Source organism: Vipera ursinii (assembly GCF_947247035.1).
Source record: "Vipera ursinii genome assembly, chromosome: 5".
Classification (NCBI taxonomy): domain Eukaryota; kingdom Metazoa; phylum Chordata; class Lepidosauria; order Squamata; family Viperidae; genus Vipera; species Vipera ursinii.
In genome coordinates, this window is record NC_139518.1 from 51,278,246 (window position 1) to 51,413,558 (window position 135,313).

General features: G+C 39.0%; 2 protein-coding genes across 8 annotated transcripts; one reads left to right on the plus strand and one right to left on the minus strand.

The window, feature by feature from the left end:
* Positions 1–22,585: 22,585 nt before the first annotated feature.
* On the plus strand, positions 22,586–96,772 carry MXI1 (MAX interactor 1, dimerization protein). Of its 3 annotated transcripts, none has more exons than XM_083363822.1 (6): positions 22,586–22,905; positions 33,901–34,033; positions 48,619–48,648; positions 84,405–84,519; positions 86,851–87,022; positions 89,296–96,772. In XM_083363822.1, the coding sequence occupies exons 1-6, from the start codon at positions 22,671–22,673 to the stop codon at positions 89,454–89,456; spliced, it is 846 nt and encodes a 281-aa protein (XP_083219948.1). In that variant the 5' UTR covers positions 22,586–22,670; the 3' UTR covers positions 89,457–96,772. The 3 variants fall into 3 exon arrangements, with proteins under 3 accessions (XP_083219948.1, XP_083219947.1, XP_083219949.1); XM_083363821.1 differs by having other exon boundaries at positions 22,590–22,905; positions 89,293–96,772; XM_083363823.1 differs by lacking the exon at positions 22,586–22,905 and adding an exon at positions 32,685–33,290 and having other exon boundaries at positions 89,293–96,772.
* SMNDC1 (survival motor neuron domain containing 1) lies at positions 58,244–113,343 on the minus strand. Of its 5 annotated transcripts, XR_014492670.1 has the most exons (9): positions 113,103–113,343; positions 109,081–109,200; positions 106,577–106,719; positions 103,861–104,022; positions 101,749–101,902; positions 66,097–66,240; positions 65,536–65,659; positions 64,215–64,375; positions 58,244–58,460 (listed from the first exon to the last, which is right to left on the minus strand). XR_014492670.1 is itself a non-coding variant. In XM_083363826.1 (6 exons), exons 2-6 carry the CDS (start codon positions 109,198–109,200, stop codon positions 66,202–66,204), a joined length of 618 nt encoding a protein of 205 aa, XP_083219952.1. In that variant the 5' UTR covers positions 113,103–113,343; the 3' UTR covers positions 65,851–66,201. The 5 variants fall into 5 exon arrangements, 3 of the variants coding, with proteins under 3 accessions (XP_083219952.1, XP_083219950.1, XP_083219951.1); XR_014492671.1 differs by lacking the exons at positions 64,215–64,375; positions 65,536–65,659 and having other exon boundaries at positions 58,252–58,460; XM_083363826.1 differs by lacking the exons at positions 58,244–58,460; positions 64,215–64,375; positions 65,536–65,659 and having other exon boundaries at positions 65,851–66,240.
* Positions 113,344–135,313: the final 21,970 nt, after the last annotated feature.

Below are 135,313 nucleotides of genomic sequence, written 5' to 3' on the forward strand. Positions count from 1 at the left end.
TCCCGGTACTCCCATGTTACACCTTTGCTCCGCGAGCTGCATTGGTTACCAGTTGTCTTCCGGGTGAGGTTCAAGGTCTTAGTTATGATCTTTAAGTCCCTACATGGCATGGGTCTGGGGTACCTCAGGGACCACCTGCTGCCGGCTTCAACTCCCCTCCGCCCTGTGCGTTCCCACAGAGAGGGCCTCCTCAGGGTGCCTCCGGTCAGGGAATGCCGACTGGCGGCCCCCAGGGGGAGAGCCTTCTCTGTGGGTGCCCCGGCTTTGTGGAACCAACTGCCGGTGGAGCTCCGGACGGCATCGGACCTCCGAACTTTCCGTCGTGGTCTGAAGACCCATTTGTTTGAATTGGCCGGTCTGGCCTGATGGGGGAGTTGGGTTTTAAATTGTCATTTTAGATTGTATTATTGTTTTTTAATTGGGCACTGATTTAATCTTTGTTTTAACTTTTGTATAGTATTGTATTTTTATTTATATGCCCTGTGAACCGCCCTGAGTCCCCAGGGAGAAGGGCGGTATATAAATTAAATAAAACATAAAACATAAACATAAACATAAATATTCTATTTTTATAAATATTCTCTGGTAAGCAAGCGGTGGAGAAAACTGTTATCAAGCAATCTCTATGCTTTAAAAGATAGTCTTCTGAATCTCTCTAAGCTGATTTTTTTTTATAAACTAGCACAACGTAGACAAGGTAGATCCCAATATGACTTCTGTTGTGTACTGGGTTCTTTTCTTGAAGGAAGAGATGCGGCGAGTGAGTTCAGGCAGGAACATGCTTTATTGAAGATCAGGAACTGAACTGGGAAAACAGGGCTGCAATGCAGCTATTTATACACTGGCCTCTAGGTGGCAGCCAATAGGTTTAAAGCAACCTATTGCTGCCCTAGAGGCAGCCAATGGCAGCTCCGGAGATGGGTTGTTGGGAGCTGGGAGCCGTTAGCCAGTTACTTGCTTAAGCAACCTTCCAGCATTCAAAACCTAAGTGGTACACTCAGTAAAACAAGGCCCAATACATTACAACTTCTATCTTATTCCTTGTTGCATACTGTTCTTTGTACCATATCTGCCTTTTTAAGAACCTTTTTCTAATACTTGTAACTAAAAAATAGGAAAATCCCATGCAACAAAGCAAAGTACTAGCCTATATTATCATGGTTATTTTCAGTATTGCCTTTTAGTCCCTTGAAAAACCCTGAGGAATCAATTTGTTTTCCCATAAATCAATATTTTGAGTCATGCCCATCATGGCAGCTACTTCACTGACTCCACTGAAGCCAACATGGGAATATATCTTCCATAGACCACAAATTCCAAAAATGGTCCCAAGCCAAAAAAAAATTGCCTATCTGAGTTAGGCAAAAAATAAATTTGCTCTATCACACACTAACAAATACAGCATTCCACTTACAGAGTGATCACTAAATCTCTAGCAAAGCACTTCCTGGTCCCCCACAATACACTCTTGCATGTCTGCCCCCCCCCCAGTGGCTCCAATGGCTGCTATTCCCACCACCACTCCCCCTCTCTCTGGTCCTGGTGACAGATCTGCAAGGCCCCAAAATTTGCAGAGCAGCCACAGTACTCTTTTAAAAAAAATCTTGCCTCCCCACAGCCCCAGCGATCACCCATCACCAATCGCATGCTGCCCCCACAGCATCTTTGCTTCTGCCTGGCACTTGATTCACTGGGGGCTATTTGTCCCATGCAGCCAAAGCCCAGGTCAAACGGTATCTGGGAAAATGGGCAAGGATGAAGGGTGAGGGACAGAAGCCAGGGGCCCATTGGCCATGGAGAATGGCTGGGGGAGGGCTGTAAAAAAGCTGAGGTGGGTGGCAGGGGGTGAAGGAGGCACGGCCAAGGGTCCATGCCTAAATGCCCCATTCTACCTGGTGGCTGTGTCAATACCCCCAACCCTATTGACCTTCCAGAAATCTCTTAAAATATATATTTTTTCCCAGCAGGCCTGAGAACTCTTGGTAACAAAAAGCCCATGGGTTAGTTGTACTATGTGTGAGACTGTGACACATTTCCCCACAGTCTTGTTTATATTTTGATGTTTAATTTCTTTTAATAGTTTTTTAAGACTGTTTTGTTTGTTTTATTGAATGCACTCCAAGTCACAAGGATATCTATATAAATTTGTTAAATAAAATTAAATAAACCAGTCCAGTGTGGTTCAGCTAGCATTCTGTCATGTGACTCCATGATTTACTTCAATTATTTGAGGTATGGAGTATGTGTCATGCTCCATGGAGTATGTGTCATACAAAGCAATAGAGGGTATCTAGAATAGGGTTGTTTCAGGTGATTTTCTCTCTCTCTTTAAAAACAAAATCGCCCACTGAAAATAACAAAGCACATTAGCAAGTCCCAATGTTTATGCTCTCTTCTTTTTGTTGAGCGGGCATGGAGGGCATGGAGGTGTTCCAAAAATGGATATATTAAGCCTATCAGTGAAAAAAAGTGTCTGTTAAGCAAAACAGTATATAGCAGGGATGTCAAACTCATTGAGGGCCACATCAGCATTGCAGTTGCCCTCAGGGGGCCGGGTGGATATGACCAGGGTGGGTGTGGCCTACTGGGTGGGCATGGCTAGAGTGCGTATGGCCTACTGGGTGGGCATGGCCAGCTCTACATCGTTCGCATCAAGGGTGCCTATGGGGGCCTGGGCAGGAGTGGGACAGATCTGTGGGTCTCTGGCAGAAGGAGGGTCTCTGGGCCAGGGCCAAGGCAGTGGGGGCCGTTCCCTCACTGTTTCCAGGATGGCTTCGCGGGCCACATGAAACCACTTCGTGGGCCGGATCCGGCCCCCGGGCCTTGTGTTTGACACGTCTGGTATATAGCAATCAAATGCTCTCATAGGTTGCCCATTCCTTCAACAATATATCCCACCATCCTCTTTATCCCTCTTGAATTTTGTTTGTACAAAGGAACTGTCCTTTATGTAAGCTTCTGAGAGACATCTGGCTTGCTTAGATCAGAAAAAGAAGCTGTTTAGGATTTGTAATTTCTGTGTCATCTCTGGGTTATTTTTTTTCCCAAACACAAATACAGTTTGTAGCTCTTGATAGTGAATGTTGCACTTTTTCCATCATGTTTAAAACTTCATGTATGCCACCAAACAGAGGTGATGCAAGTAAAATCTGAGTACTTCGGCATATTTTATCACTTTTGTTTATAGGGTAAGGTCACTGTGCCACAAACCATAGTTTAACAACTGCAGGAACAGTTGCAATTGTGGGCAGAGTGGAAAGTCATATTGCTATTTCAAATGCAAGACAAATCATTTTTTCTGTCTAACTAGTCATGGACCACTTTTACTGGAGGTAATCTTTTAGTCACCAGGGAGGAATTGTTTCTATTTTACCCTTATGCGCAAGCATTTTCTATTATTTAATTAGACACAAAGGCAAGAATCATATGCATGTAATACTGGCACTCTGATTCCAAGAGTCCTGTCTCTATTCCCAAATTATCAAACTGAAAGAATTCAGTTTTTCCAGCAAATGATGGAAAAGATCCTGAGGTTTTCTGCAGGCTTTCTGTGCCATCCCCTCCTCCCTTCCCAATGCTGATTCCTGGATACATTTGGATCTTTATCTTTATTCTGAGTAAACCCTCTCTCCTGAATACAACACACTCTCTGACAGACACACTCTGTAAAGGCATGTTTGCTTCTGAAAAGCAAGGGACAAGGATAAGAAGCAGGTTACCAATATAAGACCAAAGGTCTCTCAGTCAATCCCATTTAGAAACTGGAGGCCAATTTCACCAATTCCTTCCGTGGGACTGAAATTCTGTGAATTCCAGATGCCTTTGTGAGAGATAAGTTAAGAACCAGCAATTCTTTGGGCAGTAATATTAGCTGAACCCAGGGCTTTTTTTGTCATAGAACGCCCAGAATGGAGTTCTGGCACCTTTTTTGGATGGAACCTTCTAGGGTAGGCAAGGTGGGTTGTATGACATGTGTGAGTTCTGGTACCTTTTTTTTCTTCAAAAAAAGCAGTGGCTGTACCCAATAACCACTTAGTTTCAAGACAGATCAAAAACTCTGCTGAAGCATTGGAAAGACAAGCAGCAGCAGCAATGGGATTCACTTCCCATGGATAAGAGATGAATTACACCCGCATGCTAACAGAGGGCAATCAATTGTTCAATGCAGTGTCTTTCTAGTCACAATATTCTTATGCAGCCATATCATGACATGCATTAAGCCTAACAATTGAGTTAACCTGTGTGAAATTGGAAGACTGAGATTTATTATTGAGTCCTAATTTGGGGAGTCTAACAATCCTTGGAGCCAGGAGGAAATCAACCCAAAACCTAAGGTAAATTGGATTATAGCGAATGTTTCATTCAACTCAATATTTTCATCTTTCTAGATTATACATGTCAAACTCGCGATGTCACATGATGTCGCGTGACGTATTGGAGATTTTTCCCCATTGCCGGCAATGGGGTGGGCGTGGTTTCCTCGTGACATATCCGACCCACAGTGTTCTGTTCCAGCCTACGACCGGCCCTGTTTGAATGTCAGGGACAACCCCTTTTTATAGTCTACAGGCTGGAAAAACCCAACCAAATTTATTTACAAAGAAATCAAAAGTTCAAACAAGAGTTAAACAGGAATAACAGACCAGGACTCTAGCAGAAGATCTTCAAACGGTTGCCTTCAGCAACCAGCACCTCCCACACCTTCCCCTTTTATCAGCAGTCCCAAGGCATGGCTTCTCTTCCTCTCACCGAGTTGCCTCATTGCCTTTCTCTGTTCTACTCTGCTGGATTGCCTCCTGCTCCTAGCATCCCTGAATAGATCCAGCTGTGAATCATCTACGTCCAATACTTCGTGCTCACACGGCTGAGTCTGATGAGGAACATGGCGGGAGGAGCCAGGCTGAGAGTCCTGCAGTGCATCAGAGCCTCCCTCTGACACCAAAGGCTCTCCAAACCCCTCCTCCTCCTCCTCTTCAGAATCATCAGACTCAGCTGCCGGTATCACAGGCTGACGCTGAATCACAACACACGGGCTGGCAGTTTGACACCCACTCTAGATAATTGCTTCTGTGCCAATGTACAGGAAGTCCTCAACTTCTGACCACAATTGAGACCAAAATTTCTGTTGCTAAGTGTGACATTGGTTAAGTGAGTTTTGCCCCATGTTATGACCTTTCTTGCCACAGTTGTTAAGTTAGTGATAACGTTTGTTAAATGAATCTTGCTTTCCCATTGACTTTGCTTGTCACAAAGGCAAAAGACTGGTGAACACTGTAACCGTCATAAATATGAGTCAGTTGCCAAGTGTTTGAATTTTGATCACATGACCATTGGGATGCTGCAACAGCGTGAAAATGGTCATAAGTCACTTTTCGGTGCCATTGTAACTCTGAACAGTCACTAAATGAAATTTAAGTCAAGAGCTATCTGTACATTTTGACTTAACAACAGGAAAAGTAGGATCTCAAAGCTAATAAGGATCTAGAAGTTAATTGGAGGAAATTGCCCACAGGAATAGAAGAAGTAAAGAGCGCTATAAAGATTTTACAGTTTTTAATGTATCCAAAGAACAATTCAAATATCTAATGCCTTATTCCAAAATGTGTTTTTACATCTCATATTTCCAAGGCACATTGGACCCATGAAACCTATATTTCTAACTGACATGATTACATCCATATTTTCTTTCTATGCAGATAAAGTATTTCAGAAATAATATATGTCTTTGCTGAGCCATTCAATGACCATTCCAGTGCAAAAATATCTCATAGCAAGTCACAATGTATTTAAAAGTCATAATCTACCATCTTCCCAAACTTAAAACTGCCATTTATATTAACCTCACACTGAATGGAATGAATGCAAAATTTTTAATGTGAACTAAATACTGTATTAATATGACAGGGCAAATGAGCCAAAAAAGTATTGCATAGATGGTTAACAGCTATGGCACTATATTAAACAAGTGGCACAATCATGTAAATATCTACATTGGCAGAATTACTAAATTCAAGGCAAAGAATAGTTGTGTATTTTATGGAATACAAAATATTGCAAAACTGCATTTGTCCAGGTAATCCAATATAACACAACAAGTAATAAGAAATTAAGAAAAATGGAATAAGTTTCCTTGGTTTCTAATTTCCAAACCTAGAAACCAATATCTGAAATTTGGGGTTGGGTTTTTCTTCAAATATGCTGGTGACATATCTTTTGGGATAAATATCTGTATGAGCTTTTCATGAAGATTTTAAAAAGAAGAAATCATATCCTCTCCATGCATTGAGTGATGTTAAATGACCTTCTTTCTATCCTTGACAATAAGCATTTTTTATCAAAGAGCAGATCAATCTTTGTATTCCTAAGAGGGGTATACAATTCACCTTTTAGCACATAGATTGAGGCTGGTTTCATTCACTAGGGAACCACGTCATGGACATTCAAAACACCATTACATCAGTCTAAAAGGAGGAGCTGATACCATCCACACCATGAAAGAGTACCCAACAAGTTACTTCTCTTTTATCTTTTAAAAAAATTGTAACTCATGAGATGGCCTTCCAAATCTATAAAAAAATATAGATTCATCTCATTTGATAATTGTCCCATCATACACATTTTATTTGTCATTCAATTACATTCTCAAGCCCTAAAGAGGCATAACAATAGAGAAGAATGCCTGTAGATATGGTTGTCATGCTAAACTATAATGTACTGTATATAGGTTACCATAACATGTGAAAATAGCTGTGTGGTTTGTAAACCATGTGTTTATGATTTGATGCAATATAGGAATCCAACTAATTGTCTTATTCAGTAAATGCTTAGGCAAGTTCATACTGCATTATTTCCATTCTCAAATTCCTCACAAGTCTGAAGTAGTCGTAGTTGACCTTATATATGCAGACCTCAAAACACAGAAACAGGGAATATCATTAGTCAATCAGTGCAAATTTTCAGGTGACCATAGGAGAACACAAATAATATCAAAGTAGTTTCTTAGCCCCCAAACTATCACACAACCTGGAAATGTTCAAGTCCTCTCAACTATCAGGTGCAAGAAACCAGGAACAGTTCAAAGCACTAAAAAATTATTTCATGCTACCTATACATAGGAATTTCATCTACTAAGGGTCAAGCCAAATTGGCACTTGATAAGGATCGACAGAATTCATGGGAGGCTGGACTTTGGTCTTTGTGGGAATATAACAACTCTAAGCTGATGACACATTTGACCCCACCATTGGGCTCAGCTTAGTCATTAACTCCCAGGCCAATTTTAAAAGGAAAACAAATACATTGCTAAAAGCCTACATCCTTTTCAATATATTTGTTTGCCACAAAGAACAGAAAACAACATCTGCAATGAATATAAATTTTCCTGGTTGCAAAGACCCCATTCTTCGGATGTATATATTGCATAACTATTTTGCATAACTATAGCTGCATGTTTCAACAGTAGTTGGAGATCAGGATGGTGAGAAGATATATTTTGAACCATCTCTGAAGACTGGCAGAGGAAGCACGATACCGAAGCTCTGCTGAAGATTGAAATAGCTTATTTGAGGCTAGGAGGCTAGAGGATATATGAAGCCAAACTTCCCACCTTGGAAAAATACCCTCCCCCAAGTACTTAGGTCTGCACTGTTGCAAAGTGAAAGTCCATTTTAAGTAAACCAGTTCAGAGCCAAAAAGTTGACTCAGATCCTCAAACCAACCAACATCCTGAGATTAGACCAGTTTACAGTTGTTCCTGAACAGCTGCAAAAACCTTGTGTTAATGTGTCTTCAGTTAAAATCACCATACATAAAAGCATGAACCCAATGTGTATCTCTGCTCTGCATTCTAATTATCTAGTTGACTCCCAACCCAAAAGTGTTAATGACACTACTCAATTATTTCCCAGCTTAATATTGTTGCTGAAAGGCTGCCTCAATCTTACATCCTTCAGTTTTCAGTAGATGTAATAAAGATGTTCATTTCAGAATATAAGATAGAAATCTCTTGCCCACTCTCCTTAATATCTTTCCTGTCCCAAACAAACATCAGTGCTCTTCAGCTGCAATCTGTAAACCATTCATTAAGCAGAAAGCTCATATTGAGTTCAATAGGAATTTCAAAATGAACACCCAATAAATTATGTGCTCAATTGGATTTGAATGTTATTATCATTTGTAGTGGCTATTTTTCTGCACTTGTGCTGTTTTTGATTTCAGTATTGTTAAATTCGGTGCTTCGTTGATATTATTATCAACTTACTGGTACTTTTTTATGTGTTAGAAATGATTGACTCCTGTGGTAACACCAATCTAGCAGCAAAGGTATGGTATATAAGTCACAGTTATAAACATAATAAAGGGTGCCATAACAGTAAAATCCCCATGTGGACTGCTGCCCCCACCTATTATTGCAAGATTGGGTCACCCAGAAAATTGCTACAGCTCTGTTGCAATAAATAAGCAGGTCTTAATGTCAGTATTTGCTCAAACAAAATAATAAACTACCACTGTTAAATAGAAAATTGTTTCTATACAATTTTCTAACGCATATACCCACATCTCCTGAAATGTCAGTTTCCAGTTTCCAAATCATATTAATATTACTTATGTTAATATTTCTATTTATTTTTGGTACATATGACTGCATTATTACAAAGGTAAGACTTGTTTCACACAGTACATAATTAAACCATGAAATTCATTTTCATAACGTAGGGTGACAGTCACCAGTTTAAAAGCCATAAAAAAGGACTAGGCAAATTTATGAAAGGAAAAGTTTCCATTGAGAATATGCTATTCATAGATTACCTTCACAAGCCTAGTCACCAGACAACGACAGCAGGAGACAAGGGCTTCTTGTCCTGTGGTAGGCTTTCCAAAGGTAATTGGTTGAACACTGTGGAAATTGGAATGGTGGATTAGATACAACTTTGGACTGAGACAACAGGATACTTGTGTGATTTTAGACATATCCTCTTGTGTACAGCACAGAGCATAATGACTGCTCCCCCTGTGCACTAGATTATATGAAACCAGTACAAATTTGCCCTCCGGGTGAGATTCAAGGTGCTGGTGATGACCTATAAAGCCCTAAATGGCTTGGGTCTGGGATATCTGATGGATCACCTGCTGCCGGCATCAAGCTCCCTTCGTCCTGTGCGCTCCCACAGGGAGGGTCTTCTCAGGGTACCGCCGGTAAAAGATTGCCGGCGGACAATACCCAGGGGGAGGGCCTTCTCTGTGGGTGCGCCTGCCCTTTGGAACCAGCTGCCTGTAGAGCTTAGGACTGCCCCTGACCTTTGCTCATTCCGCCGGGACCTGAAGACCTGGCTCTTTGAGCTTTCTGGCCTGGACTGAGAGTATTAATTGGGGTTTTAATTGGATTCTAATTGGGATTTTTATTTATTCAAGGTTAATGTAAGCATTTTAATTGTTTTTAATTTTTGTAATTGTTGTAGTTTTTTTAAAAAAAATCTTGTGAACTGCCCTGAGTCCTACGGGAGAAGGGCGGTATATAAGTTTAATAAATAATAATAAATAATAATAATAATATTTAATTTCAACCAAGAGGAATTTAAATCCAAGCTCACTGATCAAAGAACATTGCCCTAATTAAGAGGGTTGGGCAGACTTTGAAATTAATGTAAAAAAAGGTTCTCTGAACCTTGTTCTCCTATCCCTTAGAGTAGGCTCATTTTTTTAGCCTACCCTTTTTTGCAGAAATTTCAGAAAAGGTGGCACTACTTTAAAAACTGCAAAAATGAAGGAGCATATTCCTTCAACTAGAAGCATTTTTTTCAGATTCTGTAGAACCTTTCTTGTTTAAAATATAAACGTAGGTTTACATTGGCTATTTCTGTGATGTTGTCTTGCCTTTCCATTGTAATCTGGTCCCTCCATCTAAGTTCTGTTTGGGACCGTTCCTGCTTAGCTACTGACTCCAGCAAGATTGCCAAGTGCCTCTACCTGCTAATGTTGTGTAAATAAATATATTCTACAGACTGGTAAAAAAAAAAGATAGAGGGAACAAAACATTTCAAATATGTAGTATTTTGGAATTCCAATGTAAAAATAAGATTTTAAAACTGAGTATTGTATATTGTATATGTATAACTTTGTTCTAGTTACTCCCATGACTCCAAGAGTATTACATAACCATGATTTCTTAAGTATCCATGGTGGGAAAGCATATGTTTATAAGAAATTGTTCATTATCCTTTTGGGCAGCAATTGACTTCCTTTAGAAGAAGGCAAAGACAAACCACTCTCATATTGTGGTCATGAAGTTTATGTGGACATATCCAGGTAGTCACCAGAGCTGATCGTATCTAGAGGGTGTCTATCTTGCCCACACACAGTGGAGAGTTACCATGGTGGCATATACAGTACACTTCTTCATGGTGTTTGAGAACATATATCACTGCAGGGCATGACCTTTCCAAACTATCCATCAGTCTCTGAAAAACACTTTCTTCCCACAAAGGATTCAGTTCAGCCTTTGGTGAAAGGAGAAGCCAATAGATCGTAGATGGGCCAAAAAGTAAACTTTGGTTTCCACAGCTGCCTTCTGACAGCCTGGTTCAGTAAAGGCACTTTAGGGAGCAAACAGTAACTGACAACTAAGGCAATCTCCTTTGCTAAGCAAGGAGAGAAAGACCCTTGCAAATTGCCTGGAAAAAAAGAGAAATCCACAAAGAAACTACAGTGAAAAAACAGAAGCAATTACATAGCCGATCATAGCTTTCTGAATTACATATTTTGGTTGTTAGGTGATGTCATATAACAGGCCATTCAGTAAAATAAAATGAAATAACGAGAATGGCTCACCCAGGACCAAATGACTCCATTCTAATGTGAGAAAATGCCCTTCTGCGAAGAAGGCAAAAGATAGAAATGACATAAACTAAGGTTAGAAAAAGAAAAAAAAATAGGAAAAATAAGAAATAGGAAAAAACGATAACCACCAGCAAAATTCTTTTTTGGGCAAAATCCCCATGACTCTTTAGTGACCTGTCATTTATTTTTTGTTTATAATTGTACTTTTCCTTAAAGTTTTGTAGCTCTTTGAAGTAGTGCACAGCCCATCATCACCCCTAGATGAAAGAAGGTTGTTTTATGAGATACCAATAGGCACTGTGAACCAACATCATTTTCTAGATCCTAGGACTATGAGATTCAGGTGTCTTCTAACTATGAGTTGGCCAGCAATATAAATTGAAAGAATGATTGACTTTGCAACAAATAAATTTCCAAATACTTTGCAGACTACATCTTCCGCTTATAAATGGGCTACTTTGCAACTCTTCTCCATGTCCCTCTATCATATTCAGACTTGACAGTTACCTTTGCTTTAAAGGAAGTCATTATTGTAATGTATTGGGCTTTGTCTTACTAAAGAGTATGAAGTGGGGTTAATTGCTGGAAGGTTGTTTAAGTAGGGAAGCTGGCTAACGGCTCCCAACTCCTCAGACAATCCGTCTCCAGCACCACCCTTGGTTGCTTCTAGGGCAGCAGTAGGTTGTTTTAAACCTATTGGCCGCCACCTAGAGGCCAGGGTATAAATAGCTGCGCTCGCAGCCCTTTTTCTCAGCTCAGTTCCTGTAAGCAAATAAAGAATGATTCTTGCTGAACTCACTCGCCTCGTCTCTTCAATCAAGCACAAAACCCAGTATATAACAATTATATTCCTTAATATTTTGCCAGAACTGTGCAGTATAGATTGCAAACCTCTGGACAGGATTCTGAAATCCACAGTGTCATGCCTATTGAGAGCCCTCCAAGTACAAAGAGCAGAAGCAACCTGAAGGGCTTGTTTCCAAAACAGTGTCAACAATTAAATAGCATAGATTTATAACCATATAAACCAAAAACTACACAGCATGTCTAACTTATAAAGAAAAATGGGAAAGCCAGTTGGTATAGTGGTTAAAGCATCAGGTTAAAAACTGGGAGATTATGAGTTCTAATTCCACTTTAGACACAGAGCTAACAGGGTAACCTTGGACAAGTCACTCTTTTTCAGGCCTAGGAAGAGGACAATAGCAAGCCACTTTGGAGAGCTTGCCAAGAAAATTACAGGGACTTGCTAGGTAACCACCAGGAGTCAATATTGACATGCAGGTAAACAAAAAGACAGGCAGAGACAAACAGAGAGGCAAAGACAGAAAGACAGAAAGATGCACACTACTGCAAAGCAAATAGTGCCACCATTTTAGTTTCTCTATGATGCCAAGAATTAAGAGGATGTCTTTCACAAAACAGTTTGGAGTAGGCAAAATGATCTGAGACAGATCAAATCTGTGAGGCAGTTTTTGAAAAAAGATAAACATCAAAAGAAAAAAAAAGTGTTGTTTAGTAGGTCATTTTTGTTTTAACAATAATCTTGGAAATATTTTTTTATTTCACTTGTGCCCTTCATACAGTGATTTGACAAAACTAAACCTTTGTTTTTGTAGAGGTTAGGCTCAAATATAGAACTGTTAAATTTTGGTCCTTTTAGACTTTTTATTTTGCTATTGTTGCTTCTAGTATGCACATTGCTTTGTCAGTGTTATTTGCTTTGTAAATACTTTGTGTTTCATTTATTTTTATGGAGGGTTGGATGTTTTATTATACAGGCACATTTGAATTCCCCTGGAGAAACAAACATAGGTTTCACACATTCATTTTTAATACCAGTCAGAGCATTTTAATTGGGGATATTAGGATGGCTGAACAAATTTGGAGGTGTACCTATCTGAACCTTAACTTATTATTTAAAATAATTAGACAGTTCAATATTTTTCATTTAAAGCAGAAAAATTAAAATAGAACTGCAAGAACTATTTCTGGATCCCTGCATACTTCCAGTTAATGGACTTTTGTCTTCAGTGGATTAACACAAGAAAAAATATTCTGCTATGGTACACAGGAGGTGTTTAAAGTAATATTTTGTCCCTTGGGCCTCTTACGGTATTAAAAAGGCTTATATCTTGTGACTGTTCCAAGTTTCTAAACAGTAACAGATTTTATATCTTAGGTGTAATTTTTCCTCATTGTTCATCTGTATGGATCTACACACAGACACTTACAATTTGCTGTTATAACTGAGGGAAACAATAAAAACACATGGCAATATTTGAAAGTGTGAATTTCCCAATATTTACTACTTTCTGTTTTCCAGAACATATTGTTCTGTACAATGAATTCATCAAGATTATCTAAATTTAGAATAAAGGTAATTTTATTTAATAAAGTATTTCTGTAGAAATACATCTCTGATGAGAGTCATGTCTTATTTACAAGTCATGATAAATATCTAGTTGAGCAAAAATTAGATCCAAATAGATATTTACACAGGCAAGATAGTACTTAAATTTGTTCAATTTTAACTTTACTTTATATCTATCTCTGCATTTTGTCAGTGGATATATGCTAGCTGATGGGATGTAGACAAATGATGGCTGCAAGGTAATCCTTAAATTAAGAGATCCTAGCTTATCTTAGTCTAAACCTGGGTTTTATTGTAGTCATAGCACACTGGCCAAAACATACCAAAACTGACTGTTAACATCCTTCCCATTAGCAGGGAATTCTGCATCTGGCATGGATATGACTGAGGTTGGTGACTTTGTGTAATGTGAAAGACTGGATTACTACCTATTATGAGTGGATTAGTATATATGGACGCTTCCAGTTTGCTTTATGGAAGATTATGGAATGTAGAAGCAGTAAAAACTAAGGACTATGAATTGGCAAACAAAGCAAAGCAAAAAATGTTTATGAAACATTCTAAACACTTTAAGAGAAAGAAGAATGATGTAATAAATTGGACTGAATGTCAGCTGAGCTTGTGAAATGGAATTGGTGAATATGTGTAAGGAAGTACAGATATAGATTAATTATCAATTAAACTATTAAGATATATTTCATAACGTATGACTTGGTGTCAGTTATATTGTTATGGGTGCATACGAAAATTAAGAATCCATAGATCAGTGATAATTATGTGTTATGCTCTAGTGCAGGGGTGTCAAACTCAATTTCATTGAGGGCCGCATCAGCATTGTGGTTGCCCTCAGGGGGCCGGGTGGGTATGGCCAGGGTGGGCGTGCCCTACTGGGTGGGCGTGGCTAGAGTGCGTATGGCCTACTGGGTGGGCGTGGCCAGCTCTTCATCGTTTGCATCAAGGGTGCCTATGGGGGCCTGGGCAGGAGTGGGACAGATCTGAGGGTCTCTGGCAGAAGGAGGGTCTCTGGGCCAGGGCCAAGGCAGTGGGGGCCGTTCCCTCACTGCTTCCAGGATCGCTTCGCGGGCCACATGAAACTACTTTGCGGGCCGGATCCGGCCCCCGGGCCTTGTGTTTGACATGTCTGCTCTAGTGAATGGTGAACAGTTTAGAGGAAAATTGTGCAACATTTTGAAAGAATGAGATCTGAGCGAAATTACTCTCTAGGTGACAATTGTGAATGGTGGGAATGAAAGAGAAGACAGAAGAAATGATTGGCCCCATGAAGAGGTCCAAGAATGAATAACTGTGGTGACTGCTATGTAGCCATTTAGAAAAAAGTTCTGTTTGTTTTGAATCTATGATTTAATCATAAATCTATTCATCCATACAAATGGTGAAAGAATTAATATACATTGAAACACATAACTGATTTGATTGTTTAGAATCATATGCAGACAAAATTAGTGAAGTATGCAAAAGCTAAATAGCGGCTCTACTGTATGCACAAAAATGGAAGGACATTTCAATTCCCACTATGGATGAATGGCTACAGAAGCTGATGGATTTGGCAGAGATGGCAAAATTGACTGCTTTGATTAAAGATAAGAGTACAAGTACCTTCGTTTCTACATGGAGACTGCTTCTGGACTTTGTGCTTGAGGTAGAAAAGAATGAAACTTTGATATTGGGTTTCACTGATTAGATTGATTTGTTGTTAAAGAAATGGCTAGTTTTTACTATTGTGAAAAAGTAAAAAATCAAGGTTTGACGTTAATGCTTTATTCTACTGCAATTGGGGAAGTCGGAAGTCAATCTCTTTTTTTCCTTTTTCCTCCCTTTTCCTCCCTTTCTTCTCCTTTTTTCCACCTCATTGTGTCCTACTATTTGCTTTGTATTTTGTATTTTACATCTTAATAAAATGTTAATTAAAAAAAACTAAACAGGGGCTCAATGGCTTCCCCATTGATTTTGCTTGTCAGAAGGTCACACAAGTTGATCATATGACCCTGGGACACTACAACCATCCTAAATATGAGCCAGTTACTTGCCAAGCAACCAAATTTTGATCGCTTGACAATGGGGATGCTGCAAAGGTTATAAGTGGGAAAAACAGTCATAAATCACTTTTTTCAGTGCTGCTGTAACTTTGAACTGTCACTAAACAAATGGTTGTAAGTCAAGGAATGTACCAATAATTTAATTTTAAGACTCTAAGCGCACCCATTAATAAAATAGTTGAAAACTCCTGAGAAAACTATTTCAAAATTTTGGGAAAATAATAAATTTCTTTAGGACTGAAAATGATATCACAGATACATAAATGGAAACAGTCCATATCTAACCTGATGCTAATTTTATTATAGATTTTGCTATGTTTGAGGTGATGACAGCACATCATAAACTGGTTAAAACTCTCTGACTACAGAAGACAGTGGAAAACACAGAAGGAGAATATGTACCCTAAAAAATTATACCTATAATATGTGAAGTGTGTCCTTACTTATGTAACTTTAATATGTCTTTCTTGTTCATTCTTCAGTAGAAGGGGGACTGAAGTATCATTCTCTATGTTTATCTTTATTGTGCAGAAGTAGCATTTCCTCAGAAATCAAATAAAAACCTTCTTATATAGTAGTTTAAAAGTGTGATATTTGGACATACATACTCTACCGTTAGTACGATACTATTCTATGTTGTGATATGAATGCCCAGAGTAATTGCTTAGGTATTGCTAGAAACATTATCAAAATAGTCTGCCCTCCTAGGTCTATGTCATATTTGCTTGGTTGTTTAAAGCATTTATATTTAATTTTTGCTTTTTGGTATCTGATAGCATGAGTGCCAGTTTGATACAGTGGTTAGGCTAAGACCAGGAGACTGTATGTCTTAGGCATAGAACCAGCTGGATGACCTTGGGCCAGTCATATTCTCTCAGCACTAGGAAGGAGGCAATGGCAAACCACTTCTGAAAAAAACTTACCAAGAAAGCTGCAGGAACTTATCCAGGTAATTTCTGAGAATTGTACGTGATTGAATAAAAGGAAAAAAAATCTGTCACTGAAAGTTCTGTGATCCACGTCATCAGACATATTCATGAACTGAATATACTATACTCACAACCAGATCTCTGCAGCGCTAATCTTTTTAGATGCTGAAAAGGCCTTTGATCAATTGAATTGGCAATTTTTGTTGAAAGTTTTAGAGAAAATGGATTTTGGGGAAAAATTTTTACAACCGATTAGGGCATTATATCAAAAACAAACTGCCCGAATCATAGTTAACAATAGCCTGACAGCAGCATGTAATATTGAGAAGGGCACAAGGCAAGGGTGTCCGTTATCGCCCTTGTTATTTGTGTTAACATTAGAGATACTATTGGTTAAGATTCGGAACTCGGAAAAAATTAAGGGGATACAAGTTGGAGATCAGGACTATAGATTGAGAGCATTTGCAGATGATCTGGTTGTTACAGTGACCCAGCCAGAGAACTCTGTTGTGGACCTGATGGAGATAATAACACAATATGGGAAGGTTTCTGGATTTAAAGTAAATACACAGAAAACTAAAATTTTGGCTAGAAATATGACAGTTTCACAGAAGGCTCTCTTAGAAGGATTAACTGGATTTGAGATTGTTAAAAGGGTTAAATATCTGGGGGTGATTTTGTCACCCTCTAATACAAAGCTATATAAAAATAATTATGAAAAACTATGGGGGAAAATTCAAAAAGAATTGGAGAGTTGGCAAAAATTGCAATTGTCTTTGCTGGGACGGATTGCAGCAGTGAAAATGAATGTCCTGCCCAAATTTTTATTTTTATTTCAAATGATACCGATTCTTAAGAAAGATTCTAACTTGGAGGAATGGCAGCGTGGTATCAATAAATTTGTGTGGGCAGGGAAAAAGCCACGAGTTAAACTTAAGATTATGCAGGATACTCGTGAGAGAGGTGGCCTTAAATTGCCTAATTTTAAATTATATTATGAAGCTGCTGCATTAGTAGGAATAAGCGATTGGATTAATTTGACGCAACTGAGGTTATTAAATCTTGAGGGCCATGATTTGTTGTTTGGCTGGCATGCATATTTGTTGTATGATAAGAAGGTAGATACTGTGTTTAGGATGCATATTTTAAGACAGGCATTGCTGAGAGTTTGGAAGAAGTATAGACATAAGTTAAGCAGCAAGATACCATTGTGGGCAATTCCAAAACACGCAATAGAAAATATACATGCTGGTTTCAAACATGATGTGACTACGTACAAGGAAATTTTAAGCCTGGAAAGGAATGTTTGGTGTTTGAAATCATATAGCCTCTTGCGAGAAGAGAAGGTTGTTCAAACTTGGTTTCAATATATTCAATTACGGGCCAGGTGGAAAGAAGACCAGAAAAATGGATTTACAATGACTGATGAAAATTTGATAAAGCAGATTAGAAATCAGGGACCAGCACATATTAAACGGATATATCTTGCATTGATAGAGATTGACTCAGAAACAGAGCTTGTTAAGGATTGTATGATAAAATGGGCCCAAAACATCCAGGAAGTTATTACAATGGACACGTGGGAAAAGATTTGGGTGAGGAACGTAAAATTTACTCAAGCTCAAAATCTAAGAGAGAACTTTTACAAAATGTTTTATAGATGGCATTTAGATCCTAAAAAGCTTGCAAGTATGTATCCGAATTACCAGCCTAAATGTTGGAGGTGTGGTGATGAAGATGCAACATATTTTCACATATGGTGGACATGTAAGAAGGTTAAGGCTTTTTGGATAAAAGTCTGGTGGAATATGCAGAAGATTTTTAAACAGAGGATAAAGTTTTGTCCGCAACTTTTTTTTTTGGGAATAATTGCAGACGCTACAGTTGTGGACACCAAGCTGATGTTGAACTTAATTACGGCGGCAAGACTTTTGATAGGTCAATATTGGAAGAAAGAGGAACTGCCGACCATAGAAGAGTGGACTTAAAAGGTTTCCGACCTGGCAGAGATGGCGAAGATTTCGGCCTATTTGAAAGATCATTCGCAAGAACGTTATATTATGGAATGGAGAAAATGGATTGAGTTTATCCAGAACAAGTATAGGGTTAAGAAGTTTTATGTAGCATTCGAATAAGTCTTCTTTCGTTTTTTTTTCTTTTTCTATTCTAGTTTTTTATATATATTTAATATTGCTAAGGTGTGTTTTATCCTATATAAGCTAGAGAGTGATGGATTTTAGAATTTATAGTTGTTAGTATATGGTTGTTTATGATTGCCTTTTTATATATATATACCTTGTATTTAGCTCTGGGAAGTCGGGGGGGGGGGGAGGGGGGGGTGGAGGGAGGGGGGGAGGGGGGGAGGTTGGGGGGAGGTAGGGGGGGAGCAGGGAGGGGGAAGGGGGGGTTTAAAGGAAAACTGTATTTTAAAACTTTTCAATAAAAAAAATATATATACTATACTCACAAGCACTCCTCTAGTTATGACCACTCATTCACCGACCATTTGAAGCTACAATGCTGCTGATGAATGGTACTTAGGATGAGTCCTTAAAGTTCTGGTTGTCTCGGCACCCCAAGCCATGTGATTACAATTTAGGAATTTGGCAACTGACTTGCACTTATAATGATTGTTTGCAGCAACTCATGGTCATGTGATTGCCATTTGAAAACTTCCCTGCCAGCTTCCAACAAACAAAGACAATAGGGAAGCCATCAGGGAAGGTCACAAGTTGCACCTGTAAATCATTCCCAGTTTCCTGCACATCCTCCTGCATTCCAGAGCACTTACCAGCGCTCAGCTCCTCACACAAGGGTGTGGTAGCAAGCCTCCCTCCCTCCAGAACACCTACCCGATACCTGGATGCAGCAATCATTTACTTACCTGTCAGTCTGTTTGAGATCCACCTGGGACATGGGACTTCTTCCTGTCTTCCCCATTGACTTTGCTTGTGAGAAGCTGGCATTATTAAATGATGTAATCACATGTTGCAGACACATTACTTAGTGATGGAAAATCTGGTTCCAACCACCATTAAGTGAGGACAAGTTGTATTTGAAACCAAAATAATTCAAGTGTTTTTATGTTGCAGCAGCCTGGAGGATGTGAGCAGTTTTTCTCCTGTTTAGAAGAATCCCTGCTTCTTCTTAAGCAAGTATTATAAGAGGAAAGGGCCTTAGACAATTTTTTTATCTCCCACATAGGCACACCTGGGATGTTTTGGTATATTGTCAAATACACACTGTGTGAAATGAAGACATAGACTGGGGTATGTGCAAAAGATATATATTTTTTTCTTTAGTATAAATTGGGGCAGGACAAGGGCAATGATTTTTACTTTTTGAGTTTCAAGAGAAGTGTGAATCTTCTTCAAACGACATTTGAAGCATTGGGAAGTGGAAGAAGCAGTAGTATGGAAATGCCGTTATTTTCTTGGTGGTATTAAAGCAGAAGCATTTTAGTAGTCTTCTAACGTTGGCAACAGGCATCCCAGCCTTTTTGGAAAATTGTATAAATCTGATATGAGAGGGAAAGGGGGAGGTTGTGAGTACTGAAAATGATTGCCAAAGAGATCTTGTCCATTCACAAAATATCAAAAATGTCTTCCATAATAGATGTACTAACTTTTAATGTAACCAAACTTTGGCTGCGCTCAGGTGAACCATCAATGGCATAATACATACAGAACATTTCCATCCAGTGGTTGTACAGATTTTTGCAGGCCTGATTCAGTTACCCTAGGACAGGGGTGTCAAACTCAATTTCATTGAGGGCTGCATTAGCATTGTGGTTGCCCTCAAGGGGCCGGGTGGGTATGGCCAGGGTGGGCGTGGCCTATTGGGTAGGCGTGGCTAGAGTGCATATGGCCTACTGGGTGGCTGTGGCCAGCTCTACATCGTTCACATCAAGGGTGCCTATGGGGGCCTGGGCAGGAGTGGGACAGATCTGAGGGTCTCTGGCAGAAGGAGGGTCTCTGGGCCAGGGCCAAGGCAGTGGGGGCTGTTCCCTCACTGTTTCCAGGATGGCTTTGCGGGCCACATGAAACCACTTCACGGGCCGGATCCGGCCCCCAGGCCTTGTGTTTGACATGTCTGCCCTAGGATGTGTCCACTTAAAATCACAAAATTAAAAGAAATATAATTGATGTTGCTCTTCTCTAGTACTTCAAAAATGGTCCATATTAAAGCAACATCTTCATTCTTTTTTTTCTGGACAGATGGACACATTTACAGAATAAAGCCCCCAAATTAGCATGCTTATTGTCTTTGAAAATATGCCAGCCTATATGGAATCCAAAGCATTCTTGGAAAATAAAGTAACTGCCAAACACAGTGATATTTTCTTTTTCGTCCTATTTGGCTGATTTTCTATCCCTCATCAGATTCTTTGCAACTATAGGTAGCTCTCAACATGACTATTCATTTAAAAATGATTCAAAGGTACAATAAGAAAAAAAGATTTATGACCTATCCTTGCACTTACAAACAACACATCACCCTCATGATCACATGATCGCAATTTCGGACCTTGGCAACCAGCTCACCTTTATGAGCTGTTACAGTGTCCACAGTCAAACGATTGCCATCTGGGATCTGCCCAGCCAGTTCCAGCAAAAAAAAAAGTTAATTGGGACGGCTGGATTCACTTAATGACCATGTGATTTGCTGTATGACCACCCTAAAAATGGTAGGGAAATCTGATCCATTCACATGATGATTTGACATATGACCACACTGACTTACAACAGATAATTCTGATCCTAATTGTGGTTATAGGTTGAGTACATTTCTGGATTAGGTTTTATCACGTTAACAAACAATAACATAACACCAATTGTATTCATATGACTGTTATGTTGTATTTATCACAGGCCTTTTTTCTTTTTGTGCCCATAAGCGAATGGTCTCTAAGGAAGTTCATGTCTGTCAGATACAAATCTCTCTTTCCCCAGGCTTAAATTTTTAGTGACAGATTTTCTTTTCTTCTCTGGCCTAATAAGGAAATATGGGGGAGGAAGCCAATCTTTTATTCACAAAATCAAATCTGGAATAGTAGGCAACTAAAATGTTTCATTTCCTTCCACCTGAATATTAAAACAGAGATGGGAACTCAGAGATTCTGTCAAAAAAAAAACCACTGTTAGCAATCCAGCCATCAGGACCAACTAAAAGAAAGGTTGGGAGTGCTATCAACTTTGGGTGTTCCTAAGGTGCTTCAATTTATAAGCCTAGTATTCACAGTGTCGTGTCATATATTTAAAGGTAGTCTAGATTCACATTTTGCACAAAATCATGTTTTTCTTTTTAGCTGTATTTGTAATCTAAGATACCGTAGTTTAGTATTTAGTTCATTGTATGACACCAGACTTAAGGCCTTATTTCTACAGAAAAAGCTATTTTCTGAAACAATATTTGTTTTTCCCTGAGTTTTCCAGTATTTTGGAGATTTCCAACCAATCAGTAGCTGTGACCAGGGCTGTTCCTGTCCCCCAGCCGCTTCCTTTTTCCATCTCCAGCAGAGAGGGGTAGAGGAGTATGCCTCTGCATAGTATGTGATCCTAAACCAGGTGTAGGCAACCTTGGCTCTTTTATGACTCGTGGACTTCAACTCCTAGAATTCCTGAGCCAGTAGCTGGCTCAGGAATTCTGGGAGTTGAAGTCCACGAGTCATAAAAGAGCCAAGGTTGCCTACACCTGTAAACCATGCTTCATTCAAGGAGCTGTCCATTCTGTTTGTCAGAAAAGACTTTTCTTCTCATGAGGATGGGAGTTTATTGTCCAGCATGAGGTGCTGGCAGGCAGGTGACATTCACAACAATAATCATAACATCTAAGCCAGATAGAAGTAGGATTTTAAATATTATGTTTTTCTTTTATAAACAAATGCACATGCAGCTTGAGTGATTACTAAAAAAATGTGCAGAATTATTTTTAAGGTAATCTAATTTGTTCATTTTTCAGCTTTTTCTTTTCCCATGGGCTTTCTCAATTGTCAGCAAGATATATGGGCACTTACAATATTTTCTTCTTACCCATCATTCCTTTTTCTGTTTACCCCATTGACTGATTTTGAAGCAAACCGCAACCTCTTTGCGTAGGGAGCCATTTGGCTTTTTTTCAAATGATTCTATATTTCTGAGGTAGTGTGTAATGATCAACTGTAATTTTATGGTTTCAACCAAATTGGGCTTGCTTCCGCTTCCCTTGTTTCTTATGGTTTTGAAAGTCACGTACAGCGTACTCTATCCTCACTATTGTACTGTAGGTAAACCAGACTCTTCCATTGCCACTTTAAAAAAAATGTATACAGAAGAATGCTAGCATTAGGACCTGCGCGGAGTCTTTGAATCAAGAGGTCTCTTGATTCATTCAATCTCCCTTAGACATTCACACACATACACACAAACTGCAACAAGAGGAGGGAAGTCGGCCAAAAGGGCTTTAAACATTTCAAAGTTTCCATTTGCAGAAGCAATGGGGAAACGTGGCAGGCCAAGGAAAGAACTCAAATGTGAAGGTGATGCTGGGGAAGCTGTTCTAGGGCAGCAGCAACTGCCAGTGATAGATAATATGTCCAGGTGCCCATTCAGTGACATTTTCAACACCAGCAGTGAGGACTCCATGGAGAAGATCAACACTTTCCTACAGAATGTGCAGATTTTGCTGGAAGCAGCCAGCTACCTGGAGCAAATCGAGAAAGAAAACAAAAGTAAGTGGAGTTTTAATTTTCATTGGCTCCTTCTGCTGCTTCTTTACACGCAAACATATATTAAGACTAGGCATGTACAACAACAGAAAATAAAGAAAATGTTTATGAAAATGCAACAAGACAGACAGAGCTGAACCTGCCAGATGAGACTGTTTCAATCTTTTAACCCTGTCCTAAGTCCAGTGGAATTTATGTGCGTCCCAAGGGATTTCATTAGAAAATATCCTTAGTTGTTTTTGTTCGGTTTTCTTAGAAACGAAACAAAAACATAACCACCACACATTAGTTATGAAGTGATCCAGAACAATGCTGTCATGTTATATTTTGATTTATGGGTATGTGTGTTTGTGAAGTGTCATGTCCCCATAAAAGGCTCTTAATGTGTCAAAAGCAGGGGTGGGGGGGCATCGAAAACTGACCAAACTAGGAGATGGGGGAGGGGAGACCATGCAAAACAAACTTTATGATCCTCTCGGTAGACTAACAGAAAACACTTTCAGGTTTTTAGAAGGAATGAGAGGGAAAAAAAACCTTGTTTATCATTTTCAACTCTCGCTTCCTTCTCCTCCCCCCCTCCCTGCAAACCCAAGAGATTGTGATTCTCTTCTTAAAGAAAACCTCGCCGAGTATTCTGTGACAAGAACAAAAGGGGAAATAAAAATAAACACACACACACACACACATTCCCCCCCTTCTGGAAAAGGATTTCCCCAACACCCCTCCCCCTCCTTGCTAATGTTGCCGTCAGCAAAAAAAAAAAAAGAATAATCCGTACAGAAACGCTCGTTTGCAGCGTCTTTTGAGCAGCCTCCCGGGTAGAACAATAACAAGCTAGGAACAATTTTAACCAGCAGGGCTGGCGTTTCATCTAGTTTAACAACAGCGAAGGTCAAGAGGAAGAAAAAGAAAGAAAGCGTTGCATCGCGTCAATCCCTGCAGTGGGGGGGGGAGAAAGAGGAGCGAATTTAACTCTCCTTTGGCTTTTGAGTATATTATTTGTATGTGTCAACCTCTTTCTCCCCCCCCCACCCGCACGCGATGCTTTGCCTTACAAATCGGCCGAACAAATATGGGTGCCCCCCCCGCTGTCCCCCCCCCTCTCCGGAGTGTAAATTTCCACTGCAGTTCAACTAGCTTAAGCCTTTGTTGACCGCCCTATCTTTCTCCCCTTGCTCTTCCCCATCTTTTTCATGAATAAGTGGATATATGGGCATTGTTTCCGGGAGGACGGGGTAACGCGAAGACTTCACAAAGCCTTCCCCCCCCCACCTCCTCCTCCTCCTCCTGCCACTTTTGCAATGGCTAACACGCTCGCTGACATCAATGGGGTGTATTTTTAACCAGCGCCTTTGGCTTTCTGGTCAATCCGGTTCTTTCCGCGGCACCCTGACTTTTAGGATTGAGGTGCAGGGCCTTGGCTTCCGCGCAAGGCGATCGCTCAAGGAAGACGGGCTGCCAAGTTAATGGAGGTATCCGTCCGTCCGCCCACCCTCCCCTCCTTTGGGAAGTCACGTAGGCAAAGAGCAAACTCGCCAGGTAGCCAAGCCAAGGGGGCGGAGAGGTGGCGTCCAGGAGTCCTCTAGCAACTCGGCCAAAGTGGGACTAATCAGTTTATACCGGCCATCTCATTTCATTAGCACTGGAGACGGTGCGGGTAGAACTAGGTCAGCTTTGCCTCCGTTGTTTTCTCCGCTCCTCCAAGCCAGTCGTGCACAAAAGCATCCCTCTCCCCACCAGGAGAGCCGAGTTGGGGTTTTTAGGCGTTTTCCCTTTTTTTTTTTCTGACTTCGCCAAACTGCCCCGTTTTGCTGCTGCGGAAAACAAAGAGAGACAGAAAAACAAACGTGCGCGCGACGTTCGCTTCAAGCCAAGCCACAAAACTACTGCACAGCTCCTTACCTACTTTCGGTAGGAAACTCAGCCTCTTAAATTATTTTAACACAGGTTGCGGGGCTGGTGATGGGTGAGAGAACTCAGTAGTAACTGTGTTTCCAAGAACGTGTGTTTCGTGACTTCAGGTGTTAAATGTTTAAAAATCGGAATATTCAAGAAAGACACGGGTCTCCTCCGTAGCCAACTAATTTATCTGAATTCACTGTGTCCCCTACATATAAATATTTCGACCCTATAGAAATCTATATCCTGATGAACGCCAATGTCATTTAGGATCTGTAATTTTGGGATGCTCTCCAAGTCATTCGAATAAAATGGGAGCGAGGATGTGCCGTCTTTGGGTTTCAGCAATAACATCTCGACGGAAAACGCAACTCCGTTGGGCTGCCAACATGTGTCCTTTCAATGTTCGTGACTCCCCTCCCCCTCGAGGAGCAAGACTCGCGGATTTTGCACGTTTTGCAAACGATTAGGCCGATATTGCTCCACACATTCGTGCATTTCAGCGTGGCAGTGACTTAGGCGGAGGGCAACCCACGCGTTTGAATTTTCCTTAAAACTTTTTTTTTTTCCCGTGGGAGCGGCCAGTGCAAGTCTTTTTGAAAACGTAAACAAGGCGTGCACATTTAACAGCCTCTCGAAATCCCAACCCCCCACATCCTTCTTAAAGTTTCACCGAAGCAAAAACAAAACGACGCTGCCTCGGCTGCACTCTGATCCGCCTGGCTAGCTTACAGTATAATCAGTCTCGGCTCCTCCTCCTTTTGAGAACCACATGGTTTCCACATGGAGACAAACTCCTCTCTTTCTATTGGCCCTACTCTAACTCGGGGGGCGTGGTTATCTCAAGCCATTCCGCCAATGGGGCGCTCTTTTATCCCTATGATGTCACGCGTTGCTGAGCCTGAAGATCAACGGGAGGAGTCTGGAACGGAGCGGAGTGTCCTTGTTGGGAGTTGTGGTCAGATGATGTCATAGTTTCAGGCTTAAAGCGACAATGTTCTGTTTTGCGCTCGTAGCTTTTCCAAGTTGGAGATGCACAATAACAATAAGGGCCTGAAGAGGTTCCACGAATTCCGATCCTTTCTTGCATGGGCATAACGATGTGGGCAGGGGCCGATTTGTACGAGATTGCAAAAGGAGGGATTAAGCGTCTTTCACTTGCCTGTATCGGCGAAGTTGTTCCTAAAATGTTTGCCCGATACGTGTTTATGCATATATAGGGAGAGACATTTTGTGCTTTGTCAGGAAATATTAAGTTATTTATGTTTGAAAGGTGTGGAGTTTTGTGGTTTTTCCTTCTGTATTTACTTTTCCTGAAGCAGGATTTATATCCTTCAAGTTATATTATCAGAAGCGAATATGGCTCTCTAAAAGTTTCCAGGATGTTTGCAGTCTTACAGCACGCTTTTCTTTTAATTTAGTGCAATGTCAAAGGTTTATGAGTTCAGGCCATTATTGTAACTGCTAGTATGGAAAAGACAGGCTAACTTGCAGTCGTCTCTTGTTTACCAGTTGCACGTTTAGTATCGTTTTTTCCTATATCGAATGAAAACAGGGTTGACCTGGAGTTTTAAGGGAAAACTGCCACTCTTTTTATGTTGCTTATTGTTTGCTTTAGTGTAAATTGGATTACCCGGCATGCAACTGTTTGTTGGGTATTACATCATTGTACTAGAAAGTTGAGCAAAATTCTGTGCAAAAAGGCAAGTGGGAAAAATAGCAATATCAGTAACTATTATTCTGCTACTTGCTTTCAAGCACCTAAGCTTATAAACCCCAAGTGTAACAATTACAGGCATACTCACAGCTTCATAAATCCATTTGACGATCAGTTTAATATTAAACATTTGTGCTGATTGAAATTGTATTTCAAGTTGTAGGTCATCACTTTTTTCTTGTGTGTGTTTAAATAAAGCAGTTTTATTTGCAACATAGTTCTGCTTAGTATAACTTTAATTTTTGTAAGAGCTTCTGTGTTTGTATAACCAATGGGACAGGTGAAAGAGATTTCTATATTCAGCAAAGAAAAAAGCTGTATCTGCTACAGTAAAAATCAGGAAAAATGTCTCTGGATTCATTAAGGAAAAATAATATTTTTACTCGTGCAAAAATGTTTTGTTACATAGGATCTATGTAAGAATAATTATTTTCTCCAGACATCACTAATCAGTATGCCCAAAGCTATCTATAGAAGCTTTTAGTTGCTCATTTGGGAGGTTATAAAGAGAATCATAGCATGATTTTAACAATGATTTCTAAATATGTGACACAGGCTACTGCAACTGTGTACGTGATGCACCACAACTACACTTCAAATTTTGGGACATCCATGGTTGATTAAGAGAGGTGAATTTTAGGAGTTGAATTTCCATTTGTTCTGGGGTGGGTGGGTAGCAGATTGGAAAGACTGAAAATAATGCAGCAAATGACTTCATGAACCTTATGATACTACAGCCCTAAAATTGCCTAATTTATCAACATTAATGTAATTGGCTTTCCATATCATCGGCAATATTGCATTTTTTCTGATGTATACTGATAAACATTAATAAGGTATTTTATATATTAAAGTGTACACATGTGTAACGAAACAACATAATGCACTACTGTTAAATTTTGTGCTCCACTCCTGCAATTACAGTGAGTTGTAAAGTATCAAACATTTAAAACATGTGGTTTTATAAGTGATACTTGGCTCTTCTATTAAAATATATAAATGAAAAGTTTTTGAGTTCTTAAATAGTGATTTTGCAAACTGGCATAATACAAGTTTTGTAATAAATGTTAAACTCTTGTTAATTTTTTTAGATCATTGTCAAAATCTCACTTTGTAGCTTGAGGCATCTGTAGTTATAACATCGAATGACTTTTTTTTTAAGTTGCTCTTTTTGAAGTCTGAAGAAAAAGACAGAAGAATGAGGAAAAAAACACAGGGTAACAATAATTAGGTGGCACTGGCAAATGAATGCCCCACAAAGATGGCAGGAATGAAACAGAAAACCCACATTAAATTTCTACTATGGAAATGCTCCAAATGAACAAAACCCAAAACAATTTGAAATTAATCATCCCTTTAACAAATGCTTAAAAATGAGAAAAACTACTATATATAAAAACTTTGTTATCAATATGGTTGTGCAATGTTTTTGAATTTAAGATAGTGTGTTCAGAATATGGGTAGGTATGCACAAAGCAATCTGTCTTCAATTCTTTCAAATCCTTCCCCAGGATTATGCTGCAGCTGCCTGACTGAAGCTGCAGTGGTAGTCTCAACATCCTGTGGAAAAACACTGCTTTTTCGGTGGGATTTTGTGTGAGAATTCCTGCATGCTGTGAAACTTTTTTTTATCTTAGAACATGAAATGTTGCATAGCCATATTCACTTCATGTAGAAATCTGCTACATGAATATAAAGTTCTAGCATCCTTCTCTTTGAAAGCGTGACAGGTGAAATGGCCCTGAGGAAAAAACTGCAAAGGATTGTTTCTGAAGAGTGCTCAGCTACTGGCAGGGATGTCCACAAGAGTCAACATGGAGGCCATGACCAAATGATCCACGTCCCATCCCTTTTTTACATGTATCCAGTGGATACATGAAAGAGATGATTCAGTTGTTCAGTCCAGACCGCCACCATTTTGATGCTGTTTACTTTCCCTCCTGATTTCTTGGTAATTCACATAAAAACTATTATAAACTTCACAACTCTTTTATTTTTATAAAAATGCATTGTGTGGATTCAAATTTTTGCAGAAATCAGGAATGTTTTAATATTACTCAGTTTGCAGCCATCAAATTCTTTCTGGGCCACTAGCAATTTTTATACAGCTTAGAGTTTGTACAAAGAATGGCATTGTTTATCTTCAAGCAGAAACATTTTACTAATAAAGAGATTGTCCAGAAGGGATAACAAAATGATTTGTGGCTTCGATTACAGTGCTAGCCATGAAGGGTAACCTTACTTGCTTTTTTCATATGCCATTGTTATATAGAGAACTTATTATTTACAAGACAATAATAACAGTTTATTTGGAATAAAAGAGATGCTCTTGCTTGTAAACCTTTGAATTTTAGCACCTGGATAACTAGGAAGGAAACTTGCTATTATCCCCAATGCATCAGGAAAAGAATTAACATTTAGTTAATGTACTTTATTCCTTATATATGCTTTGATATTGTTGAATTAAAATAGAAGTTTGTAGCTTAAATTCTTCTTTTCTTAATTCATAAGCTAAAATCTTCTAGTTTTTGTTGAAGATGATTGTAGTGTAGCCTAAAAGCAAAGAAACTGGGTGGTAATAGTAATTATTTGTTTATTTACTTATTTGTTTATTTAGGAGGCAGAGCTAGCAGGAGCAAAATTATTAAATTAATGGAAATTGTATGCCATTCTGGAATTGCATCTGGTATGGAATAAACGTGATGCTTGCAAGGGTGTGATGCATTCTTTGAACTATTTTGAAGAACAAAATAGTATTCTGTAGGGAATGAAAATACTTGATTAGATCATATCTGTGGTAATCATTGGCAGCAAGTCCATTGTAATGTTTTTCAAATTATGCTTTATATTTTATGTTTCATTTTCTTCCTCTATAATCCCAATAGCCTGCCAAGTAATGTTGTTGGATATTGCTGAGGAACAAAAATGTGGATGGAATATTCAAAGGGAAAAGTAGTTAAAATGATATTTGATCAGTAATTATTGCTAAATTTGGAAGTGAAATATTGTTTACTTATGCTAACCTATTTCAGTAGAGTTAATGCTCTTTGTGCTGCCACTAACAGTACCGTTGGAAGATCCCTCAAAGAACTTTCTAGGCTTTTGATCTGCTCTCTCTGAGAAGCTATGGAACATCACAAGCTACAGTTGTATAAACAAAGAAATTAATATAGGCTAACCAGTGGATTGTGAAGTAGCAAGTTTGCACAACACTAGATGACAGTAAACAAGTTTTATGTACCTCTTTGCTGCTGTCTAGGAGTTGTCTGGCTGTTTGCAGTCCAGATTTGATACTGCCAGTAATCTCACTCAGTTAGCTTTACTATTAAATTGACATCGATAGGATTTCAATATAAATAAACCTATTGGCTTACTACCATATATTATTGTTACATTAGTTTGAGTATAACCACTGAATAGTTTCTCAGAATTGTTGGAACTGAGGTGAGGTTTTTGGGGTTGGGTGTTGGATTGTCAGTGCTAATCATGAGCTCTAATCAAGTGATATTTCCTGTAGAATGACCTTCCCCGGGTCAATAGCCTTCTAGCTCTATTGCACTGCAATTCTTATTCTCACCAACCAACATCTATCATATGCTGTCTATCAGGTTAGATCCAAGTAATTTGAACCCATATCTTTTGGATGAAACTCCTATGGGAATATTTATTATTATAAAGTGAGATACTGAAGTGCAGGCAGGCAAAAAAAAATCTTAAGACTTCTGTGACTACACTAAATAAGAATTATTCAGAAAATTAATTAAGAGTGATATCATGTGGTCTGAACAGTTTTGGAAATATAATAATAAACCGCAATAAGAACTTATTTTAAAGGGTAATGTCATTCTCCTTCACAAACCTTTTATTATTTATAGAGAAAATCCTATGAAATCCTAGAACAAAATGACCTACCATATCATGATGAAACTTGCCTATGCAAAAATCTTTAAACCACTAAGTAATATGACTTAATTTGGCTTCCATTGACTTTATGCATAAGGTGCTTCCAGGCTGAATGATTATGTAAAAGTTCCATCTAGATCAGGGGTGTTAAACTGCTGGCCCACGGGCCGGTTTCATCATACCAAAGCCACGCCCACTCCATTGCTGGCAATGCAGAGTCGCAATACATCACATGACGTGGCAAGTTTGACACCTGTGATCTAGAACAAGCATTATTGAACCTCATAAAAATAATGTTCAAATTTACCAAGATTGTGTAAAAATAATCACATTTTGTTTACTTCGGATTCTGTCTTGACAATAATTGTGGAAATAGATCTGAATGTACCTTTGAGTAGTCTTCACTTCTGGTGACTTACAAGTGCCTGCTACATTTTTGGAAGTGGATACCATTGCCTTTTTCCAAGGGCTGAGACAGAGTGACTTCACCAAGTTATTCAGCTGGCTTCATGCCTAATGCAGGACTGGAAATCATGACTTTGTGGTTTCTACCCCAGTACTTTCACTACTTACCCTCTTACTTATGACCCTGTAATCCCTTAATTTGGGATAGAGTTGGGGTGACTGGTTGGAGCTGAGCATTTGCTGGCTAGAAGGGCATATAAACTTTGAAAATTATTAGCAAGAAATGCTTTGGATCTCAAGCAAATGCTACATATTACCTCTCTGTTATTCATTTAAACTGCTCCAGGTTTTTTTTTAGTTTTGAGACAAACCTGAAAAACCACTGTTTTAAGGATTATATTAATTTTAATGAATGGATAGTTTTAATCAGCACTTTTTAAAAGGCTCCTATGGAAATCTGAAAAAAGTCAGACTGCTCTAATAGGAAGGAGCTGCTATGTTGTACATCTACAAGTCTGAAGCACTTCTGAGTTATTTTCATAGTGCTTAATATGGAGGTGTGTTTACTTATTTATTTCAGGAATAAAAATTATGTTTTACAATGATTCTTGCTGAAACAATATAACACTGTTTTCTTGCTAAGGAAAAAACTGAACATAGGAGGCTCTGTTTGGTATCTGCAAAATATTTTCTGTATTCAATTATAAAATATTACAAACTACTCAATTCGGCTTTTCATTCTGACTAGTTTGCACATCATCTTCTTCCAACTTTTCGTATTTGTCTGTGTTTCAATTTAAGTTCAGTTTGCCTAGCAGTTTCAGTTTCATTTTCCCTATACATGGGGATACATTTATTTTTTTGTAAATTCTATTTTTTCTATTTAAAATATGATTCTATTAATGCTTTAAAGGACATTCATATATTATTTGTTTTTAAGACCAAAAATAATCACATCACAGGACCTGTTCATTCCAGTAGTTACTCAAGAATTTTTATTTTTATTTTTTTGAGAAAAGGGAATATTTTAGACATAGGCTTCATTCCATAGGATGTATCCCATAAGACTCTAAAACAGAATTAATTATGCTATAATAAAGATTTGATTTGAAGTAACCATTATTTCACATTAAAACTCTTATCCAATATGTAATTTTAATTAAATTTGATGGAATTTAAGTTTCAAGCAAACATGTTTTCAGCGGCAGACTTACTTTAATTTTTATAAGATGATTTGATTTTAAATTGTATTTTAAGTTTCTTGAAATAATTGCAGAGGTAAAACAAAACAGGCTTGTAGAACATGTTATTTGATGGATTTATTATGGCAAATTATAATAATTAAAATGCACTTGACAACTTAAAACCGTGCAAATGGAGCAACAAATTGTTTTCAGTGAACTTCTTTCCGAGCAGTTTATGCAATTAACGGTTTGAGGCTTAACAAATCCCAAAACTGATTATTTTGAGGGGAAGGCGCAAGACAAGGTGTCCATTTATCTTGGAATTCTGTTTATTATTAGATCAACCTTCATGGGTTATTTTATGTAAACAAGGAAAGGATTTCCCCATCTCATATCCGTTCTCATAGCCATAACGAGGGGAGGGCTGCGTAAGCTTTCTTCGGTCCGAGCAACATGTGTAACGTGGAAAAACGAAGCTTCCCACAATGCAAACGTGCACACGCGCCGTACTTGCAGAGAGAGGAAGCCGAGAACTACATTTCCCAAATGGCATTGGGGCTGAAAGTCTCATGTGCGTCCCCTCCCCCTCCATGATTTCTAAGCGGAGGTAAACAAACTGTGAAAGAGGCAGGGACGTACAGTATCTGCTGCAGAAGGCGGAGAAAGCGATAGATCTTTGGGGGAGAGGGCTTGCACGATGGATGCAGGGGCAGCATCGAGATAGAGGAGGCGAAAAGTGTGGGTCCACGGAGGAAAGGGGCAATAGGGGGCAGAATGCAGGACTAGATTAAGAAGAGGACAGAATAAATGTTTGGGGCACTGAGAAAAGGGTATGAAGATGGGTCGGGCGCAGTGCTAGAGATTTAAAGGAGAAAAAGACGAATAGCCAAAGGGGATACAATCGGGACTAGGAGTTGTGGGAAGGGTCTCTGTTAGTGCCTAGAGGTAAAGAAAAGAGATCTTCTTGAAGTAGGATGTGGCCATGAGTCAGGGTAACTGCTGCAGTAGTTGTTCAATTCTTTACGCCTCACTGATTAACTTCGTAGAAGCAGGACGAGAGGCACCCTTCCTCCAAGTTACTCGTATCCTACCTTATTCTTTTTCTCTATTGGAAAAATCAGAGAACTAAGGTCTATTTCACCCATAGTGCCAGGGCAAGGCAGCCTTCACAATTGTTCGGGGAAAGGTCTCATCCATCCCAAGGGCTATGGAGCGTGTAGAAATGATCAACATCCAGCGCCTTTTGGAGGCAGCCGAATACCTGGATCGCAGAGACCAAGGTAACACCTTTTGAGGAAGGGGCCACTTTCCTGGAAATAGGTGAAATTTAACTTGTTTTGAAAGAAGCAGTTGCTTGGGGAGAGGGGAAAAATAGGGCCAAAGAGATTCACATGTAATAGATGGAGAAATGTGAGCAGAGTGGCAGAATTTCTTTGAATGTGCTCTGGATTTGATCAAGAAGTTTTGATACATTAAAGTTGTCTTGGAAATACATTGGAGAACCAATTTGGGGTAGTGCTTAATGTAACTAGTATACAAACTGGGAGACTAACTTCTAGTGCTGCCTTAGGTATGAACTCAGTTTGCTGACTTTGGGCCATTCACTCTTTCTCAGCCTTAGGAAGAAGGCAATGGGAAACCACTTCTGAAAAAGAGAGACAACTGCATGCAGTCACCAGGACTGACTGAAAGGGATTTGGACTCTAAGCTAATCAGCCTTATATGAACAGGTGCATTGCCTGTGGTTTTTATATCTGAGTGTTCTCAAGTTTGTTTAAAGCTGAGAGTGCTCCCTGAGAAGTTATTCAGAGATCTGCTGGTGTTGTCTTTGGAAAATACTGTTTCTTACTCACTGTTCCTTCTGTTTCCATTTGATCATAATTTATGCAGAGTGTGAACATGGGTATGCCTCAGCCTTCCCTTCCATGACAAGTCTTGGACTGCAAGACCCAAAGCCACTGCAGAGACTGAGCCGGTCACGAAAGCATAGCAGCGGAGGCAACAGCACAGGCACCACAAACAGGTAACATTCTGAAAGTCACTTGAAAAGGGGAGATTGTTAGAATATATAGGCACAAATATTTCATGCATCCATCAGAGAGAATAGGTTATATTTTATTTGTCACTTTTGCTGGAGTTCCCCTTTCTTCATTATCTTGCTTCCCCAGCCCTTGATGATCTGCAAGTTTGTGGCTTTTAATAGAAGAATTGACCAATGTGGTATTGTGTTAGCTGCCTCTTTAAATCTTGCAGAACCAGCTTGTTAGCTGAGTACGTAATGCCTTGTTCCTGCAGGTTCCCCACGCTCATTTTATGTAACTTGCATCATCATTGAAAGCTTTCCCAAGTAGCTGATTTTACTCTAGAAGGACTAATATTAATCTAGGGGAAAATCCTTTGCATTTTTATTTTGAAATGTATCCCACTGTATTCAGTGGAGGTATGGGGATTCCCCACCCCTTTGCTCAGGTATGTTTGTTAAGTCTGTAGTTTAAATATTTTCACTTAGCAAAAAGAGACTTGGAGTTTTAGATCAAATCATATTTGCTTGAACACCATTTGAAGATATTGTTTTACAATGTATTTTTGTGCAGACTTTTTCATTTTTGGCATAATTTATAATCTGATGGATTATGAAACATCACATTAAATAGTGTATTAGTCTGATAATAGAATCTGCTTTTCTGTCCCTCATGTGGCATGTTCTATGTATGTAATAATATCAGGTTAACAAATCAACTGATGGAAAGTGTGAGCAAAATAATTGCAATATAATAGAGTTCTGTTCCAGCAGATAAATATATTTTGTAGATTTGCCAAAAGCTCACCTACTTGATTACAGCAACAATATTTGCCAAAGATATAATCTTTCTGGTGCTCTCTGTTGGTGGTATATGAGCCATTTTAATCAAATATGTCTCCAACTTCTGAACAAAAGGCTCTTGTTTACTTATTTAAATATAATTTAGAGAATTTACTAAAAATCATTGTTGCAGAAACACAATAACATTAAAACTAATTGATACCTTCAAAATTAGTCATCTCTAATACTGCAGTGCCATATTCGTAATATTTGTAGTGATGACATTTCAATTGCATGCCATGTCAAATGAAACAAAATAAAAAGTCACACAGCTTCATTACTTCCACAGATAGGGTTTTACTCTTTTTTTTGAGCATGTCTTACAGTGACTGTTTTAATGTAAATGTTATTGTAACAATAAACAAGTATTGTAAATAAACAAATGTGGATAGAAGAAGCAACATTTGAAGTTTCATCTATAAAGCCAATTAATTTTTATTTATTTATTAAAACATTTTTATACTGGCTATATCACCAGGCTCAGGGTAGTGTGCAAAAGCAAAATATCATTAAAACATATATCATAGAGCAGTGATGGTGAACCTTGTAGAGACCGGGTGCCCAAAAACTGCCACCGCCCTGCCCCCACTCTGCCCCCTGCCTGCCCCGCCCACCCGCAGGGCCACCCACTGTGTCTACGGCCCACCGCAGATTGCCCAGGCAGCCCAGCAGCACCATGGCGGCCACGCCCTCCGCCTGCGCCCTACAGTATCGTGCATGCAACAGGGCACGAGTGCAGAGTCTTGTCCCCACTGCCCGGCTGCCATGTCCTTGGCTGCGCTGCTCCAGGTGGGCCACGCCTGGGGGGCAACTCTCCTCTGGGGGGAGATGAGGAGGAGGCCGTGGGGGGAGGGGGAGGGCAACGGCACACATGCCCACAGAGAAGGCTCTGAGTGCTGCCTCTAGCAGGCGTGCCATAGGTTCACCATCACTGTCATAGAGCCTGACACAATATAATGTGATATCCCCCCCAAAGAACATATAGAAATGTGTAAAAGCATGTAACAATAACAATGGCAGCCAAGTCACCACTCATCAAAGTTTTTCCTGCCTTATGAGATGTAGAGAAGGAGATGAGGCCTCTTTAGCCCTGGAGCTATAATGTTTTAAAATCATTAGGGCTGATATAGAGAAAGCCATCTTTCTGTTCCACAATCTTTGTACCTCCCTTGCAGGGAGGCAAGAGTTTAAGGAGGCCCTGGCATAATAGGCTGAATTATTTGGAAAAAGATGGACCCTGATATAGTTCAGAGCCATTCTGTAAAAGGTCTTACAGGTAAAAAGTAGCATTTGGACATCTATTGGTAACCAGTGGTATTATGTTGTAGTAGTAAGTCTCATTTGCCACTAGCTTGTTTGCTGCATTCTGCACTACTGGTAATTTCTGAGTTGTCTTCAAAAACCACCCCATCTAGAGCATACTGCATTGTCATGCCATGTGGTCATGCTGGCATGGGTTACTTCTATCAGAACTTCCTGGTCTCTTTTACAACCAGAGTTACAACTAGTGCAGACATGTCAAACACAAGGCCCGGGGGCCGGATCCGGCCCGTGAAGTGGTTTCATGTGGCCCGCGAAGCCATCCTGGAAACAGTGAGGGAACGGCCCCCTCTGCCTTGGCCCTGGCCCAGAGATCCTCCTTCTGCCAGAGACCCTCAGATCTGTCCCACTCCTGCCCAGGCCTGCACAGGCACCCTTCATGCGAATGATGTAGAGCTGGTCACGCCCACCCAGTAGGCCATATGCACTCTAACCACGCCCAACCAGTAGGCCACACCCACCCTGGCCATACCCACCCGGCCCCTTGAGGGCAACCGCAATGCTGATGCGGCCCTCAATGAAATTGAGTTTGACACCCCTGAACTAGTGGATCAGTTTAGGCTGAGTGAAGCTTTAAATAAATGCTCCTATTAATAGGATAGTATAACTGCTACATTATTTATTTTGTGTAAATGTATATAAATAGTATTCATTCTTTAGCCAAAAAGTCTCACATGGGAGTTTATGAGGATCGGTATTACATATGTAACAGTTCTGATATTTAAGTGTTTTAAAAGCAAGACACAAAGAAGCATATATAGGGCAAACGAAAGAAAAACTGGGACTCTGTTCTCAAAAATGCTTATAACAATCACCCAAGAGAAATATTTCAGGCAACTTGGTAGAATTGCTATCCTTGGCAAACTTTGGTTTGTACCTTAGCAGGAAATAAAATTTTACAGAGTCCATTTATAATAGGATGTTTGTTCCTGCCATTCATGAAGACACATGGAAGTCTTCTTTCAGTATATTTTTCCACTGTCTGGTCTGCTGGTGCTAGGTTTATTGGTGAGACAATACGTGGTCTGTACATTTTGGTTGCAAAATATATGCTTCAAAGAATTTAATATACAATTGTGTTAATTTTGACCAAGTTTAGAATAAAAGTAACAGAACCCAGTGGCAACAGCTGAATTCTGGGACTAGAGGCACTAACCCATATTTATTTTTTATTGTACTTTAAAAAATTATCCCTCAATAGCAGCAGCTTTTATTATATGTAATAATACACTATTACAGTAAATAGAAGCAAACAATAAAACAATTAAAATAATCAACAACTAAACCAGTGGTGATAAACTTGTTGAAGTATCACAAAACAGAACCAAGGAAAATTCAGAACTTCATAAAGTCATTTAGATATGACAAGAATATATTTTATCCTTTCTGTTAAATCTTGCTTTTTTGACAGGGAAGACAACAACAAATGGTGAAATAATAATTTGCAGTTCTGGAATTAACAGCTATAGTTGTCTTATTTGCTCTTTTCCTGTTTGGCTTGCTTACTATGACTACATGGGAAGGGAGAATTTTTTTCAGAAATTCTTTTGTCTTTCTATCATAAAGAGGGCAGTTGAAATTTACTATTCTTATTTTAATTTTTTATCCTAAATCACTTCAAATAGTTTTCCACTAGCTAGTCTCTGATACTAAAACTAAATACAGTATAGATAGGAGCCAGTTTTTGAAGTGATGTAAAATAGGCAGGGGGCATACAAGTAAAGCACCATAATCTCCTTTTCTTGCTCAATTTTTAATTGCTTCAATTTGATTTATATGGGAGTAAAGGCTGGTAGATTACAGTCTCAGTAGCTCTTCCATAGCCAAAGAATTGTTGCATCGCAGGAAATGTATGCAAACCGATGCTTTTCCAATGTATAATCAGGGTTAATGAAATTTAAATGGGCTGTTGTGTAATCCAACAATTTAACTGGGTTCAGAAAAGGACACAACAAATTGAGGATAAGAACACTGACAGCTATTAGTAGAAATGGGAGGTACAACCTCATACCCAGATATATGCAAAAAATGGAAGCATGCAACTCAGAGTGAATTGCTTTTGGAAAATCTGGGATAGTTGTAAAGTTCCTTCAAAACATTGCAATAATGAAGTGCTAAATCAATGTAGCATAACAATATTTGAGGTAATAATTTTGACTAATCATGTTCTAAATGTATTTTGTTTTATTTTTTCTAATAATTTATAGTAGTTGAGTCCATAGATGTTTTTCACGAATGGCAAAAAAAAAGACTGGATAAAGAATTGAAGGGTTTTTTGTGTGGTGGGTACAGTATACGCATGTGTGTATGTCTTAATTCTTAATGTTACTGTTTCTAATATTCAAAGCACCTTGAAGTTTTTGTTTTAGGTTTTTTATTTATGCATTTTTATTTGCCTTTCAAAATCATAGTCTTAAAGCAAACTACAATATAAAATTGTAACATTTAGAAATTATAACTATACCTTAAAATGTATATTTAACAATAAATAAAAAATAAGACCACAGAATCTATTCAATTAAAAACCAAAAACAATAAATAAGCGTATATAAAAATAAGTCCACTTTTAACTAACAACATTTCCTTTGAATTTAAGTTTAGTGATAATTTCAAACACGGTTCCCTCTTTAATTGGTGGACCAATAAGTAGATCCTTTAGTTGATCTGGGAGAGGTAGTTGGTCTGTGGAAGAGGAAATGGAAGCAGAAAAGGAAGAGCTGCTAGTGATTTAGGAGAAGTTAGAAACAAAGAAGGCAAAGAGCCATTAATAACAAAAAAAAAGCTTTTCTACCTCTTAGCAGAGGGAGAGAAAGGCAAATTCTTTCGTTACTCCTTTCCTCCCAGCCAAAGGGGTCAAAATTGCTCTAATGGCACCAAAAATTGTAGTGATTTTCTCTTCTTTGTGGTGGTGAGGATGCATGCTTATGGCTTTCTTTTCTGCCTGAAAAAAAGGGTCAAAACTATTTGGTTGCCATTAGTGAAAATAGAGCAGTTTTGAGTATGAGGGAGGTATTTGTACATGGGGTGCATGAGATAGGGATATATCTATATATCTATTGAAATCAGTAAAATAATAATTATAAGTAGGCGTATATGTTAGAATGTTAGAAATGATGTCCTTTGCAAAAATAAATACAATATATTACATGTATATCCAATTTTACTATAACATACAACATATTAAGAGGGACATTAAGACAGTAAATGGCTCTGCTATAGAAAGCAGACTCAGAATATGACTACACCCAAGATTATAGCTGATATATTACTGTATATACATATCAGAATATGGAAAGATAGTATGAATATGTATGACAAAGCTTGCCAAGGAATAAGTGTGGCTGCATGATTTCAAAGACAAGTTCTATCAACATGGAGGAGGAACATTATTACACTGACAAATATAATCTGCCTCTGAGGCTTTTCTACTTTCCCAAATCATATCCCCAAATTGGTGTATTAGACATTTGGCTGTTGTTGCTCATAGTGAAGATTTCTATGTCTGGTATTTGTAAATTCCATTTGTTTCCAGGCATATAAAATGGGTACTTGACAAACTGTTGCCAAGCTTAATAAGTAGCACTAGGCCAAAATGTCATGAAATGTACTTGCCTTTAGACAACGTCTTGATGTTTCTTATGAGCAAGGTATGGATTTTTTCATTAAACAGTAAATATTGATGTAAAAGAAGATGTTTATCTTTATTGCAAGCCCCCCCCCCCAAACAAATTAATGCTTCTTGCTCCAGTTAATCTGCCGTAATAGTAATCAATGGCTGAAAAGTAGGCATGGAACAGTGGTAAGTAGAACCTACTCAAATACATTTACTTGCATATCTGAAATAGAACTTAATGGAAATTTTGGTGGCACAGTAGTTTCAAAAGTTCTATTTCCTTTTGTTGGAAAGAGGCTGGAGACACCTGGCATATAAATTTAATATATTATTATGGTTTGTTGCAGTCAGCCAGAAGTTTAGACTGGAATTGGCATTTTTATCCACCTACTGAGTCCTTCCCAAGAACCTGGGCTATGCAGATATTGTTAAGTATTGTCATAGGATGTACGCTTTCCAAATTAAACTACCTTTTGCAATTGACAGTGATTTTGTCAAGTGTTGGTCCAGATGTTGTTGTTAATAATCATGAAATGATTAAAAATCCAGACCAAATCAGAAATACTCTTGTGGTGATGAGTCTTTCTTAATCTTTGTTCTGTGGAATGAGGTGTTCCATGAAGGTTAATAGTGTTCTATGAATTGGTCCAAGAGAAGTTTTGCTCTGGGGCTTAGATCCATTTAATGGGCCAAGAAATATCCTATCCATGAAAGAAGAAGAGGTGTTATTTTTAATTCAACATATCTTAGCTTTGGCATTCACAATGATTTTCTTCAATAAATCTCATTCTGGATATTGATGAAATGTGCCATTGAATTCAAATTCATTCATCTAAGTTGTATAATCAGTGTCTTGTATCTAAGAGAAAATAAATACCATTATTGATACATATATTTTGTTTCAATAATTATTTTGTTACTTTTTCTTCATAAAAGAAAAGCATAACTGTTTTTTCAAACATCTTTAAAGATTTTAAAGATGTTTAAAGTTTTAGCACTTAATTTTTGGTAACACGTTGATTTCATCAAGTTCTTGAAACATTTTGAGAACTCTTTTCTTAGTCTGGTGTTAGTGAAAAAAACCCCGAAAGTCTAGAATTTAAATAAATAGCTGTCTGACTTAATTTCCCTGCAATAAATAGACAATATGTCCTTTCTTCTTACCACTTCTAGGTATAAATCAGAGAACCCTTTTTAGCAGTTGATGACATTGCAAATATATTTTGCATTTTTTTGAACATAGGTAATTTGTACATCTAAAAAGCAAAATATGGATGACTACATGGATATACATCTGGACATCTTTGCAGTTATGCTTAACATTTGATGCAGTCCTTTTTCACGTTGTTCATTACAAGTGGATTGTTCTATATCATACCACAAAGATAGTTATTGGTTTTAAGTTGTAAACAGCCTTCTGATGTTAGGTGTAGTGTACAAGAGCCTTGGTGGAGCAGTGGGCTAATGCCTCCTTAAGTAACACCAGCTGCCTGCAATTAGTGCAGGTTCGCATCCCACCAGGCTCAAGGTTGACTCAGCCTTCCATCCTTCCGAGGTAGGTAAAATGGGGACCCAGATTGTTGGGGGCAATAAGCTGACTTTGTAATAATGCCGCTTGGGGCCCCCCCGAAAGCCCTAATAAGCAGGCATATACATAGAATGAAGGCTATTGCTAAGCACATTGATTTGTGCTTAGATTGTAAGCCGCCCTGAGTCTTCGGAGAAAGGCAGGATATAAATGGGATTTTTTTTAAAAAAAGTTACAGATAGTTCTGCTCAGGATTGTTCCTGAATATAAAAATGTCCACTGACCCTTACTGTTTCTGCTGGTTTAGACATGCTAAATTAAGGGAGGTATCAGCTTCTTAAGGACGCAGTGGCTCAGTGGGTTAGGACACTGAGCTTGTCGATCAGAAGGTCGGCAGTTTGGCAAGTCGAATCCCGAGTGCCACGTAACAGAGTGAGCGCCTGTTACTCGTCCCAGCTTCTGCCCACCTAGCAGTTTGAAAGCAGTAGAAAAATAGGGACCACTACAGTGGGAAGGTAACAGCGTTCCGTGCGCCTTTGGCGTCTAGTCCTGCCTCCCACATGACCATGGAGACGTCCTCAGACAAGCGCTGGCTCTTCGGCTTTGAAACGGAAATGAGCACCGGCCCCTAGAGTCGGAAACGACTAGCACGCATATGCAGGGGAATCGACCTTTACCTTTACTTACAGCTTCTTAAATCTTTACACTTACACAGTTTGCAACCCACAAACTATATGGATAATGTGTGGAGTATACAAATATTCAGGGAGTTCGGTTCTGAGCCCTAAATGTGCCAAATTAAAGCTACCTTTTTCTATTTCATATTTTTATTCAAGATATCTGTGACAAAGAGAAACATTTAAATGGTCAATATTTTTCATAGAACTAGACTGCTTGAGCTACTAACATCTGTATGTATATTTTTCTTTCCGTTGGCCAAAAAATAGGAATGATATATATTTTAGAGATATATTTTGGCTCCTTTTGCTTGTTTTCTAATCCGAGTGAAAACCAGCTTTAAGTGCTCAACTTTTGGTTGTTGTCTTACCAAACAGAATGAATATTTTGGTTGGGCAGCAAAAATTACTTGACCTTCCTGTTATTCCAATGCTGTGAGTTTAGTGACTGCTTTTAATCCAGGGAGCCTTGGAAAACAGTTCAGTGTTGCTAACTTGCAGAAGATAATTTGATGTATAATCCACCCTTGGGGGTGGGTAGAACAGATGCAGTTGGGTGGTATAGAAAATAAGGAACCCATCAAACATCATCTTCCTGCTTACCCAAAAATTAGGTGACTAGTTTTCAGTCTCAACAATCTCACAGTTCTGTTGGGACGGTAGAAAATTGAAGAAGGAATACCTTGTTTAAATAAGTGCCAGGTTAAGCAAGAATGGCAGGTTATAATGCAGTCTGTTGTAATAACCTCCATTGGAGGTTGGATAATTGCAGACAGCATAGCTTTTTTGAACATCTGTGGACGACCTGATAATTCCTATCAGGGTACTCATACGAAACCAACTGCAGTAACCACCCTTTATTATCACAAATAGACTGCTTCTGATTCTTAGAATGTGAATGCTGCTATTGCTAGCTTTCAAGACAGAAGTAATAAGGTGGCTGGGTTGACATTTTCTGTCTTATTTTTTCCATGGGAACTATCTATAATTGCTAAAATATTAATGTGTCTCCTTGTCTAATGGGGATATAGCCACGTACTATATCCTTTCCTATATAGAAAGTATACTATACTAGAGCATATACTGTAGAAGGTATACTATACCAGATTATTAAAGCTGAAAAACCTAATTTGTAATGAAATAGGGAACCTTGTTATGCTGAAGGAAAATCCAGAAATAAGGCTTTTATATAAACCTCAGCTGGTGATGTACAAAGCAATGTACTGAATTCTCAATTTGTTGCTGCTATCCCTCATATTCAGCCCTTTCCATTTGATACATATAGCCCACATAGTACTGTATATGTCAAGGCCTAAGTATGTTTACATATGTCTTAGACGTTCAATCCCTGATTCACATGATATTTTTCAGTGAGTTTTGCTCAGAGCTTTAAAAATGTGTATCTGTTAATATTATTTTAATATCCTCATATTCAGAGCTATAACTGTCTATATCAATAATGAAAATGAAATACAATACACAAGCTCAAAAGTTTGCTTTCAAGCACTAGATCGGATGTGTTACATATCTGCTATCTTTACTTAATGCCGAGATACTTGAATTCTTTGCCCTTTTTTTAGGACTGTCTTATAAATAATATCTTAGCTTGGGTTTGCCTTCCATTTCCTGAGAAGAAGATCTCAGAAAGAGCATTTTATGTCCTGTAAGCTATTGTGCTATAGAGATAAACTAGAAACTATTGGAAGTGGATTTGAATATAAATATGTCCCGGGCATATGAGTAGAAGGATTTTTAACCGCTAAAGATGAGGAATTTATAGAATTCTTATTCTACCCAAAGCTTTCCCCTGTAGGTTCTTTCTCCTCCAATGTTTAGCTTAATTTCAGTTTTCCAGATTATCTGGAGGAGATGAGTGAATTTCAGGATAATTAAGAAGATTCCCTATTACTTACAACCACTTGCCAGAATTGTTTACTTATTCACCAAGCATTACTTTCAGAGCTTCTGTAGAAGTTAACTTTGATATTCATGAACCTGTGTCTCTAAAGGTCATTTTTCCATCCCTAGAAACAAACATATTTTACTTAATAAGAAACTGGGTTAAATATATGTATTTTATATGTATGTAAACAATATGTATTGTTTACATTATCTTGCTTATGCTGAAAATCACAATGTTTCAATCATGTGTTGTTAACAGAAATATAAGTTGATACAACTGTTCAAGAACTCCTAATAGATTTAAGGTGCTGGTACTTACCTTTAAAGCCCTACATGGCTTAGGCCCGGGATACTTGCAGGACCATCTGCTATCGGGAACGAATTCCCATTGCCCAGTACGCTCACACAGAGAAGGCCTCCTCAGGGTACCGTCGGCTAGACAATGTCGGCTGGCGAACCCCAGGGGAAGGGCCTTCTCTGTGGAAGCGCCAGTCCTATGGAATCAGCTCCCCCCTGAGCTTCGGATGGCCCAAGATCTCCAGTCCTTTCGCCGCGGCCTCAAAACACTCCTTTTCCACCTGGCTGACCTGGACTGACAGGCATTTTAATTATGTTTACAATTTTTAATTTATTTTTAATTTTCAATTTTAATTTATTGCACAGATAACTTTAATTTTAATTTTATCTTAATTTCTGTACTTATTATATGTTATTGTTGTTAGCCGCCCTGAGTCCTTCGGGAGATAGGGCGGAATATAAGTCCCATTAATAAATAAATAAATAAATAAATAAATAAATAAATAAATAAATAATAACTCTATGACCAACTGAGTGATGTACTGCAGTCAGTCTATAGGGATATATTATATATATTGTGTTGCATTTTATTTGTGTCTAGTATTATATCTTCAGGATTTAGAATTCCAAACTTTCTACTTCTCTTTAAATCAGAGGTTCCCCACCTTTTGGGCACCAGGGACCAGTTCTGTGGAGAGAGGTTTTTTCATGGATTGGAGTGGGCGTGGTTTCATATACAGTCTGCATTCCACGGATGGGCCTTTGCTTGTTTGTGCGGACTGGTTTCTGGCATGGTGCGGCCCAATGCAGGTCCACGGAAGTGGGGTTGGGGATCCCTGCTTTAAATGACATTACTTCTCTGAACCTAGGTATGGTGGTAGGACAAGAATTTTTCTGTGACGTTGATAATTACTTCACATGTGCCAAGAATGAAACTTTATTCACCATTCTGAATGCTAAATATGGGAAGAGAGGAAAAGTTAAATTAATTTTAATTTCTTTGACAAATATTTTTCTGTCAACTATCTGATATGCTAAAATATTAAGTTTGCTTGCCACTTTTAAAAGAGAAACCCTAGTAGAAGGAGTATTGACCACCATTAAGCAAAATTACCTGTATTTCCAAAGCAAAACTAAATATATTTCTCTCCATTGAGGGATAGTTTTTAGTGCATAGTTGAATGATTGTAACAAGCTCAGTGCTTTGAATGTCATATTCACAAAAATGACAAAGTGTTAGTATGCTTGTGGGAACTCTTGATATTTCTAGAATTATTAAAAAATATATAGCAAAAGAGATTGGTGGGGTTTTTCTGAAACTCAGACAGATAACTGATTGGATGTGCTGGAAATTGACTGAGCATGACACATTTGCTATTCAATTGCAAAGTTCAGTTTAAATTATAAACAACCTACAGATATCACATAAAGTAACATCTTTTATTTCACTAGATCTATTATACTCTTCAGCTAAGTCAACAACTGTCTTTCCATTAGACAAAAAGTACTTTTTGGGGATCTATGATTCAACACCTAAAAGAAAAGTAGGTTATAAATCTACCAGACAAAAATTGGACCAGTACTGAGCCGCGGCATGCCAGCAACCGGGCCACACAAACAAGCAAAGCCCCATCTGCGGAATGCACACAAAACCACGCACTGTTGGTCCAAAAACTTCTCTCCGTGGAACCGGTCCCTAGTGCCCAAAAGGTTGGGGACCTCTGACATAGGACATAGGAATCTTTATGAAATCTTCTCTTTGGCTATAGCAGAACTTTGGATACTGTTATTATTTTTCATGGAGCAATCCATAGATTAATAATTTGCATAAACTATATTTATTTGCTTACAGATAATTCCTGTTGATTCAGATATCCTTTTTTTTTGGTACTGTCCAATGCTCCCAGCATATTCATTTGAATTCCATCTTTAACATGAAGCATGTTAGTATTACACCCAAAGATTAGGAATCTTATTTTCAGGGAGTGGCTTACTTGAAAGATCTCTTTGATGGCTATTAAACAACTTACTTAATGAAGCTTTGCTTTTGAATTTGTAGCTGCTTGGTATAAAACAGGAAGGAATTGTAATGACAACACTGAAGTTTGGCATGGTTGGTGAAATGGAAACACTGATTGTCTGCTTGGAATATAATACAGTTTACAAGTGAATTATTGTTTTCTTGCATATTACAACCTGGCACCCATGAGGGTGCTGGACTTCCATCATCTTCAATTGACATGGACTTTTATGAGAAGATTAGACCATCATCAGGTTAGAGATGGTGGATGTAGTTTCTTAAGAAGAGACTCTTCTGTTTAATGATTATTAAACAGACAACTTTGTAAGATTGTTGACTTCTAATTTTAGTTTTAGTTAGAAATATATTATGAAGATGCATGAGACAAAACCAGCATATTTTCTGAGGAGAGAACACTGGTTATCTTTTGAGTTACCAAGGAGAACACTACATGTATTTCAAAATGTTTTCTATTTTAAGGATTGTTCCTTGTAGTAGTCTGACAGGATATATTTAGCAGCTGCAGAAGTTTTTCTTTTTCACTCCTCCTACGTGGGAAAGTTCATACTATTTTATTTTATGCTAGTATGGTCTTAAATCATAGTATAAATTAACAAACTTTATGACAAGATGGCATCCCTCCTCATTTATGGTGTTTTGATGGAAGGAAGATAAGTAACAGAATCTCCCGTATGTAAGAAGTAAAGGAGAGCCTGGTGTTTTAATTTTGTTCCCAGTGGTAGGCCGAACTTTGTTCTTTCAGCTCCAGCCTTGGTGACTGCTTTGATTATAATCTAGGAATTCACTCCTTTGCCTAGAATTTGTAGCCCTTAATGGAATCTCTAGAAAGGGGGAGATGTTTCCTGCAGGAATGAAGAGTAAATAAAATTTTTAATACACAGTTGTGATTTAGATACAGATTGATTCCACTGCACATGGTTGTAATGCTGAAGATTTTTCTTGTGTTTAAAGATTATCATCTGATGCATTGTTCAAAAGAATTTCATTTAAATTTATCAGATATTAAAAAATCACTGCTTAAAAATCCAAATGCATAAGAATACAGTAAATGCTTTATTAAGTTTACAGTGTTACTGTTGTTTCCTAGCAGTTGAACAAAATATATGTAATATTGTGGTAATTAATGGGCCTCAAGAATTTTAGGTCAGAACTAGAACTAAAAAGGAACGTTACTGTGACAGGCCAATAAATTGAGAAAGATATTTTTGAGATTGATCAGTCTAATCCAACAAAGAGAAATGCTCTTTTTTCCCTTGCTATGCCCTCTGTGAGATAATATCTTGTCCCTTCTGCTTATATTTTTAAATTGCTGCTTGCTGTTGTGGTGGACAGATAATTGTGTTTAAAATCTGATTTTTTTTCTCTCAGTAAGGAATATGTATATGTATTTAAAGAATAAAATCAGAATATTAGTTATTCCACTTCCAAGCCACAGTTTCCAAATTTCTCCATCATGATTAAAGTATCTGATACATCTGACTGTCAATCTAGCTTCATGCTGAGATTAAAATAATTCTGACTAATTTTTGAAGTTTCTTTTTGGGTTTTTTTTAACTTGTCTTAGCATCCCTTCATCACTTTTCTTACTCCCCTTTATAGAAGTTATTGATTCACAGAAAATTCTCACTGAGCCTGGAATTCTTCATTAGCAGTATAGCTTTTTTTAAAGCAGGAAAATATTCTTCATTAATTCTGGTACTTTATAATTGATGCTTGGCAAATTCTACATACTTTATATTATATTTATACACTAAGTTACTATAAAAAGATAAAATCTGCAAACTTATTTGGAAACTTGCAGATTGTTTGCAAAGTTGAGTAAATTGGCTTAAACAAAATTATGATTTTTTAATTTTTTTCATGATTGACCTATCAACATGATTACAGTAGTTAAATGTAAGGGAATACTTTGGATAATGAGAGACTTTCTCATTTATTTGTATTTCTTTCTTGTTTAAGTATTTTAATCACTATAAACAGTATCATTGATACAATGATTTGGGCAGGACTGCTTCATACTAGAGAATAATAGTGACTGAAGCAATAAGCAAATTGTTATTGTGCTGAAGATAAATTGTAAAGCTTAGAATTTTGCAATAAGATATACAGTTGTAGACATTAAACTACTTACATAGCAGTATAGTTGGCTTCATTTTTAAATATGAAACTTATAACTGGGAATGAAAAACTGCTCAAGGTTTATGACAGCCATCATTCAATTTGGTCTTTCCCAAATTTCTTTGAAATATGGGAATTACCTCTAATATATCTGTGTGACACTAGAATAAAGAAAGGTATTAATGAGAATAAGCTTATGAGTTAGACTAGAGGTATCTAATGATTCCTTTTTCTTGGTTTATCTTTCAGGTCTACGCACAACGAACTAGAAAAGAATCGGTAAGTCATTAATGAACAGATTTCATGAAGTGCAAACCTCATTAATATTTTAATTGTTAAAACATCTAAGTCATCTTATGGTGATTTCAGGATACTCTAGTGTTTGCTAGGTAGATTGGACTATGATTATCAACATCCACTTGGCCAACTGGCTCGGGAAGATGCAAATTGTTGTTCCAAATACCTCCAAGTCAGTTACTGGAAATATTGTTTTATAAGTTTTGGTAGCCTGGAAATGCCATATCCCACTACATGATTGTTTAAAATACAGACCTTAAAATGTTGAGCTGGTGTCCATCCTCCTTAAAATGCAAAGAAGTGACCTATTTTTACAGCTAATCTGTATTCAGAGAAAATACTGTTTCTCTTTGTGCAAGCTGAAATTTGATTGAGTCAGTGTCCATACAGAAGGTTGCTAGGGTATCAGATTTCCAAATACTGGTACATATTAGCTAAAAAGCTTATGTGTTTGTTTTTGTCTTGCATTCTCTTCTCTTCTGCCTCTCAGACCTGTCATAATATCTGCCTCACTGCAGAAAACTTTCATTGACCAATGGACTCTAGTTTCCTGCTGTTCCTTGTTTTGAGAAACAGTATTCTGGTAACATGTTTTAGGACATAGCCTAATCATCCTTGAGCCACACTGTCATAACACCTGCATTTTTGTTGCTTCACTAATTCCACCCTATGATTCATCACCTTTGCAACAGAATGGAAATACTATTGGGAGAACAGGGAGTTAGTTCACACACATATCAGGTTAAAGCATTGCTTTCAGGATGCTATCATTGTATCAGAATCCTATTTATGCATTTATCTTCAAGACTGGAGAAGAGACAGTTTGATTGAATCAATAGTCTGAGACTCATTACTAGTTCTATGGAAAAGGAAATGAAGAACATAGAAGAACAGATTATTTGAATTTTATTTAGAAGAGAACACTGCAGGATTACCTTGATTTAGCATGGCATATAAAGCCAGCCTGGAACAGAAGAAGTTACATATCAGCATTCAGTCAAAAGGCCAGAATCCCCATAGTGTTTTGTAGCTTTAGCTTTGTTTTGTTTGTTACTGACTTGCTGTTTGACAAAGAGTGTACTTTGTAAATTTCCTGTATATGTTTACTTCCCTTTTGTAGTTCTGTGGGCTGGGTGAGCTGTTCTTTTAACTCAGCCTTAGGATTTATATTGTTTTAGGTCTAGTTATGTATAATATTAGCATAATTTTCAGGGGAAACAGAATTTTGGGAAAAATTGGGATACCTTTGAAAGGCAAAGAAGGCAAAGTTCTATAAGGCTAGGTAAAAAGAGGCGAAAGGAAATTATGGGTGAAAAATTACTGGTGACAAAAAGTAGGTCTTGGATAGAGAGTAAAAATGGTGCTTATGGTTGCCACTGAGTTAAAAACATCACAAGAAAGACGTGAGTGAATACTTCCATATCTGCACACTGATATCATGTGAAGAAATTCAGGAAATTGAAACAAGACTTTTTTGAGATTTAAGTTGCAGAAGGTATTCATATTAGATATTAGGAAAATATGAGCAGGGAAGATTAGCAAAATGATCTTTAGCAAATGATCTATGATAGACTCCTCCAAGCTAGTGCCCTGTTGATGTGTTGGATTTCACCGTATATAATTACCTACCAACATTACCATGAGCTATGTCATAGTAGTGTGCAGCGCAATTCCTATCATGGGGAACTTATTACATTGTAAAACACAGCATGGGTGAAAAAAGAGAAGTGGCAGAAATAAACTACGTGGAGTGCAAAGTTTGTAGTTTAATGAAGCCCTTAATATTAGTGAAGCTGTCGTACTAGCACAGGTATAAAACTACAAAGATTAGCATGATTCCATTCTGTGTTTTAACTATTGACTAGAGATGGGAAAAACATTTAAAATCAACACTTTTTAGAGGAGCATCAGTTTTGATTTTGGCTATACTTCCTCCATGCCCCTCAATCAGTAGCTGATTTGAACATTTCTAAGCTATGGCTTTTTGTAACTATTAAGTGTTAAACAAAGCAAAATGTTTCACATAAAGTTAAATAATTAAAATGAAGGTTATATATTTTTCTGCTTAATAGTATTTTGAGTATAGTGCATGTGTAAACTCAGACTGGCAATTAAGCTGACTTTGTAATAATGCCGCTTGGGGTGTGTGTGAAAGCCCTAATAAGCAGGCATATACATCGAATGAAGGCTACTTCTAAGCTTGTAAGCCGCCCTGAGTCTTCGGAGAAGGGCGGGATATAAATGGAATTAAAATAAAATAAAAAAATAAAAATAATTGCTGAGTAAATTATAATGCTGGGTTCATAATTGGCTTTGAAATCAGATAATATGGTGTAGGCTGAGGAGTGAACTAGTATCTATATGTGGTGGAGCAAGAACAGTTGGAATGTTTTTCTTCGGTGTGGCCCCATTTCTCTTTGAATATTGCAACCATGTAAATAGGGATAACCTCTTCCTAGATCAGTCATGGCGAACCTTTTAAAGACCAAGTGCCCAAACTGCAACCCAAAAGCCACTAATGTATTATCGGGTGCTGGGTGGGCATGACCCATTGGGTGGGTGTGGCCCATTGGGTGGGAGTGGTTGCAGTGGTAACGGCAGACTGGTTGGGACTAAAAAGTTCAATCAATTCCAACTTTGCGAGATTTTGTTTCCCGTGAGAAGTTGAAATTGATTGATTGAACCTTTTTTTTTGCATACGGCGGTGGAGGCCTAAAGCGAAAAGGTTTTATAAAACCCAGCTGAAGGCCTAGGACTGGGGCGACGGCACGCGTGCCCACAGAAAGGGCTCTATGTGCCACCTGTGGCACACGTGCCATAGGTTTGCCACCACGGTCCTAGATCTTTCCAAACCCGTAAGGTGTCTCCTAACAAGTAGTTTATTAGCCATAAGTATGCTTTTGTTCTGTCCCCTTTCCCCTCTTTCTGACGTTTCTTACGGAAATTTGTATGTTTGTTTGTAGAACTCTCATTTGGAATTTCAGCTTCCTAATAATTTATTCGTGATTGCAGCGCATCAGATTGGAATTCAAACGTCCTCTCTAAAATTCAGAATGATCTTTCATCATCTCACATTTTATTTTTGTTGAATATCTCCTTCTCCGTGCTCGGTTTACTCAAAAGCTTTCAAAATAATAATCAACTCATTTGCTACGTTCTGCCCACTTTGATCGTTAAGGGTAATGGCAAAAATGGTCAGTTTACTAATGCCTAAACTTAGAGCAAGGTTTACTGCGTATTTTCTCAACCCATCCGCCTTTTAACTCCAAGAATTTTCAGCAGTCTATATACGTGGTAGAGCAAGATCAATTGCTTGGCTGGAAATTCTGGGAGTTGAATCTGGTGGAAGATGGTGGAAAGAATTTTGCTACTTCTAAAAAAGCTTTACTGTTATATATTAAATATTTTTAGAGGATACAATAAGATGTTACAGAAACTGGCAAAGGCTCAGCACTTGTGCATCATTCCCCGGTGGAATGAAGCATATAAGCAGTGACGTGTTGAGAGGGAGTAGCAAGGATCTGTCCTTTTTTTCTTGGCCCATTTTCCATCCATTTCTGAGAGTAACATTTTATAGATACTTTTATAGATACTTCAGCTTACAAGCCAAATAATTAACATAGTTTCTTGAGAATCTATTGGTACATATTTACAGGTTCATTTAGTGACTGTTCAAAGTTACAACAGCAATGAAAAAAGTGACTTAACGATTGTTTTTCACACTTTATGTGACCATTGCTGCATTCTGATGGTCACATGATCAAAATTCAGATGCTTTGCAATTGACTCATATTTATGATGGTTGCAGTATCTCAGGGTCATGTGACCTCCTTTTGCAAACTTCTGACAAACAAAGTCAATGGGGAAGCCAGATTCACTTAAACAACTGCAGTGATTCACAATAACTGGCAAGAAAGGTCATAAAATGGGGTAAAATTCACTTCAACAAATGTCTCAGTAACCAAAATTTTGGGCTCAATTATGGTATTAAGTTGAGGACTAGCTGAACACTACTGGAGGTATCTACCTCTGGACTCTTGGGAAAACAAAAGGATTCCTTCGTCAGGTTTTTATTGCTTTCCATCTGCTTAACTGTGACCAAAAAAATGTATCTAGTGGCATTTTGCAGACAATTGCTTATTTGGGATTTTTTTGGGGAGGTGTAGGGGGGAAACTGGAAGTAGAAATGACTTTTTTTTTGAGGCTGTTTGTTATCTCCATTATTGACATAGTCTGTAATTTTCAAATTCTCCATTACAGTGGTTACTTGTCTGATGTGAAATTTGAATTATATTAGAATTCATTTAGGTCCACAAATATAATAAGCCAATTTATTATACCTAGACTGAATAAAAATTGTAAATGTTTTTAGATCAGGTTCTTATATTTAAAACATATTGAAGGTGTATTCATAGTTTAGGTAAACCATTAACATTTCACAAATAAAATTATTACAATTTAAAAACTTGTAGAACGTTACCTCTATCCCTTTTTCATGTGATCAAAACCTGTTTACCAATGCCTTCTAATTTCATCATTTGCTTAACCACATGGTTGCCTTATTAAATAAAGGGAAACAGTCATCATGCTTGACTTTAATCAAGGTGTTCTGCCCTACAAACTCTATGTCTATGTTTGTATCCCCATTGCTTTGCTCTTTCTAATTATCCAGTCTTACCTGTTCTCTATTGAGGAGATATGTTTTCCCAACTCCTCTTGTTAGTTAGCTACTCTTACTAATGACCATAGATTTTTTGTTTGTTTTTATTTTTGCTTCTAGTTTTTCTATTCACATGGTAATCCCTCTTTAGAAATCTACAATCATGGGAGGGGTACACTTAAAGTGTATATATGCTCAGTTTAATAAGCTAAAACTGAAATTATGATGCTTAAGGAGAAAGTTATATTTTGTATGTCTGGAAACTTTAAAATGTAGATTGAATTTAAAGACACCTGCATTCTGTAGTATTTACATTTCATGCACCATGAAATTATTCCTTGCCTTCTGAATAATTTTTTAAGCCAAACTGGTTAGAATAGTTCCTTACAACTCTCAAGACAATTTTGATAACCACAGAATCAGCACAGAGTTTCTCAAGAAAAATAATATTCCTATAATATATAGGAAATAAATAATAATAATAGTTAGACATTCTCTGTAAAGAATTTCATCTTTGAAAACAAGATGCTATTGTTAATATTGATCTTTTAAAACATATATGATCAAAGCTGTCCTTAAGGCCTTGACCAGAAAACCTTTACATTTTGATTATGAACAGCCATGATGGAATAGTATAAAGGTCCTATTTTGAGCATTTTAACAATGACTAGCCAGGTGCCTCTGAAAAGCCCATAAGATAGATATGTGTAAAAGTGCACACTCTTGTACAATTCCCCAGCAACAGGTCTAAAAGGAATATCCTTGAAGTATAATAGGAATACTGTGGGAACCATTTTTCATGCTGCTGCAGCTTATTCTAAGAATATCACTAACCATAAAGAGCATTATTTCAAAAACATTCTTTTATGCTAAAGAGCTGCTAAATTAGCCTCACTTACATACTTGTAGGCCTTTAAACATTATACAGTATACTCCAATGATTCAGTGGGGGAGAAAGTCCATGTTGCTATGAGAAGATTTAAAGAATACCAAGCCAAATCATTATATTGATCTTCACTAACTAAACTTCGTAAACCAAATCTTCATAAATGTGTGTCTCAATGAAGAGCAGTACTAGAGAAAAGAAATATTCTTCATTTGTTCAAATAATGTGTTGGTATTGTCATCATTGGATAAAGCATTCCCAGTGGCTGACATAATACTAAAATATAGTTTAAAATGGCTGGAACAGACTATAGAAATAACCACTTATACTTCTCTAGCCAGCCACAACACTGAAAGCCGTTCTCTTTGAATAATTAAAGTGAGTGGCAATTTTTTCAAGATTTATGTGACTGCTTAGAAGACTGTTCCCAATAGTCTACATGCCTGCAGAACATCTCTTTTTAATGTTTTGCAGAGCCCTATTAATTTAGCATTATATTTAAATCCTGTTCTGTGATAAATCATCTGTGATTAATAGAACCAAACTAGTTTTAGAAACATGTTTTGAAATTGGCTGAGGTTCTCTAGTATATGCTAAGGTACCATTTAGACTGACATGAATTCTCCTATGTCAGAGGGGAAAATGTTATTTGTGTCAGAACAAGTTATCAACAATTTTTTTTAAAAAAAGCAACACTATCCAATTAATTGAGGCATCTTTAATTAAATAATATGTGAATTGTTTTCATCCAGGTATTATTCAGTTAATGACCAAAATCATGGAAGTAGAGTATTTTGAAATTGATTGTTTACTATAGCATTGTTCATTAATATTAGCATTTTACCGAAGATTGAGAAACAAAATTACATGACTCTTTTAATCTTCTGTGTTATGCCACAACTCTTTCGCATTCTACAAACTCTTCTTTGGCTTAAAAGTATAAACTTTATTTGAGATATAAGTTTATCGCTTTGAAGAAAATTTTCCCCATGCCTTTTTAACTAGCTGTTCATTCAGTATCTAACATTCATTCACGGACAGACAATTTGAATAACTTCTACCTCTGTTTCTTTTTTATGATTTCATCATAAAAAAACCTCAATTTATTTGAGTCAAACTAAATATGACAGTTTCCATACCTAAAGATTAAGCTTTCCTAATCATGTTTGAAAGTCATTTTTAAGGAAGAATAAAAATATTTAAGGATATAGGGGTGATGTCTTCATAGAAAGATAGGAATCAGATTGTGATGGTGATGTGATACAGACAAATGTACACAAATAACAGGGTGATTTATTTCTTGAATTACCGGTACTGTTTAGTTTTTATTGAATACTTTGTGTTTTTTTTAAAAACCCATCTGGCTAAAACGTTAGATCTCCAGAATTCACTGCATCTCCCTCTTTGCATTTAGAATATACTATCATCCATTGTTTAAAGAATTCATGTTCTTTCTGAGAGATCAGGTTTTTATCTTCAGTTAAATATCTATGTTGCAGTCAACTTATTTTTGGCATAAACTCTCAGATTGTGAAAATCTAGTCACTGTTAATATATCTAGATTGATAAAATAATTATTTTGGATAAAATATAATACCCCATGATTAGATTTCTTCTCAGCTCTTGTTCTCTGTCCCACATCTGTTCCAACCCTCCAGAGAAAATTTGTAAGATGGAGAATGCAGAGGATTATGTCAAAAGTTTAACATGTCATTATGAAATATGTTGTAATGCTGTAATTTAAGAAAAGGGGGGAGATTGAGGTGTAATTCCCCAAGATAAAGTGCATCTGTAATCATTATATTCACAATGGAGAATCTGTGTATGTTTAATGATGTTTGAAATAAATCTTGTAATTGCTTTGCATCTATTTAAAACTTGTATATTCTCTTAAAGCATGTATTAGTGTGCATGTTCTTGCATTCAAATGTCATGTTGAAAATATTGACAGTGCATTTTTTATTCTTTTTCCTCATAAGTTGAATTTTGTCATTGCCCATGGCAAGGTAAAGAGTGCAGTGAGCCAACTATTTGGTAACAGGGAATTATAGATTAATAGTAAGGCCTTGATATTCAGGGGAGTTTTACTTTCATACTGCAGACGTTCAATGTCTCTAAGCAATATGAATATATCCTCCCATTGAGAAATGTGCAGGTTAACCTATTTGCAACGTTAGGGAGGCTACATTCTGCACTTGTATTTGATGATTTTAACACTGTCAAATTATGCTGAATATATGCCTTATTGTTAGGACATCTGTAAATTAACCATATTCTGTCATCCAAATGATGAGGCTAATAGGACAAATTAACACTTTTTCTGGTGAAAAGGTAGAACGAGAAAGAACATCCTTCTCATCCCTTGGAGCAAACCCCTTTCTATCTTTGACTTTCTCTTGTCTAGACATTCAATGGTTTCCAGTCAATTCCAGCTTCCAAAGGTGAATTATAAAAACAAAGAATGAGGGGGGAAAACAAGGATTTTTTTTTCTGGAACCTTCTGTCCATGAGACATTGAAGATTCTTAGGTGATTTTTCCTTCTCATGGAGAAATTTACATCCTAGCCCCAAAGTTCTTGACTGCCGCCAGTGAGAGGACATAGGTTTTACAGATAGCAATTGAATCCTAAAGGCAGCCTTCTGTTGCTAACTGCAGTAGCTTTTGATAAATGCAGGATACGGAATATAAAAAATTCTAAAAATATAAATAAATTCTTGCACTGTTCCTACCAAGTTTTAGTCTCAATCTATCTGGAGAGCCTTAGATTAGAAAAAGCTGTGTAAATCTTTGGTTGTCTTTCTCCTTTCAGCCAGGGGCAATTCTTAGTAAGATTCTAACTTGGAGATCCTGTACAATATAACAGATTTCTTTTATCAAATGCTATAAAAGTGACAAAACGGTGAACCCTGCTTGCCCACATAGGATTTGTGACTGCATTAAATTTCCCTCATTGAATGTAACACAGGATAATATAAAATATTTGTATGGATTTTTGTCTGTTTTATAAGCTCATGCTGTTGACTGATGTATATTTGCTGAGTTTTAAAGGCCCAGAAATATTTGAAGACTTGGAAGTATTTGGGGAGACTATAAACTGAAGCTATATGGATGCTAAATTTCATGCCACTTTTATGTTTTCGTGTTTGGAGCTTTCCTTTCATCCTTAAGTATTTGGACATTTCTACCACTTCTCCAAAGCTTAAGTGTAGTGTATAAGGATGTTTTGGTGAGATGGTAGTGAATCAGAGTGTAAATTCTTGAAGAAACAGTCGGTTACTTTTGTTCACAAAAGGAAAAGGTTTTAATAGAAGCTATTTTGAGCCAGTCTAAGGAAGGAAATGGAGGAAATCAAAACTATTTTGAGAGAAATTATCTATAAAAGCTTGTTATATTATTAGAACTTTCTCTCCTGTTGATTCAGAATATATTCTGATATTCAATGTGGATTTTTGTTTCTTTGAGATGTTTTTCTTTCTTTCTGAAATAAAAGTTTTCTTCAAAATAAAAATGTTTAGGCAGAATTGGTATTCACTTTTGGATTATTGATGGTCTTCCACCTGCATTCTCTTTTGGACTAGGTAGAATTTGTCTAACCATAACTGATATAAGAAAGCTAAATAGCGTTGTATCTTTGATAGGACTTCACCAAGAAATACAAAAAAAATGTAAAAAAACCAAAACAACCCAGAAGGCAATGGAAATTTTTGGAAATATAATTTTGGAAATATAATTTCTGAAGGACTAAATGGTGTTCTTTAACAAAAGAGTAAAGCCAACAAATGATTTGAACTTCATTTGGAAAGAAAAGGCTTTACCTTCTTTACTTAATATGATTTTGTTTCTAAAGTTTATGGTTTTAGTGGATTTATGTGGTTTTCTTGTTTTAATTTTGATTGGGAGCTGGTACAAGATAGCCAGTTATATAAATATTTTAAATAAAATAATGCTACAAAATATATGTTATGAGATCCAAAGTGTGGCTAGAGCTGCTGAAAAACATTTTAACACACTTTGTAAATATAGCAGATATGAATAAGTACCTTCCTCCTTAGAAGGTACTTAGGCAGGCAGATGTCTTCTTCAGTGCTTGACAGATGTGTGGGGAAAAAGAGCTTGGTGCCAAATCACTTTGAGACTTCGTATCATAAGAATCGTTTTTGGAAGTATTTCCAGATGTGGGTAGCCAAACATCATATGGTATATTCTTTATAATTGGCCTTGATCAGTACTTTGCTACAGTATTATATCTGAAATTATAGAGATTTCAAAAGTGTTGCTTTGTAGAAAACATTGTGATAATTCAAGTGAAATGTAACTTCACAAAAATACTTTTTAAGAATAAGTCCGATACTAAATTATAAAGATAGGCTTTTATTGTAAGATGTGTATCCAAAGGTCAAGTCTGGCAAAGTTAGGAATGATTCATCAGTTACAACTCAGCAAAATACTCCTGACCAGAGTTGAATTATAAGTGGGAGAACTTTATATGAATTGGGTATACTCATAATTTGCCTTCTATCAGAAAGTTAGATCAGGAACAGAACATTTCAAATCCATACAGAAGTGAAATTTACCATGTATCCTTTGGCGAGTCAATGTCTTTTCATCATCTGTTTTTCAAACTTATTTTAAAGCTTAAAAAAGTAGAAACCAGAAATAACACCTTAATTGATTTAGGAAAAAAAGTGGAACATAAACAGCCTGTTTATGAAAAGCACTACAAAACCAGAACAGCTATAAAACCAATTAAATAAATTAAAAAAACCCTTGATATGGCAACTCTTCTCCTCTGCTGCAGTTGACACCACCACCTTCAGCCTCCAATGTTATCCTATCTCAGTGCTCAGCCTGGGGAACAATCATCTCTTTGTAACCGTCTGGAAGGTTAAAAGGAGGGTAGCATGCTCCTGTATCTCAAGGGGGAGTGGTTCTACACGGGGGCTTCATTGAAAAAGGTGTGCTTCCTAGGTCTCACTAGAGGGGAGCATTGAAGGGACCTGGAGCATACCTAGTCTAGTTGGTGGAATAGACAAATACCCTCAGTCTCACCAGTAACCTATTCCTATGCTACATAGGGCTTTAAAGGTAATAACTAGCACCTGGAAATGCAACCTGGAAAAGGAACTGGGAGCCAATACAGCTTGCTCAACAGAGGTATAACATGGGCAAACCAACTTGTAACTTCTGGGTGATGTTCAAGGGCAACCACATATAGTTAGCATTGCAAAATGCCAGGTTTACATAAGGCAGTAAACCACAAGGTGGTTTAAAACAGTTTGTTTAGCGTGTTATGCAAACCTCTGGTTATTCTGTTAGCCATTGGCATTGTGACTTACCGGTAATAATATACAAGCCTATTCCTTAGATTTCAGCAAGGCATTTGATAAAGTAGACCACAATCTACTCCTTGGTAAGCTAAAAAAAGGTGAAATAGATAACATCACCACCAGATAGATCTGTAGCTGGCTGGCAAACCATACTCAGTGAGTAGTCCTCAATGGCACCACATTGAGAGAAGTAAACAGTGGGGTACCACAAGGTTCCGTCTTAGGCCTAGTACTCTTCAATATCTTCATAAATGACTTAGATGAGGGAATTGAAGGGGAACTCATCAAATTTGCAGATGACACCAAACTGACAGGAGTAGCCAACACCCCAGAAGACAAATTCAGGATCCAAAAAGATCTTGACAAATTTGAACAATGGGCCCTATCCCATTCAATGTGGAGAAAAGCAAAATTTTACATTTATGCAGGAAAAATCAAAAGTACAAGTACAGATTGGGCGAGACTTGGCTCCAAAACAGTAACTACGAGAGGGACCTTGAAGTCCTAGTGGACGATCACTTGACTATGAGCCAGCAGTATACAGCAGCAACTAAAAAAGCTAATATAATTCTGGGTTGTATAAACAGAGGCATAGAATCAAGATCACACAAAGTATTAGTACCGCTTTGTAAAACCCTAGTAAGACCACACCTGGAATACTGCAGCCAAGTTTGGTCACCATATCACAAAAAAGATGTTGAGAGTTTGGAAAAAAATCAGAGAAGAGCAACCAAGATGATCAAAGGCCTGGAGACTAAAACATACGAAGAATGGCTGCAGGACTTGGGTCTTGTTAGTCTAAAGAAAAGAAGAAATAGGGGAGATATGATAGCAGTATTCCAGTATTTGAGGGGCTGCCACAGAGAAGAGGGTGTCATGTTATTTTTCAAAGCACCAGAGGGCAGGATGAGAAACAATGGTTGGAAACTGATCAAAGAGAGAAGCAACCTGGAATTAAGGAGAAACTTCCTGACAGTGAGGACAATTAACCAGTGGAACAGCTTGCCTCCAGAAATCGTGGGTGCTCCATCACTGGAGATTTTTAAGAAGAGACTAGACAGTCACTTGTCTGGGATGGGATAGGTTCTCCTGCTTGAGCAGAGGGCTGGACAAGTAGACCTCCAAGGTCTCTACCAGCTCTGCTCTGTTCTATTCGATTTGATTCGATATTTGTAAAAGTGAATTGCTGGGAAACAATTTCATAGAATCAAAACCTAACAAAATAATCCTACTCCAAAGAAGTTTTTGTGAAAACTGCTGGCTGCATTCTGGCTAAATGATGAGAAAGTCCAAAACACTCTTTCTTGTGAAATGATTGCAGACATGCAGCCCTTCCCAAGGCAAACAACTTTGTTCCCTTAAAGCAGATCTAAAGAACAATTTGTCCCTTAGGATATTCTGTGTCACAAGACCCTTTTAGGAATTGTACAGCAGATCTGTTCCCTCGTTGACCCATTCTTAACTTTTGTTAGCTGAATCGTGATATCGGTTTGCATAAATAACCATATCAGTTGAAACTAAACTTAAAAAGTGTGATTTTGATGGGTTATGTCCCTTCCCCCATTCTTCTGAGGAAGAAGCCTTAAAGTTGGGGGGGGGGGAGGGAAGAGAGATAAAGTTTGAGCCAAAAATAGACATCTATAAAAGAACATGTTGATGGAAATTTATTTACAAATTCAGTGGATTTTTAAAATCTTCATTTATAGGCTGTGTTGTATTAAAAAAAAAACTCTCCCTGTAGTTCAACTAGACATTTTTAAGTAAGATTTTTTAATTTTATATCTTTTTAAAGAAAAAGAATACTTTGTTAATAGCAGCGGTACTGCAGTATCCAAAAATGTGTTTCCAAACTTTAGAACTCCATATATTAGATAGGCAAAGAATTCACAAAATATTGCTATATGCTGTACATCTATATGAAAAGAAGTTATTTTGTCACATACAGCTTTTATCACCATTGCAGTGGAACACTGGAAAGCCTTTTCCTATATAAAATAGTAGCTACCAAAGGATAATTTGGTCTTTTTATAAGACAAGGCTATATTAGTTATTGCCATCCATTAAGTCAGTTTGCATAATCCACATTGCAGTAACCCACAAAAGAGACCAGTCACTTCACAGAAATATACTTGAGATACATGCAGCTTTAGTAAGTGAGTCAAGCTATATTGTATAGGTAAGCCTATGTATATACACCATCAGCATACAATGCACTAAAGTGGAAATGTCTTGCTATCTCAGCCAGCTGTCTGAAGCTGTGTATCCTATGTGGGACATATTTTTGTGTACACATATCTGTTTTCTAACACTTTTGCAGACCCCATTAATCTGGTTTTGCTCACTACACTGTGCACCAAGATATATATTTTTTAAATTGGTCTTCCTAATTCTTGAGTGGTCTTTCCTTCCTTGCTTTGGCATAAAGTTGCAAAAAAGAGCTAAACAGTAAGCACCAATTATCTCCCAGGGCTATTATTGACCTTGCTGTGTGTGAATTTAGATCATGTTGACATTCAAGCCAGTTTGGTGTGGTGGTTAAGGTGCCAGGCTAGAACCCAGGAGACCATTAGTTCTAGTTCTGCTTTAGGCACAAAGCCAGCTGGATGACCTTGGGCCAGTCACCTTTTCTCAGCCCTAGGAAGCAGGCAGTGGCAAACTACTTCCAGAAAACCTTGCCAAGAAAACTGCAGGGACTTGTCCAGACAGTTGCCAGGAGTTAACATTGATTCAAAGGGACCACATTTCTGAAAGAATGCAAAAAAAACCATAAAAAATTGGCAGATGCCCCAGCTCTTTCACTTTGCACAGCTCAGTTTGCAGTACCCATGACATTCTACAGCAAGAAAATGCAGGCTCTAGCCATCCCCAGCAGTTCTCTGCCTTTCCATTTCTGGTTTTTATTACTTAGCAAAATCTTGGATTTTTGTCCTTTTTCTGCTAGAGAGCAGATTGCCCAATAGGAAACAGCATTAAAGCAGCCGCTGCCAGTGAAAGGATGGTTGTGGGGGAGGGGGAAGAAGAATGCAGTTGTCTTTTGGGTTAGAAAAGCAAACCTTAGTCAAGTCATATGATGGCTTCACAAGATACTGTGAAAGGTAGCCCCCAGATATGTTTTTGCAATCTCTGTAAATATGCAGATTTTAAGCAGATGATGTTATTCATATAGTCTCAAAATATTATCTTGAATTGGCTTGGCTGCTTATAGCAGCTGTAAGTTCTTTTAAAAGTGCTTCCCTACCCTATGTTTTTGTGTGTATGTGAAATTTGTAATGCTGTTTTTTGAAAATGTTTTTGTATGGGGACAGGAAGGGAGTAGATTTTGTTATGCAATGGATATACAAGATTTTCTTTCTCTTTTTTCTCTCCATATAAATAAAATGCATTGCTTCTAGTTTAAGGATTGATTGGAACAGAAAAGGTTGAGTTGCCCCCCCCCAGGATGTTCCCCCCACTTTCTTTTTTAAGGGTAAGGACTTTCTGCAATATTCAACCACAACCACATAGTATTATTGTGAACATTATATTTATGCTTGACAAATCAATGGCATTGCAAGTTCTATGTGGTTGGTCTAGATTCTATAGAGAATGTTTAGGAGAATTCAGAATCAGGTTGAATATGTGGCTTTTATTTTATTTTTATTTTATTTTTTATATTTAGAACTTTGCAATAAATACTGGGATTAATATACTGCCTTGAAATTTTGTATTGACTGGTATATGTGCAACTGATCCCTAATTTAAGTCTCTTGTTTTTAAATGTACAGTGCTTAGGTTAGGCTGCATATAGGTATTTTTAAATTAATAGGTTTTGTATAATAGATTAGCCAATAGAAAAAACAAAGCTTGTAAACTTACTTGGAATTTTCTCTGAATTTTAAAACAAGAAGCTAGTTGATTTAAAACCTTACTTCTCCATCTCTCTCTCTTTTGATTCACTAATAATAATTATCAAATGCATATAAAAAGACAGGATAAAAGCCTAATAATAATAATTACAAAATACAAAGACCCACAAATAGAAATAGTATGATTGTGGCAAAAGAAAGCAAAGGTAGTACAATAGTAATAGGCATCTTGGGTGCATTCTCCAAACAACTAGAACATTATCAGCATTGACAAATTCACCACCAGTCAATTGCAAAAGCCAGTTTTATTTGGAAAAGTTTAATATCCTGTGGCAATAAGTGCAACATCATCAAGTATCCACATCTGCCTATCCCAGATCAATGGGAAGGACACGACAGGTAGGCAAAAATGCCAATCCAATATGAAAGTCTGGCTGACTATGCGGTGAACCATAATATACATCCTGCAGATACCTTTAGCACCATCAAACAACATCTGCCTATCTCAGGTTCTTGGGAAGGACTCACTAGGTGAATTAAAATGCCAAATCCTATCTAAAAATCTGGCTAACTATGCGATGAACCATAATAATAATGGCAAAACAAGAAGTGGAATGCCAAATACCTCATGCTGAAATTATTACACTTCTGCAAAAAAAAGTTTTGCCACTTTTCAGCAGAATGCATATGAAGTTCTGATAAAAGACATCAGGGGTTAAATACTTTACATCAGTTACCGCTTTGGATTAATTTTTTGAAATCTCTAATTTTTTATGTTTCCAATATATGAAATTATTTACACGTGTAATTTGCATCCATGCAAGATTACCTTAATTGTTCCTTAGATAGTGAGTGGTCTGGCACATTGTATGGATCTGGATTCATATATATGTAGCAAGTTTTAAATGTCAGGTCTGCTTAGTTTCTATTCCAAACTCAGACCAGTTCAATTAAATAAAAAATATATATTGGCCTTTTGCAGCAAAAGTTCTGAAAAATATTACAGCATTATTGGGGAAAGATACTGTGATATGAGATACAATTCTTAAAACTACAACTACCAGATAAAACACTATGGAAATAGTTTCACGCAACAAAAACTAAATGCAACATTCATAATGTGACATTTGCCTTATGATATAAGGATACTTTTTTAATCACTTGTGTGGGGAACTGTAATAATGTAACCATCATTGTAAAGGCAGGAGAAGTACCTGACATTTTTTCATCAACAGCAGTCACCAGTAGGAATTTAGGGGGCCATAAATTGAGAGAAAAGAGGGAAATGATTCATGTTTTGGTTGGTTCTTGTAAATTACAGCTGCTTATGAACTGCTTTAATAAACAAACATTTAGACAGACAGTCCTAATGTAGAAATTGGCTGTAATTTGTATCCAGTAACATTTTGTTTTAAATACTTTGAGAGGAATCACTGAATTGTCCCTTTTATTTTATTTTGGATCTATATGAGATGTACACAATATTAATAAACCATTGGTTTGGGCAGAATTTCTGTTATCAGTATGCCTCGAAGAAGAAACTGCATCTTGCTGTAGGTACACAAGCTACAGTAGGAGACTGAAGCAATGCAGTAAGTGTTCATAAAAATAGGCTTTCTCCCAGAGCATTATATAATCAGAGGGAGTGATGTCACTTGTAACTGTGGAGAGAGTATCTCTGAAATTGCAGGTTTCTGCAGACGGGCAACTGCTTGCCAAATGTGAGGAGGAGGCTTCTCTGAATTTGTGATAAACTGCAGTGTGGAGTATAATGCTTTAAAGGAAGGAGATAACACAGACTGGCAGAGAGAACAATGCCTTTTCAACACACAAGCACACACAGGACCTCTTTGTACAAGGCGAATTTAAAAAGGGCACCCATGTTAATCTAACTGAGGGTTTCACTGACAGTAGGTTTTCTTCAACCTTCCAGTCAAAATGAATCTCACAAAGTTATTTGTTTTGTAGAATTAACAAAATCAAATAGCTAGTTTTCCTTCGTATATAGTTATCCTGTTACGCTGTCTTATCTCCTCCATGTCAAATGGATCTTCTAGTTAAGTTAAATCTTTCTTCTTATGCAAGATTTGTGTGGCTTCTTAGAAATATCCTACATGGAAACGTAGAAATTATGAATTCTAGACACTTACACTTTACATTTGGAGTTGAATTTGACCCATGATGCAGAAGTCATATCATTTCTTATCTTATCAGAACACAGTTTAATCATTGTTGAGGGATGTGAAGTGCTTCCTCTTGAAAGGGCAGTCTGGCCTGTTCATTTGAAGGAAATTCTGATCAGTGTGATCAGAGGATCAGTGACAAACAGATCATTGGAGAAAATGAGAACCCTGTTGCTTTTTGTTAAGATCTTTAGGAAAAGAGAGGAAGTAAGTTTACTTTTTCTTCTCATAGCAGGTCACTAGGAAGAAGATGGCCTAGTTACTTCACCTTTCCTCTCAACAAACAGAGAAGCTTAGGGGGAGATCATAGAATTATAGAAATAGAAGGGAACTCGGAGGCCATCTAATCCAACCTGTTCAGTATATGATCTACTAAAGCATTTTAAACAGGTTGATTGTTCAGATAAAATGGAGGAGGGCCCTTTGTAAGATATCTTGAGCTTCTGAAAAAGGCTAGAATATAAACAAAATAAAAACAATATATAATTATTGGAGTAACTCAGGCTTATCAAGTTTAAAATATCTTACCCAAGTTCCAAAATGAAATTTAGATCCTTTCCCAAGAATCCTCTTGGCACGTGGAATACTTGATGGGGAGGTTGAACATGGTAGCAAACTGGTTGAACTGGAGTATTATTTGTAGCCACCGTGGAAACTGGAGCTGAGGTTTTTCTGAAAAATAGGAAGACATTTCGGGGCACCAGTGATCTTTTGTTTTTTATTTCACATTTCTGAACTACCCATCTCCCTTGAAGAGGGACTCTGCTTCCTTGAAAAACAGTTGCCTCCATTTGTAAAGGTTTCCATGTTAACAAGCTCTACCAAGTGATGATCCGATGGTGTTTTGATTGAAAGGATTATTGTATTTCTTTTCTTATACCTCAATGGATTATCAGAAGATTGTAAAGATACTAGGGATTTATTTTGGGTTGAATAGGCCATTGTAAGAAATGGTAGGCCCCAAATTTGCACATTATCCAGTTAGAAGGAATCTACCCAACTATTGTTCAGACTTTGGAAAAGAGAATACAAGTACAGTAGACACAATCGGCAAAGAAAGACAGAATACCGTATATACTTGAGTATAAGCCGACTCGAGTATAAGCCGAGACCCCCAATTTCACCCCCAAAAACTGGAAAAAGTTATTGACTCGAGTATAAGCCGATCCGCCGTTCTGCAAGCCTCTGCCGCCAGCAGAGGCTCGATCCGCCATTTTGCAAGCCTGAATACACAGGAATACCCTGTGTAGCCGCGGCTCGTCGGCAGGTCTCCGTTCCTCCTGCCGACCTTTGGGGAGGTTTGGGCGCCTCCCCAAACCTCCCCAAACCTCGGCAGGTCTCCGTTCCTCCTGCCGACCTTTGGGGAGGTTTGGGCGCCTCCCCAAACCTCCCCAAACCTCGGCAGGTCTCCGTTCCTCCGCGCAGACCTGCCGACCTTTGGGGAGGTTTGGGCGCCTCCCCAAACGTCCCCAAACCTCGGCAGGTCTCCGTTCCTGTTTGGGGAGGTTTGGGCGCCTCCCCAAACCTCCCCAAACCTCTGCAGGTCTCCGTTCCTCCGCGCAGACCTGCCGACCTTTGGGGAGGTTTGGGCGCCTCCCCAAACCTCCCCAAACCTCGGCAGGTCTCCGTTCCTGTTTGGGGAGGTTTGGGCGCCTCCCCAAACCTCCCCAAACCTCGGCAGGTCTCCGTTCCTCCGCGCAGACCTGCCGACCTTTGGGGAGGTTTGGGCGCCTCCCCAAACGTCCCCAAACCTCGGCAGGTCTCCGTTCCTGTTTGGGGAGGTTTGGGCGCCTCCCCAAACGTCCCCAAACCTCGGCAGGTCTCCGTTCCTCCGCGCAGACCTGCCGACCTTTGGGGAGGTTTGGGCGCCTCCCCAAACGTCCCCAAACCTCGGCAGGTCTCCGTTCCTGTTTGGGGAGCTTTGGGCGCCTCCCCAAACCTCCCCAAACCTCGGCAGGTCTCCGTTCCTCCGCGCAGACCTGCCGACCTTTGGGGAGGTTTGGGCGCCTCCCCAAACCTCCCCAAACCTCGGCAGGTCTCCGTTCCTGTTTGGGGAGGTTTGGGCGCCTCCCCAAACGTCCCCAAACCTCGGCAGGTCTCCGTTCCTCCGCGCAGACCTGCCGACCTTTGGGGAGGTTTGGGCGCCTCCCCAAACCTCCCCAAACCTCGGCAGGTCTCCGTCCCTGTTTGGGGAGGTTTGGGCGCCTCCCCAAACGTCCCCAAACCTCGGCAGGTCTCCGTTCCTCCGCGCAGACCTGCCGACCTTTGGGGAGGTTTGGGCGCCTCCCCAAACGTCCCCAAACCTCGGCAGGTCTCCGTTCCTGTTTGGGGAGGTTTGGGCGCCTCCCCAAGCCTCCCCAAACCTCGGCAGGTCTCCGTTCCTCCGCGCAGACCTGCCGACCTTTGGGGAGGTTTGGGCGCCTCCCCAAACCTCCCCAAACCTCGGCAGGTCTCCGTTCCTGTTTGGGGAGGTTTGGGCGCCTCCCCAAACCTCCCCAAACCTCGGCAGGTCTCCGTTCCTCCGCGCAGACCTGCCGACCTTTGGGGAGGTTTGGGCGCCTCCCCAAACGTCCCCAAACCTCGGCAGGTCTCCGTTCCTGTTTGGGGAGGTTTGGGCGCCTCCCCAAACGTCCCCAAACCTCGGCAGGTCTCCGTTCCTCCGCGCAGACCTGCCGACCTTTGGGGAGGTTTGGGCGCCTCCCCAAACGTCCCCAAACCTTGGCAGGTCTCCGTTCCTGTTTGGGGAGGTTTGGGCGCCTCCCCAAACGTCCCCAAACCTCGGCAGGTCTCCGTTCCTCCGCGCAGACCTGCCGACCTTTGGGGAGGTTTGGGCGCCTCCCCAAACGTCCCCAAACCTCGGCAGGTCTCCGTTCCTGTTTGGGGAGGTTTGGGCGCCTCCCCAAACCTCCCCAAACCTCGGCAGGTCTCCGTTCCTCCGCGCAGACCTGCCGACGTTTGGGGAGGTTTGGGCGCCTCCCCAAACGTCCCCAAACCTCGGCAGGTCTCCGTTCCTCCGCGCAGACCTGCCGACCTTTGGGGAGGTTTGGGCGCCTCCCCAAACGTCCCCAAACCTCGGCAGGTCTCCATTCCTGTTTGGGGAGCTTTGGGCGCCTCCCCAAACCTCCCCAAACCTCGGCAGGTCTCCGTTCCTCCGCGCAGACCTGCCGACCTTTGGGGAGGTTTGGGCGCCTCCCCAAACCTCCCCAAACCTCGGCAGGTCTCCGTTCCTGTTTGGGGAGGTTTGGGCGCCTCCCCAAACCTCCCCAAACCTCGGCAGGTCTCCGTTCCTCCGCGCAGACCTGCCGACCTTTGGGGAGGTTTGGGCGCCTCCCCAAACGTCCCCAAACCTCGGCAGGTCTCCGTTCCTGTTTGGGGAGGTTTGGGCGCCTCCCCAAACGTCCCCAAACCTCGGCAGGTCTCCGTTCCTCCGCGCAGACCTGCCGACCTTTGGGGAGGTTTGGGCGCCTCCCCAAACGTCCCCAAACCTCGGCAGGTCTCCGTTCCTGTTTGGGGAGGTTTGGGCGCCTCCCCAAACCTCCCCAAACCTCGGCAGGTCTCCGTTCCTCCGCGCAGACCTGCCGAGGTTTGGGGAGGTTTGGGGAGGCGCCCAAACCTCCCCAAAGGTCGGCAGGAAGAACGGAGACCTGCCGAGGTTTGGGGAGGTTTGGGGAGGCGCCCAAACCTCCCCAAAGGTCGGCAGGAAGAACGGAGACCTGCCGAGGTTTGGGGAGGTTTGGGGAGGCGCCCAAACCTCCCCAAAGGTCGGCAGGTCTGCGCGGAGGAACGGAGACCTGCCGAGGTTTGGGGACGTTTGGGGAGGCGCCCAAACCTCCCCAAACAGGAACGGAGACCTGCCGAGGTTTGGGGACGTTTGGGGAGGCGCCCAAACCTCCCCAAAGGTCGGCAGGTCTGCGCGGAGGAACGGAGACCTGCCGAGGTTTGGGGACGTTTGGGGAGGCGCCCAAACCTCCCCAAAGGTCGGCAGGTCTGCGCGGAGGAACGGAGACCTGCCGAGGTTTGGGGAGGTTTGGGGAGGCGCCCAAACCTCCCCAAACAGGAACGGAGACCTGCCGAGGTTTGGGGACGTTTGGGGAGGCGCCCAAACCTCCCCAAACAGGAACGGAGACCTGCCGAGGTTTGGGGACGTTTGGGGAGGCGCCCAAACCTCCCCAAAGGTCGGCAGGTCTGCGCGGAGGAACGGAGACCTGCCGAGGTTTGGGGACGTTTGGGGAGGCGCCCAAACCTCCCCAAACAGGAACGGAGACCTGCCGAGGTTTGGGGACGTTTGGGGAGGCGCCCAAACCTCCCCAAAGGTCGGCAGGTCTGCGCGGAGGAACGGAGACCTGCCGAGGTTTGGGGAGGTTTGGGGAGGCGCCCAAACCTCCCCAAACAGGAACGGAGACCTGCCGAGGTTTGGGGAGGTTTGGGGAGGCGCCCAAACCTCCCCAAACGTCGGCAGGTCTGCGCGGAGGAACGGAGACCTGCCGAGGTTTGGGGAGGTTTGGGGAGGCGCCCAAACCTCCCCAAACAGGAACGGAGACCTGCCGAGGTTTGGGGACGTTTGGGGAGGCGCCCAAACCTCCCCAAAGGTCGGCAGGTCTGCACGGAGGAACGGAGACCTGGGGAGGTTTGGGGAGGCGCCCAAACCTCCCCAAACAGGAACGGAGACCTGCCGAGGTTTGGGGACGTTTGGGGAGGCGCCCAAACCTCCCCAAAGGTCGGCAGGTCTGCGCGGAGGAACGGAGACCTGCCGAGGTTTGGGGACGTTTGGGGAGGCGCCCAAACCTCCCCAAACAGGAACGGAGACCTGCCGAGGTTTGGGGATGTTTGGGGAGGCGCCCAAACCTCCCCAAAGGTCGGCAGGTCTGCGCGGAGGAACGGAGACCTGCCGAGGTTTGGGGACGTTTGGGGAGGCGCCCAAACCTCCCCAAAGGTCGGCAGGTCTGCGCGGAGGAACGGAGACCTGCCGAGGTTTGGGGAGGTTTGGGGAGGCGCCCAAACCTCCCCAAACAGGAACGGAGACCTGCCGAGGTTTGGGGAGGCGCCCAAACCTCCCCAAAGGTCGGCAGGTCTGCGCGGAGGAACGGAGACCTGCCGAGGTTTGGGGAGGTTTGGGGAGGCGCCCAAAGCTCCCCAAACAGGAACGGAGACCTGCCGAGGTTTGGGGACGTTTGGGGAGGCGCCCAAACCTCCCCAAAGGTCGGCAGGTCTGCACGGAGGAACGGAGACCTGCCGAGGTTTGGGGAGGTTTGGGGAGGCGCCCAAACCTCCCCAAACAGGAACGGAGACCTGCCGAGGTTTGGGGACGTTTGGGGAGGCGCCCAAACCTCCCCAAAGGTCGGCAGGTCTGCGCGGAGGAACGGAGACCTGCCGAGGTTTGGGGACGTTTGGGGAGGCGCCCAAACCTCCCCAAACAGGAACGGAGACCTGCCGAGGTTTGGGGACGTTTGGGGAGGCGCCCAAACCTCCCCAAAGGTCGGCAGGTCTGCGCGGAGGAACGGAGACCTGCCGAGGTTTGGGGACATTTGGGGAGGCGCCCAAACCTCCCCAAACAGGAACGGAGACCTGCCGAGGTTTGGGGACGTTTGGGGAGGCGCCCAAACCTCCCCAAAGGTCGGCAGGTCTGCGCGGAGGAACGGAGACCTGCCGAGGTTTGGGGACGTTTGGGGAGGCGCCCAAACCTCCCCAAACCTCGGCAGGTCTCCGTCCCTGTTTGGGGAGGTTTGGGCGCCTCCCCAAACGTCCCCAAACCTCGGCAGGTCTCCGTTCCTCCGCGCAGACCTGCCGACCTTTGGGGAGGTTTGGGCGCCTCCCCAAACGTCCCCAAACCTCGGCAGGTCTCCGTTCCTGTTTGGGGAGGTTTGGGCGCCTCCCCAAGCCTCCCCAAACCTCGGCAGGTCTCCGTTCCTCCGCGCAGACCTGCCGACCTTTGGGGAGGTTTGGGCGCCTCCCCAAACCTCCCCAAACCTCGGCAGGTCTCCGTTCCTGTTTGGGGAGGTTTGGGCGCCTCCCCAAACCTCCCCAAACCTCGGCAGGTCTCCGTTCCTCCGCGCAGACCTGCCGACCTTTGGGGAGGTTTGGGCGCCTCCCCAAACGTCCCCAAACCTCGGCAGGTCTCCGTTCCTGTTTGGGGAGGTTTGGGCGCCTCCCCAAACGTCCCCAAACCTCGGCAGGTCTCCGTTCCTCCGCGCAGACCTGCCGACCTTTGGGGAGGTTTGGGCGCCTCCCCAAACGTCCCCAAACCTCGGCAGGTCTCCGTTCCTGTTTGGGGAGGTTTGGGCGCCTCCCCAAACGTCCCCAAACCTCGGCAGGTCTCCGTTCCTCCGCGCAGACCTGCCGACCTTTGGGGAGGTTTGGGCGCCTCCCCAAACGTCCCCAAACCTCGGCAGGTCTCCGTTCCTGTATGGGGAGGTTTGGGCGCCTCCCCAAACCTCCCCAAACCTCGGCAGGTCTCCGTTCCTCCGCGCAGACCTGCCGACGTTTGGGGAGGTTTGGGCGCCTCCCCAAACGTCCCCAAACCTCGGCAGGTCTCCGTTCCTCCGCGCAGACCTACCGACCTTTGGGGAGGTTTGGGCGCCTCCCCAAACGTCCCCAAACCTCGGCAGGTCTCCGTTCCTGTTTGGGGAGGTTTGGGCGCCTCCCCAAACCTCCCCAAACCTCGGCAGGTCTCCGTTCCTCCGCGCAGACCTGCCGACCTTTGGGGAGGTTTGGGCGCCTCCCCAAACGTCCCCAAACCTCGGCAGGTCTCCGTTCCTGTTTGGGGAGGTTTGGGCGCCTCCCCAAACGTCCCCAAACCTCGGCAGGTCTCCGTTCCTCCGCGCAGACCTGCCGACCTTTGGGGAGGTTTGGGCGCCTCCCCAAACGTCCCCAAACCTCGGCAGGTCTCCGTTCCTGTTTGGGGAGGTTTGGGCGCCTCCCCAAACCTCCCCAAACCTCGGCAGGTCTCCGTTCCTCCGCGCAGACCTGCCGAGGTTTGGGGAGGTTTGGGGAGGCGCCCAAACCTCCCCAAAGGTCGGCAGGAAGAACGGAGACCTGCCGAGGTTTGGGGAGGTTTGGGGAGGCGCCCAAACCTCCCCAAAGGTCGGCAGGAAGAACGGAGACCTGCCGAGGTTTGGGGAGGTTTGGGGAGGCGCCCAAACCTCCCCAAAGGTCGGCAGGTCTGCGCGGAGGAACGGAGACCTGCCGAGGTTTGGGGACGTTTGGGGAGGCGCCCAAACCTCCCCAAACAGGAACGGAGACCTGCCGAGGTTTGGGGACGTTTGGGGAGGCGCCCAAACCTCCCCAAAGGTCGGCAGGTCTGCGCGGAGGAACGGAGACCTGCCGAGGTTTGGGGACGTTTGGGGAGGCGCCCAAACCTCCCCAAAGGTCGGCAGGTCTGCGCGGAGGAACGGAGACCTGCCGAGGTTTGGGGAGGTTTGGGGAGGCGCCCAAACCTCCCCAAACAGGAACGGAGACCTGCCGAGGTTTGGGGAGGTTTGGGGAGGCGCCCAAACCTCCCCAAACAGGAACGGAGACCTGCCGAGGTTTGGGGACGTTTGGGGAGGCGCCCAAACCTCCCCAAAGGTCGGCAGGTCTGCGCGGAGGAACGGAGACCTGCCGAGGTTTGGGGACGTTTGGGGAGGCGCCCAAACCTCCCCAAACAGGAACGGAGACCTGCCGAGGTTTGGGGACGTTTGGGGAGGCGCCCAAACCTCCCCAAAGGTCGGCAGGTCTGCGCGGAGGAACGGAGACCTGCCGAGGTTTGGGGAGGTTTGGGGAGGCGCCCAAACCTCCCCAAACAGGAACGGAGACCTGCCGAGGTTTGGGGAGGTTTGGGGAGGCGCCCAAACCTCCCCAAACGTCGGCAGGTCTGCGCGGAGGAACGGAGACCTGCCGAGGTTTGGGGAGGTTTGGGGAGGCGCCCAAACCTCCCCAAACAGGAACGGAGACCTGCCGAGGTTTGGGGACGTTTGGGGAGGCGCCCAAACCTCCCCAAAGGTCGGCAGGTCTGCACGGAGGAACGTAGACCTGCCGAGGTTTGGGGAGGTTTGGGGAGGCGCCCAAACCTCCCCAAACTGGAACGGAGACCTGCCGAGGTTTGGGGACGTTTGGGGAGGCGCCCAAACCTCCCCAAACAGGAACGGAGACCTGCCGAGGTTTGGGGACGTTTGGGGAGGCGCCCAAACCTCCCCAAAGGTCGGCAGGTCTGCGCGGAGGAACGGAGACCTGCCGAGGTTTGGGGACGTTTGGGGAGGCGCCCAAACCTCCCCAAACAGGAACGGAGACCTGCCGAGGTTTGGGGACGTTTGGGGAGGCGCCCAAACCTCCCCAAAGGTCGGCAGGTCTGCGCGGAGGAACGGAGACCTGCCGAGGTTTGGGGAGGTTTGGGGAGGCGCCCAAACCTCCCCAAACAGGAACGGAGACCTGCCGAGGTTTGGGGAGGTTTGGGGAGGCGCCCAAACCTCCCCAAACGTCGGCAGGTCTGCGCGGAGGAACGGAGACCTGCCGAGGTTTGGGGAGGTTTGGGGAGGCGCCCAAACCTCCCCAAACAGGAACGGAGACCTGCCGAGGTTTGGGGACGTTTGGGGAGGCGCCCAAACCTCCCCAAAGGTCGGCAGGTCTGCACGGAGGAACGGAGACCTGCCGAGGTTTGGGGAGGTTTGGGGAGGCGCCCAAACCTCCCCAAACAGGAACGGAGACCTGCCGAGGTTTGGGGACGTTTGGGGAGGCGCCCAAACCTCCCCAAAGGTCGGCAGGTCTGCGCGGAGGAACGGAGACCTGCTGAGGTTTGGGGACGTTTGGGGAGGCGCCCAAACCTCCCCAAACAGGAACGGAGACCTGCCGAGGTTTGGGGACGTTTGGGGAGGCGCCCAAACCTCCCCAAAGGTCGGCAGGTCTGCGCGGAGGAACGGAGACCTGCCGAGGTTTGGGGACGTTTGGGGAGGCGCCCAAACCTCCCCAAAGGTCGGCAGGTCTGCGCGGAGGAACGGAGACCTGCCGAGGTTTGGGGAGGTTTGGGGAGGCGCCCAAACCTCCCCAAACAGGAACGGAGACCTGCCGAGGTTTGGGGAGGCGCCCAAACCTCCCCAAAGGTCGGCAGGTCTGCGCGGAGGAACGGAGACCTGCCGAGGTTTGGGGAGGTTTGGGGAGGCGCCCAAAGCTCCCCAAACAGGAACGGAGACCTGCCGAGGTTTGGGGACGTTTGGGGAGGCGCCCAAACCTCCCCAAAGGTCGGCAGGTCTGCGCGGAGGAACGGAGACCTGCCGAGGTTTGGGGAGGTTTGGGGAGGCGCCCAAACCTCCCCAAACAGGAACGGAGACCTGCCGAGGTTTGGGGAGGTTTGGGGAGGCGCCCAAACCTCCCCAAACGTCGGCAGGTCTGCGCGGAGGAACGGAGACCTGCCGAGGTTTGGGGAGACGCCCAAACCTCCCCAAACGTCGGCAAGTCTCCGTTCCTCCGCGCCCTGCCTGCCTGCTTCTTTCCGCTGCGGAAAGAAGCAGGCAGGCAAGGGGCGGAGTTTGGGGAGGTGCGCGCGCACCTCCCCAAACCTCCCCAAACTTCGGCAGGTCTCGGACGGCGGTGGCTTGGGAGAGGTGCGGGCGATCCCGGAAGCACCAAAGCCTCGGCCGCGCACAAGTCCTCGGTAAGTTTTTTTTGTTGACTGGAGTATAAGCCGAAGTGGAATTTTTCAGCCCAAAAAGTGGGCTGAAAAATTCGGCTTATACTCAAGTATATACGGTATGTGCATGGTGGGGTTGATATCATCTTAGAAAAAGTTCACAAATCAAGCTAGTATGACAATATGCAAATGTTAATGGTACAATATTAGTAGCAATGGAACAGATCCCACCTGTGATAGGATCAATCAAGTATTTAATTTTCTAAAGGAGGTTTTGGAAAGATCTTAACACCAGTATTTTTAAGTACCAGGCAGTTGCACTGAGTAGTAATTTTGATAATGGGGGTAAAATATGTTCCAATCCTTATTCCCATCTGGAAGGCAGTATTGCTAAACTCAGCACTTATTTGTGATTTCTTTCGTGTAGTATGGACTGGATATCATCTGCAGTAGTGTGATGCTTTTGAATATGTGGCTACTTGTTCTATTACATTTTTGGCACTTATTTTTTCTCATGCCTTTCACCTTTCATGTTCAGAGCTAGGGTTCTGTCATTGGAACCCAGTTATATATATTTCTTCTTGTCAGGATTATCCTACAGCCATGATATAGATAAGACCTTAGATCTCAAGAAAAAAATATGTTCCCTGATTTCTTATTCTTGGATCTCTGTGAAAGTTGTATAATTCTCCCAATTTTTCTTCCAGGATCAGCACTGCATTATTGGGATTTTTACCCTTCTGTAGTCTGTGTGAAACCATTATTATTATGCATTGGATTGAATGCTAGATATTGCTTTTGGTAGAAATAAAAACATGTTACCTCTTATCTTAGTGAGATGTTATGTTTTGTTGATTTATTTATTCTATTTCTATGTACTATTTAGAAACCACCCCTCAGAGAGCAACTCTGCGTGGTGTACAAATAAATATAAAAACATAGAAGCCATATATAAGTATTATAAAAAACAGTTAAAAACAAGAATAAAATAATTGGGATGTTTTGTTGAAAATGTTATTTCCTAACATTATTAAGAAGTACAAAGAGTAACATATAAATTAATAGGTGCTGAAATCTGTTAAACCAGAGTTCCCCAACCATTCTGGCTTTGTGGACCAGTGGGGAAAGGGGATGGTTCCGTATGAGTGGAAGACAAGTGTACACAGCTCAGTTTGCATGAGCGTTGGGCACATGTGGCTGCTGCTCACGCAAATGGAGTTTGTGTGCATACCCACTGCTCACACAAGTGGGGATGCAGGCATGTGCACATGCTCACCCACCACTTTCACGGCCTGGTTCAGAATGGCTCAAGGCCTGATAGTGGGCCATGGCCCATTGGTTGGGGACCTCTGTGTTAAATTACCAAAGGTTGCAATTTATATAAGTAAAAAGAAACATAGGCAATTTTCTTATGTCAGACCATTTTTCCATCTAATTCTATATTGCCTGTGTTCACTAGCAATGTCTGTCCAGGTTGTCAGAGGATGCGAAGACTTTTTAAATGTGGGCTCTATGATTTTTAGCTTTGAAGCAGAATTCATGAATTCCATTTTGTATATAAATCTGGTTGTCCTTCACTTGACATTTTATACTTATGAAGAACATATATGATGTTCCATATAAAATACATTAATGTTGGGATTTCCTCCTTCAAACTATTGTTAACTGCTGTACATTGATGCCTGTACTAATAATTTCTACCTCTTGATCTAAATATATATTAATGCTTTTATCATAGGGCTCATGTGATGCATCTCTGAGTTTATAGCTATAGCATTAGAACCTAGACTTATATACTGTCCCATAGTGCTTCACAGCACTCTCTGGGTGGTTTACAATGTCAGCATATTGCTCATAATCTGGGTCCCCATTATACCAACCTCAGAAGAATGGAAGGCTGAGTCAACTGTAAGCCCATCAGGATTGAACTCTAGGTTGTGGGCAGAATTTGCCTGTGATACTGCATTCTAACCACTGGGACACCAGGGCTTCTCTGATGATGCATATTGAGGTTGGCAAAGCTTTAGTTTAAACAGTTGTAGGTCAATTATAGAAAAGAATACTGCTAACTGTTTTTTTTACTTTTGGTTGTTTTTTTCCAAAAGTACCGTATATACTTGAGTATAAGCCGAATTTTTCAGCCCACTTTTTGGGCTGAAAAATTCCACTTCAGCTTATACTCCAGTCAACAAAAAAACTTACCGAGGACTTGTGCGCGGCCGAGGCTTTGGTGCTTCCGGGATCGCGCGCACCTCTCCCAAGCCACCGCCGTCCGCAGACCTGCCGAAGTTTGGGGAGGTTTGGGGAGGTGCGCGCGGAAAGAAGCAGGCAGGCAGAGCGCGGAGGTCTGCTTCTTTCCGCAGCGGAAAGAAGCAGGCAGGCAGAGCGCGGAGGTCTGCTTCTTTTCGCAGCGGAAAGAAGCAGGCAGGCAGGGCGCGGAGGTCTGCTTCTTTCCGCAGCGGAAACAAGCAGGCAGGCAGGGCACGGAGGTCCAGAGACCTGCCGACGTTTGGGGAGGTTTGGGGAGGTGCGCGCGCACCTCCCCAAACCTCCCCAAACTTCGGCAGGTCTCCGGACGGCAGCGGCTTGGGAGAGGTGCGCGCGATCCTGGAAGCACCGAAGCAAGTCCTTGGTAAGCTCCGGGCGGTCACTTGCTTCGCGTCTCCTGAGGGAAGGGGGGGGCGACTGGAGCGGGCGTGTTTCCTCGCCTGCTGGGTGCCGCGATTTGCCCGGGGAACGCGCGGGCCCCGAATGGCAGCGTGGAGCGAGGAAGCGGACAGCCAGGGCTTCCCCGAGAGCCGTGGCCACACAGGGTATTCCTGTGTATTCAGGCTTGCAAAATGGCGGATCGAGCCTCTGCTGGCGGCAGAGGCTTGCAGAGCGCGGATCCAGCCTCCGCCGGCGGCGGAGGCTTGTAGAACGGCGGATCGGCTTATACTCGAGTCACCAACTTTTTCCAGTTTTTGGGGGTGAAATTGGGGGTCTCGGCTTATACTCGAGTTGGCTTATACTCAAGTATATACGGTATTTGAAATGGCACATGATATTGAGTTGGGATATAAGAAAACAAAGATTGGTAAGCAAGGAGCTTCTTTCAGGTAGTCTGTTATTAACAATTCAGATGAAACTGCTGAAACATGATAATGTTTAAAAGGATAGGAATTCTTGTTGAGATTGCAGGTATTAATATCTAGTTATATAGTGTCCTTTGTAATTATTTGCAAATTATTATTGTGTAACTTCAAATTGAAATGAGATATTCAGCTTAGTCCATATTTCTGTGGTCTTTCTTTTAATTACGTGATTAACTAATATTCCCCTGGAGGGAATATTTGCATTTTCAGGTAATATAAAATTGATTTAAAAAGAAAGAGAAAGTGGAAGAGATTCAAAGAAGAGAAACACGGATGATCAGATAGAAACTAATTGTTAGCAGGAGAAACTGAGGGAACTTGATATATTTAGCTTTAAGAAGAGAAGGCCGCAAGGAAATGGTGTTAACACGGAAAATCCAGAGTCTGATTTGATCCTCCTGGAATGCAAAACATGGAATGATTATTTTAGGAAGGTAGATTCCAGTTAAATGTTAGGGAAATCTACCTAAAGAAAAGGAATTGGATGATGGGACCTGTCATCAGGGGAGTAGTAACTTCTCCTTTATTGGACATTGAAGTGGAAGCTGGACATCCATCTGTCAGGATGCTGTAATGCGGATTTCTGTGTTGAATAAGGATCCTTATCCATTATGTTGGCTTACAACTATATGATTTATTGAGGTCACTATTTTTCAAATCAGTTTAAATGTGTTACATGAGAAGAGGCTTTCAATATGGATTAAAGGCCTGAATCTCTTCAGTTCAGAAAAATAATCAAGTATTGTTTTTAATAGAATTTTCCTTTTTTAAAAAAATACATTTAAAAATTATACAAAAGTATTCCTGAGCATCTAATAAAATGTCCCCAAATCCACAAAAAGATATATGATAATCAGTGTGGTGCTCTTTAATATGCCACAAAGTGTTGTTTACCAAAGGTTTGAGGGGTTTTTTAATGACTAACAGTCCTTTCATAATAGAGGGACATTCAGAATGGAAATACTGATAAACTGGTGTCTCTTGTAATGTTGCTTTTTTTTCTGACAGTCCACTGCCAAACCTCTGACCCTAAAACTCTTAATCATCCTTGCTTGTCAGTGGTATAATTACAATTCTTATCCCCTCTCCCAACTCTTCAGTTTATTAACAATAGCAGTTGTTAAATGCCACATGTAAGTGAAGGAGCCAGATTAATTTTTCAGCCTTCATTTGGGTGGATGGAGCTCTCATATTCCTCTCCTTTGTCTGTGAACAAGACCGATGAAGGCTTTTAGGAACATAAACAGAGACTGACATCATTTTGTGTTATCGATTTGAAAGATTCAGTTTCAGCTGTAGCTTGTGAATGAGTACTGGGGAGATTTCTTCAGAAGAAGGAAAGATGAAAGAAAGAATAGTTTAAACCAGGGGTCTTCAAACTTGGCCCTTTTATGACTTGTGGACTTCAACTTCCAGAATTCCTCAGCCAGGCACACTGGCTGAGGAATTCTGGGATTTGAAGTCCACAAGTCATAAAAGGGCCAAGTTTGAAGACTCCTGGTTTAAACTTTACAGAGATCAGTGTGGAACACATGGATTAGGTGATACCAGAATGAATCCTAAGGATAACAGTCCACACTTTGGTGGGGGCGGGGGAGGAAGGAGCTATTTTTCCCTCTCTTTTCCTGCTTTTCCTCAGCAAGGTTGAAATAGAAATTCAAGTAGAGAAGGATTCTTTAATACAAGGATCAAGCTTTTGCCCTTACTCTGAAGTACCATATGCAGCTGGTTAAAAGTGTATTAAATGCTTTTATTAATTGTCAATAAAAAGCAAATCATCTCATTGAAATCAAAATGAATTTCAGTTTACATGTTCTCAGTTCATTATGGAATCTCAGTGTTGCAGTATTGAGGAAGGGCATTATTTTAACCTAGGAGGTTTTACTTTATTTGCTTTTGAGAGATGTGTCAAATGTCAGATGGAGAGTGATTGTGTAACTGGTTTAAGAGAACATTTTATGACCAGCTCTTGTTATGTGTCTTGATGCAGTAATTTGATTTGCATAGAAGGCTAAAGTCACATTATTTTGCAGGCTTCTTAAACAGATAGCCTTTTAGAAGCCATCACTGACTGAATCTTGGCTTCCCTGTTTGCAATGTGAGCATTAAAAGAATCCTTGTTTTTCATATATTTTGGATGTATTGTTGCAGGAGGTTTTTTTACATGAAAAACAGAAATGAAAACGCTCATAATATCTACAATTTCTTACACTGCAAAGATCTAGGACAAGAATACATCAGTTAACATAAATTGGAAGGGGAATGAATTTGTTTTCCTCTCATTTTGCCATGTTTTCAGTTCTAACTTCCATGTGAACATAGTTGAAATATCAATGGTCACTAACTTGGTTGTATGATAGTTACACAGATCTGTTTCTGGAAAGGGATATGACCTTTATTATCTCAACACTTCATATGAAGCTGCCTCTGAAGATAACTGGTGTAGAATGTAGCAGCCAGACTGCTTGGAAGCCAAACCCAATTTTGTTGGGTTACATTGATTTCAAAGCATTTGTTGCCAGTAGGCTCCTAGACCCAGTTCAGAATGCCTGCTTACTACCCTTGTTTTTCTGTGATGTACCTATACATTTAATTTCTTTTCCTAAGGACTTTTCATTTGTTCCAACTAAATTTCATGATTTTATTTTCAACCTATTTCTTAATTATCAAGATAATTTTGAATGATCTTTCTACCTCCTATTGTCTGTGTCATCTTTAAATTTGAGCACACATTCCATCTATCTTGTCTTCCAAGCAATAAATATATTGAAGTGTAGAGGGCTCAGGATTGAATCTTGGAGTGTCACTTTTGCTTTTTCCACTTTGACAGAGTATTTGAGCATTTTAGTTATGACTTTTGAGCCATCCAGCCTATTCCGGAATGTCATGAAGTACTTTGCCAAACATTTGGTTGAAGTGAAAATATATTATGACCATAATATTCCTGTAGTTTATTAAGCAAGTTACTGAATCAGAAAACTACATTATCTTAGATTGGTAAGGTTTGTTCTTGAAAAATATGATTTTAGGGATTTGAACTCCACGGATTCAAACAGGTTATTCCCCTGATCACATCAATCTTAGTTTCAATGAAATTCAATGCAATTGCTTCATTTTGTTATATAACTTTATGGTAGAACACAAATCTTAACTAGAAAAGACTGAATGAAAATAGGAATTGAATGCTCTTTATTTGTGTCTTAGTATTTTGCCGTCTTTATTGTGCAATTGGTACACTGATGCTTTCCTGTTCCTTTTAAAAAAATGACTATCTTGAAAAAAAAACTTTGTTCTTCTTAACATCCTTTACCCAGCTTAGATGGTTTTAAACTTTAGCCTTTCTGATACCATATATGCTATTCCAAGCTAACAATATGTGTTCCTCATTGGTGACTTGTTCAGTGGTAAGAGAACCATTTTATTTTATTGTCAGAACATCACAAAGGTTTGTGCAATATCACTAGCTTTTTTGCCAGTTGTTTTCTCTGTTGCTGGAATAACAATTTTTTAGTGCCTCTTATTTTGGGAAGCATCTCACTTCCCATCTTTGGTCCATTTTCTTATTTGTTTCTTTTGCTATAGGAAATTATGTAACATTAAACATCTGATTTTACATATTAAAAAACACTTTTATGAATTCCCAAATGTGCCTGCACTTTGGTGTGTGTGTGTGTGTGTGTGTGTGTGTGTGTGTGTGTGTGTGTAAAGAACTGCTGAATTATGTAGTCACTTTCCTCCAAGGTTTTTGATCTGTCCTCTTTCCTGATTAAGTCTTCCCTATTAAAGTCCAGTCCAGGATAGCTAATTCTTTTGTACCTTTCTTCAATGTCTGAATGCGAATATTGCGTCTCCCTGAATAAGAAATTTGTGAGCAGGCTATGTCAGGAATGTCCTGAAGTGAATATAGAACCCACAGTTGAATTATTCAGGTATTCCATCTTTGTTTTCATACCTGTTTGTATTTTGGAAACCTCACTTGCAATTTCTATTAGTTGGGTCATCAGTAATAGAACCTATCACAATATTGTTTATTTTAATGAAAATGATTTAAACAATATTACAACATTCATTCTTAGGTTTCTGAACAGATATGTGTATTTTTAAAAACATTGTAGAACTCCTCCCTTTTTATTGCTTATTTTCCTTTAAAACAAACAGTACTTTTCAGCTGCAGTATTGTAATCATGGGAGGCTTATTCTACCAAATTTCAGTTTACTTATTCTTTTATTAAATGTATATGCTGCCTGTCTTTAGTGGCCCAAAGCAGCTTAAATCAGCCCATTGCTTCATCCTCAATTTTTTTGTTTTTATGATAGTAATCCTGTGAGATAAGTTAGGCTGAGACACACTGAATTATATTTGTAAAGTTGTATTTCCCTTCCTATACTAAGAATTCAAACTCACTTTATTTTATGAAGAACATATAATGCATTAGACTTCTGATCTAAAATTGCATTTTGGATTTTCTGTTATGGATATGCTGAAGTGTTCATTTCTGCTGAGTTATCATCAGGACCTGATTCAATGTGTCAGCTGATGATCAAAGCAAAGAAATTACTAGTGAAAATTAATTCTGAAAGATGGGCATATGACACACATAATTAACATAATTTATATGCACATTGAAAAGCCAAGCTCCAGTTAATGTATGCCTTTTACTCACTGCATGATAATATTAACATACAATATTCAGACGCCTTATTATTGTATCTTGTACTGGTTCTCTAAAACAGTAACTGGATGTTGCAAGTTAGTGAGAGGATTTAGGGAAAATAGGGATGACATTTATTTTGCTGGCTGGCCTAAAGTCGCTTTTAAAAAATTCTTGCATGTTTAGGTTTCTTTACTACTATAACCAGAATTAAAGTTAGAAATAATAAAAATTCTCCAACAGCTTTATATAATGGCCATCTCTTGTTTAACCAGCACAAGTAATCACATTTTCAATGAAAAAGAGGAGGTTCCTTTGATTCAGGATAGTAATTGTAGGAAGCTGGCTAGTTAATATATGGGCAAATTGGTTGCCTTATTTGTATGGATGTCTCTTATTAAGCATACCATTTTCTTAGTGTAGAGCAATGTATTTTATGGATGGTTTTTCTGCAACATGCAAGAATTCTCTATCTTCTATATTTATGTGTGGAAACACAAGATTCTAGTTTCTGTACCTTTTGTCTCTCATACCAAATTACATGAACCAATTAAATGACAAATCATCCTGTCCTCTAACTGTAGCTAACATATAAAAACTGGAGTTGCCAATTCAGAGGCACATCATATCCTGATTACCAACTCCAAATATGGGGGCACAAGGATGCAGCTGAGCATGAATCAGTTGGACAGCTGGAATTTTGGAAACGTTATGGAGGAGATTGCTGGCAGTCATACTAATGTTTTCACTGAGAATGGTAAATTGGGTAGCTGCATAGTTCTATGCATGGAATAGCCTAAATAAATAAGACAGAAGCCAAATAATTTAACAATTGTTTTGCAGTTATCTTGCTGAAACGTTTTAATCACACCACGGCACTTTCTCTATAAGGTTAGAAATGAAGAAAGCATAAAAAAAACTGCAGTGACTTTGCTCAAATTTGATAATCTCAAATCCATTGGTCAAAGTGGGAATTCTAGTCCAACTTATTCTGGGGAATGCCAATTTAGAAAAAGTGGGTTGTATTAAAAATGTGGAGTGGCAAGTTGCTGCAGCCTTCCCTTTCTTTGTTAAAGTAATCATGAGTAGTTTAAGCAGAGTATGTGGGTGAGAACAAAGAGGAACTGAGATTGTCAACCATTTTAATTTCCAGGAATGCATGATAGGTGTAATTTATTTTTCTTTGAGCATTCTTTTGTCCACTGGAGTAACATGGAACTATCAGAATTTGCCAGTTAAGATGAATGATATTAAATATCAATAGTGAAATAATTCAATATGCTACATTTTTTCCCCCAAATACCTGTCAGAGTCACCAGCTATGCTTGTTAGAACACCAACCTCAAAGTGTTCCCACATTTTACAGTAGAAGCCAATGTGATATTATTTAGGAAACTATTTGAAGAAGGCAAGTTTCAGTTCACAATGTATCTCTGCACCTTTTCCTCCCAGACGAGCCCATCTCCGCCTGTGTCTAGAACGCTTAAAAGTTCTGATACCATTAGGACCTGACTGCACCAGACACACAACCCTTGGACTACTCAACAAAGCCAAAGCACACATTAAGGTAAGAGGAGCATCAGTTTCCATTTATAATAATATTTCAGTTACCCCACTAGCCATAATTGCAGGTAAGATTATCATCTTCCTCAGAGAGTTCACATCATGACGTTGTTATAATGCCTTTAAAAGCATGTCCCTTCATTTTTGTGGCACTATTTTTCTCAGTAAATTTGCAGAATTTAATTGTTCCCTAAGGAAGTCTGGTATAGAAATTGTAGAATCTGAAGTCTGGTATAGAAATCATTGACCTAACATTCAGCATATAATTGCTTAAATACCATCTTTTAAATGTCAGAAATCATTTAAAACTCCTGAATACCACAGTTCTACAAAATACAATTAAGAAATGTTAAGAGAAATGTATATTGTATCATTGGTACTATCAATTGTCATTGGGCTTCATCTAACAAAGTGTTTTCTGTGAAGTTCAATATTGCTTGTTGACATAGTATAGAAAGACCCAGGGGCGTACCTATGTTTGAATACCCAAATAGCATGGCACATCTATCAAGATAATTTCTAAATTAAATGAAGTTTTATTTCTCTGTTTCCATCCTAAACTGTATTCAGGCATCTGACAAATACATACTAGGATATGTTTATCATTGAAGTTATTCATGACTTTATGATCATAGGTCAGACATGTCAAACACAAGGCCCGGGGGCCGGATGCGGCCCGCGAAGTGGTTTCATGTGGCCCGTGAAGCCATCCTGGAAACAGTAATGGCCCCCACTGCCTTGGCCCTGGCCCAGAGACCCTCCTCCTGCCAGAGACCCTCAGATCTGTCCCACTCCTGCCCAGGCCCCCATAGGCACCCTTGATGCGAACGATGTAGAGTTGGCCACGCCCATCCAGTAGGCCATACACACTCTAGCCACACCCACCCAGTAGGCCACGTCCACCCAGGCCACACCCACCTGGCCCCCTGAGGGCAACTGCAATGCTGATGCGGCCCTCAATGAAATTGAGTTTGACACCCCTGTCATAGGTTATTTTTTATATTTTTAAATACAAAAGATATGATGGCAATAGCATTATTCAGAAACTATTAATCCCAGATATATTGTATATACCAGTACCATTGTGAAACAATAGTAAAAGCAAAATGCTAAGTATGTGGCTGAAATCATATAAAACATACTATGCAAGAGTTCTATCGTGCCTTAATGATTTCCTGAAAATATTATTGACTACCAACCATGTTTAACCATATTTCTTCAACCTACTAATGTTACTGTCCACAGTTAACTTAGAGAGCATGAACTTAGGAAAGGCCATGCTGAAGAAAGAGTGTTCCAGAGTTTAGGTTATACTTACTAGTGAAGCATCAAGTGAGATAATCTAAACCACATGGAGCGGCAACCAGAGTCAGTTATACAGAACAGGCCATTCTCTGCACAGCTCTATGTGCCACTGAGCAGGCCAGAAGACAATATTAATGACCTAAAGCAAGCAGCAAGTGTTAATTATTCAAATCTATATATTCTCTTTACATTGTATTTACAATATATGGGAACTGCATTTGGAAAATAAATACAGGACCTAATAACAAGCAAACAAAAAAGAAATTTATTTAAAAAGAGCATAGCAGGTGCCCTGGTTACAGTCTTTCTGACCCTTCCCTGATGTGTGTTCTTCTTTTTTTTTTTTAAAGAGTAGTGCCAGGCTCACAGGGATCAGGATGTGCTTAAACACTTTGGAACAGCTCAAGCTTAGCAGGGAGGGAAACCCTGCTTACTTAAATGAATGGCATTAGCCTGAGATGACTTGGAGTTATGCAACTTGCTGGCCATCAAGAAACCCTGTGTATTGGCCTGGTAAGATTTCCCAGCTGTGATGAAAGGAGTCTGCAGTAGATTACATAAATGACTGGTCAGATGAGGAACTGCTTCAGAGACATAGCTGATAAATTAAGTAGTGAAGGTACATGTGCTTCTTTACTTGTGATGCTTTTTCCTATTAAATTATCTGAATGGAGACTGGGCAGTGATGGAAAGAACTAACCGTGCTCTACCTGATCCTCTCCTTTTCATTACTCTAAGATTGGACTGAGAAGCAATTATTTTTGTAGGGTTGACACTACTTTTCCTTACTTGCAAGGATGCCATTTAAGGGCATATATCTGACACATAACTATACAGCAGCACATATGTGATATATCATTCATACTCTTCATCTTTGCCAAAAACATATTTCCAATTTTCTCTGTAGTCATAAACATCACCAAATTACCTTCTGACAAAGCTCTCAAAATAAGAACTGAATATTAGTAAATAAAATGGGGAAAGTGCTGGGGAAATCCAGACAATGAAAAGCAATCTTTTATCATGGCAGAAACTTGAAGAAGCCGACAGGAGAAGCCAGCATCAACTTGAGAACCTGGAAAGAGAGCAAAGGTTCCTAAAGCGACGATTGGAGCAGTTGCAAAGCCCTCAGGACATCGAGCGAATACGAATGGACAGCACTGGATCAACCATGTCCTCAGATCGCTCTGATTCAGAGCGAGGTCAGTATTTGATCCCTCCATATGTTGGTTAAAGACACAAAATGTTCACTTCTCTTTGCTCCATACAATTTCTTTGCATCAACTGATTGGTAATCATAATTTCATTCAGATTGCAAGATGAATGAGGCACGACTTGAGTGAGTCTTGTTTGGAAGCCTATGTCATTTAGGAGTCCTTATATCCCTATTAAATTTAGATGTTAAAAGTTGTTTAATTTTGGTCTCTATCTAAAATATATTTGATGTTTTTTGCCCATTTAAGTTGAATTCATACAAGTTTCAGCAACTTCCAGGTCTACAAGATACCTACTTAAAATAATTTAGTCTTATGTACAGTACTTCATAAGTACAAAGACTCTTTCTGTATCTGTTTAAAAATGTATATGGTAGACCTGCAATGGACAACTATCTGACCAAGTAGTTACACTCCGGAACATTTATTACTTGATTAATTGTCATTTGTACTCATTCCCTCTGTTTAATCCTCCAAATTTGCCAAGATATAAATTCAATTTTCTTGAGAGTTAAAAACAGCACTAATGATATTCTAGCAGAGCTTTCAAATTAATATGTAGTATTTGGATACCGTTTATTTTCTCATGATACTATCATGATTTTTTGACAGGAAAGGCATCAATGCTAAGATATCACAAGATTATTTGCACATCATCCAGAAGCAGCTTTCACTAGAATGATGAGACTGATATAAATACAATTATCTTTAGCTCTACTTAGGGATTCAAGTCAAAAAGTGCTAATGGTAAACATTGCATCCATCAAAAGTTATTCAAATCGATGGTATATTCTCAAGATGTTCATGCAAATAGGCAAATGTCTATAGGAAAAAAACCTGTGTGTGGCTACTGAATTCTGCACTGGCTAAAAAAAATGGTAGTACAGGACTCTGTTCTACATGAAACAAACTAGTCATAATTCTATGGGCAAAGATTTTCCCTTACTATGAATACGCCGAGAGGATTAACTTTAGGGTGAAGAGAGAACTTACTTTGAAGTTTTACATGTGTAGAGGGTTTTTCCTTTCTCTTTCTGAATAGAGCCAGAGGCTTCTCTTAGCTTAACAATTATATATTGGGATTCTTGCTTTATGAAATTAAGACAATAAATCACCTTTTTTTAGGCATTACACTCAAACTGATATAATAGGGAAGGGAGAGGTCAACAACTATGTGGGATGATATCCCTGTTAGAATATTTGATTTTAACATTAATTCATTTACACGTGTTTCTCAGTAAGACAGGTTGCTGCTGCTTCTTAGATGAAAGTGCAATTCAAGAATTAAATGCATAGTAGTAGGTATTTCCCCTCAAAGTTTTTGTTATCCTGAGTGTGTTGAGGCTCCATGCTGGATAAACCAAAAGAATGTGGGGTTTTTTTTTCTAACACGGCATACATTTGGGCTTACCTGGGTCCAAATGCCGCTGTATTTTTGCAGATTTTTTTCAAGGCCACCCCATCTGCCCTAGCCACCTTAAAAACATTTTTTTAAAAAATCTGATCAGAAAGTATTTCTAATTACTTTGAGCAGCTGATAAACTGATACTTTAGCCTTTAGCCATTCTTGTCTCTTAGCCTAAAATACCTCTGGAGCTACATAGATCGAGAATATCTTTGAGGGACCTAGACAACACTGCAACAACAGAGGCTAGAGCTTTACTAGAATAGAAAACTCAGTTAATCAAGAGAATTTAGGCAACACTACCCTTCTTGTTTCACAAACAATCCCAATGATCCATGCTTTCCTTCTATGATCTTCTGTTATTTTGCATTACTTCTTCAAATTCTTAATGTGAAACTTTAAATCTTCAAATACACAAAGAAGTTTTATTCTGTGAACAGCACACCTATCTTGGTGTACAGTACTGCTCCTTAATCTAGACTGAGAAATCTGTTTGGGGCGAGTGGATAAAAGTCTATTCATGTATAGAATATTGAATTAGTATCTATCAGTTTAATCCAAGACAGTGACCAGATATAAATATTAAATTAGCAATCAGATGATAGTTGGCTATTAATACAAATTTGTAAAAAAAAGCGAATGCTGTCTAGTCTCTTGTAATTCTTTCAAAATTCTTATCAATATCACAAAGCACTTTTCTCTCTTTTGCTCATTGTTTTTGCAAAGATCTCATCATGCAACTTTACAATAACTCCTGAGGATGTGGCTGGAATGAACCTAGATTCTTCAGGCAGGGATGGTCTTAAATAAACTTGTTCTGATACTAATTTGAGACTCTCTTTTTTTCCCCCAGAAGAAATTGAAGTGGATGTGGAAAGCACAGAGTTCTCCCATGGAGACGTGGATGATATCAGCACAACCAGTACAAGTGACATTGATGATCACAGCAGCTTGCAGAGCATTGGGAGTGATGAGGGTTACTCCAGCGCTAGTGTCAAGCTCTCCTTCACTTCCTAGAGCCTGGTGCTAGAGCTGAGCAACTGGTTTCTTTGGGGCAACTGAGTTTCATATGGCAGAGCTCTTAAGATACAGTATTTTTCTTACCCAACCCACCCTTCAACAGCTAAGCTTGGACAGACACAACTTTAGAATAGCTCCATGGGTCCATGGAAGAGTGGGAAGCTAGCAGGGGAACCAATTAATCTTTATTTGACCATAATCCAAAATTTTTGACTTAGTGCTAAACTTCAGGTTAATTTCAAATCCAGGACACCATTCCAGTTACATATAGCTGGACTGAGATTTTCCCATCAGCAATGGATACCTATATTGAAAGATGGATTGGATGGGAAACTTGGCTGTTCAGGTGCTTGCATTTTAATTTGTCACAGTTGCAGTTTTTTTCCTTCCCATGTTCAAAATTAACAAACTTGTTATAAGACCCTTGTGGTGCTAAAAATAAATAATATAAAGTATGTCCAATATCTATGGTAATCTAACATATCTGGGATGGCTGTATGTTGGTCCCAAATGATGGGATAAAGTAGCCACAGTGATATAGTTCATTAGATGAACCACTTCCAATGCATTTGCACAATACTTTGAAGTTGTTTTTTTAAGCTCCTTTTTAAAATTCTTTAAATTCCATCAATTTATTTTTTTTCTTTAATATAATATAATATAAGCAGTTAGTAGATTTCCTGTAGCCTCACCAGCAAAAGTTAGTCCAGTCAGCATCTTTTATTAACTGGATATCTCCAGCCATCTTTGATCATTATTATCTGAGAAATGTAATAATAGCAAGAAGCTCTGCTTATACCTTATGAGAGGTGCTGCAAATCTGGAAGCACTTCCCATTCAGTTCAATGTTTCAGCTGGACATGGTTTCAAGGCAAGAAACTTGGGCTGTATGATTTTACCACTAGATTATTGAGTTGTAGCAGGCCACCAAAGGTGCAACCATGCTCTGGATTCAGTGGCTGAGCTAGAATGATTCTCCTGATACAGAGGGTGTGAGAGAGAGAGACCAGTCTGTAAAACAAGTGATGATGTGCAGAAAAAGACACAAGTCTCCATTCTGAGCCACAGTTACCTTTTTTTTCTTTTGCAAATTATTTTGATAAACATTTGTAAATGTTTGGATGAGATAACCTATATGTGACAATGTATTTCTAGATCTCCTAGGCATGATCCTGCAAATCTCTTTTATAATTAACACCAATTGAAAGGGACTTGTTTTTCTGCTGCCATGCACAAGATGAACAGGGACTCTTTTTGGTTTTATGGCTCTACCTTTTGGATTCCCTTTGCAGACTTTGGCACCTGGATTTCTAATATAATCTTGGGTCCATAGCTAAGAAGCATCTGGACTTAATAATCTGCTAGGTTGATTCCAATTTCTCCTGAGCAGAAACTGTTGTTGCTTTGCAGTTAAAGAATAAGATTGTATCCAATGTTTTTATCTTTGTTTTTATTTTGAACTTTCTAACCTGCACTTTGAGGTCTCTGCTTCTCTTTAAGCTTTTTAACCACAGAGATACCTATTACTGTTCCTTTACCAAGTTTAAACTTTATTCTTTATTTTGAGACTTCATTTATGACACTTATTTGAGGATTTTTTTTTTGAGGGGGTGGTAGTAATTTGCCTGTCCCCCAAGTACTAAGGGAAAAAAATGAAAAGTAAAAAAAATGCTTTATAAACTCATAACTTATTGCTGATTATAATTACTGGTTGTTAATTTCAGTCCTGTAGATCTTTTAATTTTATTGTTTAGATAGGACTGGGTGACAAAAATAAAACAAAATAACCTCATTTAGCAGTACAGTGGAATTGTGTTTAAATGTTAGCATATGTTTCTGCTTAATAGTAGCACTTTAATACCATTAAACATTTCTGTATCTGAAATACATTTGTTCTGCCATGTTGGTCACTCATGAGACTCATGTTGTTTGTGCCTGGGGAAAAAAACCCTCTCCATTGGCCATGTGATTAGATAACCCCAATGACTTCTGTAGATCTTGTCTCAGTACTGTTACGTTGTGTGATTTAACCCCAATGTGTTAGGCATTTACCCCAGAGGTATTATTATATTGTATAACCTACCACTTTAGGACCTGTGTCATGTATTAGAGACATCATGCTGCCAGGTTTTATAGTGTGTTCATAGCTGGGGTTTTAATTCTTATGTTCATTAAAATCTGGTTGCAGTTACACATCTCTCTCTCCTATGGAATTAAAACTCAAGTAACACCAGTTTATATGGTAACCTCTCCCTCTAGTGGCTGAAATAGGAATTGTTAGTTTTAGTTAATGAGAGTAAAAATTTCAGTAAGAACTTTTTATAATTCTGAGGCCTATTAATATGGCTAGTGTCTTAGTGCAATTTGGTGGGATTGCAAGAATGAACACTGAAAACTCAAATATGTCGATCCGAATCTATGATTTCTTATCCCAGCAAAATAAACTTGTTTCTGTGATCTCAGATGCAGAAACTTACTTATTTTCTCTAAGCAAAAAGGCCTGACTTCAAATTTTAATGCTGTCTTCACCAGCCTACTGGGTTAGTGTGTTAGAACTAGAAAGGCAGGGCTGGATAATCAGTTCTAATACACTATCAATACAGGAGACAGGCAAGAGCCTGTTTGGAGAAACCTGATATAGTGGCTTCCATGAAAAATAATTTCAAGAAGAAAGGCTGAAGAAACAGCCTTGACTTAAAGTCTGGAAAGTTTGCCTCAAAGAATGCACAGCTTCTAGCTTAAATTAGGATCATGTAAAAATGGTTCTCCACCAATTTCCAATAAAGTATGTTTAGTTCTAATTCAAAACCATTCAATCATTTACTTTATGTCATAATCTTCTTTGATTTGACTTGGTAAATAAGAAACTATAATGAAGATAGACATCTCTGGAGATAATATTCTTTCCTGTTTTACAAAGTGGAAAAAAGTGTTACATCATTTATTGAGTAGGGTGTACTGCAGCCAGCCTGTCATAATCTATTGAGAGGACATACTATATAATTTACATAAATGTGAACCCATGTCCTTCATTGTCCTTTTACATTTTGGGATGTTATACTTGTTCCTTATCTTCAATTCACAACCTTGTATTTTTTTTTCCCACCATACAAAAATTGGATTCTGGTTTAGAATATAAACCTATGCAAGCTATGTTCCATGGGACTTACTCCCATTTGTATCTGCATCAAATTAAGCCTTAGATTCAGACATGAGGTTGTATACACTTTTGCATTTAAAATGCAGGGTAATTTTTTTATATAATGGGAGTGGTTGTATCGGCATCCAAGCAGGGCAGTCTGAGGCAAAACCTATTTTTCTGCTTTGGAAAATCTCTTCTGAAGGTGGCATTAGCTTTGGAGGAAAAAAAATGCCGCCAGTTTAAGATCATCTATGCATCTTGATGTTAGCCACCTCAAGAGGCTAAATAGAAATGCTATTCTCTTACATGTTTTGCTTTTATAATAAGCAGTTCAGACAGCCATCCTAGTATGATCTGAAAAAGTCACATTCACTGATACATCATTCCAGATCTGTGCCCTTATCTTCTACTTGGCAATACTGTGTGTATGAGAAGAATGATTCTGTATTTTAATGAAAAAAAGATGCATGAGGGCATTTATACTTGTTACATTCAAAACAACAACAACCAGGATTCCTATAAAGTTATTAAATTTTCACTTATGGCAAGTAAAATTGTTGTCCTTATGGCTTATACTGCTTCAGGCTGAGATGTTTTGTATTTCCTAGCTCTACTAAGTGAAAATTTCCAAGACTGAAACAGAATTTATATACATTTTACTTAAATATGTATATTGGATGTTTTTATGGATTATTTAGAGAGGTGTCCGCTGTATCTAAATTTACATCATTTGTGTCTATTTACGTGAATGGTATAATTTGCAGGAAAACTTCAATTATATTAGATAAATTATAGATTCCAAATGAAAAAATTGTCTGTTACTTCAAAAACGAGTCAAAGGAAGGGCTTACTATGTAATGAAAGCTATTGGGTACTTTTTCCTCCATGGTAACTTGGATCCAACTAGCAGCTAAATTTAACTTTTAAAAAAGTTTTGAATGCTAAATTCTAGCATATTGTAACTTGTTTTACCAACTAGTTTAATTATTTAAAAGTCCTGATTTTTAGAAGCCTGAAACCTGTCCTGGTTACTTTATTTTTTTTTTTGTCTTTAGTCTCCTTGTACAGAAGAGCTGGGGAATTCAGTTATATCCATATACCAATTCAGTTGGGCATATACCAAAAAGGAAAAAATAGGGCTGTATACTTATGTGAAACAAAAGCAGACAAGTAAGGAAGTAAAAGCTTCAGAAAGCAGAAACATTTGGTATATGTTAATCAGGTCAAGACTTTTTACCGTGTTTCCCCAAAAAGATAAGACCCGGTCTTATTTATTTGCCTCCAAAATAAACACCAGGTCTTATTTTCGGGGGGGGGGGGGTTTGACTTTTCCACTCACCTCTGGCACCGACAGCCGGCCCAGTTTGATTTTTAGGTGTGTGCCTCGCCCTAAAACTACGGCTTATTTTGGGGGTAGGGCTTATATTAGGCCCACCCCAAAAGTCAAGCTAGGGCTTATTTTCAGAGTAGATCTTACTTTCGGGGAAGCACAGTAGGAGTGAATTAAACAGACAACTGGAAGCAATAGTTAAGTCACTTTTCATTCAGACGTATGCATTCTGTTTGTCTATCTCACTCTTTTTTTACGTTATGACTTTTTAATGACCAAGCAGCTACGCTGGCATTGAGAAGTGACTTACACCTGGTCCTCACTTACCACTGCAGCGTTCATGTGATCAATATTTGGGCACTTGGCAATCAGCATGTATGTACGACAGCTATGCCATCCTTTCCAGGGGGTTCCAGCAAGCAAAGTCAAAAAGGAAGATGTATTTGCTTAATAACCAGTTCTGTTCCCAATTGGGATCTTAAGCTGAGAACTACCTATTCTACATCAGTTGGTAAATGTAATATCCCAGGTATCCAAATTATGAAAAAATAATTTGGAAGAGTTTGTTTCCTTGTGTATACTAGCTGACATTTCCTTACAAAAAAAGGAATACTGAAAAATTTGTCAGCATTACCGGCTTTTTTTTTTCCTTTGCAGCTGTTTTTACTAAGAATCTTGAATCATTTGTACTATTTAGCTGGTCAAATCAGAAAACGTATAAAGAATGTTTGGCATGTGCTAAGTTTCTTTTTAAAGGGATTCTAAAGATCCCTTAAAAGTTGTGCACATCTTTTCAAAAATAGCAAAGACACCAATACAGTATACTGAAGTAGTCCTAGATAATATCAGTTGGAAGTACCTCACTATTATGTAAATGCTTCCTTGTGCTTCAGATATTGGTATCATCTTTGGTATTCTTCCCTATCCTGCAGTAACATTAGTACAAATAAATACAGTGTTTTGTTTTGAAATGTACTTCTAGGAATGTAACTGCAAACAGTAACTCTTGTCTCCAAAAGAAACAGGAGTTTTTATCTCAGGGCCAGTTCTCATTAGCACTGGACAAAGGAACTAAAAATACACTGATCAATTTTTCAAGATATGAGCCAACTCTTTTAGAAGCTTTCAAAAATAATGACTATTCTGTGCTATGCCAAAGGTTGAATTTATTAACAACTGAAGAAATAATCTGGCAGGATTTTTAGTGGTTATTGCTATGAGTTTATATGGCATTCACTGATCAGCTCACTCAATCTATACTTTATTTAGGGTATCTATAAATGTTAGAACAATAAGGCAAATAAAGACCCAACAGGGAAGACCCTATGACTACAAATAACTTGAACATTCTTAGCTCTAACCATTGTATTTATACTTTATTTCTAGCAACAAAAGAAACTTAAAAGACCAAATACAATGATCCCTAAAAAAAGTAATCATAGAACAAAATTACTAAACCCCCATGAAGGAGCTTCATTAGGCTACTTCCTAATAGTATTTAAGTACACATAGCAAACAAGTCAGGAAGATGAAAGCCAATTCACTGCATCAACGCTACCAATTTCAGCTAATTTGTTAAGGGAGAGTATACAAAGCTGCAATTGGTCATAATGGGAATATATGCAGACATTTTTTCTTCATAGTAACTTGCTGGATGTTTTAAATTGCTTATTAAGCTCCATTTGGAATATATTTCAAGTGAATGCAAGCTAGCATTTTGTATAAAATGTTTACCTATTACAATAAATATGTAATTCAAATAAATAGCAAGATAGTTATTTTTACAGACAAAACTACTCTGGCAGTGCTGACAGTGCTTTTATTGAAATTAGTTGGTACACAATATTGCACTCACTGAGTGACATGTTACTTGCGTTAAATTGCTTTTTAAAATCACAATTGCTAGAAATTACTTTCCATGTATTCTTTTCCTAACCACACCATGTAGATCTTGGATTTGTAAAAGATTATTCTTACTAAACTGAAGTATGTAAACGCTGCTTGTGATGTTCAAATCAACTCATAGCAAAAGATATAATTCTAGTTTGATATCTTAGTTGGAAAATCCCAACATATTTTCTTGATTTCTAGAAAAAAAAAGCTTTTACTGTTTTGCTACTTAAAAGAAACAAGCTAATGAAATTGCAGCGTAATCTTACTAGCATTTAAGTGTGCAGCTATGATGACGGAAAGTAAATACAATTCAGGATCTTAAATCTAATGCACTCATTTTATCTTCTATCATGTTAGCCAGTATCTAATGCAAAAATTAGGGTTGTGCCACTATAATGCTACTCAGATATTTATCGGGAGAAAAAAAATACCAGGATTTTTTTTCCCATTTTTAATAAAATTATGGAATTCTTTTGCAATCTTTAAAGGGGGAAATCACATGGTGCTATGATTCTACATAGTACTATGATATTGCACTAGTCTGAGAATGCAATTCCAATCCTAAACAAATGTATCCTGAACAAATACTGTACATTTTGACCACATATGAACTTCAGTGCAAGCTCACTTTTAAGGTGTCTTCTGTCACCTTTTCAATTCCTTTGAATTCGCCTGAACTGTGGCAGTTATATTTTGATTCTGTAGCCAACTGGTACTTTTTGAGGATTTGAAAGCTACAAAACATCCCAATAAATCCCTAATATGCAGATTGACCAGTGCTAGTCTATAAAATAATACCGAAATGCTGATTCCATCTCTCTATCTGTAATGGTGCAGGGATGGTGCTGACAACACTGCTGCATTTTCATCATTGTAAACATAAGACTTTTGTTTGTGGCCATCTATTTTTACTTGTTTAAATATATAAATAAATTTTATGACATTTTCTTTCAAGTAAGTTTGTTATTTTTCTACTTTCTGGTATCACTTGTATTAATAGAAGTTCCCAGAACACAATCAACACCTTAACTCCAACGCTCACATGCTTTGAGAATTACAACCCAGCATTTCACATGGGTACAGCAGCATCTATGCTGGACACTCCTGGCCATGTTTGGTTGCGTGCTCAACACCTATAAAACAGATTAATTACGAGTTTTTCCCCCAGTATTCTTAGAGGAGCAAATTTCATGATGAATCACAAGTTGCTTTTGAAATGGTTTACAAGACATAACAGAATTTTATACCACGAGGGGGAAAATTATTTCATCCCCTGCTGATTTGGTATGTTTGCCCACTGACAAAAGAAATGATCAGTCTATGATTTTAATGGTAGGTTTATTTTAACAGTGAGAGAGAGAATAACAAAAAAAACAAACAGAAAAATTCTAGTTATAAATTGACTAGCATTTTAATGAGTGAAATAAGTATTTGATCCCCTATCAGTCAGCAAGGTTTTCTGGCTCCCAGTTATCTTTTATACAGGCAACAAGCTGAGATTTAGATTAGATTCCTAATTTTTGCTTGTTACCTGTATAAAAGGCACCTGTCCACAGAAGCAATCAATTAGATTCCAAACTCTCCACCATGGCCAAGACCAAAGAGCTGACAAGGATGTCAGGGACTAGATTGTAGACCTACACAAGGCTGGAATGGGCTACAAGACTATCGCCAAGCAACTTGGTGAGAAAGTGACAATGGTGCGATTATTCGCAAATGGAAGAAACAGAAAATAATTGTCAATCTTCGTCAGTCTGGGACTCCGTGAAAGATCTCACCTCGTGGAATTTCATTGATCATGAGAATGGTGAGGAATCGGCCCAGAACTACATGGAAGGATCTTGTCAATGAACTCAAAGCAGCTGGGACCATAGTCACCAAGAAAACAATTGGTAACACACTACACTGTGAAGGACTGAAATCCTGCAGTGCCTGCAAGGTCCCCCTGCTCAAGAAAGCACATGTATAGTCCTATCTGAAGTTTGCCAATGAATATCTGAATGATTCAGAGAACTGGGTAAAAGTGTTGTAGTCATATGAGGCCAAAATCGAGCTCTTTGGCATCAATTCAACTCGCCGTGTTTGGAGGAGGCATGCTGCCTATGACCCCAAGAACACCATCCCCACCGTCAAACATGGAGGTGGAAACATCATGCTTTGTGGGTGTTTTTCTGCTAAGGGGACAGGACAACTTCACCACATCAAAGGGACGATGGGTGAGAATCTCCTTCCCTCAGCCAGGGCATTGAAAATGGGTCGTGGATGGGTATTCCAGCATGTCAAATGACCCAAAACACACGGCCAAGGCAACAAAGAAGTGGCTCAAGAAGCACATTAAGGTCCTGGAGTGGCCTAGCCAGTCTCTAGACCTTAATCCCATAGAAAATCTGTGGAGGGAGCTGAAGGTTCGAGCTGCCAAACGTCAGCCTTAAAACCTTAATGACTTTAAGAGGATCTACAAAGAATAGGACAAAATTCCTCCTGAGATGTTTGCAAATCTGGTGGTCAACTACAAGAAACATCTGACCTCTGTGATTGCCAACAAGGGTTTTGCCACCGAGTATGAAGTCATGTTTTGTGAAGGGGTCAAATACTTATTTCACTCATTAAAATGAAAATCAATTTATAACTGTTTTGAAATGTGTTTTTTTGGATTTTTTTGTTGCTATTCTGTCTCTGACTGTTAAAATAAACCTACCATTAAAATCATACTGATCATTTCTTTGTCAGTGGGCAAACATACCAAATCAGCAGGGGATCAAATAATTTTTCCCCTCACTGTAAAGAAGCAATAGCTCAAGACCTATCTGGATACAAGAATTAGCTACAGATTCAGATCCTAAGCTCCTTTAGTGAATTCAGTTTGGGTATGTTCTTTACTTACAATTCTAGCTTTAAGCATTTCAAAAACTAGTTTTCCCAAATAAAGAAGCTATTTATCCATAAAATATTATAACACAAAGTTTGCAACTACGTTGTTCAGTTAGTACCCAAATGCTCAAAATAGAGTCATATTATGTCCAAGATATATACCTTTATAAGAACATTTTTCTCATAAATGGTAAAACAAGCACATTTCTATCTGGATTACCCTTTTCCCCTACTCTTTAGTAACAGTATATCAACTTGTATCAAATCATTTTAACCAGGTTTTGGGGACATAGCAAACAAATTTTAAACACTTTATTTTAATAAAAGTTACATACAAAACTGAGATCAACACAGTAAAAAAAATTACTTTGCCTTTTTGTTGACGGGAAGAATCTATAGTTGGATTATAATCTATTAGTTATGGATTTAAATGCTGATAAACTGGCAGACTTTCACTAATGTGTGTATCAACAAGTATTGATGTTACCTGATTTTAATTCAGAAAACAAATTACAAAAGGGAACTACAATGTAACAGACATAAGCATTGGCCTTCAGATTAAGGAGCAAGAATTACTTCTGAATTATTTAGTAGGAGTAATAACTAAATTCACTCTTGTTCATTGACACCATATTTTACAAAAATATTTATCTACACTGTATACAGGGCTATACATTAACTTTTTCTCTCAAACACATTTGCAAGATTAAAAGATGCCATTGCTACCCTAAGTATTACACATAGCGAAGGGAAGCAATTTCATCCAGAATATACAAGAATGAAAGAACATTTACGCGTGGTTTTCCAAATAAAATCAAGAACGTTCAGCTAGAGTAATACAGTTGAATTGTGGCATTATTGGGAGAGAACACCATCTATACTTAAATATAGCTGGATCAACTTTAAAACTGAGTAAGCACTAAATGACTTTTGGCAGTATGTTTGTTAAATAACTGCATCATAATAAGCCATTACATTTTCAGTGAAAATAACTACTTCCAAGTGTATAATTCAAATCTCCCAGTTTTAAAATGCTAGTCCATCCTTGAAAATTATGAGAAAAACCTATGCAGATCATAGCTAAGTTCTTATTAACTTTAACTTCTATAAATACACTTTCCAGTTTGCCAGTGTTAAGCATGTTTTCTGAAAAGATCCTCTGCCTTTTTCCACTTACAAAATTTGGTATTTAGAAACGCAGTACAAATCAGCCAGTTCCTTTTTTTTTCTCCACAGAGAAAACTCACTCTCATTCGAGTTTTTAACTATAGCAAAATGTTTTGCAGGGTTCTAAGCTACTCCATACTCAATATTAAGATCTCATATGTAGTTAGGGTGGAGGAATCTCCCAGTTCTTGCACCGGGTTTGGAGTGACTTGAGACGTTGTGATACATTTTGATGCTTTCTAAGCCTCTCTAACATGTCTGAATCCATCTATCTTTAACCAGCTAAAGCAATGGATATAGAATCATACAGCACTAATGAAAGGATGTGAGATTTGGGGCCAATTCCTCATCTTGAGGAAAGTCATGGTTAAGCATGAAATCTGTCTAGCTGTCTTTACCAAGGTTGTAGGTCTAGGTTTCTGCTCTTTCAGATGAAAAACACTTCCTATCAGCACATTCCAGTCTATATTCAATCAGAGTAAAATCCCAATAAATATCTCAATTGTATTATTTCTAAACAAATAAAGAACACCTAATAATGCTCTTGCAGGAAGGTAATATGACTGTTAGATATCAAAAAGAGCAAAAATATGGGATAATTATTTTATTACATCCTTGTTTGCTTGATAGTATTTTCAGTATGTGCCTGAGTAAACACTGTATCAGACTGAAAGCTTCAAAATATTGTAAAGGGCATTTCTTCAACACTCAAAGTTGTGCATATCTATACAAAATTTCAGAACAATAATGGGGTCATCTGAATATTTGTAATAATTAAGGCTTGTACCAGCAAAAGCCAAATGATGGCAACACCATTTTCATTACACACCAATTGTTTACTGTTAGAAAAATATAACAATAAAAAGATAAATGTAAAGCCCTGCAAATATGACAATTTCCCCCTTAATTACTGGGGCATCAAATGTCTAACGTTATACTTTGATGTATCTTGGTACTGTGTCATAGGTTTGTCTGCAATTCCACAGGTCCCAACTCCAACCTTCCCTGTAACACTCTCAGGAGAAGCAAAGATACTCCGCTTTACCTGTGGAACAAATTAAAAATACAATTTTAATTACTTTGAAAATGCAACAACTAATAAATTACTATATCAACAATGCAGTTTATCAGTGATTAAACATTCTGAATCATATACATTTTATCTATTTGGCTTATTTCTATACAAAGTGATTGATTAAATTATACTTCACTGGCCCATACAAAACTTAACAATCTGAGATACACAAAACATCATTTAAGATTTACAACAGCAGCATAAAAGCTTGTACAAAACATTTCAAATTCAAAATGTTCTGAGAAGATTGCTTTATTTTGGAAATGCTCTGTACTCAAATAACAAGGTTCAAATTCAAACTATAGAGCTATTCTGAGTACCAAATAACTCTCAGATGATCAATATACCTATTTTAGTCTAGAACAGGGGTTTCATCTGGAAGCTGCGCCCGCCCCATTGCCGGCAATGGCAAAACTGTCCCGATACATTGCGCAACATCACGTGACGTCACAAGTTTGACATGTCTGGCCTAGAACTACTGGAATTCAAAATATTGCCCTAAAGCTTTATACCGTCCATGTTTAACTTTCTATTAGTTTATCTTGTAAAATTGCAAACTGTTAAAAAGGTGAAAAATACTATTACGAAATCCCTCATATTTTTTCTGGAAAGATTTTCAGGAAATGGTTTGCCATTCCTTTCTTATAAGGATGACACAGAATGGCTGGCCCAAAGTCACCTAGTTGGCCCTTTGTGCTTGAGCACTAGGAGTCACGATCTCCTGGTTTCCAGCCTGGTGGCTTAACCATCACAGCAAACTAGTTGTCCTATCTCTAGAGCTCCAATACACTAATATGCATGCCATACGCACCTGGCCTTTTTTATTTTTTGAATATGCTCTATTGTTGAACTGCTGCCATTTGACTTTCTGATCTTCTCGTTCCTGCTCTAGTTCTTTGATACGCTGGGCCTTTTTCAAAGCTTTCTTCTTTTTATATTCTCGTTGTTGAGCAATCATTTCTTTTCTAGAAAGTAAAAGGTCATTGAAGATTACTTATGTAGTTCATAACCTAGTCACCTAGCCTAATTTGTTATAAATTCACTTTTATTCTCAGAATATGTAGACAAAAGCAAGGATACACTGATTAAGAGAGTCTCACCTTGTACTAGGTGAATGTAAAGATAAACTCTCAGTACAATGGGCTTCAGCTGTCCGCGCCTATTTCATTCTCCAGCTGCTGAGTGCTGTCATTCCTTCTGTAAAGCAATCTGTGCACTGCAAGTTTCAATAAAGCACAGCAATCCCACTTTCATACACTACGAACAAAGCTCTTTTAGAAGTCAGCTGAAACTAGCTAGCTTGCTTCTTGTGACCGGAACTCTAGAACTCAACTCAAAAGTTGTTCCAAGATAAAAAAAAATTCACAAATTTTGTATAGAAAATACTTAATTTTGATCAAGCATTACAGGATTAATTTTATTCATCAAATTCATATTAAAAAATTCAGTCATAGAGCAAACACAAGCATTACAGGATAACAGTATATAATATGTTATACTTCAACCTTTCCAAACCTGGAATAAATTCCATTATCCTCAGGCAGAATCAGATTACGGAAGGCTGACTTAAAACAGTCAACATAATCCTGTATTTAGGTGCTGCATAGTCACAGTAACAGTTCAGCACTAGGATTAATGAAGTCATTTTCAATAGACCAATGGACTTTCAGTTAGGTAGCAAATTTCATATAAATAATTAATTCATTAAATAAAGTCTTTATTGATTAGCCCTTGGGCATATCAAAGTGCAAAGTTCCAGCAACAAATTGTTACTAAAATTTGATAAAAGCAATTGGAATTTGATTAAAATACAATTTATAATGGGGCAAATTTCATATCTTAAATATGTAGTAGGAAATCAGCAACTGAGGAACTGGACTCCAAATTTCAGATGTCTTTATGCTACAAAAATACCTTAAGTATTTTGGTGTAAACAATGAGGTAAGTATAGATTTCGTCATAGATACAATGAAAACCTATAGAATGGCAGCCAAAAACCTCAGGAGGAATAAGACTGCTTTTGTCCTAAAACCAAAGTCTACTTTTTTTCGCCAGATCTATGGTAATTACTAGACATGTGAAATGAATAAGTAAAAGCCCTGCTTAACTCAGACCAAAGCAGAAGATGCCTGTTTGGATTTAGCAAAGATTTAATGTAAAATGTATACCATTCCCTGATTAACAGAAAAAAAATCACGAATGGCTGAAACTTCTTTACATCTCTACAGAATAGCATGAGATTTGTTCACTGCTACATATATTCACTGGAAAAAAAATGAAAACTAACAAATTTTAGAGAAACGTGTAGAAAATTTATTATAGGTAGGTTCCTTAAATTCTTATTTATTTTATTTTAGAAAAATGATTATAATAGCAGCTATTTGATTAAATTTTGTCAACTTCTATTTATGTTAGGGTATTTGATAAAAAAGAAATACCAAAGGAAGGCAGGGGCAGTGATGGTGGTGACAATAAGGCTTTTCTCTTCCCAATTCACAAATCATATCCTTGACAAAGCCAATGGATTCCTATCATTTCCACTTCACTCTCCCTCCCTTCCTTATATATTACAAAGATATGGAACCAATGCAGCCCTTTTTGCAGTTCTACAAACAAATAATTCACAAACTTTCCCCTTTCACTTGAAGGTGACCCATGGGGATTCTTCTTTGCCTAATGCAGTCATAAATTCAGTCCAAATTATCCTGCTTAATTATTCAAGACCCAGCAGTCTTCTACATATATAGCCTGAGCACCCACATTTGGATTATTTTATTCTTTTTAAAAAATATGTCTTCAACAGAACATTCTTATCTATGTGTAATCTCTGAGTGAGAAAACCCATCAACAATTTTTCAATTACAGAACTTTTTTTTAGATTGATACCACACATTAAACAATAGAAACAATTTCCATCACTTACTTGGACATAGGCTTGTTGCCATTATCTTCCTTTGTTTTTCTTCCCTCTTCCACAGGCTTCAAATTGAGTAGAGGCGTCACTTCAGCATTACCATATCCTGAGAACGTGACTGCAGCTGTACCATTCTCTTCATCTATCTCTTCAATTTCAGCTTCATAACACCTGTAAAGATATCATGGCTGTAAGCATGTGAGTAAAGGTTTAAGACTCAACCCTGCAAAACATAAACATGCAATGATTACATTTCAATATATTTCTGCTTAACAGTGGTTTGGAGTTGACAATGAAATTCTGAGATTATTTTATGGCATTCATTTACATTTACTTTCTCAGCATGAGTAACTCGTTGATCTATAGCCACTTACTCGCGAGTAAACTCTATTGAATTAAATAAGATTTACTTTTGAGCAGATATGTATACAATGTTAAACTCTAAATTAACAACCCCAATAAAAATAAACAGAATGACCAATATTCAAAGAGTATATTTAATAAAATATGAAAAATATTGTAATCTATTAAAGTAGATTACAAAGGTGATTATCCATAATACAGATTACAAAGGTGTTTATCCAGTTTTTTGTCACATCACCTAAGACTCAAGATAATCTAATATAATCATAAATTAAAATATGTATACTATGAATGTACAATTCACACTCTGAACTATATACTGATTCCCTAATTTATTTATATCCTACATTATTTGATAAATAACTCAAGGTGGCAAATATTCCTTCCTCCTTTCTTCCTCTTCATAATAGCTCTGTGAGGTGAATTGAACTGATAGTTAGTGACTGGCCCAAAATCACCCAGACAGTCATCATGCCTAAGACAGCCTCCTGGGTTTCTAGTCTGGTGCCTTAGCCACTAGATTAAACTGACTGTAATACCAATTTTGCTGCTTTCAGGAGTCCTTGAAGATTGTAGAGTCTAATTGGTTTTAGTTAAGGGAGCAGAAATTCTCCTGGCCAAAATGGACTCTTTGGCTTCCAAAAATTCAGGTACTCACTTCAGCCCCAGAAAAATCTTGGCTGCTCCCAAATCAAGTCATTCCCCTCTTTTGAACTCCACAATGCTAAAGGCACCATTTTTCCTCTACTATTCCACTAAGCCACCTCAAAAAGGTCTAAACAATGTGGTTCAACACACTACAGTGACACTTGACATTCCACTCTCCGCAGCTTTTGGAAACCGCATATGCTGTCTCAACAGTGAAACTTTGTTTAGCATCACAAGTATCTAAGTATCAAAAATGGAAACCAACATATAATAGATTTTTTATTGAAAGAAAAAAATTGCTCTGGATAGCAAGATGGGTAGCATATATATTTAATAAATAAAATGAATAAAACAGCAATTTCCTTCAGATGGAATATTTCCATGTGCTACTGAAAAGGCAGCTCATTAACATTAGCGTTAAGCTCAGGCATCAAAGCTACTGCTACTCCTTCATAAGGTGAGTCTATTATTGTAAAAAGAATACTCTCCAGCTGCAGTATTCCCTTCCCTATTTTGGAGGAAAGAAATACTGCTGTCAGAGATTGGGTTTGACGTTTTCAAGTATGTCTGCTCCCTACAATATAGGTAGCCCTCAACTTATGACCACAAAATGAGACCAGAATTTTCCTTGTTAAGCAAGGCAAGTGTTAAATGAGTCACACCCAATTTTACAACTTTTTGACATGGTTAAGCAAATCGCTGTAGTTAAGTGAATCACGTGATTGTTAAGGGTGTTAAGCAAATTGGACTTCTGCCATTCACGTTGTTAGAGGAAAGGGTGTAGGTGGGGAGGAATCACGGGATCCCGAGATGCTGCAACTCTTGCATGATCCTGGGTTACTGCAAGTGTGACATGCTGGCTGCCATGCACCCAAAGTTTGACCGTGTCTCTACAGGGATGCTACATCAGTTGTAAGCATGAGAATGGGTTGTAAGTCACTGTTTTCAGTGCCAATTTAATTTTGAATGGTCATAAATAAGTGATTGTAAGTCTAGGACTACCTGTATCAGTTCTGGGAGTCGCAGAAGGACTGAGCCCTTATTAATGGCTCCAAAGCAACACTGGCAGAAGACATGTACCTACTTTTCCACCAAGTAACAGCCTTCTATATGAATGTAACAGTAACCAAAGTAATCTGCCATTTCTGAGTCCAATCCTATCACTTTTAAAAAATATGTTTGTTATAAAGAAAGAAAGATTGTACAGACAGATTCTTCTTTTGCTTCTTCCCTTCTGATATGCATTTCTCTTTTGTCAGGGCTCCATTTTTCCCCCTCCAAATAATATTTTTAGCATTTTCCTTTCAAATGCTACTGAAGAAAAGCATTATAATTCCATTTTGATTATTGTATTCCAAATTATGAGTTATTAGATCTCGTACTAATATAGACTATAGACTAAGCAAAACTGGAATTTACCAATACTATATATTCCCAAACAACATATTTGTTTTATATATTTATACCTGCACTCCCTTTAACTAGCCACCCTAATCTTGGTACTCTCCATACTTTGCTGATTATGCTAGTTGGCTGATGACAAAATATAATTTAAAAGATACCAGGACTGACTACCTTAGGTTACAATTTTTTTTGTTGCCAAGGTGGTATTTACCATGATGGCGATGGAGAGAATATAAACCAAAGGGAGATATCTTACCATGAAATTGTATTAATTCATGTAACCGTACAGAAGTTTGTTTTCTACACTTACTGTCCATCTTCACTCCATATTGCCATACATCTGTCTCCAACTTTCCAAGTGTGACTGGGGAGGGCAGACGCAGAACTATCAGAATTTGCAAGAGTTTCTGAAGGTTGTGTTGAAAGGAGGTCTTTAGTTAATTCTATAACTTCCTGATGGGAGGAGAAAAGAAAGGAAGAATTTAATTCTCTCTCCCCATCCCCACAACTTTTGAAAAGTATTTACCAACTGCAGCATATACAGTAACAGACTGAAAAGCACAGGAAAACTTTATAGTACAATATTTTCAAAGTCAATCCCTAAAAGGTGCTCCAAAGTCAATGAGATGGCAAATCTAGCACTTCTCTGCAGCCCTTACAGTAGCTGCATCTCTTCAGTAGGGAAGTATGGTCGACCTGCCAACTGCTGCGTGACTCCCTTAACAACTACCTTTCCTAATCCTAGGAAAAGACTTGTTTTAATGAAATGCACTCATTTCTCTGCAGACTTTTAAGTAACTATAGAATTGACTCTGAAATATCACATAGCATAGCCTTTTCTGAATGTCTATTTTCTTAGTAAATGTTACACTATATTCGTATCATATATGAACAATTACATATAATATCTCATTCTGTATTCATATCATTATACTTCACCCAATAGAAGCAGAAAGGATAAGAAATACTGCGGCAGAAAAATATTCTGTGTTGATTTTTTTACATTTTTTATTAAAAATTACTGGCGCAAAACATGTACCGGTAGGTATTCTAGGAAGCCACAAAGTACAATTTTAATATATGCAAAAAATACATCAATAAAATAGGTAAAAGAACTGGGATTTCCAGATTCTGTACTAAAGCAGGGATAACCAAACTTTTAAATGCAAGATTCTGAAAAAAAATTAAATTTTCAAATGAACACAATCTGTATAAGATGAATTATGATACCAGCCATGTTATCCAGAGTATTTTGGACTGTATAACTCTGTATAAATCAACTTTTAGTAAACTACAAGGCTAAAAAATGGAAACATAGGAGCTACCTAAATTAGTTCATCACTATTATGTTAAATATATGTAATATATGTAATTCACATAACAAAAGTTGTAGTTGAAATAGAACATCTGTAAAAATCTATTGTACCTGCATTTTTATCAGATGATCATAATCTACTGTAACAGAACTGGTTTAAGGCAATAAAAAACTTTCTTCCGTTCCCCAATTTTTGAGTTAGATTGTTTGCCTTCAAAATGAAACCCAACTTTTACCAATTATGAAAAATCAAGTCATCTTTCTCATCAAAAATAAGGTTTTAAATTTTATTGGGTCCTTCTGCTTATTTTCAATGCAATGGTTTGACTTGAAGTTGTTTTATTTGATGTATGGGTTAAACTGTAATAATTAAAAGTGGCATATTTTGCCAAGCCTTAACTCCAATGAAATTATTAGTTTTATTTCAGCAGGGTCACAGAGATTCCTGTTATTATTTTAGACAGTGAAGAATATCACAAGATTTGTGTACCTTTTTCCTAGAAGATAACAATTTGGGGAAGGCTATAGTGGATGAAAAAAATTAAAGGTCAAGTAGCCATTTCTTGAAATATTGACCAAATCTTACCCAATGGGAAGAAAAATAGATTGTAATACAAAAATGGATACAAGCAGAAAAAATATACACTTCAGAGAAAAATATTTAAATAATTTTGTCTTCACTATTAGTCATCTTTTAAAAAAATTACTCTATTATGACTCTCACCCTACTGTTTTTGTGCGCACTGAAGTTGAGCTATAATTAATTCAAATGTTAGTCACACCTTTGAGTTACAAGCTATAGAGCATTTTAAAAAAATGTTAAAAACTCACAAAACCTATGTGGTTTCAGCATCTTACCATTTGAATATATTTCCCTCAGTGAACATATTACACATTAAGCAGTCCCTGCTTAACTGATTCCTATAGGATTCCTATAGGATAGTATAACTGAGGATATATTAACACTCAAGATACTGTGGAAAATGACTTGTTAAAAATAGATCAGAAAGATGGCAAAATGTATTTTCAATATGCTCTTACACAGAAGAAAATTACTTTAGAATGATACCTTGTATAATGTATATATACTAAACCAAACTTCAGAATATTTTTATTTATAATCATACTTATGCAACTAGAGACTGGTGCCTTTAAGCAGATGATAGCCCTAGTTCTTCTTTAACCCTCAGGAAAAAAACTTACTAATATTTACATAATGATTAATTTACTATTTATACTTAATTAAGCCTTAATCTTATTTTGTAGCACATTCTGATTAAGATATTACTATAACATAAGAACATAAGCAGTTTCTGTTAGTTTGGACCCCTGGACCATCTAGTCCAGCAGTCTGTTCTCATAGTGGCTAACCAACTTCACAAAGATGTCCACTAGTCTCCTAGCAGACGGTCTTCAGAAGCAGTCAAACACAATTCTGCAGAACTCTTCACTATATAGGAAACATTCAATTAGCAAAATTATTTCTTCTCAGTTCTCACCTGCAAATCTTTCTTGAGTTTTAATAAATCTTCATTATCTCCATTTCCTGTCAAAGCAGCTTCAACTTGCTGTAACTGAGCTTTATAACTAGCTAATTGTTTTGCCAGGTCTTCTGACATCTACAAAAAGAAAAAGAAGCTATAGTATAAACCAAATCAATTGTACATACAATTTAATGGCCAGATTATTCATTTATTAAGAATTTTATTTCAAGCCTCTTGTTCTTCTGTATTTCAGATTATAAGATAAAATGAAATGTAGATTATCAGGCTGAATACTATAACTCTTCATAGATAGCAAGATGCAAACATGACCCAAGTAATCCTGAAAGAGTAATATTAAATTTATATTATTGTATGGTTATTTATACATTATCTCAGTAAGTTGATATCTGAACTACAACTGGACATGATTAAAACATTTTTTTTCCTTTTTGGTCTTAAATATACATTTATTTTAGGCTAATCTCAATCTCCATTTTCAAAATTAATCTTTGAAAAGACTGTTAATACTATTAACTAGTCATCTAAATAAACCTAACATTTTGGGCATATTCTTTGTATTACTTCATCAAGCTATATTAAAGGCAAACGAAAAAACTGTAGACAGTTTAAGCAACAATATAAAAGATCCATAAAGTTAAGGGGTAAAAATAGAAACTGGACAACCAATTAAAGCAATAAAATATAATAGTCTTGAGTAGTTTCTTAAAGTTCAAGAAGACCCTATACCTAGTGCAGGGGTAGGCAACCTTGGCTCTTTTATGACTCGTGGACTTGCTGGCTCAGGAATTCTGGGAGTTGAAGTCCACAAGTCATAAAAGAGCCAAAGTTGCCTACCCTTGATTCCTAGTGGATCTTACACTGTATTTTCAAAAATATGTTTCATGTAGACCAACAGAGAAAGTACAAAAAATATATGATCACAAACAGGAGAAATGAAAACTGCCACACTAAAATTATTTTGAAAAACTACCCAGCAGTCATATTATCTCACAGCTGAAGTTTATAAAGGCAGTCCCATATAAATTGCATTAATAAAAATATAAGGTCTCTTTACAATCTTTACTATCAATGTTTTGGTTTATGATTTGTTAATGTTATATCAAATTTTTAAAAGGTGCAGAACTGACATTGTAAAAAATATGACCTGCCCATCTTTCATTTATACCAAATCAACAAATATAGGCCAATATTAAAAATCCCAATAGAAATAAAATAGTTCTATTAGCACTATATTGATGCTCAAAAGTTTGATATACAAACGTTTCTTTAAAAAAATAAAGAACATTTAATAGAAAAAAATATAGGTAAAGCAGGCATTTGTTTCAGAACGTATTATAAAAGTCCATCTGTAGATTAATTAGACTCAAGTTTCATATAAGCAGTTAGATTAGAGATTTAGTATGCTACAAGAGATTAACTCTTTTAATTCTAAGAATAACCACAAAAACAAAACCTAGAATTATCTTTCTGCTACCAATTTGCAGGTTTGTAAAAAGCCTTTTACATACACAAAACATCCCACCAGGTTCAAGGTTGACTCAGCCTTCCATCCTTCCGAGGTAGGTAAAATGAGGACCCAGATTGTTGGGGGCAATTAAGCTGACTTTGTAATAATGCCGCTTGGGGGGGGGCGAAAGCCCTAATAAGCAGGCATATACATAGAATGAAGGCTATTGCTAAGCACATTGGTTTGTGCTTAAATTGTAAGCTACCCTGAGTCTTCGGAGAAGGGCGGGATATAAATGGGATTAAAATAAAAAAATAAAAAATAAAAAAGCATATCCTGCCTAGAAATCAAAACAGTGCTGCTTGGTAGGCTACTATTTTTATTATTAATAGAAACTTGCACAAAGGGGAACAATGAAGTACAATACTGAGCAGGATGTACTTTCACTAACTACAACATAGTATTCTCCAAATGTTTTAAACTACGCTTATCATAATTCCCCAGAAATATGGCAAAGGTTAAGTGGTATTAAAGATTTACATAGAAATAAAAATAATTTGAAGCAATGGTAAGAAAACAAGATGTGTGTGAAAAGTAGGTTAAGTAAAGAAAAAAGGATAACTATGTAAGTAACTTCCAATATTCTTTGCAGCAGTTATTAACATTTTATTTTTCCTACCTCTATAAGGTTACATCGAATTTCCTTTCTTTCCATATTCAACCCTTTGAAATCAGGAAATCACCATTTGGAACAAAAAGTCCAAAAGCATTTATTGTCTCACCTCTGATCAAAAAGATCAATTTTGCCATTTCTGTTAATTCCATTATCTTGACAATCCATTTCTCCACTCTAGGTATTTCAGTATTTTTCCAACTTTGAGCATAATCTTGCTGCAGTTACCAGGTAAAAGAAAAGTTTCCCATAAGTCTTTTCTAATTGGCTATCCATAAAGTTCTGGTTTCATTTGAATGTTAATCTTTAATATTCCTTGCATGGTTATATGTATTTGTATCCAATATTTTTGCTGTTTTACAACTCCATTGCACATAGTAAAATGACATGTTTTCATTAGTTGAAACTACCTTTATCTATATAATTTTTCTAGGGTCATAATGATAGGTGTTATAGCAGTTATAATACAAAACCTTTAGAGAAATAAAGCTACCTATCCCAAGTTTAGATAGACACTGGATTGTCTGCTTTTGTTATTAAAAATAGTGAATAGTAATTTGTCCAAGATAAAGAAAGATATCCTAAATGTACAATACTGGAGCTTTTTATTTTCCCACTCTTCCATGTTAAATTTCTAGCAAGTACTTCAGGAGGAGGAAACTCTTGCATTTTGTGCAATCCACAGAAACCTTACTTCCCAAGCATAGATGTGGGGAACCTTTGCCTTCTTGATGTTGCTGACAAGTAAAAGATAAAAAAGCTGGCATTCCTTCTCTAGGAATGTTTCATTTTCAAGAAAATCTTCTACTAGCATGTAGATGGGATCAAGGCACCTGTTTTGAAAAGCACTGCCCCCTTTGAAAAGAATAAAACCCAGTAGCAATTCAAATTCATCAATCTTTTATAAGATAACACAAAAATGTAGCAATCCTTTCTTTCAACCCGGAAGCGCCTTCTGACACGAATCTAGTAGTCCTTATCTTAATGACAACCAAGAATCAAATACAGAAATAATTAGAAAGAGAAAATCAATAAAAACCAAGCTGAAATATTATTTACCGATAGAGACACCAGAGTGTAATGGTAATCATTTAAAAGAATTCGCCTGTGGGGGGGGGGGGGAAACAACTATACAATTCTTATTTACACGAATTTGGCCTGATAGCAAGCCTACCTGTTAATTTTCTGAAACACATAAACCAGCAAATTTATCTGCTAGATTAGGGCTACTTTTTTTTTTCTGGGAAGAGGGGGAAAAATAATAATAATGCACCACTTCTAAACTTGAATCTTATTCCATAGAAAACAAACGTGACACCACCACCACCACCCTTGTGTACTAAAGGCCCTTCGTTATTTCTAGTACAGACAGTCACAAATTTATGTAACAAAGCAGAAAACCAGGAGCTGTGTGATAACGAAGACTTCAGCGAGAACAGAGTGTAAGAAAAGAAAAAGAAAAAGAAGCGCAAGGGAGAAAACCAAAAGCACCTTCCGGAGAATGAAGGAAGCCGCGGAGGAACCGCTAATATGGGGGTAGGGGGAAGGGATTAAGGACAGAGAAAAGACATTTATTTTCCATCAACCTAAAAACCAAGCCAGGGCCCAAAGCTCCTGACCCTGGATAGTATTACTCCTGAGGTAAACTGAGGCCTAGCCGTCCCGGAACGGAGACCAACGGGTGGGCCTAGGGCAGGAGAGAGAATGCGCCAAGCACCGAAGAAGAAGAAGACGGGGAAGAAAAGGAGAAGGGAAGGCCTGCAAACTGGGGGAAGAACAAAGACGGCTCCCCGCTTCCCAGAGAGAAGAGTCGGAGCCGGTCCTCCCCTCATCCCGCTCCCTCTGCGCCAAACCTGGCGAAGCGTGAGGGAGAAAAAGGGCAGGCCTCTTTCTCACCTTGGTTTCGCACGCAAGAAGGGCTTCTCTCGCTCCCGGCAGGCCTCACGGAAACTGCGCGCGCTTGCCTTTCCTGCGGCTCCTAGCGACCACGCACACACAAACCGGAGGGAGGGAAGCGAACGCTCGCGAGAGCAGCGGGCCAAGAGAACCGGCGTTCAACGGCGCCTGAGTCACATGACTCGGCGGAAGTGCGAAGGGGGTCCCCTTCCGTCCCCTCCCGGCGTATTGCGGCGATTCAATCGCCGTTGGTTGAATCCTTCGGGTGCGGGTGGCGAACGCACAAACAACTAGCCCAGGGGTAGGCAACCTTGGCTCTTTTATGACTCGTGGACTTCAACTCCCAGAATTCCTGAGCCAGCACAGCTGGCTCAGGAATTCTGGGAATTGAAGTCCACGAGTCATAAAAGAGCCAAGGTTGCCTACCCCTGAACTAGCCCGAGATGCAAACTAAAAGCACACCGGCATCCGTTCTTTGCAGTGTTTTTAGATGCATTCTAAAAATTGATAACAAGAAATAGAAAAGTAATGGGAGGCCAAGGGAGAGACAGGATCGATACATTATTTATTTCCATTGGTATGTCACGTCCGGTCGCTGATATCGGGCGGAATGTAAATTTAATAAATTATTATCTCGCGTTGACGTGGGGCTGAAAGCTTTGGTGGTTGAATTAAATTGCTGCGAAATTTAATATTGTCAAAGAGCAGTCTACCGTTGAAAAAAAAACAAAAGGTATTTTAATGTTATTCCTCTAAATGTATTGCGCTGATTTGAAATGCAGGAGGCTGAATCAACACATGAAACAAGAAAAATAGTTTGCAGTGGATTGGATGAGTTTCGAGGGTGGATTGTCGTGGGACACCAGCTTCTAGAGCTACCATCCATCTTCCACAGGATGCCTCCTCTGGCATCTTCTCCTAACCCAACTGTGTGTGACAGAAGTAGGCTCTCACACTCTGTACTGCTTTTATTGTAATAAAAAGTCAAAAAAAAAAAGCTGAAAGGGAAATACCTATTATAGTATTACTTCCTGGTCATTTGATACCGAGGCAGATGACTGAGGAAATCAACTTTTTTCTCTGGAGATAAACTAATCTAAAAGAAAAACAGAATCAAACTTAATTTTAAATGAAGTTAAATGTATAAAAATAAATGTTTAACTTGAACTACTAAAGTAAAAATACTCAGTGCGGATGAATAGGAATTATAGAGCTGTTTAGATTAAGATGAATAGCAGTTTTATTAAAGAAGAAAATGCAACAAGACAAAGTAGTACTCAAAGTAGATCATAGAAGGTCTTGTCTATTCTAGGTAGAATTTCTCCATCTCTATCTGTAACGAGATAAGAATTTCTCATTATTGCTCTCATCATCATCACAAGAAGTTAACAAGAACGTATGCCAAGATTCACATTAAAAAATCAGTTTCCTAACTTACACAAATTCTCTCCCTCAGGATGATGTCAGTTTTGAAATCTGCTTGAGAGGATGTATATTGGGAATGTCTCAGTTTTACCAGACAGCAAGGAAATTACATTCCCAGAACAGATTCACTGAGTGTCTCTAAAGTTAACAGGACATTATTCTTGGCCACCAAAGCTTTAATAAGACCATAATGAAACTTTTAGGCAATTTAACAATTGAAAAATAGCATTCAAAGGTATGGTCTAAAACTATGATGGAAAAAATAATAGGTAGAATTTAAAATGTAAGAAAAAATCCTAAACGCTGTAAAAATGTTGAAAAATTGTAAAACTATAGGAAAAAATGTTAAAATATGGATGTAGTTTACTTAGAGTACCTGTGTGACTTTTTAACTTGTGCATGACGACTTTTTAAAATGCTGAATATTGAAGAATGTATTATTCTCTTATAGAAAAAGAAAATAGCATGAATAGATGCAATAACTGATGTGCACTTGAGAGAGGTAGAATTCTGATGAAAGAATAGAAGAGTTAATGAGCAAATCTGAGGGTATGCTGTTGTTTTATGATGAACAGGATGTACAAACCAGATCTTTGCTCTTCAACATGTCATTGAGAAAAGTATCAATGTGAAAGTTTATTGTATCTCTGATTTAGAGGAAGCATATTATAAAGTGAATAGATTCAATTATTCTCTTGTATCAAATAGGTTTGGTTATGAATTTTTTGTGCAAAAATAGAGTTCCAGGTTGGTGGTTGAATGCTTTGTAAGTAGTACTTTATGGAAGTAAACATACATGAGAATAAATAGAATTCTTTGTAAATGATTCACCATGGATGGAAGATTAAGCAACGGATGTGTAATGTCCTGTTGGTTTTTAACATATTTATGATAAATATAAAAGGAATTAGTGTGATGAGATGTATTGACTAAATATTGTTGTTTACGGATTATGTTGGTGACTGGTACTGAACAATTTGCAACAAATGTGCAATTATTGCAAACACTGAATGATACAGTGAGAGGTGTGGATTTGAAAATTAATGTATCAAAGACCAAAGTAATTACATGTTATGGTAAATTGAATTATGTGATATTTATACAAAAATTGTGAAAAAGTGGAGCAAATAGATGAATGTCTGTACCATTGGAATGTGTTTATTAAAACTGGGAAAATGGATGAAAAATGGCCAATGTAGTTGACCATGGGAATGTGATAGGCATGATACACATTGACTTCAGCAAAACTTTCAACCAAATCTTCCCTGAGATCCAAGTGAAGAAGATGATAGCAGAGCCCAGTCTAGATTTTTTTCATCAAATAGATACAAAGCTGATTGAACAAAGGTACATCATGGAGCTGAATGAACATGGAAGGTGTGTCAGGGAATATACTGGAAGCTTCTATTTTTAGGCCTGCTGTTTTCATATTTAATAACATTTTAGATGAGAGGTTAGAAAATATGAATGAAAAGTTAAAAGTGATTATCAGATCTGCAGTTTACTAGAAAGAGACAGAGGCACAAGCAACCTAGTGAATAATATCAAGATTTGGGTGGATCTTAACAAGCCAGGAGAGTGGGCAGAAACCAGAACAATGAACTTCATGGAGCAATGCAAAATCCTTTATTTGGGTAGGTAGACTCAAAGGCATGATGGAAAGGCCATATTGGAAAGCAGTATATGTAAAAAGGGTCTGCTTGTCTTGGTCAGTCACCAGGTGAACATGAGTCCATAGTGAGACAACTGCAAAAAAAGCCAACACCATTCTATTTTATCAACAGAAATATTCATCAAGAGAAATAATGTTCCTGCATTAGTCAGATCATATCTACAGTATTGTATTGCGTTCTGAATGCCACATTTTAGGAATAACACTGACAAAATACAGCTAGTCAAAAGAGAGCAACCAAGATGGTAATGGGCAGGAAGGGGGAAAAATGAGGAATGGTTGGTGGTATTGGAAAAGGGAAAAGTGCAGGGAAATGTGATAACGGTTTTCAAGAATCTACAGTGCTCTCATGTAGAACACAAGGCAGAATTGATGGAGTTGTTCCAGGAGACAGGACAAGAAAATGAATTTAAATAACAAGGAAGTAGGTTTTGGGCGGGCATCAACGAAAAAACTGTAACAGCAACTGTCTCAAGAGCTAGTGAATCCTTTTTTGAAGGAGGTCTTTAATCAGAGGCTGGTCTGTCAACAATGCACTCACAGTGGATTCCTGTAGTGTTATCTACAAGGATTGGGCTGGATGATTTAAAAGAAATTCAGCGTTTACATTCTATGATTTAATGAATATTTGTTCAGAGCACTAGATGGCACCTGTGCTGCATTTTTTAAAAGGAAAAAAAACCCCTCTTCTTACCTCAACTTTTGACAGTTTTTCTGTACCTGTGTTTCTGAGTTGTTGCTTTTTAGTAGATCTATGGGTGTGATTTTTAATATATTCTTTCAGTAGACTAAATAAAATAACAATGAAAACCAGCAGATTTGGAAGGAAGGTATATATCCCATAATCCTATTATCAGTACTTTTAGACATTTGTTTCTAAAACACTGATAGTGATAATGCAGATAATCTACTGAATGTGTTGTAATGAAAGTTGTTTAAGCAACAGAAAAAAAGAAATTGTGGCATAGTAACTCTTTACTAAATTGTTGAACTGTTAAGCTCAGAAAACCAAATTGTCTTTGATCTATTTTTTAAATTTTAAAATTGTGACCCAGCCACACAAGCAATTCAAATGCAGGCAGTCATAAGTTCACTGTTCTGACAGATAAGCAGATATTATCCCTCCATCCCTGTCATGTGGCAAAACAAAGCATTCATGGCTAGCACTGTCAGAAAATAGTAGATTTGGTTTTGACTTAATATGATCTGTCAATTCTAGCTAAAGATTTAATCAATTGTCACTGACCAATTCAAAAAAGAAAAACTTCGCCCCCCCCCAAAAAAAATTCTGGGACAGAAAATGAAAATCATAATAAAACTAAATAATTATAAACTTGACACAATTATAATATGCATTTTACAAATACTAAAGCAAAACTGGACTAATTGATTAACGACTTATTACTAGGTGGAACTAGGCACCTTTGTAATATAAATTAAATATAAAAATATAAAATGGTTGCTAATTTTTTTACAAAGCAGGAATGGGAGCATCTACTTTCATCACTAGTAATGCTAATCAAAAAGAATGTAGCTTTCACCCTCAGACACTCATATCAAAAGTAGATTTTCACTCTATTAGGTTGCTAAACTAATGTGTGACTGTATAGAGTAACATATGAATTTGAATGTCCTTTCTCTATAAGGTGAGCACCTAGATATGCTGGACTAGTCACATAATCCTTTAGCCACTATGGCCAAATGGAGGATGGGCAAAATTTTGGTAAAGATTACTTTAGCAATCAAGAGAAGTGGGGAATCCTAGAAGGTACAAAACAAGAAAAGTAATTCATGTAATATATGAACAGGAAATTAGTTTTCTTCTGGACTACAGTTCAGTTGGTTGAAGAAAGTTGGCAGTGTAGAGAAAATTTTAAAGGAAATTATTTAAACAAGATGTTCTGGATGGAGGTGACAATTACTAGAAAACAAAAGACAAGCTGATCTCTTTATCAGCTTATAGTGCATAGTATCCTCTTTTTTGTGAGATGCTCTTTTATTCAAAGAGATGTTCAATAAAAAAGCTCTTTTAGAGACAAAAGTTACTCTTCCACCATGGTTTACAAACCACAACAGTTGGCATTATGTTCTAAGCCATAACAAGCCACACAAAACCAACATTTCGATGCTGAGTTTAAATGTTTCATGTGGCTGGCCTAATGACTACAACTTTTTATCATATTAATAATCAACCTGCTGATTCATGTGGATTCATTTTACCCACCCACTCCCAATGTTATTTATCATTTATCATAACCCTCAGGTTATAACTTATTGTGCTTGCATACTCCGAACCACAAACTAGCCAATCACATTTCAGCTTAATAATTTTTACAAAGTATTACAATCATTTTTGCAAATATAATTTCTACCCAGAAATGAATTAACTGAATGTAAGTTAATAGTTGATCATGGGTAAGAGGATTCATGTAAATGAATTCAAAGTAATAAATCACATTCCAGGAAAGTGATTGAGGTATGTTTGGTCTATCCCACAGTCCTGGAAAAGTCTGGTCTAATTGGCTTGATTCAGATGAAAATGTGGTAGCTCTTCTGGGTTTCAGTATCTTATGCAAACCCATAGAACTGATTTAAAACATCTGAGACCACAGTCATGAGATGATAGGCTTGCAGTTGAGAGGCACATTAGAATTTGTAACTGAATTATTTCTAAGCAAAAAAAAAATCTCAAAATTAGCATATTAAAGAAAAAGCAGTGGTGGGATTCAATTATGTCAACAACTGGTTCTCTGTGTGGATGCCGCTTCCGGAAGTCCATAGTGGGCCTGGGCAGCAAAAAATTAGCTACCGGTTCTGCCGAAGTGGTGCGAACCGGCTAAATCCTACCACTGAGAAAAAGCAACTAGAAAACCCTCTTTCATGACAAAACTTTATTATGTGAATAGTGTTTTCTTTGTTTTTATGGAAATAGAATATAGAACCAAGCTTATTCGTTCTGGTATACCTGTAATACTCTGATTGTTTCTTCTTAGAACCTCAGTCTGTATTTAAGCTGCTGTGCCATCTGGTTATAAGCCACAAATTACGACTTACAACAATGACTACATTTACATAGCACATAAAACAAAAACAATAAACCACATTATGACTTTGCACAATTTGTGAAGCTTTTCTGTACCACAATTAGCCCAAATGAATTAAGCATCTTTATTGGGAATTGGCAGATACCAATATTTGTGGGCCCAACTGTTGTCAACTGTGGCATAGGAATACAGTGAATGAATGAATGAATGAATGAATGAATGAATGAATGAATGAATGAATGAATGAATGAATGACAAAACTTAAAGGGCAAGCATGCAGTAGAGATCTGAATGAAGGTGGTCTGGTCTTGAGGAATACACTCAGCAATACATTGATAGAAAATAAGGTGTGAGTTAAATTATGAATGAAAATATATGTCAAATAATTGGCATCATCTAGATTAATGTTGGTTCATATGAAAGTAAGAATTCATAGGTTGGCAATTAAATCTTAAAACACCAGTGCAATTAGAATATACTGTCTAAGTCGCAATAAATAGGTATGTTGTAACAATGAGATTAGTTATATACAATAAAACTAAACAGGTAGAAAATGCCTTACAAATTGTAGGCTTCTGATATGTTATTTGTTTATTTTGTTTCCAATAAGAAAAATATCAGAAAATTAAAAATAGAACTTGGTTAAAAAAAATCAGGTATATACACATACGCAACAGCCAGTGTAATGTAATGGTTCAGGCATCAAGCTAGAAGCTGTGAGTTCTAGTCCTGTCTTAGGCACAAAGCAAGCTGGGTGATTTTGGCCAGTCCCTTTCTCCCAGTCTTAGAAAATAGGCAGTGCCAAGTACTTCTGAAAATCTTGCCAAGAAACTTACAATTTCCCAGAGTCAAGGCTAACTTGAAAGCACACATACACATACATTAAGATGAAAATATTCCTTCATTCTACTCTGTTGATCAAAAGAGACTATTCTAGCTTAGGTGTTAATACACTAATACTGCCTATCTAGTTATATGACTAATAAAGGAGTTTCTTCTTCCCACAGAGCTACTGATGACCCATTTGTACAGCTAAAAGGAACAAAGATAAGAACAAAGATAATAGATTCATCTGAAAGAAGCCACTCCCAGGAATGAGTCAGAGTACAGTATGTGATATTTAACAACAAACATAACAGAATAGGCAGAGTTTTTTCTAAAGCAATGGAGCAGGAAAAAAATGGAGTTATTTTGTATTTACTGTAGCAATTTCTGCCATTATTTTTGTGTGTATGCATCTATATGCATTTAGATCTATATATACCTTTGGGTAACATAAAATAGTTGAAAAGAATGATGTAGTTGTCCAACAACTGAAAAAAATAAAAATAACTGGCAGGGTCAATCCTATTGTAATAATTAAATCAAACATGCAGTATTTTTTTCTATAAACACTAGATTTTTATTAATAAAATACACTTTAAAAATCCATTGGCTCTTCTATCTATTATTATTGTTCAACATGGTTATGAAGCTTACTGAAATCAATCACAGATATGAATCCTGGAAAAAGATTGGATTTTGTGAGTTGATAGCTGAAAGTGAGTGCTAAACATTGTTTGAATTTAAACAATTATGGAAAACATAAAATTCTTTCATGCTGTTCAGTAAATATTTGTGGAAAAACTAGTTGAGAACAAAATATTGATAGGGATGGTATTATAATAGCCTTTTCCTTTCTAGATACTTTTAGATATATACATTACATATATACATTTTAGAAAGCCATAAAAATACGCTAAGAATGAATTTGCACACTTGGGAAAAAAGGAATGTCTCAATTGGCCTTAATATTCCTTTATTTTTTTAACTATTACTAACCCTGTGAGATTTTTGTGAAAAAATGCAAAAATTAATGACCACCATGGGTCATTCAGATTTAAGCTAATGTTCCCAACAAACTTGCTCAATTGTAAGATCAGCATCTGACGTCTAAGAGTAGATGGCTTCCTTTTTTCGACCTCCCAAATAGGACCTGTTTATATATTGGTAAAAACTATCTACCCAACCACCAGTTTTCCTGATACCAGATCTAAAATGTTATAAATGCCAAGTTAAAATATTTTTTCATTAATGTTTTAGGGCATTATTATACTACACAATTTTCAGTTTCAGATAGCACAATGTTTGAACCGATCTGATGTGATTTTGAAGGTCACCATCTTCTGGTTTCAGTTATTCAGTCGAAGTCAAGCTAAACATCTAAAACCAAGGGGAAAAATCATTTTCTAATATACTTGAATACTTGGCTAAATGATGTAATCATACTGTGCTTTCATTTCTTTATCAAACTTATTTGATTGATCTGTGAAAAAACCAATGAAGAGTTTTAGGGACAATGGTTTGAATCTTTTTGCTGAATCACCCAATGGTCCATCTGCTGATTCTCTGTATGGAGGGCTAGCTGGGAATATTATAGTTTGCTGCTTGGAATCTAAAATAGCAATAAGCTTGAAACAGCTTGTTTTGTCCCATTGTGGCATTCATCATCTGTGTCAGTAGACAAGTTGTTTTCTTCCACTGGCCTGTTGGTTTCCATAGTGCAATCCACTCTATGTGATCTGTGTGCAAAGAGTACATTTCTATGCAATCTCCAGGCAGGTTATTGGTATACCCTGGATTAATATAGCTCAAGGGTCTGGGAGCTACATGACCCCTAATCATTTTGACTTCAGAAGCATATAATTTTTCAGCAAGATCAAGTAAAACTCAGTCCAGAAGAAATTGAGGGTATTACAGCTATGACTAATTCAGTGCACAGTGACTCACCCAGTGATGCATCAGACCAACTAGCATTTCAGTTAAGACGCTATTAAAAAAAATCTCAATCTGATAAAATCCCAGAATTTATTTCCCTCCTGGGAGTTGCATGAAGCAGAAGGTTTCATACATATATAGCTACATATCAGATGCTATTTCCCCACCCCACCACTGTTCCCATTTTTTACCTCTCAAGCCTGAACGTCGTAAACTCCGGTGTGCATATTTTTAATATATAGATGGTAAAATCTCACATTTTGCTTGTGGTTTGGAAAATGTTTGAAACTCAGCAAATCCTTATAAAATCAACACTTTGAATCTGGCAGTAAATACTGAATGCTGTGTAGATACCTCTCAAACAGGATCAGTGCTAATTATAACAGCAATAGCAAAAAAACCAAGCTATCCTTTCCCTAAGTCCCTGAGCAGTGGCTCAGTGGGTTAGGACGCTGAGCTTGTCGATCAGAAGGTCAGCAGTTTGGCGGGTCGAATCCCGAGTGCCGCGTAACAGAGTGAGCGCCTGTTACTCGTCCCAGCTTCTGCCAACCTAGCAGTTCGAAAGCACGTAAAAAATGCAAGTAGAAAAATAGGGACCACTACAGTGGGAAGGTAACAGCGTTCCGTGCGCCTTTGGCGTCTAGTCATGCTGGCCACATGACCACGGAGATGTCCTCGGACAAGCGCTGGCTCTTCGGCTTTGAAACGGAGATGAGCACCGGCCCCTAGAGTCGGAAACGACTAGCACGCATGTGCGGGGGAACCTTTACCTTTACCTTTTTATCCTTTCCCTGCAGGGAAAGCTTTGGCAGGAATGCTTTGGCAGGAATGACTCTGAAGTGGAGATGATTGTTGGGATATTGGATTGGGGGGTCTGGTGAGTGGGGGGAGAGATTTGTTCCATCTTTCCTCTACCTCTTATACTTCATGGATTCTGGGGGGCAGAAGGTAGTCTGAGTCTTTTCTTATGTCTTTTTTATTACTACATTGCATAAGCTTAAAGTGTACAAAAAAACAAAAAAATGATACAGATGATAAAATTAAAAATCAAAGATAATTTAAAATGTTGTGAAGGGGAATTTTGGTGGGAGAAAAAACTTTTTAAGGGGAGAAATCACCATCAGGGGTCTACTGCATCCATTGCAGTTGGGAACAGGTATATATTGGAACTACAAAGCATAGTATTATTTTTTATTTATTTATTTTATTATATTTGTATACCGCCCTTCTCCCGAAGGACTCAGGGCGGTGAACAGGGCACATATAAAATGCAAATTACAAAAGTTAAAAAAGAATTAAATAAGAGCCCGTGCTAAAACAATAAATAATAGTATAAAAAACCCATAGTAAAAACCCCAACATATCCCCCATCAGGCCAGGCCGGCTTGTTCAAATAAATAGGTTTTCAGACCGCGTCGGAAGGAGCGAAGGTCAGGCGCCGTCCAGAGCTCAACCGGCAACTGATTCCATAAGTCCGGGGCGCCCACAGAGAAGGCCCTCCCCCTGGGGGCCACCAGCCGACATTCTCTGACCGGTCTCTGTGGGAGCGCACAGGGTGGAGGGAAGTTGACGCCGGCAGCAGGTGATCCCCGAGGTACTCTGGACCCATGCCATGTAGGGCCTTGAAAACCATAACCAAAACCTTGAATCTCACTCGGAAGACAACTGGTAACCAATGCAGCTCGCGGAGCAGAGGTGTAACATGGGAGTATCGGGAAACTCCCAAGACACCTCTCGCGGCTGCATCCTGTACCAGTTGGAGCCTCCGAGTGGTCTTCAAGGGAAGCCCCATGTAGAGAGCGTTGTAGTAGTCCAGACGAGAGGTCACGAGCGCATGAGTGACCATACACAGAGCATCCCAGTATAGATAGGGCCGCAACTGGCGCACCAGGCGAACCTGGGCGAAGGCCCCCCCTAGTCACAGCCGCTATATGGTCTTCCAAGATAAGCCGCGAATCTAGGAGGACTCCCAAGTTGCGAGCCCTATTAATATTCAAATAAAGAACATGAAAGGAATTATTGCTAAGATAAACAAAATCAGCAATAAAACGTCATGCACTAGTTCATATTGGACACATGGTCCAATTCGAAAGCACACAAGTATTGCCAATCGCATCAAACTATCTGTGCAATTACATAGATAGGCTGTCAAGCTCCATAAACACTTCAATAACTTCAACAGGAAGGAAGACAATTTGAAAATCAACAAAGCTTGGGTTCTAGCTTTATGCCATAACAAGACTAAACAGCTGGGAAACTTCCGGTGGCTCCGCGGCGACGGAGACAGCCTTCCCGGGCTGCCCGCGGCTCAGCTGTTGTTTTTTCGCCCGAAACAGCGCCGATCAGCTGTTCGGGCGAATTTGAAGCCCCCTCCTCGGGAGAAGAGGAGGGGGCGAGCTCCCAGGTAGGGGTAGAGTTCTCCAGAGCCGCCTGAGCTTATGGCTTGGGCGGCTGAAGGATTGAACTCCCCCGTAGCCTGGGCTGCTCCCAGCTGGCCGGCGCCTCTGCTCCTGATTTCTTGGAGCAGAGCCAGGCGTCTGCGACCACCCCTGCCTGAAGGAATGACTATGGATTAAAGGAGCAGGCAGAGCGATACAAGAGGAAAAGGTGAAGAGGATTATTATATTTTACTCTCCAGCTTGATGGACTTTTTTTGGATTATAAATCTGAAGTGAAAGTGCGTCACATTTGGTAAAAGATGGCGGCTAAACCACCCCCTAAAACTCTTCGGAGTGCTGGAACTTCTCCTGTGCAACAATCATTATTTTAAAATTGTATTTTAAAACTTTTCAATAAAAAAAAAAGACTAAACAGCTGCCCTTGAACACATCTAACGAAAGGAATCTGAGTAATTGGATCCACAGTCAAAGATGGTCAAAGGCTTAGATTGTGTAGATCAGGGGTGTCAAACTCAATTTCATTGAGGGCCTCATCAGCATTGCGGTTGCCCTCAAGGGGCCGGGTGGGTGTGGCCTGTGTGGGCGTGGCTAGTGTGTGTATGGCCTACTGGGTGGGCGTGGCCAGCTCTACATCATTCACATCAAGGGTGCCTATGGGGGCCTGGGCAGGAGTGGGACAGATCTGAGGGTCTCTGGCAGAAGGAGGGTCTCTGGGCCAGGGCCAAGGCAGTGGGGGCCGTTCCTTCACTGTTTCCAGGATGGCTTCGCGGGCCACATGAAACCACTTCGTGGGCCGGATCCGGCCCCCGGGCCTTGTGTTTGACATGTCTGGTGTAGATCATTATAATCTGATCTGTTTTTCAGCTGACTTCTCTGTAATTTCATGTAAATTATAAATCTGAAAGACACAACAGATAAATGATCATGGCACTGAACAGAAATCTTCCAAGCTCACCTTCTTTCTCAGGTTTCTTTAGTACAGACTTCAAAAATGATTTGATAGACATACTTTGGATCTCATGTGTGAAGAGCATTTTCCTGCTATAAATTAAAGCAGCTGCTGTTTTTCTGGTTTTATCATGAGACCAGAATAGAAATACTATGCTTCAAGGGCCAGATTTCATCCTAATAAGAGTAGTCCAAAATCTTCCTGTTTAAATAAATGGTAACAGGCATTAATAGGCAGTTCTATGATTGCTATGGAAGGTACAAATCCTGAGCACCTTCTGACAGACTAAGTTTCATATAACTAGAACTCTGCAGGAACACATTTTTTTTAAAAAAAATCATGCTCTTGGTATACTCAAGCAAAAGTGGAAACATATTCCTATGCAACATCTACATATCCTTGCAGAATGCCATTAAAATGGCTTATCTTATGGGGGAGCTATTTATTCATGAGAAGGTCCTATGTATCTGAATAACTACCCAAAGACCTGAGGCTGATGGCCTGATTCTTTTTCCAAAAAACAGCCACAAAATAGGTAAGAAGAAAACCATAGGAAACACTTAAGGCAATCAGCTGCTCTCGTGGGTAGATTTGTAGTGCATTCATACGTACAATTTACTTAGGAGTCCCCTTTAGTCTTCTTTCTAATAAATGAAAATGCAACATTTAATGTAATATTTCCCTATAAACTTATGAATTAAAAACAGTGCCCCAAACCTTTTGGGCACCAGGGACCAATTCCATGGAGAGAGGTTTTTCTGCGGACCAGAGTGGGTGAGATTTTGCGTGCCGCCTTCATCCTGCAGATGGAGTTTCGCTTGTTTGTGCAACCCAGTTTCTAGCATGCCACACCTTGGTGCCAGTCCACGGACCAAGGATTGGGGACCCCTGGATTACAACATTCTCATGCAGTTGGAAAACATTGTCATTCAAAAACAGGGAGCCCGTAGCCCAGATACAGTTAGACTACAAATCTCATTTCCTTTCATCATTTGTCATGTTGCCCTGAATTAAAAGAATATCCAACAATAGTTGGATTCTGGATGCACCAAAACTATATATAGTTTATTTGATATTGTTTTAGCATGTTGTGTGAATGAAGCAATCATGGCTTTTTATGATTTGTAAAACACGATGCATATCTGCTGGTTGTCTATTCAATAAACTATATTTAACAAAATCATAATTTAATGAAATGTTTGAATGCAATCAAATCTGGAGGTAACAGCTTAAATACCAAAATGAGAAATATTGCCCCATACAAGCTGTTACACTAAAGTAGTCGAGCAGAAGTTGTTCCATTTTAGGGTGGAATTTATTTTCCATTCCGTAGCTTTCTTTTCTAGTATAAAAGTCATCCATAATCTCCCTGCCACCCAGATGGAAGAAAAACACAACTTCCCATCCCCAAAGCATTTTTCTATTTTAGAAATTGATTTTTAAAAAATCTTTAAAATGCCAATAATTTCTGGAACAGTGAGCAGTCTAACTGATAACAGCTTTTTATACGTGCTGTAATTAAATTCACAGCTGCACTTTAAAGTGACATACTGCTATCTCACTCACGCCCAAATGAAAATATATTGGAAATACCTCCCATTTAATCTCAAACAGAAAGATGGTAAATTCATTTTTTGTAAATTCATTTATTGGGTCAGTGCATCAACATTAAATAACGGGGCAGAGTCTCTTAATATTTGCTGAAGATATGTTCTCTGGAATAGTTTCAAAGACAAGCTGGTGAAGCCAGAAATGTGGAAAACTCAGTCAGCCTAGAACTTCTTTTCATTATTTATTTGTTAAATTGGCCACTATCTTGCCTTGGGGCTACTCTAGGTGGCTTAGGATAAGAAAAAGGAAGAAAAATGAAAAGGCATATAAACAGAAGTAAAATAATAGAACAATAAAGTAAACAAGGATGGAGGAACGCATGCAACAAGAATAAATGCATCACTATGATAATAAAAAAGATGGATGGATGGAGAGCAGAGGGAGGAGGAGTCTGCCATCAATAGTAGCCACCTCCAGCTACCTTTATTCAAACTTATCTTCCTGCAGCCACTTAGCCCTTCCAGATGATGATTGTTCTCTTTGCTCACTTGATCAGATGCTTGATAGTCCTCTAGCCTTTTCTTTATTTAGTGCTCAGCCAAGAAATTAAAGTGTTCCAAGTGGTTACAGTGGATATCAATTTACAGAGTAAAATAAGCAAGCAAAAAAAAGTGACAATAAAGGTTATCTTATCAAAAGCCATAGTAGCATAGACCTAACCAGGTCAAAAATCCTGAATGACTGAATGATCTGATCCCAACAGGAAAGACGTCTGCCAACTCTCCATTTGATTGTACTCACCTTGAGCAACTCTAGGCCTTGACAATTATTGAAACAATACAGTTTGAAACAAACTATATGACTGCTCTTGAAATAAATAAAACTCATCACTTTGATTTTTCTTGAATTTTAAAATCAATACCTTCTTCTTTCCTTTTCTGAAAGTTATTTTTGTGTATACACATCACCTTAAATGCAGGGGGGAAAATAGAACATTTAAAGCTACAACTCCCCCCCCCTCATCTGAAAGTTAAAGAACATTAAAAACATTGCGAAGTTTAATTCAAAGCACACCAGACACACACCTCTCCAATCTCCCAGCAAATGATGAAAACATTAACATAGTGGCCAAACCCTATTCTGAGCCTTTCTGATGGTAAATATATTTTAAAAAAAATAAACTTCAAACTCCTGTGTGCAAAAGGTTTAATTATAGGTTTAATGAGTGGAGCAGAAACATGCCTTCTAACAAATGCAAACATGCGCAAAGCACATGGGAAGCCTATTACATGTTTGAGCAAGTCCATGTCAAATACTTTAAGCGTACAAAAAAATATGTCCCACAAGGAAAGTTCAGTTATATGTCTGTGAATAACTATTCTAGGCATAGCAGAGCTTACTCTGCAAAAGTAACGATCCCTCACATACTGTCCTATAGGGGCACTGAAAAGACATTCTGGTATATCAGGTCAGGACCATGAGCTTTTTTTCTCCAAGCAACATGAGGGCTAATTTGTTTGTTATAAAATTGAACCCCAATCCTTCTAAATGAAGGGACAGGAGGAAAAAGATCCTGCACTCCTAAAACTGCAGGATGGAGCTACTAATATAATTATTGCATGTTTTGCAACACAATAAATATAGTAAGCATAAAGATTAAGAAAAATAATACTTGAGGTTACTCCTAAAGCCAACATTCTTGTTTTATTTTGTGCTATTTTTAGTAACTGAATTCTCAAGACACATGTCATAGATTCTGAAAGCTGGTTTCATAAAAATCTTTCTTTTTTGATTGATGGGTTGGCTACCCATCTACAAGAAGAGCAATGTGAAATATATTAAAAGCTTTTGCTATAGACTCCAGACCCAAGGCTCCTTGAAGCAGGATAAACATTTTGAGCTAGCTGGACAATTTTTCATGCAGAACAATGTCTGTCAGGAGAATTTTGTTCAAGTGGCAACCTTTGTATATTGCACACCCATTCACTTTCAGTACCAAACAGTGTGGCCGAATTGCTTGTTAGTCTGAAAAGGTTGATAGATAAAACTGTTACTCCTGTCAAAAAGTTCTTAAGATTCACTACCTGAATTGTATAACAAAATTTAATTAATATAAAATAAAATATGTTTTGTTTCACTAGCCCTGTTTAACATGCCAGATTTTAAAACTAGGTTGAAAGCATATTACAGGACAAGGAGGGTATATTGTAGGGCAGAGTCCCCAAACCCCGGTCCGTGGAACAGTACCGGGCCGTGGCATGCCAGCAAACAGGCTGCACAAACAAGCAAAGCCCCATCCACGAGATGCAAGCAGCACACAAAACCACGCCCCCTCCAGTCTGTGGAAAAACCTCTCTCCACAGAACCGGTCCCTGGTGCCCAAAAGGTTGGGGACCTCTGTTGTAGGGTAGTGATTTCCCCATTCACCATTGTTAACAACCAAGATGGGAAGTTAAGGAAGTTGAGAAGTTAAGCAACTGTGCCAGTAGCCAGATCCTAGGGCAGACATGTCAAACACAAGGCCCGGGGGCCGGATCCAGCCCACAAAGTGGTTTCATGCGGCCCGCGAAGCCATCCTGGAAACAGTGAGGGTACGGCCCCCACTGCCTTGGCCCTGGCCCAGAGACCCTCCTTCTGCCAGAGACCCTCAGATCTGTCCCACTCCTGCCCGTGCCCCCATAGGCACCCTTGATGCGAACGATGTAGAGCTGGCCACGCCTACCCAGTAGGCCATACGCACTCTAGCCACGCCCACCCAGTAGGCCACGCCCACCCTGGCCTTACCCACCCGGCCCCCTTAGGGCAACCACAATGCTGATGCGGCCCTCAATGAAATTGAGTTTGACACCCCTGTCCTAGGGGAAAGAAAAATGTCATCTGGTCAATTTCAATGGAGAGAATTTCTATATTTTACAGGTCAAGCTATTTACTAATCAAGAAATCATTATTAGAGCCAGAGCTCTCCACCACAGAGAGTATTTTCACAGGAAATATAGTACATTTCACAAATGCATGCCTTTGAAGAACATCTTACTGTAACCATCAAAGTTTTGTTTTATAGAGAGGAAGTCAGGACATCAACAAGAATAACTGTTGTCTGTATTATTGCATAACAATTCTGTTCTCTAATAACCAAAAACATCAAGGACTTCTTCTGTGAAAACATAATTTATGTGAAATCTTTGACTTTGATGACATGGAACTAGTGACATCCAACTCACCTAATATCCTTATTCAGAGATTTTCTATAAGTGTTAAACAGCTAGTATATCAAAGTAGATCCCCAGGGGACCCCACAACAGAGCTGCCATGGAGCCAAAAATAGTGCTATCTGCTGGAGACATGGAAGAATTTTGCCTTCTACTTCAACTCTTGAGTTAGATCAATAGAATATCATAGATGTGTCAAAAGGCTATAGGAACTTCACGAATTTCACCCCACCTGTCTTTCCTATAGAGTGGGTTTTGCAGGATAACCAAAACAGTTTTGTGTGAAAATCCAATTTGAAACTTGACCATAGAATAACTTCTAGGAACATATAAAGTTGCTTGGTCTTCTCAAGTCCTATAAAGGAAAGCTTTGTCATAAGATGGCACTCTGCTTTGGATGCCTTCTTTAGAAAAAATGTCCTATTGCCATCATTCAAAGCGAGGGAGACTATCCCAAGCAGTGAGAAATCGCTGTCTGAATCTACCTAGCAATCTACCTCTGTTTGATCTTAATAACCAGTTTGATCAATTTTATTTATATAGTGGACAAGACAGATGCAAGCATGATTTCCACATCTTTAGATGTCCCAAAGTCCTCCCCACACCTCTCCAGGTCCTGCTCCAAATATGTCAAACTCCATATGGATATCATCAACTTTCTTCTCAAGTGTGTAGTAAATACTTTAGGCCACTGCCCAGAAACCTTTCATCATCAAGAACATCTGGAAAGCAACATCTTGAGAATGAAAAGTCTTTTTGGTTTCCCTCACTGACACAGAAGAGGTATTTATTTATTTATTTTATAGGGGTATAGCCCAGTGCTTTCCTATGCATGAGCATATTCACTTTTAATTCTAGCTGTCTTGTCTTGCCTATTGGACTTCCTGTCTGGACAACTCTAAAGAAGTGACCTTCCTTCAGTAATTTCAATTAACTCACTAGCAGCAACAAGAACCATGCTCCACTATCTTGGTAAGATTTTATAATTGATATCATTAAGAACAATATCATTAATGTTATCATGAATCTTGCAATACAGGTAATCCTTGGCTTACAACCACAATTGAGCCTGACATTTTTGTTGCTAAGCAAGACAGTTGTTAAATGAGTTTTGCTCCATTTTATGACTTTTCTTGCCATACTTGTTAAGTGAATCACTGTTCCGGCTGATGATACCAATGAAGTAAGCACAGCTGAGATATTCCAATATAATGCAAAACTTTATTGAGCACAGCATATCAGCATTGATGAATAGAAAACCAGCTCTGGCTAAATTGGCACCAAATCAGTATATTAAAAGTAAGAAACAACTCCCCCCCCTCCACACAGTGCAGGTCACATTACCCAATTAAGCTTCATACAATTATTATCAGGAAGAACTTTTGGTTCTCAACAAACAAAATCTTGAATGACCTTGGTTCTCAGGCTTAGCAGCTCCGCACCTGCAATACACATTCCATTCTTCCCCCCTCCCCCCTGGGACTGTAGGCAAGCCAAGAAATAGAAATAGCCAAAGCAGCATGAAGTTTCTTTGAGCTTGACAGTAAATAAGTTAATTGCACAATTATTAAGTGAATCTGACTTCCCCATTGACTTTGCTTGTCAAAAGGTTGCAAAAGTTGATCACATCACCCTGCATTTTGATCACCTAATCATGGTGATGGTGCAATGGTCATAAGTGTGAAAAGCGATCATAAGTCACTTTATTCAGTGCCATTGTAACTTCAAATGGTCACTAAAGGAATGGATGTAAGGTGAGGACTACCTGTATAGGACAAAATAAAAATACCCCTACAACTAAATAAATAACAGTGAAATAATGCTATACTTTTAAAGGAAAAATTATGATGCTGTGTTAAGATGTAAATAATTATGTAGAAGTAGATACAAAACACTCTAGTATATTATGCCATGCTGTTTTGACTTTGATCTGACAATTGCCACTTTGGAGTAAGAAAAATAATATATAACAGCAGAAAAACAACAGTAATTTTATTGAGTTGTGAGTCATTCTTGTAGTTGTTTTTTTTTAAAAAAATGTAGACTCCAATATTGTGGTGAAATATTGATGAGAAAAATACAAAATAAAACATACCTTGCAGATTCTATGAGCTGTTAAAAGAAAAACACTTCTGATTACATGCACTATTTTCTCTTTCTTTAAATATACTCCAAGTACCTTGAATTTCTTTGTCTTCCCATCATCACCATCTTTCTTCACCATTCTTAGTTTAAGTATCTCCTACACAACATTTCTCTGGTTAATTAAAGTTTACAGCAGAAGGAGCCAGTGTGGACTGAAAGCATTGATAAAGAGATGACTAATAAAGTAATTGGCATGTGATTAATGTGTGGGTTGCCAGGCATAGATTAGTACTCATTGAATCTCTTTACTTTTATCTCTGCTCTGTATTCAAATAATCTTCTGTTAATAATTCTGAGGTCTACTTTCCTCTCTTTGTGTTGAAACAAGTAAAACAAAGGAACCTAAATTTTTAAACTCTGTGATTGAGCTCCAGGTGGAACAAATCAAATGAACCTTAGAAATTACTTTATTTTTTCACACTCAGTGGATGAGGAATTTAGAAAGGTGGGAAACTATAGTGATGGCACAAAGATATTTACCATCAAACTAGGCACCAGTTCTCCCCACATGTTGAACTCCTTGGTCTTGGGACTTCAACTTCCAGAATTACAAAAACCTGCTTAATAGCCATGAAGAGTTGTTAGATCCATTTATGGGAGATGACAGGCAACGTGTCCAAGTGACACACTTTATTTTTCCCCTTTAGTGGCTGAATCGGGATAATTATTCAGGGGGAAGGGGTACTGCTTAATTTTTTTGCCTTAAACTTATAGATGCATTAAATCCTAGAAAGCTTTACCATAATTATTAGATCCTCAAAACTTTACCATATTTATCTATTCAGTCTCTTCTCTTCTCTTCTCTTCTCTTCTCTTCTCTTCTCTTCTCTTCTCTTCTCTTCTCTTCTCTTCTCACCAGGTATGTATAACTTTGTCAATTTGAATTTGGATGGCTGTGAGGATGGTTTAAAAAAAAAAGCAGAGAAGCCAGACCTGGTTCTGTGAGATGAGGGTTGTCTTATGTTGAATATTTGCATTTTGCCCAAAGTATTTCCATTTGTCTCAGTCTGTTTGATAACATAATTAGTATCATATCCTGAAAAATGTGGAGAAAGTACTATGTTCACTCTAAGAAATCAGAATGCCACATATTACCTGAGAATATTCCCAGGGATAGTTCAATCCTAAGTAGGATATTAGAGCTTCTTAAAATGCAGGTAAGATATAAAGCATAAACAATTTTTAATCTACTAAAATGAGCATCTGCTACCTGCTACACATCCAGAGTCAGTATTCACTGTGGCTACAGCAGGATGAACAATTTATAATAAATGGATGTTATGTGGTCCCTGTATAATTTCTGTGGGTCCTGAAATCTTGTTCAACTAAATTTCAGCTCCTTTCCATTTTCAGCTGAGAAACACTTGGAAACTATAAATCTAAAATAGCTTACAAACATTTAGAAAAAGAGAAACTCCACTGCCTACAAAAAGTAAAGAAAAGGAAAAAACAAATCCCAGTCTCTTTCTGATGTAATTCCATCCATTTTATGTTACTTTGCCTAGTTTGGCCCTTGGCTGTCTAAAAAGTCTCTATGTACATATACTAAAAAAATTACTTTGCCCTCTCTTATGGAATTGGGCAAAAACTGGAAACACAGCTTAAAATCCATATCTAACCAGGAAGCCAGTTTAGATATGTTGGCTCATTCATCTTTTGCAAAAATGATGTAAAAAATAACATGGGAGGAGTAGGAAGAGAAAACTATGTAAGCTGCCTTAAGTTGTATGGAGGAAAGATGCATTATAAATATAGAATAGCAAATAATGATACATTCATAGTTATGCTCAAGTTGTGTCCAAAGTTTCTTACTCCACCCTATTCCCTTTCAGTTATTTTCTATAAAGTATTGTGACTATAACGTATTCATGCAACGATCTTTGTTGGTCAAAGCAGGAAATATAAATAAACTTTAAAAGTTCCCAGTATTAATCATGTCCCAGAGCTTTCAAACTTAATAAGCAGCAGGTTAATATAGTGACAGCAACTTTTTTGTTATTCTATTATCTGCCTTCAGGGCGCATGAGCGTGCAAGAAGTTCTGAGTAAGCTTGCTTTACTGACCTAAAAGATTTGCAAACATAGTATATGTATCTGTGTGTGTGACTGGGAAAGTGAGGAAGTATTAAATGCCTCTTTCTGTTTGTTATTTATGTGTCCTTAAATTTGGTTCATTGTCATCCAATCAATTGGTTCAAATAGTGCTACTGAAAAGTCCCACCTAAAAGCCACTGGAGTGTGTGGATATGATGGTAGTCTTAATCTTAAAAAGTGTTGTGATTCAGGGTCAGCCTGTGGGTTCGGCAGTTGGGTCGGATGACTCAGATGAGGGGGAGGAGGGGGGTGTTGAAGACCTTGCTGATGATAGCCCTCAGGCAGGCCCCTCCCACTTGGTCACCATGGAGACCCAGCTGTGTGAGCCTGACAGTGTGGATGAAGATGACCCACAGCTGGCCCTGTTCAAGGACGCCCGACGCAGGAGGCAGTCAAGTAGGAGTAAGCAGAGGAAGGCAATGGGGCTTCTCGGAAGGAGGGAGAGAGAAGCCACGCCCTGAACTCTTTATAAAGTACTTGTGTGGGGAGGGCTGGTTTGCTGAAAGCAACCGCTCAGATAGTGTTTCAAAGCTCCGGTATCTTGGTTCGTGTCTTGTTTGTTTTTGTAATAAATTTGGCAGACGTATTCCAGCCTCTTGCCATCTGTAAAGGGGTTGCCTTTTCTGCAAGGCCGGTAGCAGGCTGGTACAGAACAAAAAGATACAAACTAAGGAGAAAATAAATAAGAAAATCTAGACTGCAGTATTGAACTGTATGGGTTTTTAGCATGGTAGGCCTAATGGAAAGAGACTGCTTACAATTCAAACAACAACTTGGTGGTTTTTGAAGACTCTGGGCTACAAAAATCAAGATGACCATTTGATGGCAGCAAAGAGTTCCCTGTATCACTGTTGCAGTTATCTAAATTTTTGAAAAATTTCCTATCCCTAAAAGAGATATGACTGCCTTGAAACAACATCCCTACTCACATGTACTGCAAAGCAGTTTCTTTTTAGAATTGAATCGG

Coding starts and splice junctions, on each gene's coding strand:
- SMNDC1 (XM_083363824.1), bottom strand. CDS start 109,200: ATGTCAGAAGACCTGGCAAAACAATTAGCTAGTTATAAAGCTCAGTTA. Junction 106,720..109,080: donor AACTCAAGAAAGATTTGCAG/GTGAGAACTGAG, acceptor TCCTCCCATCAG/GAAGTTATAGAATTAACTAA. Junction 100,908..101,748: donor CAAAAAATAAAAAAGGCCAG/GTGCGTATGGCA, acceptor TTTGTTCCACAG/GTAAAGCGGAGTATCTTTGC.
- MXI1 (XM_083363821.1), top strand. CDS start 22,671: ATGGGGAAACGTGGCAGGCCAAGGAAAGAACTCAAATGTGAAGGTGAT. Junction 34,034..48,618: donor AGCACAGGCACCACAAACAG/GTAACATTCTGA, acceptor TTTATCTTTCAG/GTCTACGCACAACGAACTAG. Junction 87,023..89,292: donor TCGCTCTGATTCAGAGCGAG/GTCAGTATTTGA, acceptor TTTTTCCCCCAG/AAGAAATTGAAGTGGATGTG.